Source organism: Ambystoma mexicanum, chromosome 6q, assembly GCF_040938575.1.
Source record: "Ambystoma mexicanum isolate Mex_15411 chromosome 6q, UKY_AmexF1_1, whole genome shotgun sequence".
Lineage (NCBI taxonomy): Eukaryota > Metazoa > Chordata > Amphibia > Caudata > Ambystomatidae > Ambystoma > Ambystoma mexicanum.
In genome coordinates, this window is record NC_090937.1 from 1,598,553,721 (window position 1) to 1,598,697,899 (window position 144,179).

Genomic DNA, 144,179 nt, shown 5'->3' on the forward strand with positions numbered 1-144,179 from the left:
GGGGTGGGGTGCTGGGAGACATGGGTGGGGGCCTGGTGGAGGCTGCCCTTGGTGGCTGGGGGTGGGGGTGCTGGGAGACATGGGTGGGGGCCTGGTGGAGGCTGCCCCTGGTGGCCGGGGGGTGGGGGGGCTGGGAGACATGGGTGGGGGCCTGCTGGCTGGTGCCTCACAGTGCTGGGGGGTGGGGGTGGTGGGGAACATGAGTTGGACATGGGTGGGGGCCTGCTGGCAGGTGCCCCACAGTGCTGGGGGGTGGGGGTGGTGGGGAACATGAGTTGGACATGGGTGGGGGCCTGCTGGCAGGTGCCCCACAGTGCTGGGGGGTGGGGGTGGTGGGGAACATGAGTTGGACATGGGTGGGGGCCTGCTGGCAGGTGCCCCACAGTGCTGGGGGGTGGGGGTGGTGGGGAACATGAGTTGGACATGGGTGGGGGCCTGGTGGAGGCTGCCCCTGGTGGCTGGGGGGTGGGGGTGCTGGGAGACATGGGTGGGGCCTGGTGGAGGCTGCCCCTGGGGGGTGGGGTGCTGGGAGACATGGGTGGGGGCCTGGTGGAGGCTGCCCCTGGTGGCTGGGGGGTGGGGGTGCTGGGAGACATGGGTGGGGACCTGGTGGAGGCTGCCCCTGGTGACTGGGGGGGTGGTGGGAGACATGGGTGGGGGCCTGGTGGAGGCTGCCCCTGCACTGCTGGGGGGTGGGGGTGGTGGGAGACATGGGTGGGGGCCTGGTGGAGGCTGCCCCTGGTGGCTGGGGGGTGGGGGTGGTGGGAGACATGGGTGGGGGCCTGGTGGAGGCTGCCCCTGCACTGCTGGGGGGTGGGGGTGGTGGGAGACATGGGTGGGGGCCTGGTGGAGGCTGCCCCTGGTGGCTGGGGGTGGTGGGAGACATGGGTGGGGGCCTGGTGGAGGCTGCCCCTGGTGGCTGGGGGTGGGGTGCTGGGAGACATGGGTGGGGGCCTGGTGGAGGCTGTCCCTGGTGGCTGGGAGACATGGGTGGGGGCCTGGTGGAGGCTGCCCCTGGTGGCTGGGGGGTGGGGTGCTGGGAGACATGGGTGGGGGCCTGGTGGAGGCTGCCCCTGGTGGCTGGGGGTGGGGTGCTGGGAGACATGGGTGGGGGCCTGGTGGAGGCTGCCCCTGGTGGCTGGGGGATGGGGGTGCTGGGAGACATGGGTGGGGGCCTGGTGCAGGCTGCCCCTGGTAACTGGGGGGGTGGGGGTGGTGGGAGACACGGGTGGGGGCCTGGTGGAGGCTGCCCCTGCACTGCTGGGGGGTGGGGGTGGTGGGAGACATGGGTGGGGGCCTGGTGGAGGCTGCCCCTGGTGGCTGGGGGGTGGGGGTGGTGGGAGACATGGGTGGGGGCCTGGTGGAGGCTGCCCTTGCACTGCTGGGGGGTGGGGGTGGTGGGAGACATGGGTGGGGGCCTGGTGGAGTCTGCCCCTGGTGGCTGGGGGGTGGGGGTGGTGGGAGACATGGGCGGGGGCCTGGTGGAGGCTGCCCCTGGTGGCTGGGGGGTGGGGTGCTGGGAGACATGGGTGGGGGCCTGGTGGAGGCTGCCCCTGGTGGCTGGGGGGTGGGGGTGCTGGGAGACATGGGTGGGGGCCTGGTGGAGGCTGCCCCTGGTGGCCGGGGGGTGGGTGTGCTGGGAGACATGGGTGGGGGCCTGGTGGAGGCTGCCCCTGGTGGCTGGGGGGTGGGGGTGCTGGGAGACATGGGTGGGGGCCTGGTGGAGGCTGCCCCTGGTGACTGGGGTGTGGGGGTGGTGGGAGACATGGGTGGGGGCCTGGTGGGGGGTGGGGGTGGTGGGAGACATGGGTGGGGGCCTAGTTGAGGCTGCCCCTGGTGGCTGGGGGGTGGGGGTGGTGGGAGACATGGGTGGGGGCCTGGTGGAGGCTGCCCCTGCACTGCCGGGGGGTGGGGGTGGTGGGAGACATGGGTGGGGGCCTGGTGGAGGCTGCCCCTGGTGGCTGGGGGGTGGGGGTGCTGGGAGACATGGGTGGGGGCCTGGTGGAGGCTGCCCCTGGTGGCTGGGGGGTGGGGTGGTGGGAGACATGGGTGGGGGCCTGGTGGAGGCTGCCCCTTGTGGCTGGGGGGTGGGGTTGGTGAGAGACATGGGTGGGGGCCTGGTGGAGGCTGCCCCTGGTGGCTGGGGGGTGGGGTGCTGGGAGACATGTGTGGGGGCCTGGTGGAGGCTGCCCTTGGTGGCTGGGGGGTGGGGGTGCTGGGAGACATGGGTGGGGGCCTGCTGGCAGGTGCCCCACAGTGCTGGGGGGTGGGGGTGGTGGGGAACATGAGTTGGACATGGGTGGGGGCCTGCTGGCAGGTGCCCCACAGTGCTGGGGGTGGGGGTGGTGGGGAACATGAGTTGGACATGGGTGGGGGCCTGCTGGCAGGTGCCCCACAGTGCTGGGGGGTGGGGGTGGTGGGGAACATGAGTTGGACATGGGTGGGGGCCTGCTGGCAGGTGCCCCACAGTGCTGGGGGGTGGGGGTGGTGGGGAACATGAGTTGGACATGGGTGGGGGCCTGGTGGAGGCTGCCCCTGGTGGCCGGGAGGTGGGGGTGCTGGGAGACATGGGTGGGGGCCTGGTGGAGGCTGCCCCTGGTGGCTGGGGGGTGGGGTGCTGGGAGACATGGGTGGGGGCTGGGTGGAGGCTGCCCCTGGTGGCTGTGTGGTGGGGTGCTGGGAGACATGGGTGGGGGCCTGGTGGAGGCTGCCCTTGGTGGCTGGGGGGTGGGGGTGCTGGGAGACATTGGTGGGGGCCTGGTGGAGGCTGCCCCTGCACTGCTAGGGGGTGGGGGTGCTGGGAGACATGGGTGGGGGCCTGCTGGCAGGTGCCCCAGAGTGCTGGGGGGTGGGGGTGGTGGGGAACATGAGTTGGACATGGGTGGGGGCCTGCTGGCAGGTGCCCCACAGTGCTGGGGGTGGGGGTGGTGGGGAACATGAGTTGGACATGGGTGGGGGCCTGCTGGCAGGTGCCCCAGAGTGCTGGGGGGTGGGGGTGGTGGGGAACATGAGTTGGACATGGGTGGGGGCCTGCTGGCAGGTGCCCCACAGTGCTGGGGGTGGGGGTGGTGGGGATCATGAGTTGGACATGGGTGGGGGCCTGCTGGCAGGTGCCCCACAGTGCTGGGGGGTGGGGGTGGTGGGGAACATGAGTTGGACATGGGTGGGGGCCTGCTGGCAGGTGCCCCACAGTGCTGGGGGGTGGGGGTGGTGGGGAACATGAGTTGGACAAGGGTGGGGGCCTGGTGGAGGCTGCCCCTGGTGGCCGGGGGGTGGGGGTGCTGGCAGACATGGGTGGGGGCCTGGTGGAGGCTGCCCCTGGTGGCTGGGGGGTGGGGGTGCTGGGAGACATGGGTGGGGGCCTGGTGGAGGCTGCCCCTGGTGACTGGGGGGGTGGGGGTGGTGGGAGTCATGGGGGGGCTTGGTGGAGGCTGCCCCTGCACTGCTGGGGGGTGGGGGTGGTGGGAGACATGGGTGGGGGCCTGGTGGAGGCTGCCCCTGGTGGCTGGGGGGTGGGGGTGGTGGGAGACATGGGTGGGGGCCTGGTGGAGGCTGCCCCTGCACTGCTGGGGGGTGGGGGTGGTGGGAGACATGGGTGGGGGCCTGGTGGAGGCTGCCCCTGGTGGCTGGGGGGGTGGGGGTGGTGGGAGTCATGGGGGGGCCTGGTGGAGGCTGCCCCTGCACTGCAGGGTGGTGGGGGTGGTGGGAGACATGGGTGGGGGCCTGGTGGAGGCTGCCCCTGGTGGCTGGGGGGTGGGGGTGGTGGGAGACATGGGTGGGGGCCTGGTGGAGGCTGCCCCTGCACTGCTAGGGGGTGGGGGTGGTGGGAGACATGGGTGGGGGCCTGGTGGAGGCTGCCCCTGGTGGCTGGGGGTGAGGTTGGTGGGAGACATGGGTGGGGGCCTGGTGGAGGCTGCCCCTGGTGGCTGGGGGGTGGGGTGCTGGGAGACATGGTTGGGGGCCTGGTGGAGGCTGCCCTTGGTGGCTGGGGGGTGGGGGTGCTGGGAGACATGGGTGGGGGCCTGGTGGAGGCTGCCCCTGCACTGCTGGGGCGTGGGGGTGCTGGGAGACATGGGTGGGGGCCTGCTGGCAGGTGCCCCACAGTGCTGGGGGGTGGGGGTGGTGGGGAACATGAGTTGGACATGGGTGGGGGCCTGCTGTCAGGTGCCCCACAGTGCTGGGGGGTGAGGGTGGTGGGGAACATGAGTTGGACATGGGTGGGGGCCTGCTGGCAGGTGACCCACAGTGCTGGGGGAGGGTGGTGGGGAACATGAGTTGGACATGGGTGGGGGCCTGCTGGCAGGTGCCCCACAGTGCTGGGGGGTGGGGGTGGTGGGGAACATGAGTTGGACATGGGTGGGGGCCTGGTGGTGGCTGCCCCTGGTGGCCGGGGGGTGGGGGTGCTGGGAGACATGTGTGGGGGCCTTGTGGAGGCTGCCCCTGGTGGCTGGGGGGTGGGGTGCTGGGAGACATGGGTGAGGGCCTGGTGGAGGCTGCCCCTGGTGGCTGGGGGGTGGGGGTGCTGGGAGACATGGGTGGGGGCCTGGTGGAGGCTGCCCCTGGTGACTGGGGGGTGGGGGTGGTGGGAGTCATGGGGGGGCCTGGTGGAGGCTGCCCCTGCACTGCTGGGGGATGGGGGTGGTGGGAGACATGGGTGGGGGCCTGGTGGAGGCTGCCCCTGGTGGCTGGGGGGTGGGGGTGGTGGGAGACATGGGTGGGGGCCTGGTGGAGGCTGCCCCTGCACTGCTGGGGGGTGGGGGTGGTGGGAGACATGGGTGGGGGCCTGGTGGAGGCTGCCCCTGGTGGCTAGGGGGTGGGGTTGGTGGGAGACATGGGTGGGGGCCTGGTGGAGGCTGCCCCTGGTGGCTGGGGGATGGGGTGCTGGGAGACATGGGTGGGGGCCTGGTGGAGGCTGCTCTTGGTGGCTGGGGGGTGGGTGTGCTGGGAGACATGGGTGGGGTCTGGTGGAGGCTGCCCCTGGTGGCCGGGGGGTGGGGGTGCTGGGAGACATGGGTGGGGGCCTGCTGGCAGGTGCCCTACAGTGCTGGGGGGTGGGGGTGGTGGGGAACATGAGTTGGACATGGGTGGGGGCCTGCTGGCAGGTGCCCCACAGTGCTGGGGGGTGGGGGTGGTGGGGAACATGAGTTGGACATGGGTGGGGGCCTGGTGGAGGCTGCCCCTGGTGGCCGGGGGGTGGGGGTGCTGGGAGACATGGGTGGGGGCCTGGTGGAGGCTGCCCCTGGTGGCTGGGGGGTGGGGTGCTGGGAGACATGGGTGGGGGCCTGGTGGAGGCTGCCCCTGGTGGCTGGGGGGTGGGGGTGCTGGGAGACATGAGTGGGGGCCTGGTGGAGGCTGCCCCTGGTGACTGGGGGGGTGGGGGTGGTGGTCGACATGGGTGGGGGCCTGTTGGAGGCTGCCCCTGCACTGCTGGGGGATGGGGGTGGTGGGAGACATGGGTGGGGGCCTGGTGGGGGCTGCCCCTGGTGGCTGGGGGGTGGGGGTGGTGGGAGACATGGGTGGGGGCCTGGTGGAGGCTGCCCCTGTACTGCTGGGGGGTGGGGGTGGTGGGAGACATGGGTGGGGGCCTGGTGGAGGCTGCCCCTGCACTGCTGGAGGGTGGGGGTGGTGGGAGACATGGGTGGGGGCCTGGTGGAGGCTGCCCCTGGTGGCTGGGGGGTGGGGTGCTGGGAGACATGGGTGGGGGCCTGGTGGAGGCTGCCCCTGGCGGCTGGGAGACATGGGTGGGGGCCTGGTGGAGGCTGCCCCTGGTGGCCGGGGGTGGGGGTGCTGTGAGACATGGGTGGGGGCCTGGTGGAGGCTGCCCCTGGTGGCTGGGGGGTGGGGTGCTGGGAGACATGGGTGGGGGCCTGGTGGAGGCTGCCCCTGGGGGTGGGGGTGCTGGGAGACATGGATGGGGGCCTGGTGGAGGCTGCCCCTGGTAACTGGGAGGGTGGGGGTGGTGGGAGACATGGGTGGGGGCCTGGTGGAGGCTGCCCCTGCACTGCTGGGGGGTGGGGCTGGTGGGAGACATGGGTGGGGGCCTGGTGGAGGCTGCCCCTGCACTGCTGGAGGGTGGGGGTGGTGGGAGACATGGGTGGAGGCCTGGTGGAGGCTGCCCCTGGTGGCTGGGGGGTGGGGGTGGTGGGAGACATGGGCGGGGGCCTGGTGGAGGCTGCCCCTGGTGGCTGGGGGGTGGGGTGCTGGGAGACATGGGTGGGGGCCTGGTGGAGGCTGCCCCTGGTGGCTGGGGGGTGGGGGTGCTGGGAGACATGGGTGGGGGCCTGGTGGAGGCTGCCCCTGGTGGCCGGGGGGTGGGGGTGCTGGGAGACATGGGTGGGGGCCTGGTGGAGGCTGCCCCTGGTGGCTGGGGGGTGGGGTGCTGGGAGACATGGGTGGGGGCCTGGTGGAGGCTTCCCCTGGTGACTGGAGGGGTGGGGGTGGTGGGAGACATGGGTGGGGGCCTGGTGGAGGCTGCCCCTGCACTGCTGGGGGGTGGGGGTGGTGGGAGACATGGGTGGGGGCCTGGTGGAGGCTGCCCCTGGTGGCTGGGGGGTGGGGGTGGTGGGAGACATGGGTGGGGGCCTGGTGGTGGCTGCCCCTGCACTGCCGGGGGGTGGGGGTGGTGGGAGACATGGGTGGGGGCCTGGTGGAGGCTTCCCCTGGTGACTGGAGGGGTGGGGGTGGTGGGAGACATGGGTGGGGGCCTGGTGGAGGCTGCCCCTGCACTGCTGGGGGGTGGGGGTGGTGGGAGACATGGGTGGGGGCCTGGTGGAGGCTGCCCCTGGTGGCTGGGGGGTGGGGGTGGTGGGAGACATGGGCGGGGGCCTGGTGGAGGCTGCCCCTGGTGGCTGGGGGGTGGGGTGCTGGGAGACATGGGTGGGGGCCTGGTGGAGGCTGCCCCTGGTGGCTGGGGGGTGGGGGTGCTGGGAGACATGGGTGGGGGCCTGGTGGAGGCTGCCCCTGGTGGCCGGGGGGTGGGGGTGCTGGGAGACATGGGTGGGGGCCTGGTGGAGGCTGCCCCTGGTGGCTGGGGGGTGGGGTGCTGGGAGACATGGGTGGGGGCCTGGTGGAGGCTGCCCCTGGTGGCTGGGGTGTGGGGGTGCTGGGAGACATGGGTGGGGGCCTGGTGGAGGCTTCCCCTGGTGACTGGAGGGGTGGGGGTGGTGGGAGACATGGGTGGGGGCCTGGTGGAGGCTGCCCCTGCACTGCTGGGGGGTGGGGGTGGTGGGAGACATGGGTGGGGGCCTGGTGGTGGCTGCCCCTGCACTGCCGGGGGGTGGGGGTGGTGGGAGACATGGGTGGGGGCCTGGTGGAGGCTGCCCCTGGGGGGTGGGGGTGCTGGGAGACATGGGTGGGGGCCTGGTGGAGGCTGCCCCTGTACTGCTGGGGGGTTGGGGTGGTGGGAGACATGGGTGGGGGCCTGGTGGAGGCTGCCCCTGGTGGCTGGGGGGTGGGGGTGCTGGGAGACATGGGTGGGGGCCTGGTGGAGGCTGCCCCTGGTGACTGGGGGGGTCGGGGTGGTGGGAGACATGGGTGGGGGCCTGATGGAGGCTGCCCCTGGTGGCTGGGGGATGGGGGTGCTGGGAGACATGGGTGGGAGCCTGGTGGAGGCTGCCCCTGGTGACTGGGGGGTGGGGGTGGTGGGAGACATGGGTGGGGGCCTGGTGGAGGCTGCCCCTGCACTGCTGGGGGTGGGAGTGGTGGGAGACATGGGTGGGGGCCTGGTGGAGGCTGCCCCTGGTGGCTGGGGGGTGGGGGTGCTGGGAGACATGGGTGGGGGCCTGGTGGAGGCTGCCCCAGATAACTGGGGGGGTGGGGGTGGTGGGAGACATGGGTGGGGGCCTGGTGGAGGCTGCCCCTGGTGGCTGGGGGGTGGGGGTGCTGGAAGACATGGGTGGGGGCCTGGTGGAGGCCGCCCCTGCACTGCTGGGGGGTGTGGGTGCTGGGAGACATGGGTGGGGGCCTGGTGGAGGCTGCCCCTGGTGGCTGGGGGGTGGGGGTGCTGGGAGACATGGGTGGGGGCCTGGTGGAGGCTGCCCCTGCACTGCTGGGGGGTGGGGGTGGTGGGAGACATGGGTGGGGGCTTGGTGGTGGGTGCCCCTGGTTGCTGGGGTTGCAGGGGGACATGCGTTGGTGGGCAGTAGTGCAAGTTGACATGTGGCTTGGCTGGTGGGCATGGCCATGGTGGATGGTGTGCCTGCAGGACATGTGCAGGGTAGGCCCCTGTGGTGTGAGCCACCTGCAGGGGCCGTGGAGGGTGTAGAGGGAACACCTGGGAGGACCCACACGTGCAATTCACGTGTGCTGCTCCCGGCGCACCCCTGTAATACACGTACCCTGATGAGATCGCGTGTGGAACTTCCCACGCACCCCTGGAATACACGTACCCTGCTGATGTTGCGTGGGATACTTCCCCCGCACCCCAAAATTCACGTACCCTGATGAGATCGCGTGTGTGACTTCCCGCAAACCCCCGAAATACACGTACCCCTCTCAATCGCGTGTGTAACTTCCCGCACGCCCCCGAAATACACGTACCCTGCTCAATCGCGTGTGTAACTTCCCGCGCACCCCCGAAATACACGTACCCTGCTCAATCGCGTGTGTGACTTCCCGCGCGCCCCCGAAATACACGTACCCTGCTCAATCGCGTGTGTAACTTCCTGCGCCCCCCCGAAATACACGTACCCCGCTCGCACAGGCCCAATTGCTGTATGTTGCCACTTTTGTGATGCGCTGGGACTCTACCGCCTGCCTTTGTGTGGCGGACGTGTTTCAGCTTGTGCGTGTCTTTGGCTGTGCGTGGCTTTGCCCTATTCGATTCCATGAATACGTGTGGTTCGAGTGCGTGTGGGCATTCCGTCTGCTTCCCTGCAGTACATCCCCAGTTACGCCCTTATTTTCGCGCGTTGTTCCCCATTCCGCACGTTACGTCCCGTGTCCCGCCCACTTTCTGGTGTATGCGCCGAGGTTGTGCGCTTTCACTGTGCGCGTCGCGCACGCCTTTCGGGATGTTGCAGTGACTTGTGCGCCATGCACGGGTTTGGCGCACATCCCGAGGTGTACACGCGCAGGGACTTTTTCCGCTTGCGCGAAGATTTTCGGCACCCGTTTGTTCCATGAATCGGCCCCATGGTGTTTTCTACTTCTATCATAGCTAATTCTGCCTCATTTGTTATTAGTGGGTCTCCCAGTGGTTCTTGGCTTCCTGTGACAGAAGGTTGACTACTGTCAGGAGTGTCCTTATCTAGTTGGGCCTGGAGTTCTTCTTCGTGTTGCTGTTCATTGTGCAACATTGTTTTGTACTGTGCAAAGTTTATATCAGTTATGCTGCTTTCATTTGCTTTGAAAGCGTCTTCATATGAGTCATAGTTATCTAGTATTTCTTCTTCTTTTCTCCATGGTTTAAAGAGTTGTAGCAGGGACATGTAATATACTTCTTTATGTTGAGGAGTCTTTAATGAAAATTTGATATGATTAATTAAATTTGGTTTTGTGAGTTTTACTAAGCTGCCTTCACAGTTTGTCACTTTGTATTTAAGGTTTTGTTCATCAGGTTTTATATTATTTTTACATGTGTAGTTTTGGGCTATGTGGTATAGACACATGGTTTCCAAAGTGGTACTTCTGTTTGGGTAGTATGTGGCCAATAAATTGTTTTTTAAAATGTCTTGGCTGTTGGGATCATGTTTGGCTATTGTTTCTATATCTTCGTATGATTTTAGAACTCTTTTTCTAGATTTAGCTGAACCAAGACTTAGCCATACTATATTTGCAGATTTACCATACAATGCAGTACCAGTTAATCGATCAGCTGCTTCATAGGATCCACATTCTCTATGGGACAACATTTTTATGCCCAAGCTGTATAATTTCTGAGACACTGTTTTATCTGATGACAGGTCATTCCAGAGGTCTTGGAGCTCTGTCCTTTCTGATTTGGTTAAGTATGCTGTGAAATATCGTGCAACTGCAGTAGAATTGTCTGCAATGTACTGCACATCTATGTTTGCTTTCCATAAGTGGGCAATGATTGCATTGTAATCATTGATATATTTGTCTTCTTCTTTTCTTTTTATGCAATATGTATTTTTAGGTGACTTACCTTTAATACTATGTCTAACTGAAGACATGAGGTTGTTCACTTGACCTATATTTGTAACTGGTCTAGGGAAACCAAATCGGCATTTGGTGTAGTATTTCCCTTTGTTTTTGTATTTGCGACAACAATATTTGCCACATTTGTGTCTTTGGAATTGTAAAATTTTTGCATGAAGATCACTATTTGTGGATTCTGATGGAATTTCACAAGTGACATTTTTCAATAAACTGTAAAACAGTGGCATCACTGTCTTGACCAAATTTAGGAGCATCTTTAATCCATAAAAGCATGTGGACATGTGGTGCTACTCTGGCTTGGTATTCTTTTCTCCAAAAGAAGTGTTGCACTTCTCCAAGTGGAGGAACAGTTTTATTACAAATAAAATGTCGCATAGCAATGAAGCGATGGTGAAAATATCTTGAAACATTAACAGGATCCTGAGAACAAAGTTCTCCAGGTGTTAGTATATCTATGTTTGTTTTGTTTTCGTTTGATATGCGTAGGAAAGTATGTAAATCTTCCCATGCATATTCTGCACAACTTAATGTAACAAACCAAGTGGGTGGGCCAAGGTTTCTGATCATACAACGTACATCTCTATGACGTCGAAACCAGTACTCTTTAGTACCACGCATATTTGCTAATAGATTTGTAAGATTTGCTGTAAAACCTCATCTTCTTGTTGAAGTTTTTGTAATAATTGTGTAGCTGCCATATTTTGAAAGTGTGATCCTGATTTTAATATGTGTGAAACTCTGTAACATAAAGTTGCTAGTTCACTTTCAAAGAATAGGTGGAATATGTATTCCACATTTTGTCGAAATCTTGGATCTTCAGAATACATTCGTAATGAGCGATGTTCTGATGCTGATATTTGAACAGGTCTATCATCGTATCTTCCTCCTTTGCCAGTAGGAAAGAGTAGAGGAAAAGCACGTGCTTCTATACTTTTTTCCCATATGCTGATTGGTGATCCTTTTGTTTGACGCATTTGGTATGTTTCCAGTGCATTTTCTATGGTGTCATTAGAGTGCAATGGATGAATTGTATAATGGTCTAAAGTGTTTGATATTGTAGCAGGATCTAGGAGCTCAAATTGACCAGCTTCTTGTGTCTCTTGAATTATTTCAGTTATATCTTTCAAGTTTTCTTTAATATTAATTTCTTGGTAATATTCATTATTCTCTTTAAGATATTGCAGGGATTCTCTAACTTTATGTAAATCTACCAGTATTTGCCAAATTTTTTTGTCTTTTGTAGGTACTCCATTTACCAAGATAATTAAAGATTGTTGCATTGGACGTTGCACTCCTAGAGTGTGCACATTTTCTTTTAGATCTAATGGTAAATACACTACTTTTCCACGAATACCTTTCATTAATTCAGAGGGAGGTAATTTTGCAGTTTTTGGTTGAAGGCGTATTATTGCTTGAAATGGGTGCACTGTTTGAATTATGATGCTCTCATATAAATTAAGTTGTTGAAGGGGTTTTGGTAGTGGATATAATTCCAAGTTATTTGTGATAGCACGTGAAGGAGTTTGGTTGTTGTCAAGTTTTGTAGTGCAGTAACTGCAAAGTATTATGGGGTCAGTTATTTCGTATTTGTTTTCTGCTATAAGGTAGAGAGCTAATTCAAACCATTTAGATTCTTCATTGTCTTCTATTTTGTATGATAGGTCTACAGTTTTTGTGTTACTTTTATAAAAAGTTTTGCGGCAACATACACACACGTGGTTTGGTACTTCAGCCGAAGTACTTTCAAATTTTAGTATTTCTTTTTTGTATGTGTGTAGTGAAAGGTTGCCATGTGCAGAATTGTTACAAAGTTGGTTTACAGCTAATTCATCTTGTAAGTGGGTTTCACTTCCAAAATATTTAGGGGCCGATTCATGGAACAAACGTGCGGCGAAAATCTATGCGCAAGCAGGCGCAAGCAGGCGCAAGCGTGAAAAAACAGGCGTACACGTGCGATTCATGGAAGTCCCTGCGCGTGTTTTCCTCGGGATGTGCGCCAAACCTGTGCATGGCGCACTCGTCACTGAAACACCCCGAACGATGTGAGCGACGCGCACAGTGAAAGCGCACAACCTCGGCGCACACACCAAAAAGGGGGCGGAACACGGGGCGTAACGCGCGGAATGGGGACCGACGCACGAAAATAAGGGCGTAACTGGGATGTACTGCTGGGGAGCAGACGGAACGCCCACACGCACGCGAAGCACACGTATTCATGGAATCGAATAGGGCAAAGCCGCGCACGGCCAAAGACACGCACAGGCCTAAACACGTCCGCCACACGAAGGCAGGCGGTAGCGTCCCTGCGCATCACAAAAGCGCCAATATACAGCAATGATGAATGTCCCATACTGCTATTGTGCCTGGGGTTCGCGTGAAGTTTCTCACGCGATCGGGCCTGGGGGAGCCGGCCACGTGTATCACGGGGGTTCGCGTGAAGTTTTTCGCACGATCGGGCCTGGAGGAGCGGGCTACGTGTATCACGGGGGTTCGTGTGAAGTTTATCACGCGATCGGGCCTGGGGGAGCGGGCTATGTGTATCACGGGGGTTCGCGTGATGTTTTTCACGCGATCGGGCCTGGGGGAGCGGGCTACGTGTATCATGGGGGTTCGCGTGAAGTTTTTCACGCGATCGGGCCTGTGGGAGCGGGCTACGTGTATCACGGGGGTTCGGGTGAAGTTTATCACACGATCGGGCCTGGGGGAGCGGGCTACCACTCACCGTCTGCCTTGCATGTAGAAGAACGCGTAGCCAACACCCGCTGTGAAGTAATAGCGTGTGAACCCCAACGGCTGCAAAACACACACACTGCACCCCACGAAAAGCACGTACAGAGCAATGTAAAAGCACGTGGGATCTACAAGCCCTGCCAGGGAAACGCCCGTGCGCGAAACGTCACAGACGCGCTTACGCACTAAGAGCCTTTGGTCCAATGAAATCGCGTATGTGTGCTGACGCGTTTACGCGCTAAGGGCCTTTCCTCGATTTACACGCAGACGTGCAAGATTTTCACATGCCAAATCACTCCGTATCAAGCTGGCCACGTGTAAGCAGACGGAAGACCACGCTCCTGCCCAAAAGGCAGAATTACTGCCCCCAGAGCCCCGAGCAGCCTCCCACGAGCCATCTGCTGCTGCCTGCCTGCCTGCCTGCCTGCCTGCTGCCACCGTGCCCTGCCATTTGGTGCCTGCACATCAGCCATCTGCAGGGGTCCATTTGCTGTGTCCACCCCTGCTGGAACAGAAGACTCCCGACTGGGATACCATCGCTCCACAGCCCAGCCCCAGGACCCAGTTGCCCACCCACTCCTGCCTCTGGGGTTGCCATGTCGGGCACTGAAACATCAGGCACCAGTGGCAACCCCCGGCCAGAGAGGCAGAGGGGCACCAGCTTCACTGCCACCGAAGTTGGTGTCCTGGTGGAGCAAGTCCTGGGGCAGTATGATGCCCTCTTCGGAAGTAAGCGCGCCAACAAGGAAGGACGGACTCGGATCTGGACGGACATCGTGACTGCCATCAACGCGGAGGGGGTGGCAGCCCGCGACTACCAACATGTCAAGAAGCGCTGGGATGACTGCAGGTCCAGGACCCTCTTGAAGGCCTGGCGCCTCGTGGAGGGGGGCCGGGGCCACATGAGTACCATCCAGATGAGGGTCCTGGAACGTGTAGGCCCAGCGCTCCACACCCAGATCCTTGAGAGGCAGACCCGTCTGGAGTTGAGAGGTAAGTGGCCAAGAATTGCTGTGTGAGACAGGGCATGTCGCAGTGTGCTGGCTGTCTGATACTTGCCTGTATGTGTGACATAGGCCATGTATGCATGTGTGTGTGCAGGGACGTCATGCATGTGAGACCAGTCATGTGTGAACCACACGGTTGGTGCATGTGTTCAAATGCAAAATGGGTTGCCCTATGCGGAATGGCCACATGAAAGCATGCCAGTCTCTGTTCCTGGACATGGGTGGGGGTGAGGGATGGGTGCTGATGCCATGTACATGTATGCTGTCCATGTCTGTGTGTCTGACCTGTGTGTCTGTGACTTGTGAATGCCAGGGATGCATGACACATGTCTGTCGCAATGTTCAGGTTCACTGATGCAGCCTAGTCATCCTTGTATCCACTGTGTCTGTGGTGTACGAGGCCAGATGGATGAAACTAGGGTGAAGTGTGTGCATGTGATAGGCATGGCCCATGATGCATGTGAGTCCCAAAACAACATTGTATGTTTCAAGAATCCCTTGGACATGTATGCTAATGTCCATAGCATGCGCCATGCCTGCTACCGCATGTGTTTTACCTGCACTGAGCCATGTGTTGTGGAGGGACATGATGGAAGTGATCTTTGACAGTGACACTCATCTGCTATTGCTTCCTATCTAGGGGACCATTGTACAGTACCCTGATTCTTATGTTCTATGTCTCACTCTACACAGCGCCACGTGTAGAAGAGGGCGGAAACGGCTCTGTGGAGCAAAGCGGCGGGGATGCCCCCACGGCTGCAGCGGAAGGGGTGGGTGAGCCCCCACAGGGGCTTGCAACGGCGGAAGACGGGGTGGAGCCATCCAGGTTGGTGGTTTCCACAGAGGAGGAGGAGGCCGCTACTGAGGCGCACATGGGGCCTGGTGGGGGCATCCCTGCTGGTGCAAGTGTTGCAGTCCAGGGGCAGGGGCAGGAGGCAGCACAGGTCGCCGTGGAGGGGCCTGTGCATGTCACTGTCCCTGACACTGTGACTGCACCACCATGCACCAGCAGGGATGCCCCATCACAGGCCCGTCCGCAGGTAGGGGGGATGTCCATGTCATCTGACGCCCCTCCACCTGCGGACGAGGGGACCCCTGGCCGTATGGAGAAGGTCCTGATTGGTGTCGCGTTGCGCACAGGTGCAATTCGTGATGAGGTGCGTGCTTCCCGGGAGGAGCATGCACGTCATCATGGAGAGCACCGTGCCGACGTGGCCCAGTTGGGATCGGCCATGGTCTGGGGTTTCCTACATGTGTCGGCCAATCTGGCGACCCTCTCCTCCTCTGTGGAGACTATGCACCAGTCGTTCTCCATGCCGTCTTCCGGCCCAGATGCCACCAGGGCCCCCTGTGGACCTGCCCAGACCAATGCAGCCGGCTCGGTGGGGATCCCATCCCTGCCACAGTCGGGAGTCAGAGGTCCAGCAGGGGTGGACACACCAGCAACTGGACCCCAGCAGATGGAGGATGTGACGGCATCATCGGGCAGGGCACGTGCACGACGGCGTCGGTGGATTCCATCAGCCTGGATGCTGTCGTGCCGGCACAGGCAGTTGCGTCGGAGGCAGCGGCAGGCTCGACGTGGGAGGCATCATGGCTCGGGGCCATCAACATCAGGGGTGCAGGCATCGGCTGGAGGGCAGGAGAACCCTGGAATGGGAGTGGCTTCCGTGTGGGAACGGTTGGGCCAGCAGATAGGTGTGGAGCGGCAGCGGGCAGAGGAGGAACGGCTCACAATGGTCAGGGCGGAGAACTCCATGCGGAGGGCGCTGAGGCGGGCTGAGTGCCTCGAGGGTCTTCGCAGGGAGTTGGAGCTGGACACTGCCTTATCCCTGCGAGACCTCGGGGCCAGGGAACATGCCCGCCTCCAAGCCATTGAACAGGAGTTCGATGATGCCCTGGCCCATGACAACATCCAGTGAGCCGTTGGACTAGCCCGCTGCCCATGTAAATAGTTATGTAGTTAGTGTTAGGTTTCCTTTGTTTTTGCATTTTCTTTGGACCTTTTGGACAATGGGACACATTTTTGTATATAGTTATTTTTTATTAGGTAGTGTTGTTAGATAGGTTTCATTTCTTTTGTTGGGATCATGGACCCTGGCTTGTTCACCTGTACATAGTTCACTGTTGGATTCTCTTTTCTTTTTAAAATTTACCCATGGAGCAATGGCTTTCAATTATAATTTCCCATTGGATTTTCTTTTGTGGACTGTGACTTTGGACACCATTCCTTTGGATTCTGATTTTTTGTTTTGCATTTTTTCACGGACATGCTTCTTTTCACTTTTTTTACATTCCCATTTCTGTTAGTTTATTTTTGATTCAATTCATGTTTCCTTTAATACATTTTTTTTGATCAAACTTCAATGTGTGGTATCATCTCATTGGTTTCATGCATATCATGATATGGGTTTTGAGATTCACTGACACCCATTGGGTGTATGTGAGGGACATGTGTTCGTTTCCAAACTTGCAATTGGTGTTCTATCATGTTATTGCCATTTCTAAGTGGGAGGATGCAATACTCGGGTGGGTGTTTTGCATTTGGAGGCTGACCATAGGGACCAGGGATCTAGATTGTGATGACATGTTGGCTGGGGAACATGAGTTGGACATGAGTGGGGGCCTGCTGGCAGGTGCCCCACAGTGCTGGGAGTGGGGGTGCAGGGGAACATGAGTTGGACATGAGTGGGGGCCTGCTGGCAGGTGCCCCACAGTGCTGGGGGGTGGGGGTGCAGGGGAACATGAGTTGGACATGAGTGGGGGCCTGCTAGCAGGTGCCCCACAGTGCAGGGGGGTGGGGGTGCAGGGGAACATGAGTTGGACATGAGTGGGGGCCTGCTGGCAGGTGCCCCACAGTGCTGGGGGGTGGGGGTGCAGGGAGACAGGAGTGGGGCCTGGTGGAGGGTGCCCCTGACTGCTGGGCGGTGGGGGTGCTGGGAGACAGGAGTGGGGGCCTGGTGGAGGGTGCCCCTGACTGCTGGGCGGTGGGGGTGCAGGGAGACAGGAGTGGGGGCCTGGTGGAGGGTGCCCCTGACTGCTGGGCGGTGGGGGCGCAGGGAGACAGGAGTGGGGGCCTGGTGGAGGGTGCCCCTGACTGCTGGGTGGTGGGGGTGTAGGGAGACAGGAGTGGGGGCCTGGTGGAGGGTGCCCCTGACTGCTGGGGGGTGGGGGTGCAAGGAGACAGGAGTGGGGGCATGGTGGAGGGTGCCCCTGACTGCTGGGGGGTGGGGGTGCAGGGAGACAGGAGTGGGGTCCTGGTGGAGGGTGTCCCTGACTGCTGGGCGGTGGGGGTGCAGAGAGACAGGAGTGGTGGCCTGGTGGAAGGTGCCCCTGACTGCTGGGGTATGGGGGTGCAGGGAGACAGGAGTGGGGGCATGGTGGAGGGTGCCCCTGACTGCTGGGGGGTGGGGGTGCAGGGAGACAGGAGTGGGGGCCTGGTGGAGGGTGCCCCTGACTGCTGGGGGGTGGGGGTGCAAGGAGACAGGAGTGGGGGCATGGTGGAGGGTGCCCCTGACTGCTGGGGGGTGGGGGTGCAGGGAGACAGGAGTGGGGGCCTGGTGGAGGGTGTCCCTGACTGCTGGGCAGTGGGGGTGCAGGGAGACAGGAGTGGGGGTCTGGTGGAGGGTGCCCCTGACTGCTGGGCAGTGGGGGTGCAGGGAGACAGGAGTAGGGGCCTGGTGGAGGGAGCCCCTGACTGCTGGGTGGTGGGGGTGCAGGGAGACAGGAGTGGGGGCCTGGTGGAGGGTGCCCCTGACTGCTGGGGGGTGGGGGTGCAGGGAGACAGGAGTGGGGGCCTGGTGGAGGGTGCCCCTGACTGCTGGGCGGTGGGGGTGCAGGGAGACAGGAGTGGGGGCCTGGTGGAGGGTGCCCCTGACTGCTGGGGGGTGGGGGTGCAAGGAGACAGGAGTGGGGGCATGGTGGAGGGTGCCCCTGACTGCTGGGGGGTGGGGGTGCAGGGAGACATGAGTGGGGGCCTGGTGGAGGGTGTCCCTGACTGCTGGGAGGTGGGGGTGCAGGGAGACAGGAGTGGGGGCCTGGTGGAGGGTGCCCCTGACTGCTGGGCGGTGGGGGTGCAGGGAGACAGGAGTGGGGGCCTGGTGGAGGGTGCCCCTGACTGCTGGGAGGTGGGGGTGCAGGGAGACAGGAGTGGGGGCCTGGTGGAGGGTGCCCCTGACTGCTGGGCGGTGGGGTGCAGGGAGACAGGAGTGGGGGCCTGGTGGAGGGTGCCCCTGACTGCTGGGCGGTGGGGGTGCAGTGAGACAGGAGTGGGGGCCTGGTGGAGGGTGCCCCTGACTGCTGGGGGGTGGGGGTGCAGGGAGACAGGAGTGGGGGCCTGGTGGAGGATGCCCCTGACTGCTGGGCGGTGGGGGTGCAGGGAGACAGGAGTGGGGCCCTGGTGGAGGGTGCCCCTGACTGCTGGGGGGTGGGGGTGCAGGGAGACAGGAGTGGGGGCATGGTGGAGGGTGCCCCTGACTGCTGGGGGGTGGGGGTGCAGGGAGACAGGAGTGGGGGCCTGCTGGCAGGTGCCCCACAGTGCTGGGGGGTGGGGGTGCAGGGAGACAGGAGTGGGGGCCTGGTGGAGGGTGCCCCTGACTGCTGGGGGGTGGGGGTGCTGGGAGACATGCATTGTTGATCAGTAGTGCAAGGTGACATGTGGCTTGGCTGGGGGGCATGCCCATGGTGGATGGGCTGCCTGCGGGACATGAGCAGGGGTGCAGGGTAGTCCCCCGTGGTGTGGGCTGCCTGCAGGGGCCGTGGATGTTGTAGAGCGAACACCTGGGAGGACCCACACGGCCAATTCACGTGTAGTACTCCCCAGCACCCCTGAAATACACGTACCCTGATGGAATTGCGTGTGGAACTTCCTGCGCACCCCTGAAATACACGTACCCTGCTGAAATCGCATGTGGAACTTCCCGCGCACCCCTGAAATACACGTACCCTGCTGAAATCGCGTGTGGAAATTCCTGTGCACCCCTGAAATACACATACCCTGCTGAAATTGCATGTGGAACTTCCCGCGCACCCCTGAAATACGCATACCCTGCTCGCACGGGGCCAATCGCGTGTGGAACTTCCTGCGCACCCCTGAAATACACGTAGGCCGCTTGCCGTGCTGGTACAGGGTTAGCGCAGCCCTTTGCGCTGGATTGGGGATTTTGATGGCTTTTCCCTGCGCGAGAGGCGTTCTTGGGGGCGTAACTGGCGCTGCTGCAGGGTCGCTGCGCCACTGTGCACCACGGCTGGTTTTGGTAGCTGGAATCCATGAATATGCTGTGCGCGGAAATGGATTTTAGCGCCACTTGTGCGCTGAATTCTATGAATTACCCTCTTAGTCTGGATATAGTCGATTTCTTTTAGTAGGTCTTTTGCTGTACCATGTAGACGAATGTTATTTAAATTGGCTATTGCTAAAGCAGGACTTTTAGCATAGTACAGTTTATAAACTAGATTTCTTATACTTGCATGATGTGTTGATATCCTTTTGATATCATGGAAGGTTGTTTTGCAAGTAGGTCCTGTAATGCAGGCAAATGAATGTCCTTGTAGTCCTGTGTACTTGCGTACTGGACAAGCATCCATATTTTGCAGTAGTTTAATTTTGATTTTGTCTTTGCTTTTCACATATTGATTGAGGAATTGGCGTAAAGACTTGAACATTGACGTGCATGGCCATTTGTACACTAGATGTTCTGATTCAGTTGAATGGATGGGTAAATCTATGTTTTCAGGGCATATTTTTGTAAGGAGTACTTCTTGTTCCATTATGGTATTATTAACTTTTTCATAACCTCGACCACTGCTATGCATGGCAATTGTATTTGTTTGCTTTTGTTTGTACGCTTCTTCATTAAAGTATGGTTCTGTGCTTGTAGTGTGACTCATTCACCTCCACAGATATTTAAGAAGTTATTTCTGTTGACATTTCGTTTATTGAGAAGTCTTTTTTGTAATTTAGGTATTAGTTTTGTTAGTGGTTTTATTCTGTTTAACACTAAAATAAATAACTTTCTTTTGAGAAGAATTGCACTGTCTATCAACGCTTCTAAGATTACTTTTCTACGATAGGTTTGAAGTGTTGAACCTGGTTTCTCTCCTGTTTTCATAAGAATTTGAAGGACTTTGTGACGGAACATTTTGGCTAAAATACTTTTCTTGGTATGCATACTTTGTACTACATCAATATTTATAGAAGAAGTTTTATTTGTAGTGATAGTTGATTTTCTGTTAATTGTTTTTTGGTTTGTTTTACTTTTTGATAGAGGAGGCAAAGTTTTTGTACTAGAAACTTCTTCTGTTTCACTACATGACTGTATTAGCTGTTGTGTTTCAACTTTTTTTTACAAATTCTGCTATAGATGGATGTTTATGTTGGAGAGTTTTCTTTTCATTTGCTCTACTTCTGCGTTCCTTTCTACGGAGTTGCTTTTTGGTAGGCATTCTTTAGGGTCTGTTGAAACAAATACAGAAGGTATGGGTTGGGGTGTTCTGGAATGCATGTGTGTTGTGTGCATGAGTGTTTCAGTAAGATGATAAAGATGTATGTAATGGTGTGTGATTGTGCTTTGGGAAGTACAACTACTAGGGATGGGTATTCTTGAATTAATGTGTTACTAAACTGGGGTTCAGATGACAGAAAAAAGTAAGCCAGTGGTTTGGAGAAGTATAAATAGTATATCTAAAGCTATACAATTAAAACAGTTGTTTGTTCTACAACATCTAAATTCTAGCGGCTGAGTTGGGTAATTTGTGTGTCGAAAAATAGGAAGTTGTGGGCCATTCTGCCAGTAAATCACTGTTTAAGACGGGGGGGATTTTTGCTCAGAATGGTGCAGAATCTCTATTTTTAGGCACAGAAATAGCATGAATTAACCTTATAGTGTGTTTGAGTAATACTTTAAATATTATGGTAATATTGTACTTACTTTTTTTCTAAAATGAGCAGTTAATTCTTCTTTGTTGTTCTTTGTACTTCAACTTCGGCTGCTTCTTTTCTGGAGAATGGTCCTCACTGCAATTGTAAAAGAAAGAAATTAGTAATTTGGTTTGTATATAGCACTGTTTTTAATTTAGACATAGATTTTTTAAATTGAAATGCTCAGCGCCTTCCTCAAAACCATTAAAACTATCTTATGACTAACTGTAGGAAAGAAAATATCTTTACTATGGCTTGTGAAAATCATAATGTACCACTGTATACCACTATTCCTGTAACTAAGCTTTTCCACGTAATAGTGAGTCCATGTGATAGCCTGCTTTTCCACATAAGAGGGAGTCAATGTCATAGCCTGCTTGTCCTATATAAATGTAAGTAATTATATAAACTAAATAAATTAAAACCAAGTATGTGTTTGTACAAATATTATTCTTTGAGATTTGATGATAGAGTGTGCATGTAATTTTGTTTGATCATATGTAGTCTATATATTTTATTTAAAAAATGTTAGTTTAACATTATTTGCGTGTGTGTGTGTGTACGAAGAAATTAAATGGTATAAAGGTTTGTAAGTCACAGTTCATTTTAGGAGAATGAAAAATGATCGTAGATTCATTTTACAGATTATACAAGGTAAAAGTCGGTTAGAAAATGTGTTCATATACTGTATAGAAAATATGCATACCTGTAGTTTGTGTTCATGCATATGGATATGGATGAAGCTGCAAATAGAAATCTTGGAGACTTGTCTAGTATTTCTCGTAGATCGTGCTTGCCAATGGTATGAGACTTGTAGTCCGAGAGATTCACAGTACATTTGCAGTGCTGATCTATGATGATGCAGTTACATGTAGAGGTCTTGGATTTGATTGGTGGATGGTCATGTGATTTCTTAGCTACATCCAATGAGGGAATGGCACAGAGAGTGAAGTGGAAATGGTAGAAGGGTTGTCCATGTTACAATATGTTCGCGGACATGGCGGTAGTTCTAGGACACCGCGTATTACATCCGGGGGAATTTGGGGTGGGGAGGAATGCAAATGAGATTGAATGTAGCAAGGGATTGGTCAGTAAAGTTTAGTGAGTGTGTTGTGCTAGGAGAGGTTTTCTCAGATATTGTTTTTGCTGAGAGAAGAACAGATAGCTATGGCTGAGTGTTTTAAAAAACAGATTGTGTGGATTTTGAGAGACTCGTGGATACATTGGTTGAAGGTGCATGCAGAAAGCTGTGGAGTATCTATAGATCTTGGATTCCCACATGTGGAAGTGCACTGGCATGGAGTCCGTGGAATGAAGTGGCTGGACTTGCTACCTCTCTGTGCAACTTTGAAGATAGAGGAACATCCAGACATAATTGTAATTCATTGTGGAGGGAACAGTTTAGGACATGTGTCTGGAATTCATTTGGAATTTGCAATGAAAAAAGGACGTCAGAAGATCATGGACATTTTTCCAAACTCCAAAGTAATTTTTTCACGGATTACGCAGAGACAAATGTGGCTTCCTTCTTTCTCATGTGGTCGACAAATGGAGAAAGCAAGGTGTAATGTCAATAAGGCTGTTTGTGCCTTCCTAAGAGATTTTGGCATGTCCTCTTTTCACAATGAAAATATTATGTTTCGTAGTACATACATTTTTCGCAGAGATGGTGTCTATTTTACCTATGCTGGCAATCAGATTTTTCAGAGAAATGTACAAAATGCATTGCGACATTTTTTAGAAATGCAGCATGTAGGTGTTAAGTATTTATAATTTTTGACATACAAACACATCCCAAAGGCTCTTTTCAGAGCCACCACTTCCTCCCAGAGAAAAATGCAATGGTTACAATAGGGTAGCATCCCAATTTTTTTTATGTTCGCAAACTGTCCGCAGACTTTCAAGAAATAGAAAGGCCCCTTTATTTATCTTTACTTCTGTTTTTTAACTGTGAAAGGCGGCTCTGAAAAGAGCCTTATTTTTCTTTTTGATTTTTTGTTATTTTGTATTTATTTTTGTTTTTTACACACGACACACTAGGAGAGGAGAGGAAATGAGGGTAAATGGGGGGACACCAACCAGACGGATAAGAAAGGGTGAGCTGAGAGAGGAAGATGTAGAGTGGGTTTTATTTGGGTAGTGAGCAGGTCTTCACGTGCTCTGAGACGATAGTCTCAAAAGCACTGCGAAGTCACTCCCCCCTGCAGAGTACTGTGTCACAGTACATACATACAACTGTGACCCTCGAAAGGTAAGGGTAATCAGAATTCTGTATGGCCTGTGAGGCAGCTCGAGGAAGACGCTGTCCCAGAGAGGTGTTCCTTGTGGTGACAGGATCAGAAATGGAGGATGAAGTAGAGGCAATGAACCTACTACGCTCTTCGCAAGGTACAACCTTGCGAATGGCCCCAGTGTGGAATGAGTTCAGGTGTCGCTTCATGGTCGTAGTCCCAAAGCTATATGAACCATGCCTCCTGCGACTGAGTACCATTTTGCACTCATTGCAGGTGACACGGTTCGCACGAGTCTTAGGACCATTCCCATGAACGTTAAACAACCGCCACACCCAAGAATCACGCCGAGGGCGGGTAGTAGGGTTTTCCTCTACCTCATTCTCGTCATCCTCTTCTTCCTCCTCTGTATCCTCACTCCTGTTCCCCTCTTCAGGCCCTTGGGAAGGTGGTGGTGGTGGAGGGTGTGGGGGTGGTGCTGAGGCAAATACAGCACCAGGTGGCAGCAGTGGAGCCACAGAAGCCATCAGGTTGAAGATGGAAATGTGCAGGTTGCAGCAAAAATCTCTGTGCTCTGTAGAATAGCCAGAAACACAATGAGAATGAGCTCTTGGGCGTGGTCTTTTATAGGGGTGCTTGTGTGCAGTTCGCGGACATGCGCGCCGTCCGCAAGACAGATCGAACACCAAAAAAGGTTCAAAAAGTCACAAAAACTATGTGGAAACTTAGGATTAGTATGTGGAAATTGTGGTATGTTGAGTTTGTAATGAGAAATATTGTGGATTACTTGGAAATGTACTTTTCAAGTGTTCGGGGACACGAACAGTGTCCGCATTCAGAACACGCGATCAGTGTGGGCGCGGTCACATGATTGTTTCATGAGCATGTTCGCTAAGGTTGCAGCCGTCCACAGGACACCCAATGTACGGACATTGTTTTGCGCATGCGTGTTGATGTTCTATGGACAGTGTTCGGGTCCTGAACTAATTAAAAGTGCGTCACACGTAAAACAAACAGTTATGGACAGCCATTTGTTGTTAGCACAGTTTAATTTACTTGTGCACAATATGGACAGACATAGCGTCTCAAGCACACCTCCATTTTCGTTTATTTACGAACAATTCGGGACACCACGAGAGTTCTTAGAACAGTTTCAACTTGCTAGCGAACACTACGGACAGGCATAGTGTTCTTAAGGACACCTCCATTTTCGTTTATTTACGAACATTTCAGGACACTACGAGTGTTCTTAGAACATTTTCAACTTGCATGAGAACATTACGGACAGATATAGTGTCCTCAGGACACTTACATTTTCGTTAATTTACGAACATTTCTGAACAATCGCGCTGTCCGTGGACACCTAAATTGGTTTTACCACAAAGAAATGAAAGTAATTACAACACAATATAAAAAAGTAACTTTATTTAACATATATAAACAATTTATGACTGAGAAGGTGGGGCAGAAACGGAAACAAAAACAGGACAATTAGGGTTTTCAATAAAAGTGGGATCAGGTGAAGAAGGGATGGAAATCTCATCAAAACTTTGTGGTCCATGGAGAGAGTTTGTGGTTAAATGAATGGTATATGGTGAGGGGGGACAAGTACAAGTGGGACAATGGTATGTTGTTGGTGGTTTTAGGTGATCTTCCACAAAGTTCTTTAAATCCGTAAAATGTGCCATAAATTGGTCCATTTTGTGGGTAATATGTTCAAGAGTGTTATCCACCGCTTCTTTTTCTTTGGAAGTTGCAATTTTTGAAGGGTCTGTTAAAAAAAAAATGTATATGTTGAATGTATACAAAATAATATTTATTAATTGGTTTATATAGTAAAGTGTGTACCATCAGGTGGACTATCTTCTAACATGTCGTCTCGTGGGAAATGGTCCTCTAGGCAGTCCAGAGTACTACACATTTCTGTGAGAAAACAAAAAAGTAATATGTTTTTTTTCTAATATAGAAAGTTTATAAATATATGAGTAAAATGAAGTGCACTTACTATTTCTGGTAAGATATGTAATCAGTAGTCTATACGTCTGGTCTTGCTGTTAGTTGTGGAGTGTCTGTGAGGTAATTATGTTGGAAGCCACTTAATCTTCTTTTGGTATATTCCATTTTAGAACATATTGTATTTAAATGAATGATTAGTGTGTTACATATATGGGTTACATTTCTTAAGTATCACTACATATACTTTGTATGTGGGCTGCTTTGTGAATTTGTTAAATGTTCCTATGTTATGATATAACAATTACACATACCCCCCCTGAGGTTTTAGGTGCTGGTACTGTTGTCCGAACATGCCCGCGGACCGTCAAATTCAGTAGAAAGGGTTCAGTATGTTCCATATTATATGTACATAAAGTCAAAGTTATTATTGTTAAGTTGTGCTACTAAAAAACTGAAATTCAGTAAAAAAACTTTGTTAAAGGGACATTATGGTTAAGTTTCGCTACTAAAAACCTATGAAATTCAGTAAAAAAAACTTTGTTAAAGGGACGTTATGGTTAAGTTACGCTACTAAAAACCTATGAAATACAGTGAAAAAACTTTGTTAAAAGGGACGTTATGGTTAAGTTGCGCTGCTAAAAACCTATGAAATTCAGTGAAAAAACTTTGTTAAAAGGGACGTTATGGTTAAGTTACGCTACTAAAAACCTATCAAATTCAGTAAAAAAACTTTGTTAAAGGGACGTTATGGTTCAAAGTAAAACAGAAAAACCCCTGAAATTCGGCAGTTATGGTAAGATAAGCAACCATAACTCGCGCCACCGTGCACTGCTAACACTATGACATCACATGTGCATTTACTTTTCATGAAAACTCTGGGAGGGTTGGTGGTCATGGAAACTTGGGAATTCTTTATCTACGTCACAATAAGCCATACAGACATGGGGTAAAGGCACATAGGTGTCATTGGAAATTACATCTGAAGGGTTGTTTTGGTTCAATACTTTTGTGCCTCTATAGAGTTTTTCTTCCCCCATGTGGTCCTCCCGCAGATAGCCACCCCCAGAGTCAAAGCCAGGTAGCTTCTGCCTTTCCCTGGCCACGTAAGAGAAGCTTCCCTCCAGAGAATTTCGATGTTGCTAGGTTTGTCACATAACCTTGACCTAATGCTACTGGTTTCTTCTTAATCTATTGGAAACAGGGAAAGGCAGTCTAGGTTTCCTTGATCTACTCCTTTCCTGTGTTCAATAGTGAAACAATAAGATTGTGCATCTATAAACCAGTGCATTATTCAGGCATAGTGTCCTTCCGAAGACTGACCCAAGTTAGGGGGGAATGATTTGTGACAAGTCGGAACTTTCTTCCCGTGAGGTAATATCGCAAATAAGTCACAGCCCATTTAATAGCTAATGCTTCAAGTTCAATTGTAGCGTAGTTCCTTTCCATAGGAAAGTGTTTCCAACTGATGTACAAAATCGGGTGTTCAGTACCATCATATTCCTGGGAGAGGACAGCTCCCAGCCCAACTTGAGATGCATCCGTCTGCAGAATGAATTCTGTGCTAAAATTAGCTACTTTTCAGATTGGTTCATTGCATAGGATTTACTTGAGTGTGGAAAAACAAGCGTGATCTTCTTGGGTCCATTTTAATTTCTGTGCATCAGCATTTTTAAGTTTGTCGGTAAGGCAAGCTGTTATAGAGGATTAGTTAGGTAAAAACCTTCTATAATATCCTGCCAGACCGAGGCACGCCCTTAAATCTCTTTTTGTTTTGGGAGTCAGTGTTTCTTGCACAGACATTAATTTCTCTGTCTGGGGTTGTACGAAGACCATTCCCTACAATAAATCCTGTGTATGTAACTGCAGACAGTGCAATGTGACAATTTTTGTGGTTGGTCGTGAGACCTGCTTTCCTTTGGGCATTTATTACTTGGTAAAGATGGTACATATGCTTGTTCTTCTTATGTATAACTATATCATCAATGTGGGCTTCACAAAAGGCAGAGAATGGACAGAGTACCAGATCCAGCAGTCTCTGGAATGTAGCAGGTGCCCCATGAAGACCACAGGCAAGTACTTTAAATTTATATAACCCTATCGGGGTGGAAAAAAATGGTCTTTTCTTTGTCCTCTGGATTTACTGGCACCTGCCAATAGCCCTTTGTCAAGTCAATTTTGGAAGGGTAAACAGCAGAACCCAATCGGTCGATTAAATCATCGCTCCATGGCATAAAGTAACTGTCAAATTGTGAAATGGTGTTTACCGTTCGGTAATCTAAGCAAAATATCTAGTTGTTGTCAGGTTTTGCTACAAGAACTAATGGGAAGAACCCGTGACTTCAGGATGGTTCGATTATGTCAGAGGCTAAAATGTTCTCCAACTGCTGTATAACTATATCTTTGGGCTTCAGGGATCCGATAAGGTTTTAGTTGACCACCTTTCCGGGAGAAGTTATAATGTAATGGAAAACCCCCTTTACCTTTCCTAGCTCATTACAAAAGACGTCAGTAAACTGACCCAATAACTCTTGCAGATCCTGTTTTTGATTTGGTGACAGATCCTAGGGAATCAGACTATTCTCACTTGGATCTTTTGTCAATAGACTAGCCATTACCACTGACTGGAACTGTAATGGATCTTATCTCGACTCTTTCAGAAGATTAAAATGACATATTTGTGTCTTTGCTCGCCTGCACGGTTGAGAGACTCAGTGATTTCAAGGACCTGTTTGTTCATATATATCATATGGTGCATGCCATTTGGATACCATTTTGTTCTCAGAGGTGGGTAGCAAAACCAGAACCTTTTGCCCAATAAAGAATGATCTGAGGGTAGTTTTTTTTTTGTAATGTAGGGTTTTCTGTTGTTCTTGAGCTCTTATGAGGTGGGAATGTACAATAGCTCAGACCGTGGTTATATGTTCCTTCAGACATTGGGCGCTCTGAGATTGGGATAGTAGGGCTTCTTCCCTTTCCTCCCATGTTTCTGTCAACATGACCAGCACATCTCGAGGTTCCCGACCATATAACAGTTCGAAGGGTGGGAACCCTAGGGAGGATTGGGTAGTATTTCGGATGGCAAAAAGGGCACTATAGTATCATTACATCCCAATGTCTCCCATCTGCTTCCACTAATTTGTAAAGGACACTCTTCAAGTTCTTATTTTTTTTTTTTAAATGTATAGATATGGTTGCAAAACAAATACAAAAATGAAAACAAATCAATCTGCACACCTAATTTTTATACAAGATTAGTTAATAGGATTGTTCATTACTTATTAGTTATTTTTAAGGTGCGGAGGAGATAAATAACAATCCTGGCATATGGGTTGCAAAAATGTACACAATAGATCAAGTTTCCAAATGAACAGTCTCTATACCTCGACAAACGTTTTTGGCCAAACCAAAGCATGGAACATTTGTCTGTCTGAACTGCCAACATTGTTCTTACATTTTGAAAGGTGATCATATCCGACACCCCAACACTGGTAAAAAAATCCCACTTAAGGATTTTGCTATTTGTGAGAGTAAAAATCTTATTTACGCCCTCAAATGCCCTTGTGGTAAATATAATGTGGGTAAGACTTCAAGAAAAATCAAAGAAAGGCTCACAGAGCATAAATCCAACATAAGAACATGTAACCATAAATATCCAGTCTTTAGACATTTTATTGAAAATAGGCATAACATCTCCCAAATCAGATGGGATGTCTTGGAAATTATGATACAGTTACTAAGAGGAGGTAACCTTGCACCCTCCCCCCTGTGCTGCGTGACGCCAAGGAAGCCCCCATAAAACATTGCCCCTCGCGCACCAGCGCCGCGCACCAGCCAAGTACCTGCAAGTACTGTTGGCTGTGGACTGGACTGCTCCACCCGTTGGACTTTTGACACAGCGCTGCTACGGCCCTGTGTTATACCGTGCTTCTCTGCCTTACTGCCGTGTGTACGGCTCGGATCTCTTGAAGGCTGGAGGACGTCCTTTTGTGTGACACAGCTTGCCTGGCCCTTGCGTGTGGAAAGGAGGTTTCCTTTTCCCTGGAGGCACCTCCCCCCTGTGCTGCTTGACGCCCAGGAAGCTCCCATAAAACACTGCCCCTCGCGCACCAGCGCCGCGCACCTGCCAAGTACCTGCAAGTACTGTTGGCTGTGGACTGGACTGCTCCGCCCGTTGGACTTTTGACACAGCGCTGCTACGGCCCTGTGTTATACCGTGCTTCTCTGCCTTACTGCCGTGTGTACGGCTCGGATCTCTTGAAGGCTGGAGGACGTCCTTTTGTGTGACACAGCTTGCCTGGCCCTTGCGTGTGGAAAGGAGGTTTCCTTTTCACCGGAGGCCCCTCCCCCCTGTGCTGCATGACGCCCAGGAAGCTCCCATAAAACACTGCCCCTCGCGCACCAGCGCCGCGCACCAGCCAAGTACCTGCTAGTACTGTTGGCTGTGGACTGGACTGCTCCGCCGTTGGACTTTTGACGCAGCGCTGCTACGGCCCTGTGTTATACCGTGCTTCTCTGCCTTACTGCCGTGTGTACGGCTCGGATCTCTTGAAGACTGGAGGACGTCCTTTTGTGTGACACAGCTTGCCTGGCCCTTGCGTGCGGAAAGGAGGTGACTCTTTCTGAATTCGAACTCTCCCTAGGGGAAGGGAACTCCTCCCCTCTCAATCTTGTTATTTTCTATTTAACATCTGTGTTTGAGGAGTGCCTAATCCCCTGCTGTGTTGTGCTTTCCCCGCCCGCAGGTTTCCTTTTCACCGGAGACCGCTCCCCCCTGTGCTGCGTGACGCCCAGGAAGCGCCCATAAAACACTGCCCCTCGTGCACCAGCGCCGCGCACCAGCCAAGTACCTGCAAGTACTGTTGGCTGTTCGCGGTTCGTTTGGAGCTCGGAAGCGGCTCCAAGCTCACCACCGACCTGTTTGTGCATCACAGCCTATGCTTTTCTGGTGGCCGTGAATGCAACTTAGTCCACCTCCTGCCATATATTTCGGTTTCCCGCACTATTAAGAGTGGTAAGTGCACTGTTGCAAGCATCACTGGAGTCCCTGTGTAATTTTTCCTACATCCCTGGCCTGTCCCTCTATAGGAGACCACGGCCGAAGGCTTTTCCCAGAGCGCACTTCTGAAGTGCATGCGAAAAGTGCATGCTGGATACGCCCGTTGGGTCACTGGGTGGTGGGCGGTGATGTCACGTCGACATTGTAGCAGATAGTGGAGGCCGGATGGACCGAAATTGCATCGAAGGGTAGAATTAGAATATCCAAGGTGATCACTGGAATAGTATTAGAGGTAGGCTTTTGTACTTCCGGCACTCGCCCCCATTGTGCAGAGCAGAGTCTGGACTGTTACCTAACACTGTTCAAAAATGTTGACTATGTCGAGGCGTCGCAATAGCTTTGAATATGTGTACAGTCGTTCTTCAACTAGCGATCCTTCCCCAAATGGTCTAGGTATTAGGACTGCACAAGGTTTGGGGGTAAGGATGTATGATGATATTCTCTCAGCCCCTTTGATCTTTACTCCAGTAAAGAACACGATGCACATGGCAATGAATATGCCCTTGCCGCCTTCCCCTCCGGAGCCTAGTGACTCCCTGATATTGGAGGGAGCAGCCATGGCACATTCCTGCATGCTATCCCTAGGAGGAAATATCTCAAATAAGCAGGACATAGCATCTAGTTTATCCTTGTTTGAGAATATTGTGAGAAAAAATGGAAGTATCATACCTATTTCTTCCTTTTTGGATACTCCACCTGACTTCTTTTCGGCGGAGGCCGAAGTATGCAATATGTCTCAACATCTACATGAGCTCCCCTCTCGACAAACACCCGCAATGAGGGGATTTCCTGAACAAAATATGGTTACAACTGAAATTTTAATCCAAATTCTCCAAGAATTAAAAACACATTCTCGGGGTTTTACAGAGCTGAGAATTTTGACTGAGCGCCAGATAGCTCAGGCAAAAATCAGCGCGGACCTGATGGAATCCCTCCCTATAAGCACGATAACGCGTCTGATATCATTAGGGCTGGTCCTGGCGAATCCCCAAGAAAAGAAAGCAGACGACAGTGTGGCTGAAGGGGAGAGTAAGATAGACTCAGTCATTCCAGCGGCCCCAGAGTGCAAGGCTGTAGACACTGCCCTCCGCCCGCAGATAACAACACTGTTGGATGATAAGAAAGGTAACATGGAACAAAAAAAGAAAAATCTTCCAAAAAATAGGGAAAATAATTTTAAAAAAAGTTCTCTTACGCATGTGAATAGTCAAAATTTTGCCAAACACACTTCGAGAAACTTTATAAGGGAAGAGGTGGGACAGGCATTGAGCTCAAATCAGGATGGGAGTGAAGGCCAGAATCCAACATATTTCTGTCCCACTAATTCATTATCTGAAGAACTGGCTCGTAAAAAGACATTGGTTGATAAGGAAAGTGCAGCCCCCACAAAGCAGATCAGTAACCCTTCTAGGGAGGAGCAGGGGAAGAAGGGGGTAAATCCTCCACCCCCACCAGCCCACGAGAGAAATGTATGGCCTTTTTGCTAAGCCCAAAGAAAACCAACCAATATGGGAGGGTGCTCAGTTAGGGGAAACTGAATATCAGGTAAAGCCTGGTACGGGGCAGACAGGAGTAGGGGATCCTCCGGAAAAGGCTGGCCTAGGGCTGGAGGGTCCACTGGCGCCGAAACCCAGCGAAGACCTTGAGCAGGGGGCCTAAAATTATCCTCCAATTGCAGGTAGGGCTGGGAGGTCGAATGAGGAAAAGGAACAGTGTCTCCATCTGAAACCCACTCGGGAAGTCACCACGAAAGTTACAGATAACAAAATAGATAAGGTACTGATTGACTGTCCCAGGAAACCTGCCCTAGCAATTCCTCAGGAAAAGCTAGGGGCTCCTGTGGACATAATGCAAAATGAGCTTGCATTAATGGTGAGTAGAGCGGTGGAGGAGGCACTTAGAACCAAACTTAAGTGTGAGTCCTTACCGAGAGTACCTTCCTCGGACAAAGCCACCGCGGGTAAAATACAGGAGAAAAAGGACAAACAAAAGCAAAATAGGGAAGGTCGAGAGGTCTTGATTGAGATACAAGATGACGATGCCTTGGCAGAAACAGCTAAAGGGGACGGATATTCCCCTCAAGCGAGGGTCGTTAGTCTTGCTCGATCCTCCCAGTTACGGCAGCCACAATAAGGGGAGGTTCCTTTATGTCCAGTGGGTGCTGTACGGGAAAAGCTGTCCATTCGACCACCTATGAGGGAGGAGGAGATCTGAGAGCGCCTAAACATTATATGGAAACGGATTTGAGGGATGTGGTTTGGAGGAAACCCTGTCATTTGGATTTTCCAAGTATTCTTCTGTATCCTTTGTTTGACTGTGGTAAACAACCTGCACTGAACAGAAATCGAATCCTAACCCTAATTAATGATATTCCATCCTTAGCAGACTTATCCTGTTCTGATATCAAAAGGGTTGATTTTATTCACCCGTATTGTTACGATCACGTTCGGGTAGTTTTCCACTCACAACTCGTTTTTAATAAACTCTTGTATGAATCGGATCAATTGAATAGAAGGGGCTAAGATGTACTGATCTTCACTGATGGGTCAAAGATCTCCCCCGAAAATGAAATAAATGACAACTCTAGGCCTCTCTATCCAGGTGGGTCTTTTCAAACAAGGGCTCCAGATCACGTGCCAGAACAGGAAACAAGTTGGAGATGGTTGGCATTAAGCCTAAGAGACTCGATCTCCAAACTCCAATCACTAAAACAAAATCTTTAGGAATACAGAAACATCTCTTTTTAGTATGCTGGAATTCGAGAGGGCATTCTTATTTATCATCTTCGAATGAACTATGTTGTAAACTAAAATCAAAACACATAATATGTATCCAAGAATCATGGATGATGAATGGGGAACAAATGGACGGATTTGAATGTGTACATTTATTGGCTACTAAAGGCCCTATTGGCCGCCCGTCTGGAGGTATTATTACAGCAATAAAGCTCAAATGTGGGATTTTGATCAAAGAGACATATAGAGAGTGCCTGCATGCTCTGGGAACCCTACTGGAAATCTGTGGTTCCCCTTTATTGTCTCATATTCTTTTATGGAATATATACTGGACTCCGGGATGTGATTTATACACGCTTCTCCTAAATATAGAGTCAACACTGGTGGACTGTGCAGTACGTTTTCCGGGAGTCCAAGTGATGTTAATGGGTGATCTAAACACGAATATGTTATGTTTGATGTCAGACACTAAAGATGCCCATATAGTGCCAGCTAAGGTATTTGATCAGACTTCAGAGTGTATGGTCAAGATGAGTATACCGGATAAGATATCTGATGCAAGAATCTGGAATTGGTTCTTTAAGTCATGGGGCCTAAGATCAGTACACCAACAACTTAGAACTGAGGCAAAATATACAACCTGGTCTGCGGGGGATAAGGTTTCCGCGATTGATTACATCTACGCCTCAGAAACGCTCCTTAACCTTGTAATACACTTTGAAATAAGTATGACTCTGATGAGTGATCATGGTATGTTGGAATTGGATTTGAGGGTTGTTGGAGAAAGTGAGGCCCATGAAAAAATGCAAATTGATGTTCATCCCAATCAAAGGGGGAACAGGATAATTTGGCATGAGGGAAATATTGAAGCGTGTAATACATCCTTAAGAATTTTTTTTTCCAGGACCAGTTATACAGAGAAATGTGTAAGTTTGTCGCATGCAAATGTGGGGAACTTTTTTAAAAATCTGATTGACACATCTGTGAAAAAACCAAGGTCAACAATTGTAATTAAACCTCACATACATAAACACGACACAATAGTCATGCAGGCCAAGATCCTCCTACGTAGACATTTAAGAAAATTAAAATCTTTGCAATTTCCCGATTCCATACTACAGGATGGTGGGAGACATTTAAAACAACAATATAAAAATTGGATAAGAGGCTATAAATGTAAATTATATCAAACTGATAATGAAAACATGCTAGCTGCCTTAAACCATAATTCGGCACGCCAATTTTGGCGATTAGTTAACAAGAATCAGCGTTTGAACATGGAAGGCTCCCTAAATCCTATTAATGAATATGTCTGGGTGAAACATATATCCAATTTATATGCAAAGGGTGAATTAGGTTCATTCAAGACAGAATCCTTAAAACATTTAAAAACAGCTGCATGGAAATGTGATTTCTCCTTTTCGAGAATAAAGGAGAAAATTATGGCCTCCAGTCGGTCGAGGGCTGCAGGACCTAATGGCATATCCAATCAGTTAATGAAAGGGGATCCTGACACTTAGGCAACAGCGCTGGAAATGTTATTCAAAGATATCGGGCGCACTAAATCTATCCCACTAACGTGGAAAATGTCATTCATTGTGCCAATATACAAAAGGGCGACAGACTCACACCTTCCAACTATAGGCCTATTGGGCTCTTAGACTCAGACTCTAAAATCTTTGCTGGTTTGATATTGCACCAAATAGAAGAATGGATATCTGATAAATCTATTTTGTACTCACAGCAATTTGGTTTTAGAAAAAACTGTGGTACATTGGCAGGGGGCCTTCTCATAAATCTCCTACAAGAGATAGGCTGGAAAAAGAATGCTCCGCCAGTATATATCGCCAGTATGGATCTGTCTCTGGCGTTTGATCTAGTGAATCGAGGACATCATTGGGGTAAACTGCAAAGATTGGGTATGCCGATAGAGATCTTGGCCATCTTAATTCACCTACACAATGGTTCGAGTGTTCAGATCAGATTAAACAACGATGGCCTTCTTTCAATACCAATTAACACCTTATATGGCTTAAGGCAGGGATGCATATTTGCCCCAACCTTATACAATTTGTACACTTCGGATATCGGCCCATTTTTGCAGGAAGTAGCGTTCATACAGCCGTCCGTGGAAGGTATCAAATTAAGTTGGTGCTCCTATGCGGACGATTACCTTCTATTTGACAGGACTCCGGTAGGGTTGCAACGCATACTGGAAGCATTTTTCATTTATATGTCCAAAAATGGCTTAGCGGTGATTGCTCTGAAATCAAATGTTTTATGTCTTACTCGGAACAAAAAACTCCATAATAAAAACTGGTTTATAGACAAGACGAAGTTAGAAGTCAAACATAATATAATTTATTTGGGTCTGTATGTGAGTGATATTCCGGAAAGAGCACTAACTCTCAGCCATTTTAAAATGAAAATAAAGGAATGCTGTTTACAGATGCAAATAGTTGACCAAAAATATGGGGCTTTTTCTTGCCTTCCACTTGTGAAATATTACACTCTTAAAGCCACCCTGAAAATTACTTACGGTATTGAATTCCCGTTTATTCACGGCAAAATTGACTCAGATAAATTGGAATCAATCCTATTGCGGAAAATGGTATGGTATCTTCCAAAGAGTGGGCCGCTTGTAGCAATAAGACATGAATTAGGGCTACAGTCACTAAAAAGTACCATTGAATGGAAATGTCTGTTGCTTTTTCAGAATATCATAAGTAAGAACGGAGAGACTTTATACAATGATATGGCAACCAAGTTTATTAACGGTACGTCTAAATCTGTCTTTATGGGAAAACTGGTGGAAATTTGTAAACATCTCCTGGATAGAGTAGGGGCATCAGTGAGTTCACTTATAAATCACCCGGACACAGTTAAACTATTACTAAGAAATGCAGACTGGGACGGCACAATGGAGAAACTGTGTCTCTATAAACTATATGGGCACATGGTATCTTTTTATAAATGTATGGGTCTTCCGGAACCGTATCTACACTCTTTTCCACAGAAAAGTTGGAGAATCTTCTTTACGAGATTCCGTTTTAATGTTCTGCTTACAGGAGAAATGGTTGCGGTTAGAACTAAAACATCTGAGGCAATAGTTCTGTGTGGCCATTGTAAAATCAGTGGTTATAGAGAGACATTAAAACATCTCTTAATTGAGTGTCCTGCGCTGAGTCAGAAAAGGCAGTTTTATTTTAAGCGTTTTGTCCCCGTTGCCTCAGAAGTAGATTTGGAGCTATTATGGAAGCGCATGCTTTTTGATAACAAAATACCTTTACAAATGGCGGTAGTACGTTTTTTAAAAGTAGAATGTAAACTATTGTAATTTTGTATTAATTGTTAATAGTTGTTTTAAAAGAGATTATTGATTTGTTATGCCTTAGTGGTTAAAAAAAAAAAATCATAGTGTGTAGGGTATACTGTCAAGTCCATCTGTAGGATTAATATGTATGGAAAACAATGAATTGATGTGTCTGTAAATTGCATGTTTTTTAACTTTTGTATACACATTTTTGTAAATGTTTCTTTGAAACCATATACAAATAAAAAAATAAAATAAAAAAAAGACCTTGCAAAACGACTTGCACATAGATAATTATATTGGCTTCATAGACTTGACTCATTGGCCCCATTGGGGCTCAACGAAGACTTCTATATGGGTTCTCTCCTAGAAACAAGTCTCTTTAGGTCTGCTGTAAACAGTAAAATCATTGACCAGCAACAACATAGGCTATAATAGGTTACGAAACAGACTACTAGACATCTTCCCAATTTAGCAAACAATAATATCAAGAGGGCCATACTTGAATGTTTGATTTCTGACCAGATCCCACAAATCTCCTATATCTGAATATGTGACAAAATAGATCTTTATCTATTTCTTCCAAATGTTGGTAAACCAGAATGTGAGCTCCCAATGAGACAGCTTTATTGACCAAGATGTACCATTGACAGTACCTTGTTATCATATCTCTGACTATGTTTTTACATCTCCTGGTTTTTACCTTGCTTTTTACTTTACCACTTACATCTATGACTATGTGTTTGCATCACCAAATAATTATTTTACATCTATTTAACATGTTCTTATATTGAGTAGTCCACATGATCCTGTGCTACGGGATCATTTACTAGTACACCATCTTCTATGACCACTTGCTTTTTACATCGGTCCTAATTGGCAATAATATTTTAATTTTGTGTTCTTCTTATCATTCTCATTTTAGCTATTCCCCGTATTAGTCTTTTTATCATCCTTTTATATCATTCTTGTTCATAGATACATTTTTTCTCACTTGTACGTACCCTAGCAACTCAGTGGGTGTACAATTATGAATACGGCACGCATGCGCCAAGTTCGTAGCGCAAGGTTCAGTCACATTGTTTACACCGTGATGTCACCTAATTCCAACACATGTTGCCATATACAACATCGGATTAACAACTTATAAATCAGACCTCCTGATGGTCACCAGTGTATCTTTCTAGAGATTACCATTTTTTCCACAATAGTTATATTCTTGCAAGTATTTTTTTTTATTTTTTTTTATTTTTTTTATTTGTATATAATCATTATAGATTTTTTAACAAAATTTCGAAGAGCTGTAGAAAATAATAAAAGAAAAAGCCACTTCTAACTCCCAAACTTCGCACTATTCTGTGTTACTTTAACAGACAAAGTTTTAGACAATGTAAAATGAAAAATTAGTTCAAAAGAGCCGGTGGAACTGTGCGGGAAGAAGCACGTTAAAGATATGTTTCATAATGTTTATAGTGGCAAACTGCCATGCCTGTTTGTCACCGTCCAGCAATTTGTTCCAGCACGATTCTTCCTCTCGAAGAGTAAAGTTTGTAAAAATGTCTGTCAAGTATCTGCCACGAATTTCTGTCGTCGCCGGACAGTTCAAAAGTAAGTGGCGTATAGTTTCCTTGTCTGTAATGGACTTGCAGAGATGGCAGCAGCTGGTCAAAGATTGTTGTCTAATCGCCAATATTTCATTGGTTTCTAGAAGATTCAATCTGATTTTTAAGAAGTAGTTTCGGGCTGCTCTATTTGGAAATAATTTCAAAAATGGTTGAATGGAGTCAAGTTTCTTAGAGAAAGGAGGGAGGTGATTAGTAAGTTTGTACTTGGAAGCAAGGTCATTGGTGTTAATCCAGTCGAGTTCTTTAATTTTCTTGACAACTCTGACTGGATTGGTGATTAGATCTTCTGTGTTGCAGGCAACTGAGTCCAAGATGTTCAAAACTTTAGTTTCCCATCGAGTGAGCATATGACAACTACCCAGCCGGATTTCTTCACTTATCAGATGGTAGGCATAAGGAGTATCTTTCTGTATGCATTTCCGGTAAAGCATGACACTATTGCAGTCCACAATTGATTTTAACGAAGAGAGAGTTAGTTCGCGTCTGATTAATGTTATCGGAGTTGTTTTCGGGAGGCCCAAGATTGGTCGCCAGAAATTTGCTTCTAGTTTTGGCCAAAGATCAAGTGGAAGGTTCGGCATTGCTTCAGCGCCGTATATCAAAGATGGAATGACTTTCCTTTTGTAGAAATCTCTTACAGGTCTAATTGAGAATCTGCCATATTTAATGTCAATTGCTTTTCCTTGTGTGGCTAGTTTAATAGTTTTGGCACATAAGGACTCTTGCATTGCTTTTTCTCTGTGCGAGCTATCTAGAGTAACTCTCAAGTATTTGAAACTTGTTACTTTCTCAATGATAGTTGTGCCTAGTTTCAAAGGCAGTGTGGATTTCTTTTTAGGAAATTTCTCTATTATCACTTTTGTTTTAGATTCGTTAATTTCTAAATTGTTCGTCGTCATGTAGTGTTGGAGATTTGTAAGTTGTCGTTGAAGACCTATAGGGGTGTTATCCAGCAGGATTAGGTCATCGGCGTAAAGTAAGCTGCTGATTTGTTCTCCTCCAAGTTTAGGGGGAAAAGCTCGAATCGTTGTTTCAGATTCTTGAAAGTCGCCTAAATAAGACCAAAACAAAGCCGGGGCCAGCGGGCAACCCGGTTTAACACCCCTGTCCGTTGTTATTGCTTCTGTTAATGTGCCTTGCTGGTTGAGGTGGACCCTCATGGAAGTGTTTGAATAAAGAGCTTTAATTGGGTTGAGTACGTCTAATGGACATCTCCATAAGGCAAGTTTTCTCCACAGTCTTTCACAATCTACTTTATCAAATGCCTGCGTGAGATCAACAAAGGTGATATATAGGCATTGACGACCCTCCAAGATTTTACTCTTAAGGGCGATCAATATCAAAATATTAGCATTTGTCCCCAAATTCTTTTTAAAGCCAGTTTGTAACTTGTCTTGACACGGGGAATCATTGGCCCAAGTTATAAAGTGTTTTAGAAGCAAAGACCCAAACATCTTGCCTATTGGATCAAGGAGGGCAATAGGGCGATAATTAACTGGGTCTAAACTATCTCCTTTTTTATAGATAGGGACCACGTTTACACATGTCCATGAAGGCGGGATGGATTTTGTGGCTGAACAACGTTTAAATATTTGGCTCAAGAAAGGAGCCCAGGTGTCCGGATGAGATTTCAAGTCGAGATTCGTAATGCCATCGGGCCCAGGCGCACGTGACGGTTTTAACTTTTTGATAAAGGCTATAATGTCCTCAATGTTGTCCAAACTGATCCAAGGGGTGTCGTTGGTTTCCATAAAGGGAGGTTTGGTTGTTAAGCTCTTAAAGAGGGTTCGAAAATGGGCTTCCCAGGCCGATTGGCCAATTCCGTTTATTTGACATGGCCGAACACCTGGCGCAGTTGAATGGAGCAGTGTCCAAAAATCTCTGGCATGGTTTCCAGTGATGGCCTTGAGAATGTTTTCCGCGTCTTGTTGGTACAGCTTATGACGGTAACCTTTTAGCCAAGATTTATAGTTTTTAACGGCCACTTTGATGATCTCAAATGACGCTGGGGGATCGAATTTCCTTGCTTGTCTTTTTATTCTCCTCAGTTCTCTCTTTTTTTCCGTAACTACTTTATCGTAGGTATGTTTTTGATCTGATGTTGATGTCTTCTTTTTTTTTTTGTGGGACTCTAAAGGTGGTCAATAATGGTAAGTAGTCCACATCTATCCTGGGAGGTTGATTACTATGGTCTTTATATTGTGCTGTTATAGTAATTATAGCCTTTTCCGTTATTCTAAGTCTTGTTCCTTGCGTAGAGACTTCTATATCTGGAATCATGGTGTGATTAATCGGTGAATTTGTATATCAAGTAGTTTCAAGAAGGTTATGGTCACTTTCCCTTGTTTTGATCACTTTAAAGGAGTTGATGTAAAGTAGTAGAGAACGTGATACGAAAATATAGTCAATTGTGGAGGTTGAATTCGCTCTTTCCCAGGTTGGAAGTCTATTTGGATCAGGAAGGACTAGATCCAAGTTGTCAAAAGATCTAGAATTCATTAAGTTTTGCCATTTTGTTGGCCTCTAAATCCCTTTGAGTTCGTCGAGGGTTGGCAGTTGATGTTAAGGTCACCACATAGAATTACGTGGTCAGGTTTGTGTGTGACTTGCGCCCAGTCCAACTCTTGTTCTATTGTGTTGATGAATTTCGTACTTTCAATAGTGGCTGGGTTCCAATAGATGGTCACAATTATGAGTATCTTTGTCAAGGTTTTAGTCAATCCTCTTTTTTTAGTGACCCAATTTAACTTTACCATCAGCATAAAATGATTTTCTTTTAGCTTTTGCGAGTTTACAAGACCTCGTCCGCTACGGATTGCAATCAAGAGACCTGCCGTTGGGCGGCCTAAAGAACCTTTCTTGGCCAACACTGTGTGGGTTTCATAGCCATCAAGTACTGGAGGATGGAGAAGCCAGGTCTCCTGCAAACAGACAATGTCATAATTTGTTAAATTTGAAGGTCCTGATGTTAGATGAAGGAAACCTCGTGTGTTCCATGAACACATTTTTATTTGGTCTTGGGCATTTGAGTTTAGGCAGTCTAGTGTGTTGCTGTTAATCGTGTTCTCGGATGGCTATTTTTGTTGGTTTAACTTTAAGGCTTTTGGCAACCATGACCAAAGAGAATGCAAGGACGAGCTTGAAGATGGATTTGCAGCCACAGGATAGGACTCATTCTGGACTGTCCTTTGAAGTTTTTGGCCTTCTTTTGGGAGCGTCAATCTACCAGACAGCTCTCTGGGTAATGGGCTTAGATTTTCAAGACCTTTGACAGACCCCTTGGTTTTTGATTTATTGACTGTTTCGGTCTGGTTTGACTTTTGGTCCAAAACAGTGGCGTTGATTGTTTTTTTGGTGATGAACGACGTTTTTGACGTGAAGAGTGAGAGTATTCAGTTACTTTTATAGATGCCTGGGAATCTTTATTTTCTCGATAGTTGTGAGTTTTAATTTCTCTCGAAGATTCAGTGAGGTCGTAGCCCGTTATTAAGAGTTCCTCAAGGGCAGATTCCAGGGCGTTTTTAGTTGCGTATGACGCTATATATAGATGTGAGATCGCCCTAGAGCCCTGATGACTCGGATCAACGATCTGGAGGTCAGCTGACTTCACTGAGCGTAATTTCGGAATGTAACTGAATAAGTCCATAACTGCTCTTCTGTTTAGTGTTACTTCATCATAGTTCCCAGGGATCTGTTCTAATTTCAATATCCATCGTATTAGAGGTTTTGTATGGTGTTTTACGGTTTTCGATTTGTAAGTCATTCGCTGGGCTTCCTTGGTGGGAGCTCTCGTTGGAAATTTCTTTTGCTGGACTTTTGGCCGCGGAGTTTGAGGATTACTATACGATCTGTGAGACCGTCTTGCTAGCTGTCGACGAGAAAAATTTTCACGTGTTTCAATCTCTTGTTCTGGATGATTAGTTTTGAGAACTACCAAGGACTCTCCAAGTAAAGAATCTTTAGAGTTGTGATTGATCGTAATCAATCGCGATCTTCTTTCTTCTAGAGTAAGGAATGGGGATTCTCTAGTCTTTGTTTCTTTATTAGAGTTCCCTTGCGGAAGTACAGAAGTTGTAGAAGAATCAGGTATTTCTTCCAAATCTTGGTTCGAAATAGTTGATTGATCTGTAATGTGTTGAGTAATGTTCATCATATCCTCGTTATTTAGAAATGCTTCTATTCCTCTAGGAGAATCGTTCGGTGTTTCACTTTTAGCTCTGTTTACCCCCCAGGTTTCCTTTACTTTGCCCTTCATTTTTGATGGGGTAATAAGGCCCTTTTGAACAGCTATAGTTTTTGAACTTGTTGGATCTGGTTGGTGAGCTAATGATGCTATTGATACTGATCCGTGTTGATAAAAGTTAGCTTTTTTCACTCCTTTGGGCAACTTGGTTTTTTCTATCGAAAGAGTTGGTGGAACAGTTAAGTCAATAAATGAAGAGGTTTGAGTGCTTTCTGAGTCTATTTGTGTACTGACCTGAGGAATAAGGCACGTAGATGAAACCAATTTTTGAGGTGGCGCCATAATCAGTTCTTGGCTCGGTTTATTCTTAGACACAGAAGTCTTTGTTTCTAGTGCCATAATGTAACCCTCCAGAAAAGTTATTTTATTCAGCATTGAAGTTTGAATCGCTGTATGATCTTTCAGTGTGTCCCCTATTGTTTCATACAGTTTAATGAATGGGTTGAGGGCTATTGATAGTGCTGACATCAAAGTACAAGTATCGAGCTTTTTTGGTTGTGGGTCAGTCAAAAGAGGATCACAATGAGTAACTGATTTGACTATCACAGGAGATGATGGTCGTGTGATTGGTGTAGTGACGTTTGATAGTCTTCTGGGGGGATAGTCTGAAGAGTGTCTTCTTTGATTATTGTAGTTATCTAAGTTTGAGTAAAAAGAATCTAAAGTTTTCTCAAACTGTAGTTTATTTTTAGATTTAACAGAATGTTGACTTCCACCATCTTTGTCCCGAATTTGTGGAGTAGGTCTAAAAGGCTCACTTGGTGACTGTAGTGAAGTCGTCAGTACCTGGCCTTTGCAGTTGGTACTGTCACTTGGTCGATGTGTTGGTTCATTGTTCAGTGACAGATCTTGTGCCAAGAGTTGAATAGGACCAGTTGCAGCAGGGCCGATTTGCTTTGGTGGAGTCGAGATAATTGGGAGAGGTACAGAGCTCTCGTCTTCAACTTGCTCTCGAATAAAAGTCTGAGTTCGATTCAGCGCTCCTTGGTCGCTAATAATAGAAGTTTGTTGTGGGCACGAAATAGAGACTGAAGTTGAAGGTTTCACAGGAATAATACTTTGCGAAGCTGATGTAAGGTTAATTATAGGTGGTAGAGCCAGATTTCGAGCCTGCAAAGTCCCCGGCTCTTCCTGCGTAATTTGCGGTATTTTTGAAGTCACTTGGCCTGAGAAGTGCCATTTTGTCCGATCAGTATCCGGAGCTGGCCTGGTATCTTCTTTTATTTGAGGAAGAGAAGATCTTTGTTTAGCTTGTAACAACCTTCGTTATTTGCTAGGTGGTGTAATTGCATCAGCTGCCTTAAGGATTTCTGCATCTGTCAGCTCTTTACATTTCTCTTGGATGGCTTTAGAGTGCTTATTGAAAAAATCTGATAATAGTTTCAAAGGGCGTTGTGGTTTTTTATCGCCCTTTCTCGTTCCTTTGGGGCCCATACGGGGCACTTTGGTAAAATGAGTTTGTTTGGGTAGAGATTTAACCAATCTCGTGGTTTTCGCTTGTTTGTTCAGCGATTCTAAGGCTGAGTTTTTCTTGGTGAAGTCATCGTGAGTCCGTGATCTCTTTTTTTTAATTTTAATGTTAGGCTCTGGCGATGTTAGCTTAGTTTCTTGAGACAAAGTTGAACTTTTTGGAGCCGTCGCGTTTTTTTCTTGATTTGACTTTTTTGCTGATGGATTAGTAAGGTTTTCCCTATGTATGGTTGCTGAAGCCGTAAAACCAGCCATAGGTGGCACTACAATAATTTCCCTTTCTTTTTCCAAAGTCAATGTGCCACGCACAGCTCCCAATCCACTCGAGCACTCCTGCTCTGTTGCCGCTGGGCACCGTCTCCCAGAGGCACCGGACGTCGGCACCTCTCCTTCCATCAGCAGGGAAACGAGGGGAGCGCCTTCCATGGCGTCCTCCCCCTACTCCGCCGTGCCTGCCTCGATTCCCGTCGGGCCCCACGCTGCCTGCCCGCTCAACGCCACCTCCCCTTCGGGAGACCGCGGCTGCAGCGGCGGCGACGATCGGACCGCCCAGTCTCTGCAGCACCCCCGGGAGCTCCGGCACAGAACTCAAAGCGGTCCCCCCTCCGGGGGGCCGCTGAGCTCTGAACACAGCCGCAACCGCCCACGCGCCCCGCGGGGGGATGTCGCTCGGCACCGCCGAAGAGGACGCCGAAGCGGACGGCGCTGACTCCCCCCCGGGGCGGAGCAGAGCCCCCGAGAGTGCTAACGCGGCCCGCAGGCCGCCAGCGGCCTGCGCCAACGCAGAGGTCGGGGGAGAACCAACGCCGTCCACACCCGGGACCGCGACCCCCTCCTCGGGTAAGACAGCATCGCCGTGAGATGATGAGTGTTTGTTGTTGGAGACGCCAGAGTTTTTCCCAATTTTTTTTGGTAGGGAACTTGAACATTAGCAGCACAGTTTCCTTTTCCCATATTTGTTAGAGTGTTGAAACCCGGATTTGTGAAGATGTCTCGATCATCTGTTGTTTCAATAAAAGTCGAGGGGGAACTAATGAGGGGTTGTGTAAGTAATATAGTTGTGTTTTTAGTTAATGACTTAACTTTGCTTCTTAGGGAGCGGCCTGTAAAGTCTTCTAAGTCCAACCGCTGTGTCTTTGGGGGCGAGGGGGCGGCCAGGCCCGTCTTGCCTGGTATGACTGCAAGACTGCCACTCACCGCCGCTCCGCGTCCGCTCCGCGGAGTAAGTGAGGTCTTGTAGGAATAGGTGTAACAGGAGACACACCTCCCAAGAATAGAACTGGAGAAAACACTGGTAGCTGCAAGACTGCAACTCACCGCCGCTCCGCAAGTATTCTTGTTCATAGATAATTTATTTCTCACTTGTACGTACCCTAGCAACTCGGAGGGTGTACAATTATGAATATGGCACGCATGTGCCAAGTTCGTAGCGCAAGGTTCAATCATGGTGTTTACACACCGTGACGTCACCTATTTCCAACACATGTTGCCTTATACAACATCGGATTAGCAACTTATAAATTAGACCTCCTGATGGTCGCCAGTGTATATTTCTAGAGATTACCATTTTTTCCACAATAGTTATATTCTTGCAATGTCTGACCGGTATTCCCACAAACAATCTGAGGTAACAAACAAAGTGCGCATGTGCGCAATGACGTCACAGTGTTTACACCGTGACGTAACGCGTTTCTGACGCACAACGCCCGATGTCAACCCGCCATTTGCGGGTATTTAAGGACGATAACACTACCGTCTAGGTAGCGGGTCCTGGAGAGGGATATCATCTATACTCAACCGCTGCAGTTAACCAGACTACTTACTAGTAAGTACATTCGGATCTCTTTGCTGATACCAGTTCTACGCTATAACTTCTTCTTTGAACCTCGATTAGTAAATCCAGATTTGGATTCATTTTAGGTTTACCTGGGTTTTCTTTGCCTGTCGCTTCAACATGGATGCAATGGCATTAACAACAAGATGATTTTCCCCATGATGAATGGATATTATCTCAATAGACTACCTTCAGTCATTTACAAGTCACTAGTTGGTAAGTCATCACCTTATCTAGTCTAAATCTATTTGTCTTACATTTAATATCACTTCTTTTGACCATTCTTCCTGGGTCTTACTCTTTATTTGTGAGCAGCTTTTTTGACAAGAGCTACGCTCCAAATTCAGCTCGTGCTTAGAGGAGACTTTCAGCTTTTCTCATTTTGATGAACAGCCAGCTACTCGCGACTAATGGAAATATTACCATAGGTAATTGATTTGTACACAGAAATGTCACCATGTTGATCTTGAAGAACACATATAGATGTACAAATGTTCAGTATTATACTGTTTGTTTGACTTATGTCCACAAATAAGGTTGTTTAGGTGTTGAAAATGATATATATGAGTTTACAATACAGTATTTTGTTTTCTTGAAATTATAAATGTATTTAGATTATTGGGACTAATATGTATTTTCCTTAATATTATGTTTTCCAGATTTCTTTAAGAAACATTATGCAAATTGCCCCTGAAGAAGTGAATTTTTTCACGAAAAGCATTTGGCTTCTAATAAATCATTTGATTTGTACCAAAGTATTTAACTGTGTCAATATGAACTGATATATGTTACCAAGTAATTACCTATTTGGGTCACACTGATTTCATGTCCATGTTTATTTTAAACATAAGACTACCACCAAATAATTAACCAAACATAATTAAACATCAGGACTCCTCACAGAGCCACCTATAGAGTGCAGAGGACGGGAGTTCCCACATTTGGGAAATTGATCTATTGCGCAAAACAAATACAACCTTTCAATATAAAAATTATTCAATTTCACAATACATTTTATAATAAATCAAAACATTAAAAACCAAAAGATCACACAGCATAATTCATATGATGTACTGTACAACTGCGACTAATCAGATTTACAGGATAAGTGATCAACTTTCCTCAAAGAAGAAATACATTATAAAATTCTATTTTACAATTAATTGACATAACCTAAATAATGAAACAAAAAGATTTGTACTTAATACACAGAATGTTTGCTTTAAAAGGGAAAGAAGAGTAAAAAGAGAAAATAAAATACGTTTTAAAAAAATCAAGCGAAAAGGGTTTGGATCATCTGATTTAACAGATAGATTATGGGCACCTACCATAATAATTCCATCAAACTTCATCATTTGGGCCGAAGGTTAGTAAATAGTCTCATTGTATTACATTTACCTTGAATATGGAGGATGTTGTTAACAGATCTCAATTATCTAGTCTGCAAGGAAACTTTCGTCAGAACTGGAGCCCTTGTACAAGTGAAAGTTAAGTTTTGCCTTTCAGGACCTCTAGAAAATCACCTTCACACCAGTGGGGAGACATCTAGGTAAAGTAAATAGTGCACAATGACTATTCTGACTGAGTTTTCTGTTGTAGCAAATAAGCAGTTCCATAGAGTATCTGTGTCTGTAATGTTAAAAAAATGTATCACATAGATTGATTAGCTTGGAGCATTCTATCAGAAGATGATTTATTGATTCTGATTGACCTTTATGATGGCAAAGTCAACATACATCATCAACTTGGTATATAATTTTACATCTGGCTAATAGTTGTTTAGTCGGCCACAAATTCAATCTAAAACGCAAAAATGCGTGTCCAAGTGCAGTGGAAGGACATTTTACTAGATAGGTTTCAGGGTTTCCAAATCTTTAATGAGTAAACTGATTATTAATAAAATCTTTATACTTCCCATAAGATTATCTCGTATTTATCCAATCTTTTATCCAGATTACATTTTTTGCTTTGTGGGACTGGAGATTAAGAGATGGAGGTCGATGCCAGCCTCCTCCAGTTTGTTAGTGATTTTTTTTTTCCACATCATCATAAATTTGTGGTTGGTATTTTGCACATAAGTAGATAAAATATTTAATAAGGCGTCGGGTTTACTTATTATGTGACATTTTCTGTATAAGGAGCATTGTTTCCAGACCAGAGTTCCATAAAGAGATGTTAGACCTAGGTCATGTCTAATTAAAGCGATTGGATAGTTTCCTAGCAGTGACAAGACTTGTTTCCAATATTGGCCTTCAGCTCACAGCCAGAACAGCTCTGTGTTCCAAAACTTAGTTTCAGTCCCATAGAGTAAGATGGATATTACTTTCTGCCTATAGAAGCTGATGATTGGTAACTATGAAAACTTTCCATATTTCCAAAGTTCTTGGCCTGCGATATAGCTGTGGTTAGTTTGCCATTTAGTTAATTAATATATGGAAAATCTTGAACATGGTCAGTTAAAATTGATACCCAAGTAACGATACTTATGGACAATATGGATATTAAAATTATTAAATGACCATTTCAAGGCGGTTGTCTGAGTCATCCGCATACAATAGCCACAGGATGGCTTTTGAACCCAACTTTGGGGTGTCGGCTATGATGCCTGCAAATTTCCTTCCAACATCTGCAATAAAGAAGTTGAAAAGGGCTGCAGCCAGTATGCAGCCCTGTTTCAACCCTCTATATGATGGAATAATGGCAGACATTTCTCCACTCGTAGTAAGTCTCACTTTTATTGTTGTGTTAGAATGCAAAAGTCCTATTAGAAACATACTTGACTCTGGCAGTTTGCCTCTCTGAGTTTTTGCATTAAGATATGTCTGGAGATCAAGTAAAAAGCTGCTCCAACATATCTAAATGCCATATACACCTTATGGTGCATAGGTTATAGCGTTAATCACAAGGAGGTTTATTGGAGTGGCCAAACCAGGCATAAAGCCCGTCTGAAATGGGTCTCATATCGTTTTTGTCCAGCCAGGTATTCAGGTTCTGCAATATCAGACGGGCAAATATTTTCCCTGCCACATCCAAAAGGGCGATCGGCCTATAGTTAGTAGGCCTATCACCTTTTAAAAATCAGGATGATGATCGAGTGGAGCCATGATGGAGGCAAAACAAAGGGGGGTCTGGGAATCTCTCTACCAGCACAATCACAGCCCAATGACCTGTTCTTGGGTGAATAACCCCTGGGAGAGACTCTACCAAGTCTTTAGCTCACTGTCCCTTTGATGGAGGCACCACTCCTGAGGTTAATATTTGATTAAAGATGTTATAGAGGATCTTTGCACATATGGCGGGATATTGTTTTAGCATGGAATTATGAAGGCCATCCGGCCCTACCACCCTTGACGTACTAAGTTTGTGAACATAATAAATAATACCTTCTTCTGTGACTATCATTTGTAAATCTGATGTTAACGGAGTTTGAAGCGGTAGTAACTTGTCCTTCGGCAATGTATATAAACCAGAGAAATGCGTTATCCATTGATGTTCAGTTACCACATTTATTTGGATTGGGAGTTGTGGAGACCCATGGGCCTGTCTGTGTGGTCTCTGGTCACACAGTGATCTGCTTACGGAAAAAGGTACTAACCAGTACTTTGCTGACTATTTTTTTTTCGGATGTTTTAGTTTGATTACAAACTTTTCCATCAGTGTGTTTAGGATTCACTGTGAGAGGAAATTGGGGAGGAGAGAAAGAGAAAAAAAAAAGTCTTGAGATGTGATTCAGGCGCTTCTTCCATTGAGTTCCAGAATGCTGGAGAGGAACAGAGAGATTGTATATATGTATTTGTTGTTTTTTCCACTGAGTATGGCAGCCCATCTTTCTTCTGTGTTCATTTGTTGGGATCAGAGGTCGAAAAAGGTGCCAAATTGCTTGCGTTGGAGTCCTGGTGACTGACATTCCATGACCAAATGGAAAATGGTTTCCGGTATTGTTTCAGCTTTGCAGAATCGGCAGTAGTTTTGTGATCTGACAATCTGCCTTGTTATTGCAAGATGAGAGTTTGTTGGTAAAATGTTCACACGAATTCTTAAAAATGTTGACCTGATGACTTGGTCTGGAAATAATACAAGATACGGTGGTGGTTCATGTATTTTTCTGTTGTCTGTATTACATTGAAAGGGTCTGTTTGTAGATATTTTTCATTTGGATGGTTTTGATCCAATTGTTCAGTAGAAGTTTAGTTTTGGCATGTTGTGGGCGCATGATTAAGAGTTCTTCAGATATCTCTTCATTTTCCATTTCTTTAATGATAGATTTTTTCCATTTTTCTAGCACCATGTTGTGGTGTTTGGTTGGGTTTTCAAATTTTGGATTGCAGGATTTTTCTAATCAGAGAGGATTTTTCGGTAGATATCTAGTCTTTTCCAGCGTACAATAGATGCAATAGATTGGGTTGCAAGTTCGTATTGTATTCTCGTCATTGGGTACGATTATGGAAGGTGGAGAATCTTACGCCAAAAGGTTGACTCAACTTCACTTTTTCGGTGTTCATCATTGCTTCTGTTCCGTAAGTTATTATAGGAATGTATTTTAGTCTGTAATAGGCAATGATCGGTCTGAATGAGAATTTTCCATATTTCCTGTGGAGTATGCATCCTTGGCGTTCCAGTGTTTGTGACTTTTGTTCTACTTTGTCCAGCCATTGTTCTTCAGTCTTGGATTGGTTAATTAGTATGCCGAGGTACTTGAACGTTGTCACATTTTCTAGTCGGGTTCCACTGATGTTGAATGCTGGTTGGTTTGTTGTTTTTGTTTGTGGTTTGGTTAAAGTCGTTGTCTTTGTTTTTGAGATGTTCATTGTTAGCTCGTTGTTGTTCATGTAGCTGCTCAGTGATGTCAAGGCGACTTGTAATCCAGAGGGGGTTATCATCGGCGTATGCCATAACGGGACCAGGTGTTGAATTTATCTTCGGCGGATTAGTTTGATTGCTGATCAGGTGTTGTTCAATATCTGCTTCTAGGGGGCACCCTTGCTTTAAGCCATTTGATGTGGTGATTGGTTTGGTGGTTGTGCCTTGTTTTGTTAATCTCACTTTTATTGAAGTTTCTGAGTAGAGTAAAATAATTGGTTCCAGAATGTTTGGGGGGCAATTCCATGTTTTGAGTTTTTCCCACAACTTGTGCCGTGATATGGCGTCAAAGGCCATCTTCAGGTCGATGAATGCAGCGTATATGGTGGTATTGTTGTTGATGGCTTCGTGCTTGATCAGATGCAGTAATATTAAGTTGATATTGGTTCCAACATTGGCAGTAAAGCCCGTTTGCAGTGTTGAGATCCGGCCATTGTGTGTGGCCCAAGTAGTTAATTGTCTCAGTAGTGTTGTTGCGAAGAGTTTTCCAAGTGGGTCCAGTAGAGTGATTGGACGGAAGTTCTCTGGTTGATCACGGGGTCCTAGTTTGTGGATGGGGACAATTGTAGCTGATCTCCAAGAATTTGGGATTTGGTTGAGTGCATTTATGATGGTTATTATCTGGCACATGAAGTTTGCCCATGCCGGGGGATCTTGCTTAAGTATGGCGTTTGAAAGTCTGTCAGGGCCAGGTGCTCTTGATGTGTTTAGGTTTTTGATCATGCAGATCAAGTCATCGTATTTGACGTTTATTGACCATTTCGGTTTGTTGTTGTTTGTTTCTTCTTTGGATTGGGGTGATCGAGCTGCATAGATGTTTGAAAAATATGTGATCCACGTTTGTTGCGTTACGTTGGCCGTTAGCTTGTGCTGTTTTTGGGAGTTATCATTGAAGAGATTCCAAAGCTCTCTTGTATTGTTTGAGTTGTATGTCTTCATTATGGTTTCTGCATCTGTTTGCAGGAGGATTTTTTGTTGAGATTTTTTCCAATTGTTGTATGATTGTTTCAATTTTGTGATCTGTGCAATGTTTTCTGCCATTTTTGTTTTCTTCAATTATTGTAACGATTTCGCCAGGCATTTTTTCTTGTCGGCTATTTCCTGGTTTTATGTGTGGAGGTGGTTTTTTGTTGTCGGTTTTTGACTGTTTGTCGAAATGGTAGAATAATCCAATCGTAATTCAGTTTTTCAATGTCTGTCCTGTTTGAAGCAAGGAGTTTCGTCGGTAGATGAGCTATCGCTGCTTGTGGGATGCAGAGTCTTGATGATGTTCTGTTGAGTTCGACTGCACATGCTGTCAAGGTTGGATCTTGTTTGGTGGTGAAATGTGAGTACACTGTTAATTGATTATGATCACTTTTGTCAGAGGCTATCGTTTGGGCTGACTTGACCGATTCGTGCAGGGTTTGTGAGATGATTGCAGTTGAGGATCCTCTGGACCATGTTGGTATGTACAAAGTGGAATTGTTCCTTGCATGGTTTCTGAGGATGAGATCCCGAGTGAGAATTTCATTCATCCATCTGGTTGCTTTTGGTGAAAGTTGAGCTTGGGTTCGGGGAGTACCGTTCTGTGTGAATAAGGTAATGTTGAGATCCCCACAGAGTATTATTTCTAGATGGTAGTGAGTTCCAGCTAGTTTGTCGATTGTTATGAATACTCCGTCAATGAATGCTTCAGTTGTTATTACTGCGGGATTCCAGTAGAGGTTTAATATTGCAATTCTTATTTCATCGTTTTTTTGAGTCTGGTGGTTCTCCATCATCCTTATTATTGTTAGTTGGGTCCAGGGATTGATGTTTTCACTGGTCAGTACTGTCCATTGAGGGTTTATTTTAATTAGGGTGAGACGACCTGATGCTGGTATTCCTTGTTTTTTGACTATTGCAGGGTTGAGAAAGGTGAGAAATCCATCGCACGCTGGCGTTTCACTGATCCAAGTCTCTTGCAGGCATATGATTTGATAATTTTCTAGATCAGTTGAGGGATGGGTGAAGAGATGCAAGTTTCCTCTAGTTTTCCATAAGCAGAGTGACCATGTGACTTCTGGTTTCAGTGATTGTTATGATTGGGAGTTGAGTGAAATTCTCGAAGATACGGTTTCTGTAATTGAAGTTTCGAAGTCATAGATTCTTTTGAATGGTCGTTCTGTTCTGTTCCATTCTTCCGGTTGTTGAACGTAAGTCTGAGTTGCGACATTTCCTGTGCGATCATGGGTGTGATTACTCGTCTGCGTCCTTGGTTGGTATTTTCTTGTTGATGTAGAGGCCCAGCATTTAAAACCAAGTTTGAGGAGCTGGGCACGCTTTGATAGAATCAGTTCTTGGTCGTTTGGGTCGGAAAGTTCAGCAATGATCTTGTCTAAATGCATGTCGTCTTTGAATGTTATAAGATCAATATTTTTTGTTGTTATTATTTGTAGTTGCGGTATCGCTCCAAAGAGACAGAGAGTATTGGTTCTGTTGAGTATTAGTGGTTCAAGTCTGTTGGTGTCGTTTCAATATGAATTTCGTAGATTTGGTTTTGTTGTAGAGGATTGACGAATGATGGAAGTGTGCAATCAGTGTTCCCTGATACTCGTGATCTGATAGAATCATCTGAAATTTGCTCATATGATTCTGCTGATGATGAGTCCATTGTGTCGGTTTTGAAGGATGTATCTGAGATTTCTTTTAACGAATGTTCAGAGATTTCTTCGTACATGTCCGGTAGTTGTGGTTCGTGGGCGGTAGTGTACTCATCTATTATTATGAAACTTGAAAGCACTGTAGGTTGCCTGGGAGGTGGTGTATCATGTGTTATCTGAACTTCATGGGTTGAAGGGTTAAGGAGGTCTTCATCATGAGTGGATTGGTGAGATAGTGGCTCTGTCAGTCCATGAGTCTGTAATGGTGCTGGATGCCGCCGCTGTTTAGTGTTGTTGTTGTCCAATGTGAGGGCGCAGAATGTCTTCTGTGTTGGTAATGGATGGGTTTGATCCATCATCTTCACTGTTCTCAGGAACGTTCTTGAGCCTGTTTGTCGTTTTTATTGGTTTTTGGCTGTGCTGGTTTTATGGCATGTGCTTGTTTTTCCTTAGAGAAAATCTGGTATTGCTCTGTGGTGTTCTTAGTTGGGTAATTGGGATCCTGGATCTCTATTTGTGAGCTTGTAACAGGTTCGGTCCTTCGTTGTGGAGGACGTTCATCGATGGTTGTAACTCCACAAATTGGCTGTTGAGGTGTATTGTTGGCAGGAGGAGCTAGTATGACTTGATCAATCGTTGTATTCGATTGAGGCGCTATTTAATGTTGATGATGAGCTTTCAGCAGAGCTAGTACTTCTGGGTTTAGTTTGTTTTTTCTTGGCAAGCATTTCTTGCTATTTCTGACAGTCGTTGTTGCCAACGATTAGATTGTTCTGCTTCCAAGTTCAAAAGGGATTCGATTGTGGTTATGAAGTTCTCCATGTAGATTTGTTTGGAGTGTATAAGTGCTAGGACAGTTGCTTGGTCTTTGATGTTGTTGTTCATGGATTCATGTAATTTCAGAAAGGGGATCATTGATTGAGACAGTACTGCAATAAGCATATTTTGTAAGTCTAGCATAGTAGTCGGGATCCTGGGATTGGTGCAATCCTTGTGTTCATGGTTTTTGGATGTAGTGTTAGTGGTTTTGCTTTCTGGTGCACTCAATTGAGGAATAGGCTGTTGATTCTTGGTCGTGAGATCAGGCGTGTAGTAGGATTCATCTGTGTCTTAAATGAAACGAGTAGGAATATTTTGGTTTCCTGATGAATTCGTTTCAGTTTCTCTTTTGATGAGTCTTTGGCCGGTTCCCTGTGTCATGCACGGGGTCGAAGTTAAATGTGGTTGATGGTTTCCTGTTATGTTGCCAAATATTTCTTTTCATTTGTCTAAGCTTAGCATGATTGATTCAATTTCTCTAATGTCCATTGAAAGTCTTCTTGCCTTGGTTATGGTTTGGTTGGCCGCAGTTTCTGGGGTTGTGCGAATTTGATTGAGTTATGCGTATGTAGCCACGCGAGTTTGGATAATCTTGCTTTTTCTTTTTTTGTTTGTTGAGTTGTACTGCTTGGTGGTTTTTGTGAGGTGGTGGTGAGTCTTGGTTCATCTGATTGAGGTTTGCCAACTTCATAGCTGTTAGGATCTTTCGTAATCGGACGTGGTTCTTCTTGGGTGGCAGACTGGGGCCTGGTTGTATGAATGTGTTGCTCCTTTGTTGATAGTATCATTTGCAGTCTCATGGTTGTGTGGATCAAGTGATGGGGAGATGAGGGACTGTTCGGTACCCCCTCGAAAATGAACATGAGGGAAAAACTATTAACCCTTCCCAGTACTTCCATAGTAAGATGGGGTGTACTTGTTTTGTTCATAAGAATTGACTAGTAAAGTCAATTGGGACTTTACAGAACTTGAGAGACAGTAGTCAGTCCCAGGGTATGGAGTCTAAGTTTGGGGGTCGCTATGACACCCCTGTGTTACTGCATGGAGGGTGCTGTGTACCACACATGTAAAAAGATGATTCCTATGAGGGGGAGAGGAAAACCCCATAGACCATAAGCACACAAGATAGCCTAAAACACAGACTAGCAATCTGTCTAAGAGTGGAAAAAAGGGTCTCACTCTTAGTAGGAGAAAAAAGAAACCCTTAAAATCCAGCAAAGCTGCTGGGGGACTCTATAGTAAAGGGAAATTAGCCATAGAATGAGAATGCTCCCTAACACTCCGCCCAAACTAGCCTAAGCTGACCAAACCACTATTATTACATAAGAAAAGACCATGATAATGACTTCCTTCACCTGGGGGAATGCTTCTCAGCACAAGTCTCTTCAACACGATATCTTCAAATAGTCTCTTTCTATTCCTTGCAATAGCTCCTTCAGTTCTTTCAATGAGTCTTCCTAAACCCTTATGCATTTGTTGCCTCAAACATGTTTCTTCTTCTCGAGATGTGCAAAGTGTCTGTCTTACTCTTGTTCCTCTAACAGTCTTGCCACTCACAGGAGCATGTATCCGAAGCACGTTTTATACTTTGGCCAATGACTCGGACAAGTAGGTCAGCACCCTGTATAATCTTCACTCTTAATATACTTTGGACAATTACTGGGACAAGAATACAGATTGACTTGAGTGATCTTTACTGTTTATTTACTTTTGCCAATCACTGGGACAAGGATGTATGTCCCTGAGTGATCTTCACTCTTTACGCCTCGCTCCCCGGGTCTCCTACTCTCCCCTGTAACTGTATTGAAGGGGTTCTGCGTCACCGGGTAGGTGTTCTCTTTCTCTCTCTGCGGTCTATAAGGATGATTCTCTGGTCCCTCCTGTGTCCCTCTTCCGACATGCTTTATTTTTCTTTGGTAGTTTTAGCAAAGAAAAGATTTTGCCTCCGACTCTGTTCCTGTCCATCACCTTCTTCTTTTGGTTTGTTGGGTTCTTCACCCAAGAACAGACATCCTCAGGTCTGTTATTGGTGTATCATCTTCCCGTCATGCCAACAATGGGGCTCTTGACTGGCCCTTCTCGAGCATCCCTCCAGGGACTATTATGGACTTCCTCCACTCTGTTGGTCGGACAGCTTGCTGCTGTCCCTTCTTCTCCGTAGCTGCTTTTGGACATGCAAGGCAGCGTCTCCTTCGGTTTCCCAGCCTCCTCGATCCGGCTGGTTTGAAACTCCTGGGTCTCACTTCCTTCTTCTCTTGAACCTCCTCTTTTTACGAAGCACTGCTGGGGTTTCCCCAGCTTCCAAGGAAATTCCTTCCTTTGTGTTGGGTTCACATGCACAAATCCTCCTGTTGGCTTCTTCTTGTCAGTATTACTCTCATGTTCTTACTCTTCACAGTATCAGGTTGAGAATGTTCTTCTGGTATTATATTACAATAATAAATGTAAGAGGAGTTTAGTTGTCTGTCAGTTAATGAAGTTGCACTGGGTTTTGGGGGATAACAAGAAGGGAGTTCATTATGGGAAAGGAAGTCCTTATCCCCAAGAGGGGGGTCTCTGCCTGTGAGGTCCTGCTTACTGCCACCCCTAGGGGGAGGATGTTGCATAGCAGGTTCATCTCCCTAGACTCATAGGAAGGGGCTCCCCCCTTGAGAGAAGTGACTGAATCCCTAGATTAGTCACATTTCCCACTCGCCTTGTCGCAACTACTCTCCTCCCACCACTACTCTCCTCACAACACTACCACAATCCTCACATCCCTACTACTCTCCCTCCTCCTGCTCCTACTACTTCTACTACTTCTCTCCCTCCTCCCAGTAATACTCTCCATCCCACCCCATCACTGCTCTCTGTAAGGAAGGCATGGTATCAAACAGTGAAGATAAACACAAGTGATCACAGTTCAAGGGTGTTTCTTGAACTTGATGGGTTTGGTTGAACGCCTATCTAATCCTAAATCCAAGGAGGGGAGCAAGCTTCGAGCATCAAATGATAACGCAGTCCTAGTGGAGTCTGTCAAAATAAAAGGGCTATACTAGTAAACCAATTGCCAATCCTTACTTCTAAATACAAAAGTTGTGGGACGACAATGTAGGCAAAAGAAAAGCGTTCAAGAAATAATATGTCAGGATAATTGAGTAGTTGGCTTCCCTTCCCCAAGTTCTCAGCACGGGACAAGGCGGCATTTTGGAGCTTCACACACACTCTAGCTTCTTGGCCACGATGAAACAGTTCAAAGCATAGGTATCAGCGCCTTCTGACAGTCTCTTTCCCAATGACAGTCTCTTATGCAGAGGTCCTGATGTAACGAACAAACACCAAAGTGTCGTTCTTATCAGGATTCACAAATTGACAATTGGTCTCCCTCGTTCAGGATCGGATCATGGATTCCCCTCGCTCGGGCTCAGTTCCCTTTAGCACAATGTTCATGGTTGGTCTCCCTCGTTCGGGCTCAGACCATGGATCCCCCTCGTTTGGGCTCAGATCCATTTGTATCAAAAACCAAAGACTTTCGAATGTGCGATGGGTTTTGCTTAAAGCGTCACAGGACCACTTTGATTCACACCAATGTTTATTCTTTATCTTTTACTTTAGTTTCTGCCACTTCGTAGTTGAATATTTTACGGAGGCCTTCGATTGAGCACACTTGCAGTGCCGGACCACTCTGTCACAAATATTGTATCTTCTTTGCTACAGTTTAATCATTCATTAGCTGTTAGGCTGTCCTGTCGTCTTTCATCACACTCGTTCAGCCATCTTTATCCTTGCTCCTTGTATACAATGTTGCCGCTTGCAACCTTGACTTCAACACAGACTGGACTTCAGTTTCCCCAACTCACCGGCTGTGTTGATATTTCTTTGACCTTGGAGCCAAGAACGGTACCACAGCGGCTGCTGCTTCTTTCCGACTCGATCAGCCGTGCAGGAGGGGCCTGGGGTATCTCAGACGCACAATACAGGATTCTTTCACTGTGTTTCTTGGCCTTATGCTTTGCAATCCGAAGGTGTCTAGAAAGTAGCAGCTTTCCGCTGGAAAGGTCAAGGGTATCTCCCTCCTTGTGCACCCTTCGTGGTTTGCCGTCTTTCTTCCCTCGTTCAGCTGCCGTCTCGAAACTGCTGTTCTTTTGTGTGCTTTGCCTCGCTGAGAGTGTGCTCTCGTGCTGCGCATTTTATCAGTGTGGGGAAGTTTAATGGAAGTCAGGTGTGAATTGTTACCACTAATAGTCTGACCTTGCATGACCATAGTAGTGGGACTTGTCAGGTACACAGCTTGGGTGTGAGAGCGGGTTGTCCGTGTGAAAGTATTTGTGTAGGAAAAGGGGGTGGTGTAGAGTTTTCATATATCCTAATGGGTAGGATGGGGTAAAGCTGTTTCAGGAAGACAGCGATATCGAGTCTCGCCATGTGGTGTTCCACTCCCCGAAGATCCCCACCCAGGTGATCCTTCTGCACTGGTCCACCCCCAGGACCTGGCTCCAAAAGCGATGGCCGTCTCTTGGCCACCAGGATGATAGATCCCTGAGGACTAGCGGGTGAGACACCATCTGGTTTCTCACATCTCCCTCCTCCCATTCTCCCCCCTTCCCACTACTACTCTCCTCCCACTACTCTCCCTCTTTTTTAATTTCCCACTACTGATCTCCCTCTTCCTATTACTTTACCCACACAACTACTATGCTTTCTCCTACTACTCTCATCCCACTTATGCTACTCTCCCTCCCACACCACTACTACCCTACTCTCACTCTCCATCCTCCCACTACTGCTCTACTTCCCCATTCTCCTACTACTCCCTTTCCCTTCCTCCTACTTCTACTCTCCTCCCTTCACCACGGCTTGCCTCCCTTGTAATACTCCCCTCCAACACCATTACTCAAATATCCTACTTGCACCCTAGACTATTCAATCCGATGTATTCCTTACTTTACTTTTTTCTACTCACTTGTCTCACACACAGGTACATTCACATGGCAGAACCACTGTCACTCCTACATGAATACCGCAACCGTTCACCAACACAAACCTCCAATCCCTCCTTCAGGTCTCTGGGTCGTACACCTCTGTGGACCGACCGGCCACCTTTCGTTAACCAATCTGGTTCTTTCTTCCCCTCCCGGGGTACGTGGCATTAAGTCTTTTGTCCGCATTCTATTGAACGTGGACAAAAAAGACTTAACAACTTTATTTGCAGGCCTGTTCAGAAGATCAACATGCATAACATTGACATTGGGTAGTGTTGAACTAAGCTCATTATCATTGTTGGCATTGTTTGGACATTCAGCGTGCATGCAGTTAACGTTAGATGCTATTAGATTTATGTTGTGAGCCTTGTTGGTGGTAAAGGCTGGCAGAGGTGTTACACTAGGATCGGTTGGACTGGGTACAGATGCAACACTCTTCACAGAATCAGCATACATGCATTGTTGTCAGTAAATTTGCATTGTATGATGTTCTAGAATTGCACTGATAGGCCTCTCTCCCACTATACAGGTCTCTCAAATTTAGCTGGGGCTCTGTCCCCAAATTGCATTGTATGATGTTCTAGATAGGCCTCTCTCCCGCTATACTGGTCGCTCAAATTCAGCTGGGTTTCTGCCCCCAAATTGCATTGTATGATGTTCTAGACTGCAGTGACAGGCCTCTCTCCCACTATACAGGTCTCTTAAATTTACCTGGGGCTCTGTCCCCAAATTGCACGGTATGATGTTCTAGATTGCATTGATAGGCCTCTCTCCCACTATACAAGTCTCCCAAATGTAGCTGGGGTTTTGTCCCCAAATTGCATTGTATGATATCTAGATTGCATTGATAGGCCTCTCCCCCACTATACAGATCTCTCAAAACTAGCGGCGGTTCTGTCCCCAAATTGCATTGTATGAGATTCTAGATTGCACTGATAGGCCCCTCTCCCACTATACAGGTTTCACAAATTCAGTTGGGTTTCTGTCCCCAAATTGCATTGTATGATGTTCTAGACTGCATTGACAGGCCTCTCTCCCACTATACAGGTCTCTTAAATTTACCTGGAGTTCTGTCCCCAAATTGCACGGTATGATGTTCTAGATTGCATTGATAGGCCTCTCTCCCACTATACAAGTCTCCCAAATGTAGCTGGGGTTTTGTCCCCAAATTGCATTGTATGATATCTAGATTGCATTGATAGGCCTCTCCCCCACTATACAGATCTCTCAAAACTAGCGGCGGTTCTGTCCCCAAATTGCATTGTATGAGATTCTAGATTGCACTGATAGGCCCCTCTCCCACTATACAGGTTTCACAAATTCAGTTGGGGTTCTGTCCCCAAATTGCATTGTATGATGTTCTAGACTGCACTGATAGGCCTCTCTCCCACCATACAGGTCTCTCAAATGTAGATGGGGTTCTGTCTCCAAACTGCACTTTATGATGTCCAGACTGCACTGATAGGCCTCTCTCCCACTATACAGGCCTCTCTAATTCAGCTGGGGCTCTATCCCCAGAATTTGTATTGTATGATGCTCTAGATTGCATTGATAGGCCTCTCTCCCACTACAAAGGTCTCTCAAATTTAGCTGGGGTTCTGTCCCCGAATTGCATTGTATGATGTTCTAGACTGCATTGATAGGCTTCTCTCCAACTATACAGGTCCCCAAATTGCATTGTATGATGTTTTAGACTGCATTGATAGGCCTCTCTCCCACTATGCAGGTCTCTCAAAGGTAGCTAGGGTTCTGTCCCCGAACTGCATTTTATGATGTCCAGACTGCACTGATAGGCCTCTCTCCCGCTATACAGGCCTCTCAAATTCAGATGGGGCTCTGTCCCCAAAATTTGCATTGTATAATGTTCTAGATTGCATTGATAGGCCTCTCTCCCACTATACAGGTCTCTCAAATTTAGCTGGGGTTCTGTCCCCGAATTGCATGGTATGATGTTCTAGACTGCACTGATAGGCCTCTCTCCCACTATACAGGTCTCTCAAATTTAGCTGGGGCTCTGCCCCCAAACTACATTCTATGATGTCTAGATTGCATTGATAGGCCTCTCTCCCACTATACAGGTTTCTCAAACCTAGCAGGGGTTCTGCCTCCAAACTGCATTGTGTGACGTTTAAATTGCACTAATTGGACCCCCTCCCACTATACAAGTCTCTCCATAATCTAACTGCGCTTAGCTTAGTACTCTATCAATCCCGGAAACCCACCACAACCTAACTCAGTTAAATCCCATTCCAACAGACCGTTAACACCCTGACCCCCCCGACAGCGCACTCTTAGGAAACACAACCTACCCACCGACAGGAAAGCAACACTGAGCCAGAGAACACCCCAGCGCATCCAGAGAAGGAAAAACCGAGGGCACTGCGACTGCACAACATAGCATAGAGGACCAACTACCTTACTACGCCTGCATTTAAACTGGAAAATGGCCCGACCCAGAAAAGGATGCCGAGAAAGAGAACAAGACCGTGCGACGAGAGATGCAAATACACAACACCGACAGAACCTACAAGAAGCAGCCCCACTTGAAGGAAATACGCCCAGCACAGCCATAACCAGAACAAAATCTACAAGAGAAAACTCCTTATACCTCACACCTTACCTCGCAACAACCACGGTACACCAACACCCCAACACGGAAAACCCGAAACATGCAAAGAATTTCCTGAAACACGTGGGAAAACGATGGGAGCACTCAACAAGAGAGTGGGAGGCCTCCGACCCCATCACACCTTACATCAAAAGAACAGAGGGACAACGTCGTTTTCCACCACATCCCGCACAATATGGCGAAGCACTGATAACCAGCAATGCTACCTCCCACCCAAGAATCGGACTCAATGAAGAAACCACTGCTGATCTTCACCCGAACAGCATCACAGCAGAAACGCCAAGAATAATCAGCCCTGTTACCAAACTACTGGACCGCTTCAATGAAGAAGCACCTATCGCCGTTCTTCATCCTACCGACATCAACGCGGAAACACCACGAACAGACAACTACAAACTTGAACAACAAATAACCTCAAAACAAAATCTCACCCAGAGAATCCACTGCAACCTAATAAACGCAAGGTCAATGTCCAAACACTCAACTGAAATATACGACCTCCTTTCAGAAGGAGGCTTAGACATCCTATTTATAACCGAAACGTGGCTAGACGACAACTACAAGATCACCCTTGACAACTGCCTGCCTGAAGACTTCAAATGCATCCAAACAAACAGAAAATCCAAAAAAGGGGGGGACTAGCGATCATCCACAAGGAACAACTGGCCATCAAAATGGAAGATCCTCTAAACATCAAGAAATGCGAATCCTTAATACTACGACTTTCAGTAAACCCCAAAACTAACCTGAAATTCATACTGATATACAGACCACCAACCTATGACGCACCTTTCATAGACGCTTTCACAGAGGCAATCACCACCCTAGCCATTAAGTACAACCATCTGATCATCCTCGGAGATTTCAACATCTGGTTCGACGAAGAAACCACAACCACACAAAAATCTCTAACCGCCCAACTAGGAGCCATGAACCTACAACAACTAGTCAAAGGAGCAACCCACTCAGCAGGGCACACACTTGACGCAATCTTCGCCAACAAGGATCTCATCACCACGGCACCCCCAATTCAAATACTTTGGAGCGACCACCTCATCATTCCATTCATAATCACAACGACCGCTCCAACAAAAAAGCAACAAGAAAAATGACCCATCATGATGAAAAAAAATTGGAGAACCATAAAAAACTCCAACCTAACTGAACTCCTAGAACTCAGCAAACCATAAGCATCAACCATGGAAGAAGCAGATCTAGACAAAAAAGTTGCCTTACTTCATACCTGGATCACAACAGCCCTAGACGACATCGCCAAAGAAAAGCCCTTCACCCCATCACGTAAGAAAACCACAGCAAAGTTGTTCACCCCACTACTCAACGACATGAAAATAAAAAACCGAAAACTAGACTCTGAATGGAGGACCAACAACACCTCCACAAACAAATTGAAATTCCTACAACAGATCCGCTCATATAAAAAGGAAATACAAAGAGCAAAGAGGAAACATTATGACAACCGAATCTTCAGAGCACCAAATGCCCAGAAAGAACTATTCAAAATCATAAACGAAATAAAAAACCCAGCAGGCTGCAACAACACGCCAATTCCATCAATGAAACTCTGCGAGGACCTTGGAGACCACCTCAAAAACAAAATAACTTCAATCCAAAACACCATTCAAAACAGACCAAGCGATGAAAGCGCAAACCCCACCGACACCGACGAGGAACACGCAAACAAGCTATGAAACTTCCCAGAAATATCAGTTGAGGCTTTCGTCAAACTGGTAAACCGAAGCAACAAATCAGGCCCTCCTGAAGACCCCTTCCCCCGGACATATACAAAACAATTTTCAAACAAGGAACCCCCATGGAATACCACAGGAACCTCCTCAACCTCTCAATCTCAACAGGTAAAGTACCACAGGCCTTCAAATCAGCCTACATCAAGCCGCTACTCAAAGACACAACAGGAAACGTAGAGGACTTATCTAACTATAGACCCATCTCCAACATACCTTATATAGCCAAACTGCTAGAAATGTACATCTAGCAAACAACCCAAGAATTCATAGAAGAGCATTGCCTACTAGACCAGGCACAAGTTGGTTTCAGACCCATGAGAGGAACAGAATCAGCTCTCCTCTCAAAATGGGACGACCTAAAAACAAATGCAGACTCGGACAACAGTACCGCCCTGATTCTCCTTGATCTGTCGGCAGCTTTCGACACTGTCAACCACACCATCCTCATAAAGAGATTAGAAGGACTAGGGATAACAGACACTGCCCTACTATGGATCAAATCCTTCCTAACAAACAGAACAGAAACAGTATGGATGAAACCTTTTAAATCCAAACCCAGAGAATCCACGTGCAGAATACCACAAGGCTCATCCTTCTCCCCGCTGCTATTCAACATCTACATGCACCTACTGAACAAACTCATCAAAAACACGGCCTCACATGCTACAACTACGCCAACGATAATCAAATAATCTTCAACATACAAGACACCAGAGAAGAAAACACCACACTAGAGAATTGCCTTTGTGACATATTCAACTAGATGAACCTCAACCATCTCAAAATCAACCCAGGCAAAACAGAGATAATGATGGTTTCAAAAAAGGGAGGAGACATAAACTACATCCCCTGGCCAAGAGAGCTCGGCACCACACCAGAACCATCATCAACTGTAAAAAACCTAGGGGTCCTGATGGATAACAATCTCACTATAGAGCCACAAGTAAACTCGGTAATCAAGAAATGTTTCTTCCTCCTGCGAGCAGCAAAAAGGATCCTACCGTTCCTGTCGTTCGCCAACAAAACACTCACCATCATCGCTCTGATCATGTCCAGAGTAGACTATGCCAACAGCCTATACCTGGGCATGCCCGAACGACTTCTGAAAAAACTGCAACGCATACAAAATGCAGCAGCCAGACTCCTCCTCAAGCTACACCGAAGAGAACACATCACACCTGCACTAAAAATACTACACTGACTACCACTTAAACAACGCATAAAGTTCAAGTCCATGTGCATCACGCACAGAGCAATACACAAACAAGGCGCAGAATTCCTAAGCGACAAACTACGCCTACATCAACCGGCAAGAACACTAAGATCAAGCACCGACATACGCCTGGAACCAAAACCCTACAACAGGAAAAAACTCGGAGGATCCTCTTTCTCCCACCAGGCACCCAAAACCTGGAATGACCTACCTAAGAATATACGGAACACAACAACCCACCTAGCATTCAGGAAACTCCTCAAATCATGGCTCTTCACAGGGTAATCACAACGGAGACGGACCAGAATGCGCAGACATTAAAACAACGATGAAAATAACTCCAATCCCGGCCACTCTCAATCTGGACAAATACTCAAACCAAAAAACTAACCACCCGACAGAGCATAAGATATCATGGAAAATAGCCACAAAAGGAAGGCTCCAGAGACTGAACACATACTTAGACACAGACGAAAGCCCTCTAGTGACTCGGCCACTCACACGTACCGGACGCACCATATCCAGACCGGCAGACTCATTTAGATAGAATTGAGAATATTAGCATGGCCACACTTGGATGGAGTTGAGGACATTGGCCTTGGTCGCATATTGATGGGACTCTGAATGATAGCATGCCCGCCCTTGGATGGAGTTGTGAATATTACCATGTCTACATTTGGACAGAATTGAGAATGTCAGCCTGCATTGCATCTAGATAGGACCGTGAGTGTTGGCATGCCCGCACCTAGGTGAAAGCTGAATGCCAACATACCCACACCTAGATAGATTAGTGAAATATAAGCATGCGTCACATCTAGATAGGACTTCGAGCGTTAGCATGCCTGCACCTATGCAAAACCTGAAGACTAGCACAGGCCACACCTAGAATTGTGGACATTGGCCTGCATCGCATCTAGATGGGACTGATTGAAGGATAGCAAGCCCACGCCTAGATGAAACTTGAATATTGGCGTGGGCCACACTTGGAATTGTGAACACCAGCCTGCGCAGCATCCAGATAGGGCTGCGAATGACAGCATGCCCACACATGGACAGATTTCTAGACGCTATCTTGCGCCGCATCTGGACGGGACTGTGAATGTTGGCTTGCCCACGCCCAGATGGAATTCTAGACATTGGCCTGCGCCGCATCCAGATAGAGTTGTGGGGGTCAACTGGTGCCACACTGGGACAGAACTGCAAATGCTTGCATGCCAAAGGTCAGGTAACCCACTAACCAATATAAGCTCAAACTCTGCATACTTATCTCACTCAAACTCACACAACCATCTCTTGCACAGCAAGCCACACGCACTTCACAACACTGCAACAACTCATTAGCCGGACCAACAGCACACACGGCCTATTACAGACCCGATACCCGCACCAAAGCTCACCATATGGTGTATACCGAGTTGAAGCTGCCAATAGAACACCACTCCTCTCACTATCCTACTCACTCTTCACCTTACTAACCCACCCCCACCTTATCATTTACAGATCCGCCAGAGCGCCTGGGGACTAATTCCGTTGGTGACGGTGCGCGGTACAAATACCTTTAACATTTAACATTTAACATTTAACATCAGTGTTAGCCCAAATCACTTTGTGCAAACAATCTGACATCTTAGAAGGGTAATTTTGCGTCCATCTGATTAATATAACTCTTTTAGTCAACAACAAACTCAGGTTTAAGAACCTGCGCTGAACAATTGACAGTTTCCTTGTGTATCCCAACACACAATCTGCAGGTGTCAGTTTCAATTGCGTCACCAGTATTGCATCCAGTACCTGATATATCGCCTTCCAGTGCCCCTCCAGTTTGGGGCATCCCCATAACATGTGCAGTAGAGGAACATCGGAGCCCCGGCATCTAGGGCATACCTGAGCGGTGTCTGCGTGAAACCTTGATATCATTGTTGGTGTATAATACAATCTGTTTACAACATTAAATTGAATTAGTCTGAATTTTGAATTAATCAGCACTCCCTTAATTAACTGACAGATTCGTTTCCACTTTGTATCTGCAATTGCTATGCCCAGGTCCTTCTCCCATTTAACCCTGATATTTACTGACACTAAGGAATGAGCCAATTTATAGGGTACAGAGACACATTTCTTATTTGTGGAGGGTGAAAGGATATAAGATAGACACGGGTTCACCACAGGCTCTAATGGGAACTCTTCCAACGCTTCCCAATCACTGCGGTAATATTGCAACCGTTGTTTGAGCCGTATCAGCAACATGCTCTCTGATTACATGCCAGTCAAGAAATCACACATCAATGTACAAATCGCCTACCACCTGAATTTTAGCCCCTCCCCAATCTCTCTCCGGCGCCTTATCAGTGGAGGGCTCCACCATCTCCATGCCACATTTAGGCAGTCTTCGATCATAGGGAGCCGGAACCTCAGATCTATTTTTCAGCCTAGCCCATGCAGCCTGCCTCACCCCTACCGAGTCCAACCTATGACTTCCACAGTAAGAGTTCCCTGCAAGTAATAGAATTGCTCAAGTGGAGCCAGCTCGCAGTCACTCCACTTGCGGCTCCTCCGTGTAATCTACATTCCAATATAGAGGATAGTGTGTCTGTGCCACCAAATAGTATAGCAGATAGCCTTCCAGCCTCGTAGGGCCTGGCCAATCGGGCCCATCCCATCCGAATTCCGACTCTAGACCACAAAAAGGAAAAACATATACCAACCAGTTCCAAGAAGAACAAGCACGCCAGTCACATCAGGATATTGTGAAAATAACCGAGAAGCTTTAGCAAAATAATCTTCAATGGATTGCTTTTCTCCCGCAGATTCCTCATCTGATAGATATTCCCTCCAGCTTTGCTATTTGGGAACATTTTTGACAGGGGGTGTAGTGGACCTCAACCCGGCCGTCGATCATCAATCCGTCTTTCTTGGTGTCTGGTTATCAGGTCAGGATGCGACGTCCGGCATAAAGGTACCACGTCATTGCGCTCCAACCTCAGTTCTGCACGCTATCACGCTGCTTGGGAACACAGAGCTTTGACTCTTTTGACATTTTCATCAGAAAGTGTATTTTTTAGTTAAATCCTCGATGCAAGATGTTGATTGCATAGGTGTCAGGTTTCAAACAGTGTTCCAATTGTTGCACCAAGATGTCCCTCACCGACCCACACGAGTTGTGTCTCTGGTGCCTCGGCAGAGGCCTTAGGACTGACGGGTGTCCATTGTGTGGCAAATGGCAACCAAAAGCCCTTCGCGATCGAGCTGCAAAACCCGCTCTGGGTCAACCATCCTCAAAATCTCTGGTACGGTCGACGATTCAGTCTTCGGAGGCTGAAACCGAGGGGCATAGCCATGTGAAACACCAGCAGAAGAAGAAAAGGTACCACTTGAGGAGCCACTCTTCCTCATCCCAAAAAAAGGAAAGCTGCCACTGCCATCGTCGCAGGAGTCTGAGGTAAGCCTTCGGCTCGCCCTACCACCCACCAGGAGTGGGAGGATTTAAAATCCTCGATGCTTGCAATGTTCAAGCACCAATGTGCAGTTGGTGCGGTTCCCATCCCCATGCAGCATGCTTCGGAGCCAAGAGCGGCACTCAGTGTACCCGCCATTCTAGTGCCAAATGCAATGGAAGTCAGATAAGCCATGTGCGTCCAAGGATGTCAACGCTACTGCGTCTCGATCTCTGTTGACACAGACTTTTACCATACCAGCGCCGAAAGTGAAACCCTCGACATCGACAGTTGTCGAGAAAGTATTTACTCCACAACTCTGGTCCGAATATTTTCGAGACCATGACAGGTATCTTCGCTGATCACGACACCGATGACCAAGATGTCGACACGATGTTCTTGGGTTCAGGAGCTATCGATTATTTTGACAACCAGAATAAGCTTCTACAGCTAGCTCAAGGCCTCCAAGACGCCAGTAGTCTGGACACTTCGCCTGACCTCGAGTTTCAGTAGTCCCAGCCCTATCTTCACAATACATCTAAATAAAGGGCTCTGGTAGAAAGGTTTATTGACACCCTGGGATTGCATCAGTGGTGCCTGTACAAGGTTATGACCTTACCGTCATCCTAGAGGAAGGTCTTGCCACTGAACGGAATATGCCTCTGAACCCAGCCATTGCCGATCCTTTGGCAGCTCTATGGCAAAAGGAACAAGTTACTTACCTGTAACTGTTGTTCTCCAGCATGGGTCTGACATGGATTCACATGGTCATGAATATTCCCCGTCGTCAGGCTGGGAATCCTCGGTAAAGAAAAAATCTGTTTCAGTTTCGTTTCTGAACTGTCTTTCTCCTAATAACCAATCAATGGTCTCTGGGTCATACTTCCCCCAGCCAATGACTGCCCTCTACCTAAGCCCCTCCTCTGGCAGCCATCTTAATATTTGGTAGCACGTAAAGTGGCAGTAGTGCCAAGAGAAGAGCCGCAAAGGGGTAGGAGGGAGGGTTCGCATGTGAATCCATGCCAGACCCATGCTGGAGAACAACAGTTACAGGTAAGTAACTTATTCCTTCTCCAGCATGGGGTCTGGCATCGATTCACATGTTCATGAATACATAGCAGTACACACATGTACAACCACGGGAGGTGGCAAGGCTCAACATTAAGCATTTCATCAACTCAACATTAAGCATCTCTTACCGGCCCACCTTCAGGCGAACAGTTTGCGCAGCACTGCCTGGCCGACTCTGAACTCCTCCCTGGAATCCTCCACGTAGCAGCCCTGCAGATGTCCAGCAAGGGCACACCAGACAGGAACGCCGTGGTAGCAGTGATCATTCTGGTTGAATGGGCTCTCGGACGGCTGGTCAATGGCCCGTTTGCCAACCGGTGGCAGTGCATAATGCAGCCGGAGAGCAATCTGGAAATGGAAGCCTTCAAGAGGGCCTTCCCTTGGTCCACGTAGAACTTCAGCGCTCTAGCCACATCCAGCGATTGCAAAGTCCTCCCGGCCGGCGACGAAGGTGACAGGAAGAAAACAGGTAACACCAAGGGCTCGTTGAGATGGAAGTCCGACGGCACCTTTGGCATGAAGGAGGGGTGCGTCCTCAACACTACCCTCATCTCATGGAATGTCAGGTATGGAAGTTTACAGGAGAGGGCCTGGATCTCTCCCACTCATCGTGCGGAGGTGATGGCCACAAGAATGGCTGTCTTCCATGAAAGGAATTTCAATGGTGCCGAAAGCAGAGGCTCGAATGGTAGCCCCATGAGCCTGCTCAGCACCACGTTGAGCTCCCACGCCGGGGCAGGAGCCTTCACTGGCGGGAATGACCAGAACAGTCCTTTCATGAACTCCTTCACCAGGCGATGGGACCACAGAGATGATCGCCCCAGAGTTCTGGTACAGCGGGAGATCGCCGCTGAATGGATTTTGATGTAGGCATGAGCTAAACCCGTCTTGGCCAGTGACAGTAGGTACGGCAGCACTTGCGGGGCCGTAATCCGCAGAGGGTTAATCTTCTGTGCACGGCACCAGACAGAGAACCTCTTCCATTTATGTCCATAGCACTTAAGAGTCGAGGAAGCCCTGGCCTTGGCAAGTACCTCCTTGCAGTCCGCCGGGATATCGTATCCTCCAAACTCTAGTGCTGCAGGAGCCAGGCCAGCAAGTACAGCGACCCTGGGTCGTGGTGGAGGATGGCACCTCCTTATCTAGTGAGAAGATCCGTGTCTGTCGGCAGTTTGACTGGGGGGGACGCTGACATGTCCAGAAGGTCCGGGAACCAGATCTTCCTCGGCCACGCCAGTGCGATGAGGATCATCCTGCACCGTGACCGTCTGGGTTGACTGATGAGTCGCAGCAGCAACGGCAACGGTGGGAACGCATACAGGAACAGGCCGTCCCAGGGCAATGAGAAGGCATTGCCCATGCTCCCCGTCTGGGGAAACCTGCCGGCGAACTTCCAGCACTTGGTGTTCGTCGCCGTCGCGAATAGGTCAATCTGGGGATTGCCCCCATCATCGGAATAGGAGATCCACTTGATCCTGCCGCAGCTCCCACTCATGGCACGTCCCTGCTGAGTGAGTCGGCGATGGTGTTCTTTATTCCTGCCAGATGGAAGGGTACCAGAAACATCCCTTGGGCGACGGCCCAGTGCCTCAGATCCTGGGCTTCCTTGGATAGGGCTGGGGATCTGGTGCCTCCCTGCTTCCGGCTGTAGAACATCGTGGTGGTGTTGTCGGTGAAGACCCTTACCACCTTGCCCTTGAGGGATGGGAGGAACGACCTGAGGGCCCAGAACACGGCTCAGAGCTCCAGGACATTGATGTGTAGTGACCTCTCCTCCGGGAGCTAAAGGCCTCTTGCGTGGAGGTCTCCGGTGTGCGCTCCCCATCCCTCCAGGGAGGCGTCCGTCGTCACCGTTTCCTGGTGTGCCAAGGTCTGGAAGTCCATGCCCGTCGCCAGATGCGCGCGGGTGCCCCACCACCGGATCGCTTGGCGGAAAGTCTTGTTGAGTGAGATCCTGTCTTCGAAGCTGCCCGCCGCTTGCATCCAACGGGTGTCGAGCAACCCCTGCAGTGGTCACTTCCGCAGTCTGCACAGGCGCACGCGGTAGATGCACGATGACATCATGCCAAGCAGGGACTTGATGGACCTCACCCTGGCCACGTCCATGGTCAACAGCCGTTGTACCTTGCCCAGGGTGGCCTTCATCCTTTCCTCCGACGGAGAAGCCAATCACGCCCCTGTGTTGCGCCTGGCTCCCAGAAACAGGACGACTTGCCACGGTACCAAGTGGGATTTCGCTGTGTGATCGACGGCAAGTTCTCTTGACTTTGCTTGGATGAGCCAATCGTCCAGGTAGGGGTAGACGTGGATCCCCTGCAGGCGCAGCCACGCTGCCACTGGTGCAAGGCACTTGGTGAACACCCTGGGCGCCGACTGGGTGCCGACTTCAATCCGAAGGGAAGGGCCTTGAACTGATAGTGCCGCCCCTGGACCACAAATCGCAGGAATTTTCAATGTCCTTTTAGAATGCGAATGTGAAAGTAGGCATCCTCAAGTCCAGCAACGATAGGAAGTCGCCTTCCTCCAGCTGTCCAGCACGTGTTGGAGGGTGACCATCCAGAACTTTTGGGACTTGATGTACTTGTTTAAACGACAAAGGTCCAGGATGGGTCACCAACCGCCGGTCTTCGTCTAGACGAGAAAGTATCGCAAGTCCACTCCGGAGCCCCAGAGCCTCTTTGGGACAAGCTTGATGGCTCCCTTTCTTAGCATCGCCCATACCTCCAGCATCAGTTGAGGGACGTGATTTTCCTTCCTGGCCACGGGTGGAATACGGGAACACTTCTTTAGAAATTCCAGGGTGTGCCCGCGGTCCATGGCATCCAGCACCCAACGGTCGGTGGAGATGGACTCCTACACGCTGACGAATTTCGCCAGCCGGCCTCCCACCGGGGTGCTCAAGTGGGGGCCGACGCTACGGCCGGTTCAATCCTGTTTCATCGCAGCCTTGCCACCTTGGCTTCCTTGGCGATGACAATGAGATCCTCCTGTCTTGCCGCATCCTCTGTAGGCCTCCTGCAACGAGGAGCGGGCCACTTGGCGGTACGACAAGGAACCGCCGCCGAATCCTTTGGAGGTACCTTGCTTGCCTCCGGAGTTCCGAAAGGACGGGCGCCGTTGTTGAAGTACAACCAAGGCCCAAGGCCTGAGCCGTCTCGGTGCCCGCCTTGATGGCCTGCAGTGACTCGTCCACTGTCTTGCCGAACAGGTTGTTCCCGTCGAAGGGCATGTACAGAACCCTGGTCTGCACGTCCTGATGGAAGTCGGTGGCCTTGAGCCAACCGCGCCAGCGAAAGCAAACGCCGTTGCCATCTGACGAAAGCTCGTGTCAGCAATGTCCGTGGCCACTGTAATGGCGTGGTCCGACGCCACTTCTCCTTCCTGTAGGATTTCCAGGGCCTCAGCCCTCTTGTCGTCTGGGAGAAAGTCCAGCAAGGGAGCGATCTTGAACCACAACTCCCTGTCGTAGCGTGCCACGATCGTGAGGGCGTTGGCCGCTTTAATCGTCGTTGCCGCCGACGAGATGTCCCTCCGTCCCATGGCGTCCAGCTTCTTCCATTCGCCCTCTGGTGGGGATGTTGAAGTTGAGGCCGTAGCCGCGGAGACCACTGAATCCGGGGACTGCTGTGCCCTTAGGCACATAGGGGCGTAGTCCGGGACCCGGTATTTCTTCTCGTACCGGTCTCTCTTAGCAGGAGCCATGGACGGGTTCTTCAGGAGCACCAGCCCCTCGTCCCAGATGTTGTCCAGTAATGGGACTGAGAGGACAGTCTTCCTCTTGGCCTCCCGCCGTTGGTAGAGGAAACCTTTCTTCTTCTGTTCTTTGGGGCAGAGCTGGAAGAACATGGCATGGCAGGAGCCAATTTCGTTGGGGGTGAGGCCTGAGGAGGTGGTGAAGGGAGGTCCATTCCATCATCACCACCGTTGTCGTCCATCCCCGTCGTCGCCGTCTCATCCCTCGGAGGAGGGGATGGGGTGAAGGCTGGAAGGGGGGAGGAGGATGGACTTGTCTCCGCTTGTTAGGTGATGGTTGATGGTTAGGTGGGCTTCCTGACAGACCAGGCTCTGCTGGGTCGTCGGTGGGGGGTAAGGGCATCTTTGTCCTTATCTCTGTGCACAGGTTCTGTATAGCCATCAAGATAGCTCCTGAATTGTCCTGTGGTATGGCCACCGGCTGCAAAGGTACTGACGGTTGGGGCGTGGGATCCTCCACGGCTCTATCTTCCTCGTCGCCCCCCCCGTTGCTCTCCTTGTTGGCCGCGTCGGGATCCTTCCCGTGGGCCCTGGATTCCTCGAACTTCTTGTCCAGGATCCTTTGGACGCTCGCCAGCTCGTCCTCAGAGGTGGCATCCGTGTCCGTTATGGCAACCGTGCACTTCCCCTTTTCCCTGCTGGGGTTTCACTGGGGTCTTCTCGATAGGCAGAAAAAATGATTCCCTCCGGGGTGGCAGGGAAACTCTAGCCCCTGAAGCCATCTCCACTGGGGAAGCCTCCTTAGGTTTCACCAGGGCTGCCACGACTCCCTCAATCGAGGCTTTAGCGGGGTGAATCAGGGCCTTCACGACCTTGGGCGTGCCTGCCTGATGCCTTCACCTTGCGGGGAGGGTCACTGCCTCGCTCCCCCTTGGCTGTCTCTGTCGGGATCGACCGGGGCTTCTCCCGAAGTTTACCCGGGTTCTCCGACTTCCTCTTGACCGAGCCAGAGCGTTGGCTCGTGGTTGATGGTGTCGGTGATAGTGCGCCCTGCCTGGCAGCCGAGGAGCCCGACCGATCAGCGCTCTCTGTGCCCGTGGACTCGCAGTGCTTTGCCTTTTGTTGGGCCCCCGTCGCCGCAGCGCCCTCAAAGTTCTTAGGAGACCGCTCGGACTTCTTCTTCTTCTCACCCCTCCAGCTCTTCCCCTTCAGCCAGTTGGTTAGTCGGATACGACGATCCTTCATGGTCCGTTCGGACATATTCTTGCAAAACGCACAGTCCTTCTCCACATGCGTTTTGTCTTCGTGAAGGCAGTAGAGGCATCGAGAGTGCTCATCATCCTTAAAGACATTTTGTAATCCGCATCCAGGGCAGCTCCTGAAAAACTTGGATCAGGGCGTCGTGTTTCCTTTGTCCTGGGCCATGTCCACGCGGGGTAGGCCTCAAAGATCTTCCGGAATCCTCCAAGAAGTGAAACTCGACGAAAATTGATGGGCGTAGAAAATTCCGAAACAGAAGTAGAATCCGTGGAGCTTGAGGCTCGATTGACCGAAAAAATTTGATAAAACTCTTTGAAAAATCGCAAAACACAGTAAAAGCTCGAGACTATAGCACAAGGACTCCCAACACTTGAAAGTGCGGTATAAATCTGAAGATGGCTGCCAGAGGAGGGGCTTACGTAGAAGGCAGTCATTGGCTGGGGGCAGTATGACCCAGAGACCAGTGATTGGTTATTAGAAGAAAGACAGTTCAGAAACGAAACTGAAACTGATATTTTTTCTTTACCGAGGATTCCCAGCCTGTCGACGGGGAATATTCATGAGCATGTGAATCCATGCCAGACCCCATGCTGGAGAATCCATGTTCCATTCCTCCCATCAGCTCCAACATTTCTGGGAAGTACGGGCCGGCTAGAGGAGACCCCCTCATACCTCTCTCCTCTCACCCTTATGATATGATATATGATAGGTCATTTATAACGTGCATAATACCCAGAGGTTTCGAAGCGCGAACCTCGACCCGACCATCGACAGTCGATCCGTCTTGCGGACCCAGGGATCGAACCTGCGTTGCTCCATGTCGTCTTGCTTCCAAGGGGAGCACGTTGACCCTTGAGCTGTCCTCCCGAAGGGGCTTGTTATGCAGGCTACTATGGTCTCATCTAGACCTGCATCATCTACATCCACTAAGCCCCCAGACAGAGAAGCAAAGAAAGTGGATGCTTTGGTAAAGGTAAAGAAGGCATTCACTTCAGGTAACACGGCCATCAAAGCAATAAATGTGGCAAGCCGTTTTGCCAAATAATCCTTCGTTCTATAGACAGCGGTGGAAAATGCTGCTCAGTATGTCCTGGAAGGAGAAATGCGTGAGTGTCACGATGCCTGTCCCCAGACATCCGGAACAGATCCATGTATCCAGGGAACAGAACTATTTTACTACTTGGGTGTGGTACTGGAACTCTTTACCTGGGAACTACTTTTTTGATGCTATTTCAACCACGCCCGAAGAGCAGCACACGCTTCACGTTATTCTGCATCTCAGCAGCGTAACGCTCACCGTGTCTGCAGTCCAGTATTCAGTCTACAGCTACACCCGTTTGTGTCCGGAGCCGATCCTAGAGAAAAGGAAAGAAGAAAAGAAGGTTAGAACAGGAAGATTCCCATTTGGTCATCATCTTCTCCTGGAGCAGCCGCACCTGTGAGAAAGGGAAAAAACATTTAAAACAACTGCGTCGCATTGCCAGCTGCAGCGCCGCGCCATACTCACCTATCATTACAGCATCTTCATGACCCAGCGCAATGCCCGTTGAATCGCAGCTCGCAACATCTGCATCTGAAAAAACAAGACCAAACAAAAGGTGAGCGGGGTTCCACCAAAGGCATTCACTTACTTACCGCAAGATACTTACTTGGCATATTACCGCTCGAGGCAGCGCTCGTCACCATTCTACGCTCGACATTTTCGCAAAGGCGCCGCACCTGCAACGAAGATAGAGAACTATTCGTTAATCGCACTTGGAACAATATTACTTGCTAAACAGTGCTTGGTGCAAACTAACTCTTACCAAGGCGCTACCTTCATCCATCGAGGTGAACTAACTCCTCGGACCACGCTGCATGGGGAAAGGTATGAAAGGAGCATGAGTGAATAAAAAAACATTTGAACTCTAAAAGAACTTTACATTTGGTTTACACACAACTTACCTCGGAGTCATTATTTGTCTGGAACTCTGCCAAATACCTTCGGATCAGTGAAGTAACTGAAGTTCTACGCGCCCCTGCACTCCAAACGCAGGATGGAGAGTTCATCCTTCCTAACTGTTAGTCAGAAACCTGTGCAGTTCCCTTAGGGACCACAGCAAAAGATTTAAGACTACAGGTGTTGGCAGTAAAGCCACTTGGTAGCAGTCTGCACCACCCAGATTTATCTGGTAGCTTTGGCTGAGCAGTCAGACTTCCCTCAATAAGAGTTAGGCAGTATGCAAAGTATACACAATAGGCACTCAGGTACAATAATACAAGCAAACACTGACCAGAGATTTGGTATCAAAGTATATAATTATTTATTTAAAAACACACGGTTTGAAACACTCCAGCACTCTTATTGTAAAATATTCTAAACACAGTTACTATTATAATATATACACCCCTTTTTCCTTATCAGATAACTCACTGTAAAACACCACTTATTTTCATACAGAGGTGAGCGCTTAACTAGATGGCACTCCAATAACTTTGTGAGAAAGGGAGGGAAAAAGACAGAATATGGAAAGGTACACCACTCTATGGTTCAAGAAAACTGTTAGCAAGGCAGAAGAGCAAAAGTCACTGGTGAGCCAAAGTCCAAAGGCTGGGCCCACTCTTAGAGAGAGCAGAGCACAAATGCGCCCAAGATCTCACAGTTACACTAGGCTTATAAAGTCTTGCAGAGGGTTAAAAAAGAGTTTAGAGAGGCTTAGGAAAGTTTAGCCAGAGTGTCCCAGGCTAACCCAGGTTCGAAAGCCGGGGGCGAAATCTACCCCGTACAGTCGGTCGCAAGGGAAGCCAGGCGAGTCACGGTAGCTTAAGTGGGAAGGATCCTCCAGCGGTGGCAGTTGTTCCTGGTAGTGGGTGCAAGTTGCGTCGTCGTCCGGGGGAAGAGAAGATCTCGACTTGGAGGAAAGATGAAGGTCGTTGCACTACCAGGGAAGAAACCGGCCGTGGAGTTTTCCGGTTAAAGGTGGTACCTTTGTTTCGCGGTCGTGGTAAAACGTGGTGTCCCGGTTGCTGGTGTGCTGGGCACAGGCAAGGCGGCCACGAGGTACATCTGGAAGGCAAAAAGACGGTGAAACTGGTTATCCCCACCAGTCAAATGAAGAAGACTCTCCGGCGGGAGATCTCCTCTGTCGTTGGGAAAAGTGGTGAGGCGGTCCAGCAGGGCTCCACCGGTGGTGGTGTCGTGGCAGGTCGGCTCAGCTTCTCCCTCGTCGGATTCTTAGGTCCTGTGGTGACTTCTGAAGTTCCAGTCCCCAAAGCCCTGCTTTTATGCAGCAAACCCCCATTCACTCAGCCTAGCTGTCACTCAAACATGCTAAGTAGTGAGCCGGCCGGCTCACCACTTGGGCCAATCAGGATGGAGTACGACTTGAGTTGCCTAGGCAACTCAGTCCAGGGTGCCTAAATTCCCCTCCACCCCTCCTAAGTGCCCCAGACAGAGTGGCACCACTTTGGAGGGCTTCTGTGGAGAAGCCTGACAAAAAGTGGAACAAAGGGCTCGACTTGAGTTGGAGTCACAGAAGAGAACACAAACGCCATTTTAGAATCAAGTTTTGGCAAAAAATACCAACCGGAGAATTAATATTCATTAAATAAACCGGCAGTGTTTGAGGCTACCGTAAATAATTAAATAAAGATAGTAGCCTAAAACAATGGGAAATCCCATAGGAAAATATTCGCGGTTGAATATAAAAAGTAGTATCCACTGCCACCAGCCAAAACTCGATCAGGGGGGATGGAGACGTGCCCCCTCGACTAACAGAACCTGGGGCAATCGAATTGCCCCAGCCAGTACGTCCACAATATGATGGTTTGTACTGGTTCTGTTCAGAATTTAAGACCAGTAAAGTCAATGGTGACTTTACATGCCCTGGGAGACAGTAGTCAGTCCCAGGGTATGGAGTCTATACTGGGGGGTCACTATGACACCCCTGTCTCACTGCATTGAGGGTGCTGTATAACACAGATCACAAAAACACATGAAGCCCTATGGGGTAAAAGACCCCATAGCCCATTAAACACAGCTAGATCCAAAGAAACACACTCAAATCATGTCCAAGAGTGAGGCTAAAAGAGTCTCACTCTTGGCAGGAGAAAAAAATAAACCCCAAAAATCCAGCAAAGCTGCTGGGGGACTCACTAGGTTAGGAAATTCAGACTAAACAGAGAATTCTCCATAACACTCGCCCCCCTCAGACTAAGGGACGGGAGGATTTAATCCACTCCTGGATGAACCTCATACCTCTAGTCGATGACATACATCCTAGAGAGTCCATCAGTATTTTGATGGTGACACCCTGACCTGTGCTCAATGGTGAAATCAAACCCTTGCAGGCAGATTGACCATCTCAATAGTTTTGGATTTTCTCCCTTCATTTGCATTAACCATCTCAAGGGTTGGTGGTCAGTCTGAATGACAAAAGTAGAACCATACAAGTATGGCCTAAACTTCTTCAGTGCCCACACAATAGCAAAGCATTCTCTTTCTATTGTTGCCCACCTTGTCTCAGGATCCTTCATTTTACGGCTGATGAAGCAAATGGGGTGCTCCCTACCCTTCTCATCCAGTTGGCTTAGAACTGCGCCTATACCTACATTGGAAGCATCAGTTTGTACAATGAAAGTTTGGTGGTAGTCAGGAGCTCTCAATACTGGAGCTTGGCAAAGAGCATTCTTCAGTTTTTCAAAGGCCTGATTGCACTCCTCATTCCATTTGACCTTTTTAGGGAATTTTGGAGAGGAGATTACATTCAGTGGAGAAGCTATGGTCCCATAGTTCTCACTGAAATTCCTGTAATACCCAGTGAGGCCTAGGAAGGCTCTCACTTGGGTTTGAGTAGTAGGTGTTGTCCAATTTTGCACAGCTTCAATCTTGCTGAGCAAAGGGCTTATTTCTCCACCTCCTACCTCATGCCCAAGGTAGACCACCTTACTTTGACTTATCTGGCATTTACTTGCCTTGATAGTCAAATTGGCCTGTCCAAGAGCCTGCAAAACATGTCCTAGGTGGTTCACATAATCTTCCCAGGAGTGGCTGAAGACTGCAATGTCATCCAAGTATGCCATGCAGAAGTCCTCCATCCCAGCCAGAACTTGGTTTACCATCCTTTGGAATGTAGCAGGTGCATTTTTTAATCCAAAAAGCATGACCTTAAACTGGTACAAGCCAACTGGGGTGGAAAATGCAGTTTTATCCTTGGCCTGGTCTGTCAAGGCTATTTGCCAATAGCCTGACGTAAGGTCAAATGTGCTGAGGTACTTGGCTGTACCAAGTTTATCCACCAACTCATCTGTCCTGGGTAAAGGGTGGGCATCAGTCTTGGTGACTGCATTAAGAGCTCTATAGTCCACACAGAATCTCAAGTCTTTCGATCCTGCCTTTGGTACTAACACCACTGGGCTAGACCAAGGACTAGTAGAGGGTTCTATTACCCCGAGATCAAGCATCTTCTTGACCTCCCCCTTGATATGGGTTCTCAGATTTTCTGACATTCGGTATCCTCTGCTTTTGACTGGCAGACAGTCACCAGTGAGTATCTCGTGCTGTCCCCAACGGGTCAAGTCTGGTGAGAGTGAGAACAGGGAGGCAAACTGATTTAACATAGATTTGCACTCCTCTTGTTGCTCAGGTGTCAGATCTGAAGAGAGATTGACCCCTTCAATTTTTTCATCCAAAGGTACACCTCTGAGGAGATCAGGGAGAGTCTCACTCTCTTCTTCCTCTGCTGCTGAAGCTAGAAGCAAGGCTCCTACTTCAGGTCTGGAGATGTATGCTTTCAGTCGGTTGGTGTGGAAGACTCTAGGAGCTTCCCTGGGTCTGCCCAGATCCACCAGATAGTTGACCTCTCCAAGTTTTCCCACAACTTTGAAGGGTCCCATCCATTTGTCTTGCAAGGCCCTCTGCCTTGTTGGGAGCATAACGAGAACTAGCTGGTCTTGAGTGAACACAACCATGTTAGCCTTTTGATCATGCCAATGCTTGACCAAAGCTTGTCCAGCTTTCAGGTTATCACTAGCTTCTGCCATCATGTGTGACATTCTCCTTCAGAGACCTATCACATAGTCAGTCACTCTGACTGGCTTGAGGGGAGGAGCGCCTTCCAACCCCTCCTTAATCAGGGCCAATGGACCTCTGACCGGATGGCCATAGAGAAGTTCAAAGGGAGAATAACCTACTCCCTCCTGAGGGACTTCTCTATAAGCAAAGAGAAGGCATGGCAGTAGAAGGTCCCACTTTCTTTTCAGAGGTTCCTCTAAAGCACCTATCATGCTCTTCATGGTTCTGTTAAATCTTTCTACCAACCCATTGGTTTGGCGGTGGTAGGTGGTTGAGAACTTGTAAGTAACTCCACAGGTTTTCCACATGGCTTTTATGTAGTGGGACATAAAGTTTGACCCCCTGTCGGATATTACTTCCTTAGGAAACACAACTCTGGTAAAAATACCAAGGAGGGCCTTAGCCACAGCCGGAGCTATAACAGTTCTCATAGGAATTGCCTCAGGGTATCTAGTAGCATGGTCTACTACAACAAGGATAAACCTGTTGCCTGAGGAGGTAGGGGGATCAAGGGGACCAACAATGTCAATCCCTACCCTCTCAAATGGGACTCCCACAACTGGGAGAGGCACTAAGGGTGCCACATTCTTGGCGCCAACCTTACCAGACGTTTGGCAGGTATGGCAGCTCTTGTAAAACTTTTCTACTTCTGCTCCCATTTTTGGCCAAAAGAAGTAGAGTGAGAGCCTTTCCTTGGTCTTCTTGAAGCTCAAGTGACCAGCCAAAGGAATCTCGTGGGCTAAGTGCAAGAACTGTTGTCTGTTTTCTTGAGGTACTGCAAGGCGTTTGTAGTCTCCAGGTTCAGACTCAGTTGGTTCACTGCAGAAGAGGCCATCTTCCCAGTGCAACCTATACTTCCCAGGCTCTTGCCCATCAGCCTGAGCAGCTGCCTGTTGGCGGAGACCCTCCAGAGTTGGACATTCTCTTTGTCCCTTACGGAAAGCTGCCCTGCTGGGCCCACCTTCTGCCAGTAAAGACTGCAGCTCAGGATGGTCCTCAGGGTCTAGATCTCCAATAAGTTCTGGGCCTCCCACTAGCTCTTCTTCAGAGTCTAGTTCAACCATACAGGGTTGTACCTCCCTCTCAGCCTCAGCTGGAGGTGGAGTTACAGGTGTAACTGTTGGAAGCACTGGAGTGCTTGCTGCTGACTTCTTCCTAGGAGTCTTGGGTTGCCCCTTTGCTCCTGATCTGGTAGTTATTGCAGTGAGTTGCTCCAGTGGTAGAGGAGTGATCTCTGTCATCATCTCCTGAGATAACCCTTGCAGGGTTTTCTCTCTTGTAGGTTTTGTGAGCTCCTGTAACCTTTTACTAGGTGGTCTGGGGGTATGTGACACAACTCCAAGAGCTTTCAGGTCATTACCCAAAAGAACCCTACCTGGCACTTTACAGTGTACACTGACAGGTATTTTTACAGCCATGTCATTACACTGGATGAGAACTGGCAACTGGGGACACATCTGCACAGGCCCTCCAGCTAACTTGGCGAGGCATTTGGGTGCCTTAGCAACATCCTCTGCATTGAAAAATGATTCATCCACCACAGTTATGCTGGCCCCAGTGTCCCTAATGGCAGGAGTCTCCTGACCATTCACCTGGACACTGGCCCTCATTACGACCCTGGCGGAGAGGGGTTTACGCCAGCGTAATGCATGGCGTACCTCTCCGCCAGATTACGACTTTCCGTAGCGCCATGGTGATTTTTACGCCCGGATTTTCCGGGCGGAAAAATCCATGGCGCTACGGGACCTCTTGTTAATTACGCCACCGTAATCTACGGTGGCGTAATTAACGCCTTCCCCACTCCCATTATACCCTATGGGGCAAAAATGGGAATGGGGAAGGGTAAATGGGGATTGGGGACTAACCGCCCCGCCAAGGTCGGAATGGGGCGGTAAGTCCGCCAACCCCCATGGCGGAGTTGGCAGCTCTGCGCCATGGACCATGGTGCAAATTGCACCATGGTCCTCCGCCAGGGTCGTAATGAGGCCCACTGTCTTTATAATACTCTTTAGTATTATCTGGGATAGAATTATACACATCTAAATACTGTTGTTCCCACAACCCCAGAGAGACTAAAGAAACACTGGATGAGACACCAATGGGTTCATCAGGCAGCAGTAGAAAGTTTCCACTTGCCATTGGGACTTCCTCTTCTGGAGCGAAGGCTAAGGAGGCAAGTTGGATCCCTGAAGGTTTACCCTTGCATCTGGGATCTCCTTTCACATGGTCAGTAGAGCCACAAACAAAGCATTTACCAAATGCCTTCTGGAATGGAGGCTTGTTCTGACCTCCCATTGGTTTGGCACCAGAGGAGACACTATTCTGCTGTGGTTTCCCTGGGGGCTTACTGTTGTGAAGTAGGACACAGACGCTGGTAAGTTGGTTTGGCTTTTATTTAAGATAAATGAAGGCAAGAAAGAACCCCGAACATATGAGATCCTTCCCCATCAAAATCTCCATCAACTGACCACTTTAGAACGTCAATAATCACATGCCATGAACATTCCAATGACATCATAGAGGCACCCTGCTCTGCCTATGTCATCAACACTAGCTCTCTCTGCTCCCAAAGAGAAACATCATCACAACACATCGTCCTTCATTTCATTTTTTCTTTTTTTTTTCTTTTTTTATTAGAATTCTTTAACTCACTCACTTACATTAAGTTTTTCTTTTCCCAAGTGTCTGTTATTCAAAATCATTCTCCCCTTTCACACATGACCCCTCTTCACAGTAGCTATTCTACTCTTGTTCCACACCTGCCCACCGGTCACACGTACTGCACCCTTCATGACTGCCACCACTCTGACCGGGTCCGAGTAAAGGGAATCCCCTTTCTTTTTGAGAAACCCCTTCCTTATCCTGACCCAATCTCCACATTCCACACGCAATTCTTTCTTTCCTCTTCTCATATTTTCACGCATGACCCATTCTGATTTTTTTTTTACCAGAGACTTCCTCACCTGATCTACCACCAGGTCAGACTCCCTACTCCTACCAAGCCAAGGTGGGCACGTTATAGAAAATGGCTTCCTGCCCCTCATAAGCTCAAACGGGCATAATCCAGTAACAGCATGTGGCGCCATTCTAAGAGCCCACATCCTGTTTTGTATCATGGCTAATTTGTTCAAACCACACTCTTCTCCCATCCTCACACTCTCCATTACACATCTATTCATCCTTTCAACAACACCATTTGATTCAGGATGATATAATGAAGTTCTCTTGTGTCCCACTCCACATCTCCTCAAATAGTTGGTGAAACCTTCTCCTATAAATTGGGGACCATTGTCTGTCAAAACAGTTTCTGGTAAGCCTTCATTAGCAAAAGTTTCTTGTAAAACCCTTATCATGCTCTCTCCCGTGATGTCTCGGACAATTTTGAAGTCTGTCCACCTGGAAAATAAATCCACAACCAATACAACATATTTTCCGCGACCATAGCCTAATTCTACAGGACCCAGAATGTCCATGGCAATGTCGCTCCATATCCTGGATGGTAGACCAACATCCACCAATGGCTGTTTCCTGGCCACAATGCCCTTACCACTCCTGATACACAATTGACAATTCGCCAGAACTGCCTCTATTTCTTTGTCAAATCCTGGCCACCAATAGTCTTCTCTCAAAACACCCTTTGTCTTGGTAACTCCAATGTGACCGCTGTGTGCTAATTCTATAACCTTCTTCCTCAATCCAATGGGGACAACAGCCCTACCCCACCTGAACAAAATATCCTCATTTACAGATAGCTCATCCTTCACTTCCCAATATGGTTTTGTATCTTCCTCCAATGACTGCTTATTTGGCCATGATCCAGACACAACATATGGAATTACTCTGTTGATCACATGGTCTTCTTTCATACCCTCCAACCACTCTGGTTTGGAGACTATGCCATCAGTATTAACAAATACTAATTCTAAATCCTCATTCTTCACATTCTCAGAGTTTGCAACTCTAATCCTGGACAGGCTGTCCGCTAAAATATTTCCCTTTCCCGGGATGACTTCTATTTTAAAACAGTGCGTCTGCATCCTGGTGACCCAACCTGCTACCCGGCGCGAAACTTTGTCAAGGCCCTTATTCTCAAATATTGCTTTTAAAGGCTTATGATCAGTGCGAATTGTAAATTCCACTCCCCACACAAAACTCTTGAAACGTTCAATAGCCCAGAAACAAGCTAACGCCTCTTTCTCAATGACCGAATATCTCATCTCTGCTCCTCTGAGACCTCTTGACGCATGAGCTATAATGTTTTCAGAACCATCAACTTGTTTCTGAGACAATACAGATCCCAAACCACCCTCACTGGCGTCAACAGTAATAATGGTAGACTTCCTAGTGTCAAAACATCCTAACGGACGAGCCATATCTATATCTTCTTTGATGCTATTGAACTCTTCCTCACATCGATTATTCCACACGAAGTCAGCACCCTTTCTCAAAATTTTCCTTAATTCCTGAACCTTTTCGGCATAGTTTGTAACAAATTTCTGGTAAAATTCTGTCATTCCTAGAAATGACCGAAGCTCACTTTTATTCCTAGGCGTTTCTATGTTTCTTATAATTCACCATATCTTCTTTGGGTCTTATCCCATTTTCCGACACTTCATGACCCAGATATTCCACTTTCGTCACGGCAAATTTACATTTCTCCTCTTTCACCGTGATACCCCTCTCCTCAAACATCTTCAACACCTTGCACAAATTTTTGTCATGCTCTACTAAAGTCGCTCCACTCACCAACACATCATCCTGAAAACAAAAAACACCCTTCATCCCTCTCAACAGACGGTCCATGATCTTTTGGAAAACTGAAGAGGCGGATGCCAATCCAAATGGCATCCTTCTAAATTGGAACACACCTTCATGTGTAATAAATGCAGTGACTTTCCTACAGGCCTCCTCCAACTCCACTTGATGATATGCTGATGCCATATCCAGTTTAGAAAAATATTTTCCCCCGCCCACCCTGGTCAATAACTCTCCCATGTTGGGCAGGGGATGCCTGTCCACCAACACACATTTGTTTAGCTCACGCATATCAACGCACAGCCTCAAATCCCCTGAACTCTTCTTCACTATTATCACTGGGGAAACCCACTCTACTCCCCCAGCTCTCTCAATTACACCTGACCCCAACAACTTTTGTAATTCCCTTTTTACACTGCCTCGTAAAGCAAACGGCACAGGTCTGAGTTTGGCCACTACAGGTACGCTATCCTTCTTCAAAATTATCTGATGTTGAAACCCTTTTATTCTTCCCAAAGACTCATCAAACACTTTCTTATACTCTGACATATATTTCCCATGACTCACGTTTTTTTTCGGAAACTTGTAGGACTTGGTCTGGATGGTTGGGTTCAAGTCTTATTCCCAAATTCTTTTGTTCTCTCCATCCTAGTAGAGATTGTCCTTTCTTAGTGATATACACCTTTCCATCACAACATCGACCTTTAAATTCAAACTTACTCCACACGTACCCTAACAACTCAATTCGATCTTGATTGTAACTTCCTGGACTTATGTCCGGTATCGAAAGTGCCGATACATTCCCTCTCATCTCTGCTTCAAATACACTTCTAGAAATAAGTGTTATTTTTGACCCGGAGTCGGCCATTAATGACAACTTGAAACCATTAACATTCACATTAGCATATGGACGCTCACAGTCATCCTCTTCATCACCCTTACCAACAACATTAATTGTATTGACAATAACATTCTGAGAAGGCACTACAACAACATCGTCATCTGACGATTTCCTATCCTCCTCTTCATTCACATAAAATACTTTTCTTTGGTTATCATGCCCAAATTGAAAATTCTTGCAACATGACATAAAATGTCCTCTCCTCCTGCACTTAGTGCAAACGGTCCTTCATCCTGGGCAGACTACGGAGGATGCAAAATGGGTTGCACTAGCGCAACAATAACATAGTCTATCATCTTTCCTCTCCTCTCTTTTCTCATCTTTCTGACAAATATTCTGACTCCTTCTTTCCTCCTGGATGTTCCTGCTTGACTGTCTATTTCTTCCTCTTCTTTTGTTCTTTCCTTCCGCTATGTTCATTACTTCTGGTTTTGCTTCCTTAGTATCTTCTCCTTCATTTTTAGATAACTTAGCTACACATGCTAAAGAATGCTCTACTCTCTTAGCCAAGTCCAATACTTCATCTAAACTTGGTTCATCTTTTAGCCATAACTCTTCCCGTATTTTGTTAGATCGACAATGTGTCATGAATTGATCTCGAATATGTTCATCAAAGCTGTCTTGAAATTTACATGTTAAGGCCAAATGCCGCAAAGCAGTGACGTAATCTTCAACAGACTCCCCCTGTGCTTGAACTCGCATACGAAAATTGTAACGCTCCAAGATTGTGCTCCTTTTTGGATTAAAATGCTTGTCAAGTTTCAACAATGCACTTTCAAATTCATTCAAATTATCCCCACTACCGTCTCCTTCTGGTTGTGGTAAAGTGTCGAAAATTCTCTGGCCTTCAAAGCCCAAAAAATGCAACAACAAGGCCAGCTTCCTCTCACCAGAATATGACATACCACCAGCCGCCCTCATATAGTGCATGAAACCTTTACGCCATTGTTGCCAAGCAATCTTTGCCGTTCCTGGAGTCGGCATGAAAATGGGAGGACCTGATATGCCTGGCAGACCTGCCATGACTGCCTGAATGACGAAATGTACAACTGCCTTTTACTTATCTGTTACGCTAGGATGCTGTGTGTCATTGCTTTTAAATCGAAACTGCATGTATTTTAAGCTTCAATATAGATTTCCCAATTACTAGAAGATATACGGTATTTAGGGAAGTCTCATTTCATTTGCTTAACCACCTGTTATGCACACTACGGTAGTCACTCGTGGAGCAATCCGACTTACTCTACTTCGGTGACATCATCACGAGACACAAACACGTTCAGAGGAGCCGCCGCACAACAGCTGCCGCTCAACATCTCCTCCTCCTCCTCATCAATGCACACAGGGGAACGTAGGCGGGCACCCCCCCTCCTTCTGCTGGCTGCTCAACACGTCTGCTGAGCTTCGGTTTCCCTTTTTTTTTTTTTTTTTCACCTCGCTCGACACCGCAGCTGGGCGGAGCAACTTTGCTTTCCCTCTTTTCCTTTTCCGCTCAACGCCACAGCTGGGCGGAGCAATCGAGCAATCCTCCCCTTTCCAGGGATCCAGGAAGGGGATGACTTCTCTTCACAGCGGACACAGGGAGGAACAAAGGCGGTTCCCCGCGGGCCGCTCAACGCGTCCGCTGAACTTCGTTTTCCCTTCCTTTTCCGCTCGACGCCACAGCTGGGCGGAACAATCCTCCCCTTTCCAGGGAATCCAGACGAAAATGAGTTTCCCTCAACGACAGCACGGGGAGAAGCAGGTATGTGTTCCCCCGCGGGCTGCTCAACGCATCGGCGGAGTGGCCCAGACAACCCGCACAAGTCCCGTGTGGAGAGGATATGTGCCGTGAGGAACGTAGGCAGCAGCTACGCGGGCTGGAGAGTCTCTCGGTCCGGAAGGATTCACAGCTGCGGTCGTTGCTCCGTGCTGGTGCAGACGGAGGATGCTTCTTCAACTTCACGGGGTTCTGGGTCTGCCTTCCCTTCACCTGCCTTCACTTTACCTCGTCGCCATTGTTGTGAAGTAGGACACAGACGCTGGTAAGTTGGTTTGGCTTTTATTTAAGATAAATGAAGGCAAGAAAGAACCCCGAACATATGAGATCCTTCCCCATCAAAATCTCCATCAACTGACCACTTTAGAACGTCAACAATCACATGCCATGAACATTCCAATGACATCATAGAGGTACCCTGCTCTGCCTATGTCATCAACACTAGCTCTCTCTGCTCCCAAAGAGAAACATCATCACAACACTTACCCTTCTGGTTTTGTTTGGGGCCCTCTTTGGAATTTGTAGTATTAGAATTCTCTTTGGAGTCATTTTTAGGCTGTTTCCCCTCATCCTTTTTCTGAGTTACCCCAGAATCCTTGTGAGTGGCCCTGTTGGCAACCCACAAGTCAGCAGCCTTAGCTAGTTTTCGGCAATCTAATTCCTTTGAATCAGCCAAGTGCTGTCTGAGCTCAGGAGAGCAGGCATCATAAATTGACTCCAACATAAAAAGATTCTTCATACCTTCATAAGTGTTCACTTTGTAACCCTTAATCCATCCTTCTAAGTTTTTCAACCCTTCACTCACCCAGGTAGCCCAAGGGGTACCATCATGCTTTTTGAGGGTTCTAAACCTCTTAAAATACTGGGAAGGGGTCTTCCCAAATCTAGCTTTCAGAGCTAGATTCACACATTCATACTCTTTCCTATCCTCCTCCCCCAACTCCATTACCACATCAGTTGCAACAGGGGGAAGCCTAGAGAACAACCAGGTGAGTAAGTCATTTCCTGTCATGTTCAGGAGCCCATGATTATATTCAAACAGATACAACCAATCCAACACATCCAATTTAGGCTCATACATACCAACCAATTCTTTAGGCATCTGGGGTCTTTTAGGACTGGAACTTCTAGAGGAGCCAGAGAAAGAAGCATTTTCAACAGATAATTTCTTAATTTCTAGCTCATGCTTGAGCTCCATTTCCCTTAGCCTTAGTTCTTGATTCATTTCCTGATGTCTCTGTTCAGCCAGAGTATTCAGTCTCTTGAACTCTAGTTCAAGTTTCATTTTCTCTAATTCGAGATATTGAGGACTAAGTGTGGGACTTGGCAAAGGCCCAGTAGGTACAGCAGGTAGAGTAGACAGATGCCTAGGGGGGACAGTCACAGCAGCCTCACCCTCCTCTTCTGACTCTTCCTCAAGATTATCAACATTTTGATCAATATCAATTTCTATACTGTTATCTACATTTTCTGTCATGGTAGGTTCCTCAGAACCATCATCCAGACTTTGGTTAGCTAACAACCTTTCTATTAATTCCATTTTCTTGTCTTTAGTCAGGAGGTTCTTATGCTTACATAATACTCTTAAACAATCAGCAGTTTTTATAGCAAGGGACTCTTGACTATAAGTTTCCATAGTTGACACGTTAGAAAGATTACTTTTTCAGTGCTAAGCTTTGTGGTTAGTTGTACTAAGGTATCCTAAAGCACTCTAAAGTGTATACACAATACAGATCCCACCGCTGTACACCAGTGTTAGGCAGAAACCTGTGCAGTTCCCTTAGGGACCACTGCAAAAGATTTAAGACTACATGTGTTGGCAGTAAACCCACTTGGTAGCAGTCTGCACCACCCAGATTTACCTGGTAGCTGTGGCTGAGCAGTCAGACTTCCCTCAAGAAGAGTTAGGCAGTATGCAAAGTATGCACAATAGGCACTCAGATACAACAATACAAGCAAACACTGATCAGAGCTTTGGTATCAAAGTATATAATTATTTATTTAAAAACCACTGTTGAAAACACTCCAGCACTCTTATTGTAAAATATTCTAAACACAGTTACTATTATAATATATACACCCCTTTTTCCTTATCAGATAAGTCACTGTAAAACACCACTTAATTTCATACAGTGGTGAGCGCTTAACTAGATGGCACTCCAATAAGTTTGTGAGAAAGGGAGGGAAAAAAACAGAATATGGAAACGTACAACACTCTAAGATTCAGGAACACTGTTAGCAAGGCAGAAGAGCAAAAGTCACTGGTATGCCAAAGTCCAAAGGCTGGGCCCACTCTTAGAGAGAGCAGAGCACAAATGCGCCCAAGATCACACAGTTACACTAGGCTTAGAAAGTCTTGCAGTGGGTTCAGAAAGAGGTTAGAGAGGCTTATGAAAGTTTAGCCAGACAGGCTAACCCAGGTTCGAAAGCCGGGGGCTAAATCTACCCCGTACAGTCGGTCGCAAGGGAAGCCAGGCGGGACACAGTACCTTAAGTGGGAAGGATCCTCCAGCGGTGGCAGTTGTTCATGGTAGTGGGTGCAAGTTGCGTCGTCATCCAGGGGAAGAGAAGATCTCGACTTGGAGGAAAGATGAAGGTCGTTGCACTACCAGGGAAGAAACCAGCCGTGGAGTATTCCGGTTAAAGGTGGTACCTTTGTTTCGCGGTCGTGGTAAAACGTGGTGTCCCGGTTGCCGGGGTGCTGGACACAGGCAAGGCGGCCACGAGGTACGTCCGGAAGGCGAAAAGACAGTGAAACTGGTTATCCCCACCAGTCAAAGGAAGAAGACTCTCCGGCGGTAGATCTCCTCTGTCGTTGGGAAAAGTGGTGAGGCGGTCCAGCAGGGCTCCACCGGTGGTGGTGTCGTGGCAGGTCGGCTCAGCTTCTCCCTCGTCAGATTCTTAGGTCCTGTGGCGACTTCTGAAGTTCCAGTCCCCAAAGCCCTGCTTTTATGCAGCAAACCCCCATTAACTCAGCCTAGCTGTCACTCAAACATGCTAAGTGGTGAGCCGGCCGGCTCACCACTTGGGCCCATCAGGATGGAGTGCGACTTGAGTTGCCTAGGCAACTCAGTCCAGGGAGCCTAAATTCCCCTTCACCCCTCCTAAGTACCCCAGACAGAGTGGCACCACTTTGGAGGGCTTCTGTGGAGAAGCCCGCCAAAAAGTGGAACAAAGGGCTCGACTTGGGTTGGAGTCACAGAAGAGAACACAAACGCCATTTTAGAATCAAGTTTTGGCAAAAAATACCAACCGGAGAATTAATATTAATTAAACAAACCAGCGGTGTTTGAGGCTACCGTAAATAATTAAATAAAGATAGTAGCCTAAAACAATGGAAAATCCCATAGGAAAATATTTGCGGTTGAATATAAAAAGTAGTATCCACTGCCACCAGCCAAAACTCGATCAGGGGGGACGGAGACGTGCCCCCTCGACTAACAGACCCTGGGGGAATCAAATTGCCCCAGCCAGTATGTCCACAATATGATGGTTTGTGCTGTTTCTGTTCAGAATTTAAGACTAGTAAAGTCAATGTTGACTTTACATGCCCTGGGAGACAGTAGTCAGCCCCAGGGTATGGGGTCTAAACTGGTGGGTCACTATGACACCCCTGTGTCACTGCACTGAGGGTGCTGTGTAACACAGATCACAAAAACACATGAAGCCCTATGGGGTAAAAGACCCCATAGCCCATTAAACACATCTAGATCCAAAGAAACACACTCAAATCATGTCCAAGAGTGAGGGTAAAAAGAGCCTCACTCTTGGCAGGAGAAAAAAAGAAACCCCAAAAATCCAGCAACGCTGCTGGGGGACTCACTAGGTTAGGAAATTCAGCCTAAACAGAGAATTATCCCTAACACTCGCTCCCCCCCCCCAGACTAAGGGACAGGAGGATTCAATCCACTCCTGGATGAACCTCATACCTCTAGTCGATGACATACATCCTAGAGAGTCCATCAGTATTTTGATGGTGACACCTTGACCTATGTTCTATGGCCCAATCAAAGGTTTTCCTTTGTAAGCTATATGACCTACAAACCCTTTGAGGAACATCAGTCTTTTTAAAGTTATAGGGGAGCTGGTTGACCAGTCCCTCAGAAGTGGTTACAACTTCTGAACCTGTGTTAGGCTTTTTCAAGGGGTCCTTATAAAGGATTCCCTTAGATCTAGAGGGGCCTCCAAGGTTCCTCACCACCTCTCTTGTGGGAGCAGGTTGGGTCTTAGGCCTCTTGGTTGGAGGGGTTGGGGTTAGGCAATGTACCTGCTTCCCCTTCCTCTTAGATCTAACCTTACCTACTTTAGGAGTTTCCCCCCTAATACTAGGATTTGAGTTGGGGTCTTCAGTAGAAGCTCCAACAGTTTGAAGGTTTTTGGCCTTAGACTTTTCTTTCCTGGTTTTCCACCAGCATTGAGAATTACCAGTTCTCTCAGGCCTAGGTAAGGGTCCAGTAGGTCTATCCTCCTCTTCCTCAGAAGCGGGGGGTCACAGACTCTGTAACTGGGGGAACAATGATGGAGCTTGGTTGGGGCTCCCATTTCCCTAATGTACTAGCCTGAAATGTGCCTGGGTTAGAGGTCAACTTACTAACACCAGGGCTTGTAGTGGGGGTCTCAGTAGAGGTTCCGACAGGCTTAGAGTGGTCCCTTAAGGTGGCCTCTTTAGCCAATTTGATTAGGTTCTGGTTCTCCATACTGGGAGGCCTGGGGGTATGTGACACTATTCCTAGAGTTCTCAGGTCATTCCCAAACAGGACTTTCCCAGGCACCTCAGTCTGCACACTGACAGGGATCCTCACTGTCATGTTGTGACACTGAATGAGGGCTGGTAGAATAGGAACCATTTGGACAGGGCCTCCAGACATCTTAGTGGGACCTTTGGGTGCTTTTGCTACATCCTCAGGTTGAATGAAGCTTTCATCCACTACTGTTCTGCTGGCCCCAGTGTCTCTCCTGGCAGGAGTATCCTGGCCATTGACAAGAACACTGTCCATGTAATAAACTTTAGAGTTAACAGGTAGGGAGTTATACACAACCCTATTCTGGGGACTAACCAGATCCATAGGCTCTAAGTTTACAGTTGCTTGAAGACCCAAGGGTTCTTCAGCAAAGAGTTCAAAGTGGGCACTAGCCATCTGTACTTCATCCTCAGGACTGAAGGCTAAGGAGACTGTGCTGATCCCTGCAGGTCTACCCTTGCATCTGGGATCCCCTTTGATATGGTCAGTAGCTTTACAGATATAGCATTGTCCAAATGCTCTCTGAAAGGGTGGCTTGTTCTGACCTCCTTCTGGTTGTTGACCAGAAGGTATACTAGCCTGATTTGGTTTACCCTGGGGTTTACCCTGGTTATTTTGTTGTTTGTGGCCCTCTTTGGTATGGGAGGTATTAGAATTCTCTGGATTCACTTTGGGTGGCTGCTTTCCCTCATCCTTTTTCTGAGTTACCCCAGAATCCTTTTGAGTGGCCCTGTTGGCAACCCACAAGTCAGCAGCCTTAGCTAGTTTTCTGGAATCTAATTCCTTTGAATCAGCCAAGTGCTGTCTGAGCTCAGGAGAGCAGGCATCATAAATTGACTCCAACATAAAACGATTTTTCATACCTTCATAAGTGTTCACCTTGTAACCCTTAATCCATCCCTCTAAGGTTTTCAAACATTCACTCACCCAGGTAGCCCAAGGGGTACCATCATTCTTTTTGAGGGTTCTAAACCTCTTAAGATACTGGGAAGGGGTCTTCCCAAATCTAGCTATCAGAGCTAGTTTCACACATTCATACTCTTTCCTATCCTCCTCCCCCAACTCCATTACCCCATCAGTTGCAACAGGGGGAAGCCTAGAGAACAACCACGTGAGTAAGTCATTTCCTGTGATGTTCTGGAGCCCATGATTATATTCAAACAGAGACAACCAATCCAACACATCCAACTTAGGCTCATACATACCAACCAATTCTTTAGGCATCCGGGGTCTTTTAGGACTGGAACTTCTAGAGGAGCCAGAGAAAGAAGCATTTTCAACAGATAATTTCTTCATTTCTAGCTCATGCTTGAGCTCCATTTCCCTTAGCCTTAGTTCTTGATTCATTTCCTGATGTCTCTGTTCAGCCAGAGTATTCAGTCTCTTGAACTCTAGTTCAAGTTTCATTTTCTCTAATTCGAGATATTGAGGACTAAGTGTGGGACTTGGCAAAGGCCCAGTAGGTACATCAGGTAGAGCAGACAGAGGCCTAGGGGGGACAGTCACAGCAGCCTCACCCTCCTCTTCTGACTCTTCCTCAAGATTATCAACATTTTGATCAATATCAATTTCTATACTGTTATCTACATTTTCTGTCATGGTAGGTTCCTCAGAACCATCATCCAGACTTTGGTTAACTAACAACCTTTCTATTAATTCAATTTTCTTGTCTTTAGTCAGGAGGTTCTTATGCTTACATAATACTCTTAAACAATCAGCAGTTTTTGTAGCAAGGGACTCTTGACTATAAGTTTCCATGGTTGACATGTTAGAAAGATTACTTTTTCAGTGCTAAGCTTTGTGGTTAGTTGTACTAAGGTATCCTAAAGCACTCTAAAGTGTATACTCAATACAGATCCCACCGCTGTACACCAGTGTTAGGCAGAAACCTGTGCAGTTCCCTTAGGGACCACTGCAAAAGATTTAAGACTACAGGTGTTGGCAGTAAACCCACTTGGTAGCAGTCTGCACCACCCAGATGTACCTGGTAGCTGTGGCTGAGCAGTCAGACTTCCCTCAAGAAGAGTTAGACAGTATGCAAAGTATACACAATAAGCACTCAGATACAACAATACAAGCAAAAACTGACCAGAGCTTTGGTATCAAAGTATATAATTATTTATTTAAAAACACACTGTTGAAAACACTCCAGCACTCTTATTGTAAAATATTCTAAACACAGTTACTATTATAATATATACACCCCTTTTTCCTTATCAGATAAGTCACTGTAAAACACCACTTATTTTCATACAGAGGTGAGCGCTTAACTAGATGGCACTCCAATAATTTTGTGAGAAAGGGAGGGAAAAAAACAGAATATGGCAACGTACAACACTCTAAGATTCAGGAACACTGTTAGCAAGGCAGAAGAGCAAAAGTCACTGGTGAGCCAAAGTCCAAAGGCTGGGCCCACTCTTAGAGAGAGCAGAGCACAAATGCGCCCAAGATCACACAGTTACACTAGGCTTAGAAAGTCTTGCAGTGGGTTCAAAAAGAGTTTAGAGAGGCTTATGAAAGTTTAGCCAGACAGGCTAACCCAGGTTCGAAAGCCGGGGGCTAAATCTACCCTGTACAGTCGGTCGCAAGGGAAGCCAGGCGGGACACAGTACCTTAAGCGGGAGGGATCCTCCAGCGGTGGCAGTTGTTCCTGGTAGTGGGTGCAAGTTGCGTCGTCATCCAGGGGAAGAGAAGATCTCGACTTGGAGGAAAGATGAAGGTCGTTGCACTACCAGGGAAGAAACCAGCCGTGGAGTTTTCCGGTTAAAGGTGGTACTTTTGTTTCGCAGTCGTGGTAAAACGTGGTGTCCCGGTTACCGGGGTGCTGGCCACAGGCAAGGCGGCCACGAGGTACATCCGGGAGGCAAAAAGACGGTGAAACTGGTTATCCCCACCAGTCAAAGGAAGAAGACTCTCCGGCGGTAGATCTCCTCTGTCGTTGGGAAAAGTGGTGAGGCGGTCCAGCAGGGCTCCACCAGTGGTGGTGTCGTGGCAGGTCGGCTCAGCTTCTCCCTCGTCAGATTCTTAGGTCCTGTGGCGACTTCTGAAGTTCCAGTCCCCAAAGCCCTGCTTTTATGCAGCAAACCCCCATTCACTCAGCCTGGCTGTCACTCAAACATGCTAAGTGGTGAGCCGGCCGGCTCACCACTTGGGCCCATCAGGATGAAGTGCGACTTGAGTTGCCTAGGCAACTCAGTCCAGGGTGCCTAAATTCCCCTCCACCCCTCCTAATTACCCCAGACAGAGTGGCACCACTTTGGAGGGCTTCTGTGGAGAAGCTCGCCAAAAAGTGGAACAAAGGGCTCGACTTGGGTTGGAGTCACAGAAGAGAACACAAACGCCATTTTAGAATCAAGTTTTGGCAAAAAATACCAATCGGAGAATTAATATTAATTAAATAAACCAGCGGTGTTTGAGGCTACCGTAAATAATTAAATAAAGATAGTAGCCTAAAACAATGGGAAATCCCATAGGAAAATATTTGCGGTTGAATATAAAAAGTAGTATCCACTGCCACCAGCCAAAACTCGATCATGGGGGACGGAGACGTGCCCCCTCGACTAACAGACCCTGGGGCAATCGAATTGCCCCAGCCAGTACGTCCACAATATGATGGTTTGTGCTGTTTCTGTTCAGAAGTTAAGACTAGTAAAGTCAATGGTGACTTTACATGCCCTGGGAGACAGTAGTCAGTCCCAGGGTATGGAGTCTAAACTGGGGGGTCACTATGACACCCCTGTGTCACTGCACTGAGGGTGCTGTGTAACACAGATCACAAAAACACATGAAGCCCTATGGGGTAAAAGACCCCATAGCTCATTAAACACATCTAGATCCAAAGAAACACACTCAAATCATGTCCAAGAGTGAGGGTAAAAGAGTCTCACTCTTGGCAGGAGAACAAAAGAAACCCCAAAAATCCAGCAAAGCTGCTGGGGGACTCACTAGGTTAGGAAATTCAGCCTAACCAGAGAATTCTCCCTAACACTCGCCCCCCCCCCCCAGACTAAGGGACAGGAGGATTTAATCCACTCCTGGATGAACCTCATACCTCTAGTCGATGACATACATCCTAGAGAGTCCATCAGTATTTTGATGGTGACACCTTGACCTATATTCTATGGCCCAATCAAAGGTTTTCCTTTGTAAGCTATATGACCTACAAACCCTTTGAGGAACATCAGTCTTTTTAAAGTTATAGGGGAGCTGGTTGACCAGTCCCTCAGAAGTGGTTACAACTTCTGAACCTGTGTTAGGCTTTTTCAAGGGGTCCTTATAAAGGATTCCCTTAGATCTAGAGGGGCCTCCAATGTTCCTCACCACCTCTCTTGTGGGAGCAGGTTGGGTCTTAGGCCTCTTGGTTGGAGGGGCAATGTACCTGCTTCCCCTTCCTCTTAGATCTAACCTTACCTACTTTAGGAGTTTCCCCCCTAATACTAGGATTTGAGTTGGGGTCTTCAGTAGAAGCTCCAACAGTTTGAAGGTTTTTGGCCTTAGACTTTTCTTTCCTGGTTTTCCACCAGCATTGAGAATTACCAGTTCTCTCAGGCCTAGGTAAGGGTCCAGTAGGTCTATCCTCCTCCTTCTCAGAAGCAGGGGTGGTCACAGACTCTGTAACTGGGGGAACAATGATGGAGCTTGGTTGGGGCTCCCATTTCCCTAATGTACTAGCCTGAAATGTGCCTGGGTTAGAGGTCAACTTACTAACACCAGGGCTTGTAGTGGGGGTCTCAGTAGAGGTTCCGACAGGCTTAGAGTGGTCCCTTAAGGTGGCCTCTCTAGCCAATTTGGTTAGGTTCTGGTTCTCCATACTGGGAGGCCTGGGGGTATGTGACACTATTCCTAGAGTTCTCAGTTCATTCTCCAACAGGACTTTCCCAGGCACCTCAGTCTGCACACTGACAGGGATCCTCACTGTCATGTTGTGACACTGAATGAGGGCTGGTAGAATAGGAACCATTTGGACAGGGCCTCCAGACATCTTAGTGGGACCTTTGGGTGCTTTTGCTACATCCTCAGGTTGAATGAAGCTTTCATCCACTACTGTTCTGCTGGCCCCAGTGTCTCTCCTGGCAGGAGTATCCTGGCCATTGACAAGAACACTGTCCATGTAATAAACTTTAGAGTTAACAGGTAGGGAGTTATACACAACCCTATTCTGGGGACTAACCAGACCCATAGGCTCTAAGTTTACAGTTGCTTGAAGACCCAAGGGTTCTTCAGCGAAGAGTTCAAAGTGGGCACTAGCCATCTGTACTTCATCCTCAGGAGTGAAGGCTAAGGAGAATGTGCTGATCCCTGCAGGTTTACCCTTGCATCTGGGATCCCCTTTGATATGGTCAGTAGCTTTACAGATATAGCATTGTCCAAATGCTCTCTGAAAGGGTGGCTTGTTCTGACCTCCTTCTGGTTGTTGACCAGAAGGTATACTAGCCTGATTCGGTTTACCCTGGGGTTTACCCTGGTTATTTTGTTGTTTGTGGCCCTCTTTGGTATGGGAGGTATTAGAATTCTCTGGATTCACTTTGGGTGGCTGCTTTCCCTCATCCTTTTTCTGAGTTACCCCAGAATCCTTTTGAGTGGCCCTGTTGGCAACCCACAAGTCAGCAGCCTTAGCTAGTTTTCTGGAATCTAATTCATTTGAATCAGCCAAGTGCTGTCTGAGCTCAGGAGAGCAGGCATCATAAATTGACTCCAACATAAAACGATTTTTCATACCTTCATAAGTGTTCACCTTGTAAGCCTTAATCCATCCCTCTAAGTTTTTCAAACATTCACTCACCCAGGTAGCCCAAGGGGTACCATCATTCTTTTTGAGGGTTCTAAACCTCTTAAGATACTGGGAAGGGCTCTTCCCAAATCTAGCTATCAGAGCTAGTTTCACACATTCATACTCTTTCCTATCCTCCTCCCCCAACTCCATTACCACATCAGTTGCAACAGGGGGAAGCCTAGAGAACAACCACGTGAGTAAGTCATTTCCTGTGATGTTCTGGAGCCCATGATTATATTCAAACAGAGACAACCAATCCAACACATCCAACTTAGGCTCATACATACCAACCAATTCTTTAGGCATCCGGGGTCTTTTATGACTGGAACTTCTAGAGGAGCCAGAGAAAGAAGCATTTTCAACAGATAATTTCTTCATTTCTAGCTCATGCTTGAGCTCCATTTCCCTTAGCCTTAATTCTTGATTAATTTCCTGATGTCTCTGTTCAGCCACCAGAGTATTCAGTCTCTTGAACTCTAGTTCAAGTTTCATTTTCTCTAATTCGAGATATTGAGGACTTAGTGTGGGACTTGGCAAAGGCCCAGTAGGTACAGCAGGTAGAGCAGACAGAGGCCTAGGGGGGACAGTCACAGCAGCCTCACCCTCCTCTTCTGACTCTTCCTCAAGATTATCAACATTTTGATCAATATCAATTTCTATACTGTTATCTACATTTTCTGTCATGGTAGGTTCCTCAGAACCATCATCCAGACTTTGGTTAGCTAACAACCTTTCTATTAATTCCATTTTCTTGCCTTTAGTCAGGAGGTTCTTATGCTTACATAATACTCTTAAACAATCGGCAGTTTTTGTAGCAAGGGACTCTTGACTATAAGTTTCCATAGTTGACATGTTAGAAAGATTACTTTTTCAGTGCTAAGCTTTGTGGTTAGTTGTACTAAGGCATCCTAAAGCACTCTAAAGTGTATACTCAATACAGATCCCACCGCTGTACACCAGTGTTAGGCAGAAACCTGTGCAGTTCCCTTAGGGACCACTGCAAAAGATTTAAGACTACAGGTGTTGGCAGTAAACCCACTTGGTAGCAGTCTGCACCACCCAGATGTACCTGGTAGCTGTGGCTGAGCAGCCAGACTTCCCTCAAGAAGAGTTAGGCAGTATGCAAAGTATACACAATAGGCACTCAGGTACAATAATACAAGCAAACACTGACCAGAGATTTGGTATCAAAGTATATAATTATTTATTTAAAAACACACGGTTTGAAACACTCCAGCACTCTTATTGTAAAATATTCTAAACACAGTTACTATTATAATATCTACACCCCTTTTTCCTTATCAGATAAGTCACTGTAAAACACTATTTATTTTCATAAAGATGTGAGCGCTTAACTAGATGGCACTCCAATAAGTTTGTGAGAAAGGGAGGGAAAAAAACAGAATATGGAAAGGTACACCACTCTAAGATTCAGGGACACTGTTAGCAAGGCAGAAGAGCAAAAGTCACTGGTGAGCCAAAGTCCAAAGGCTGGGCCCACTCTTAGAGAGAGCAGAGCACAAATGCGCCCAAGATCACACAGTTACTCAAGGCTTGGAAAGTCTTGCAGAGGGTTCAAAAAGAGTTTAGAGAGGCTTAGGAAAGTTTAGCCAGAGTGTCCCAGGCTAACCCCGGTTCAAAAGCCGGGGGCTAAATCTACCCCGTACAGTCGGTCGCAAGGGAAGCCAGGCGGGACACGGTACCTTAAGTGGGAAGGATCCTCCAGCGGTGGCAGTTGTTCCTGGTAGTGGGTGCAAGTTGCGTCCTCATCCAGGGGAAGAGAAGATCTCGACTTGGAGGAAAGATGAAGGTCGTTGCACTACCAGGGAAGAAACCAGCCGTGGAGTTTCCCGGTTAAAGGTGGTACCTTTGTTTCGCGGTCGTGGTAAAACGTGGTGTCCCTGTTGCCGGGGTGCTGGGCACAGGCAAGGCGGCCACGAGGTACGTCGAGAAGGCGAAAAGATGGTGAAACTGGTTATCCCCACCAGTCAAAGGAAGAAGACTCTCCGGCGGGAGATCTCCTCTGTCGTTGAGAAAAGTGGTGAGGCGGTCCAGCAGGGCTCCACCGGTGGTGGTGTCGTGGCAGGTCGGCTCAGCTTCTCCCTCATCGGATTCTTAGGTCCTGTGGCGACTTCTGAAGTTCCAGTCCCCAAAGCCCTGCTTTTATGCAGCAAACCCCCATTCACTCAGCCTAGCTGTCACTCAAACATGCTAAGTGGTGAGCCGGCCGGCTCACCACTTGGGCCAATCAGGATGGAGTGCGACTTGAGTTGCCTAGGCAACTCAGTCCAGGGTGCCTAAATTCCCCTCCACTCCTCCTAAGTACCCCATACTGAGTGGCACCACTTTGGAGGGCTTCTGTGGAGAAGCCCGCCAAAAAGTGGAACAAAGGGCTCGACTTGGGTTGGAGTCACAGAAGACAACACAAACGCCATTTTAGAATCAAGTTTTGGCAAAAAATACCAACCGGAGAATTAATATTAATCAAATAAACCAGCGGTGTTTGAGCCTACCGTAAATAATTAAATAAAGATAGTAGCCTAAAACAATGGGAAATCCCATAGGAAAATATTTGCGGTTGAATATAAAAAGTAGTATCCACTGCCACCAGCCAAAACTCAATCAGGGGGGACAGAGACGTGCCCCCTCGACTAACAGACCCTGGGGCAATCGAATTGCCCCAGCCAGTACGTCCACAATATGATGGTTTGTACTGGTTCTGTTCAGAATTTAAGACTAGTAAAGTCAATGGTGACTTTACATGCCCTGGGAGACAGTAGTCAGTCGCAGGGTATGGAGTCTATACTGGGGGGTCACTATGAAACCCCTGTGTCACTGCACTGAGGGTGCTGTGTAACACAGATCACAAAAACACATGAAGCCCTATGGAGTAAAATACCCCAAAGCTCATTAAACACATCTAGATCCAAAGAAACACACTCAAATCATGTCCAAGAGTGAGGGTAAAAGAGTCTCACTCTTGGCAGGAGAAAAAAATAAATCCCAAAAATCCAGCAAAGCTGGTCGGGGACTCACTAGGTTAGGAAATTCAGCCTAAACAGAGAATTCTCCCTAACACTGGCCCCCCCCAGACTAAGGGACAGGAGGATTTAATCCACTCCTGGATGAACCTCATACCTCTAGTCGATGACATACATCCTAGAGAGTCCATCAGCATTTTGATGGTGACACCCTGACCTGTGCTCAATGGTGAAATCAAACCCTTGCAGGCAGATTGACCATCTCAATAGTTTTGGATTTTCTCCGTTCATTTGCATTAACCATCTCAAGGGTTGGTGGTCAGTCTGAATGACAAAAGTAGAACCATACAAGTATGGCCTAAACTTCTTCAGTGCCCACACAATAGCAAAGCATTCTCTTTCTATTGTTGCCCACCTTTTTCTCAGGATTCTTCAGCTTACGGCTGATGAAGCAAATGGGGTGCTCCCTACCCTTCTCATCCATTTGGCTTAGAACTGCACCTATACCTACATTGGAAGCATCAGTTTGTACAATGAAAGTTTGGTGGTAGTCAGGAGCTCTCAATACTGGAGCTTGGCAAAGAGCTTTCTTCAGTTTTTCAAAGGCCTGATTGCACTCCTCATTCCATTTGACCTTTTTAGGGAATTTTGGAGAGGAGATTACATTCAGTGGAGAAGCTATGGTCCCATAGTTCTCACTGAAATTCCTGTAATACCCAGTGAGGCCTAGGAAGGCTCTCACTTGGGTTTGAGTAGTAGGTGTTGTCCAATTTTGCACAGCTTCAATCTTGCTGAGCAACAACCTTATTTCTCCACCTCCTACCTCATGCCCAAGGTAGACCACCTTACTTTGACCTATCTGGCATTTACTTGCCTTGATAGTCAAATTGGCCTGTCCAAGAGCCTGGAAAACATGTCCTAGGTAGTTCACATAATCTTCCGAGGAGTGGCTGAAGACTGCAATGTCATCCAAGTATGCCATGCAGAAGTCCTCCATCCCAGCCAGAACTTGGTTTACCATCCTTTGGAATGTAGCAGGTGCATTTTTTAATCCAAAAAGCATGACCTTAATCTGGTACAAGCCAACTGGGTTGGAAAATGCAGTTTTCTCCTTGGCATGGTCTGTCAAGGCTATTTGCCAATAGCCTGACGTAAGGTCAAATGTGCTGAGGTACTTGGCTGTACCAAGTTTATCCACCAACTCATCTGTCCTGGGTAAAGGGTGGGCATCAGTCTTGGTGACTGCATTAAGAGCTCTATAGTCCACACAGAATCTCAAGTCTTTGGATCCTGCCTTTGGTACTAACACCACTGGGCTAGACCATGGACTAGTAGAGGGTTCTATTACCCCGAGATCAAGCATCTTCTTGACCTCCCCCTTGATATGGGTTCTCACATTTTCTGACATTCGGTATCCTCTGCTTTTGACTGGCAGACAGTCACCAGTGAGTATCTCGTGCTGTCCTCAAGGGGTCAAGCCTGGTGAGAGTGAGAACAGGGAGGCAAACTGATTTAACATAGATTTGCACTCCTCTTGTTGCTCAGGTGTCAGATCTGAAGAGAGATTGACTCCTTCAATTTTTTCATCCAAAGGTACACGTCTGAGGAGATCAGGGAGAGTCTCACTCTCTTCTTCTTCCTCTGCTGCTGAAGCTAGAAGCATGGCTCCTACTTCAGGTCTGAAGATGTATGCTTTCAGTCGGTTGGTGTGGAAGACTCTAGGAGCTTCCCTGGGTCTGCCCAGATCCACCAGATAGTTGACCTCTCCAAGTTTTCCCACAACTTTGAAGGGTCCCATCCATTTGTCTTGCAAGGCCCTCTGCCTTGTAGGGAGCATAACGAGAACTAGCTGGTCTTGAGTGAACTCAACCATGTTAGCCTTTTGATCATGCCAATGCTTGACCAAAGCTTGTCCAGCTTTCAGGTTATCACTAGCTTCTGCCATCATGTGTGACATTCTCCTTCGGAGACCTATCACATAGTCAGTCACTCTGACTGGCTTGAGGGGAGGAGCGCCTTCCAACCCCTCCTTAATCAGGGCCAATGGACCTCTGACCGGATGGCCATAAAGAAGTTCAAAGGGAGAATAACCTACTCCCTCCTGAGGGACTTCTCTATAAGCAAAGAGAAGGCATGGCAGTAGAAGGTCCCACTTTCTTTTCAGAGGTTCCTCTAAAGCACCTATCATGCTCTTCATGGTTCTGTTAAATCTTTCTACCAACCCATTGGTTTGGGGGTGGTAGGCGGTTGAGAACTTGTAAGTAACTCCACAGGTTTTCCACATGGCTTTTATGTAGTGGGACATAACGTTTGACCCCCTGTCGGATATTACTTCCTTAGGAAACCCAACTCTGGTAAAAATACCAAGGAGGGCCTTAGCCACAGCCGGCGCTGTAACAGTTCTCATAGGAATTGCCTCAGGGTATCTAGTAGCATGGTCTACTACAACAAGGATACACCTGTTGCCTGAGGAGGTAGGGGGATCAAGGGGACCAACAATGTCAATCCCTACCCTCTCAAATGGGACTCCCACAAATGGGAGAGGCGCTAAGGGTGCCACATTCTTGGCGCCAACCTTACCAGAAGTTTGGCAGGTATGGCAGCTCTTGCAAAACTTATCTACTTCTGCCCCCATTTTTGGCCAATAGAAGTAGAGTGAGAGCCTTTCCTTGGTCTTCTTGAAGCTCAAGTGACCAGCCAAAGGAATCTCGTGGGCTAAGTGCAAGAACTGTTGTCTGTTTTCTTGAGGTACTAGAAGGCGTTTGCAGTCTCCAGGTTCAGACTCAGTTGGTTCACTGTAGAAGAGGCCATCTTCCCAGTGCAACCTATACTTCCCAGGCTCTTGCCCATCAGCCTGAGCAGCTGCCTGTTGGCGGAGACCCTCCAGAGTTGGACAATCTCTTTGTCCCTTACGGAAAGCTGCCCTGCTGGGCCCACCTTCTGCCAGTAAAGACTGCAGCTCAGGATGGTCCTCAGGGTCTAGATCTCCAATAAATTCTGGACCTCCCACTAGCTCTTCTTCAGAGTCTGGTTCAACCATACAGGGTTGTACCTCCCTCTCAGCCTCAGCTGGAGGTGGAGTTACAGGTGTAACTGTTGGAAGCACTGGAGTGCTTGCTGCTGACTTCTTCCTAGGAGTCTTGGGTTGCCCCTTTGCTCCTGTTCTGGTAGTTACTGCAGTGAGTTGCTCCAGTGGTAGAGGAGTGATCTCTGTCATCATCTCCTGAGATAACCCTCGCAGGGTTTTCTCTCTTGTAGGTTTTGTGAGCTCCTGTAACCTTTTACTAGGTGGTCTGGGGGTATGTGACACAACTCCAAGAGCTTTCAGGTCATTACCCAACAGAACCCTGCCTGGCACTTCACAGTGTACACTGAAAGGTATTTTTACAGCCATGTCATTACACTGGATGAGAACTGGTAACTGGGGACACATCTGCACAGGCCCTCCAGCTAACTTGGTGAGGCATTTTGGTGCCTTAGCAGCATCCTCTGCCTTGAAAAATGATTCATCCACCACAGTTATGCTGGCCCCAGTGTCCCTAATGGCAGGAGTCTCCTGACCATTCACCTGGACACTTTCTTTATAATACTCTTTAGTATTATCTGGGATAGAATTATACACATCTAAATTCTGTTGTTCCCACAACCCCAGAGAGACTAAAGAAACACTGGCTGAGACACCAATGGGTTCATCAGCCAGCAGTAGAAAGTTTCCACTTGCCATTGGGACTTCCTCTTCTGGAGCGAAGGCTAAGGAGGCAACTTGGATCCCTGAAGGTTTACCCTTGCATCTGGGATCTCCTTTCACATGGTCAGTAGAGCCACAAACAAAGCATTTACCAAATGCCTTCTGGAATGGAGGCTTGTTCTGACCTCCCTCAGGTTTGGCACCAGAGGAGACACTATTCTGCTGTGGTTTTCCTGGGGGTTTACCCTTCTGGTTTTGTTTGGGGCCCTCTTTGGAATTTGTAGTATTAGAATTCTCTTTGGAGTCCTTTTTAGGCTGTTTCCCCTCATCCTTTTTCTGAGTTACCCCAGAATCCTTGTGAGTGGCCCTGTTGGCAACCCACAAGTCAGAAGCCTTAGCTAGTTTTCGGGAATCTAATTCCTTTGAATCAGCCAAGTGCTGTCTGAGCTCAGGAGAGCAGGCATCATAAATTGACTCCAACATAAAAAGATTCTTCATACCTTCATAAGTGTTCACTTTGTAACCCTTAATCCATCCCTCTAAGTTTTTCAACCCTTCACTCACCCAGGTAGCCCAAGGGGTACCATCATGCTTTTTGAGGGTTCTAAACCTCTTAAGATACTGGGAAGGGGTCTTCCCAAATCTAGCTTTCAGAGCTAGTTTCAAACATTCATACTCTTTCCTATCCTCCTCCCCCAACTCCATTACCACATCAGTTGCAACAGGGGGAAGCCTAGAGAACAACCAGGTGAGTAAGTCATTTCCTGTGATGTTCTGGAGCCCATGATTATATTCAAACAGAGACAACCAATCCAACGCATCCAATTTAGGCTCATACATACCAACCAATTCTTTAGGCATCCGGGGTCTTTTAGGACTGCAACTTCTAGAGGAGCCAGAGAGAGAAGCATTTTCGACAGATAATTTCTTCATTTCCAGCTCATGCTTGAGCTCCATTTCCCTTAGCCTTAGTTCTTGATTCATTTCCTGATGTCTCTGTTCAGCCAGAGTATTCAGTCTCTTGAACTCTAGTTCAAGTTTCATTTTCTCTAATTCGAGATATTGAGGACTTAGTGTGGGACTTGGCAAAGGCCCAGTAGGTACAGCAGGTAGAGCAGACAGAGGCCTAGGGGGGACAGTCACAGCAGCCTCACCCTCCTCTTCTGACTCTTCCTCAAGATTATCAACATTGTGATCAATATCAATCTCTATACTGTTATCTACATTTTCTGTCATGGTAGGTTCCTCAGAACCATCATCCAGACCTTTGGTTAGCTAACAACCTTTCTATTAATTCCATTTTCTTGCCTTTAGTCAGGAGGTTCTTATGCTTACATAATACTCTTAAACAATCAGCAGTTTTTGTAGCAAGGGACTCTTGACTATAAGTTTCCATAGTTGACATGTTAGAAAGATTACTTTTTCAGTGCTTAGCTTTGTGGTTAGTTGTATTAAGGTATCCTAAAGCACTCTAAAGTGTATACTCAATACAGATCCCACCGCTGTACACCAGTGTTAGGCAGAAACCTCTGCAGTTCCCTTAGGGACCACTGCAAAAGATTTAAGACTACAGGTGTTGGCAGTAAACCCACTTGGTAGCAGTCTGCACCACCCAGATTTACCTGGTAGCTGTGGCTGAGCAGTCAGACTTCCCTCAAGAAGAGTTAGGCAGTATGCAAAGTATACACAATAGGTACTCAGATACAACAATACAAGCAAACACTGACCAGAGCTTTGGTATCAAAGTATATAATTATTTATTTAAAAACACACTGTTGAAAACACTCCCGCACTCTTATTGTAAAATATTCTAAACACAGTTACTATTATAATATATACACCCCTTTTTCCTTATCAGATAAGTCACTGTAAAACACCACTTATTTTCATACAGAGGTGAGCGCTTAACTAGATGGCACTCCAATAAGTTTGTGAGAAAGGGAAGGAAAAAAACAGAATATGGAAAGGTACAACACTCTAAGATTCAGGAACACTGTTAGCAAGGCAGAAGAGCAAAAGTCACTGGTGAGCCAAAGTCCAAAGACTGGGCCCACTCTTAGAGCGAGCAGAGCACAAATGCGCCCAAGATCACACAGTTACACTAGGCTTAGAAAGTCTTGCAGTGGGTTCAAAAAGAGTTTAGAGAGGCTTATAAAAGTTTAGCCAGACAGGCTAACCCATGTTCGAAAGCCGGGGGCTAAATCTACCCCGTACAGTCGGTCGCAAGGGAAGCCAGGCGGGACACAGTACCTTAAGTGGGAAGGATCCTCCAGCGGTGGCAGTTGTTCCTGGTAGTGGGTGCAAGTTGCGTCGTCATCCAGGGGAAGAGAAGATCTCGACTTGGAGGAAAGATGAAGGTCGTTGCACTACCAGGGAAGAAAACAGCCGTGGAGTTTTCCGGTTAAAGGTGGTACCTTTGTTTCGCGGTCATGGTAAAACGTGGTGTCCCAGTTGCCGGGGTGCTGGGCACAGGCAAGGCGGCCACGAGGTACGTCGGGAAGGCGAAAAGTCGGTGAAACTGGTTATCCCCACCAGTCAAAGGAAGAAGACTCTCTGGCGGTAGATCTCCTCTGTCGTTGGGAAAAGTGATGAGGCGGTCCAGCAGGACTCCACCGGTGGTGGTGTCGTGGCAGGTCAGCTCAGCTTCTCCCTCGTCAGATTCTTAGGTCCTGTGGCGACTTCTGAAGTTCCAGTCCCCAAAGCCCTGCTTTTATGCAGCAAACCCCCATTCACTCAGCTTAGCTGTCACTCAAACATGCTAAGTGGTGAGCCGGCCGGCTCACCACTTGGGCCAATCAGGATGGAGTGCGACTTGAGTTGCCTAGGCAACTCAGTCCAGGGTGCCTAAATTCCCCTCCACTCCTCCTAAGTACCCCATACTGAGTGGCACCACTTTGGAGGGCTTCTGTGGAGAAGCCCGCCAAAAAGTGGAACAAAGGGCTCGACTTGGGTTGGAGTCACAGAAGAGAACACAAACGCCATTTTAGAATCAAGTTTTGGCAAAAAATACCAACCAGAGAATTAATATTAATTAAATAAACCAGCGGTGTTTGAGGCTACCGTAAATAATTAAATAAAGATAGTAGCCTAAAACAATGGGAAATCCCATAGGAAAATATTTGCGGTTGAATATAAAAAGTAGTATCCACTGCCACCAGCCAAAACTCAATCAGGGGGGACAGAGACGTGCCCCCTCGACTAACAGACCCTGGGGCAATCGAATTGCCCCAGCCAGTACGTCCACAATATGATGGTTTGTACTGGTTCTGTTCAGAATTTAAGACTAGTAAAGTCAATGGTGACTTTACATGCCCTGGGAGACAGTAGTCAGTCCCAGGGTATGGAGTCTAAACTGGGGGGTCACTATGACACCCCTGTGTCACTGCACTGAGGGTGCTGTGTAACACAGATCACAAAAACACATGAAGCCCTATGGGGTAAAAGACCCCATAGCCCATTAAAACCATCTAGATCCAAAGACACACACTCAAATCATGTCCAAGAGTGAGGGTAAAAGAGTCTCACTCTTGGCAGGAGAAAAAAAGAAATCCCAAAAATCCAGCAAAGCTGGTCGGGGACTCACTAGGTTAGGAAATTCAGCCTAAACAGAGAATTCTCCCTAACACTCGCCCCCCCCCAGACTAAGGGACAGGAGGATTTAATCCACTCCTGGATGAACCTCATACCTCTAGTCGATGACATACATCCTAGAGAGTCCATCAGTATTTTGATGGTGACACCTTGACCTATGTTCTATGGCCCAATCAAAGGTTTTCCTTTGTAAGCTATATGACCTACAAACCCTTTGAGGAACATCAGTCTTTTTAAAGTTATAGGGGAGCTGGTTGACCAGTCCCTCAGAAGTGGTTACAACTTCTGAACCTGTGTTAGGCTTTTTCAAGGGGTCCTTATAAAGGATTCCCTTAGATCTAGAGGGGCCTCCAAGGTTCCTCACCACCTCTCTTGTGGGAGCAGGTTGGGTCTTAGGCTTCTTGGTTGGAGGGGTTGGGCTTAGGCAATGTACCTGCTTCCCCTTCCTCTTAGATCTAACCTTACCTACTTTAGGAGTTTCCCCCCTAATACTAGGATTTGAGTTGGGGTCTTCAGTAGAAGCTCCAACAGTTTGAAGGTTTTTGGCCTTAGACTTTTCTTTCCTGGTTTTCCACCAGCATTGAGAATTTTCAGTTCTCTCAGGCCTAGGTAAGGGTCCAGTAGGTCTATCCTCCTCTTCCTCAGAAGCAGGGGGGGTCACAGACTCTGTAACTGGGGGAACAATGATGGAGCTTGGTTGGGGCTCCCATTTCCCTAATGTACTAGCCTGAAATGTGCCTGGGTTAGAGGTCAATTTACTAACACCAGGGCTTGTAGTGGGGGTCTCAGTAGAGGTTCCGACAGGCTTAGAGTGGTCCCTTAAGGTGGCCTCTCTAGCCAATTTGGTTAGGTTCTGGTTCTCCATACTGGGAGGCCTGGGGGTATGTGACACTATTCCTAGAGTTCTCAGGTCATTCCCCAACAGGACTTTCCCAGGCACCTCAGTCTGCACACTGACAGGGATCCTCACTGTCATGTTGTTACACTGAATGAGGGCTTGTAGAATAGGAACCATTTGGACAGGGCCTCCAGACATCTTAGTGGGACCTTTGGGTGCTTTTGCTACATCCTCAGTTTGAATGAAGCTTTCATCCACTACTGTTCTGCTGGCCCCAGTGTCTCTCCTGGCAGGAGTATCCTGGCCATTGACAAGAACACTGTCCATGTAATAAACTTTAGAGTTAACAGGTAGGGAGTTATACACAACCCTATTCTGGGGACTAACCAGACCCATAGGCTCTAAGTTTACAGTTGCTTGAAGACCCAAGGGTTCTTCAGCAAAGAGTTCAAAGTGGGCACTAGCCATCTGTACTTCATCCTCAGGAGTGAAGGCTAAGGAGACTGTGCTGATCCCTGCAGGTTTACCCTTGCATCTGGGATCCCCTTTGATATGGTCAGTAGCCTTACAGATATAGCATTGTCCAAATGCTCTCTGAAAGGGTGGCTTGTTCTGACCTCCTTCTGGTTGTTGACCAGAAGGTATACTAGCCTGATTCGGTTTACCCTGGTTATTTTGTTGTTTGTGGCCCTCTTTGGTATGGGAGGTATCAGAATTCTCTGGATTCACTTTGGGTGGCTGCTTTCCCTCATCCTTTTTCTGAGTTACCCCAGAATCCTTTTGAGTGGCCCTGTTGGCAACCCACAAGTCAGCAGCCTTAGCTAGTTTTCTGGAATCTAATTCCTTTGAATCAGCCAAGTGCTGTCTGAGCTCAGGAGAGCAGGCATCATAAATTGACTCCAACATAAAAAGATTTTTCATACCTTCATAAGTGTTCACCTTGTAACCCTTAATCCATCCCTCTAGGTTTTTCAAACATTCACTCACCCAGGTAGCCCAAGGGGTACCATCATTCTTTTTGAGGGTTCTAAACCTCTTAAGATACTGGGAAGGGGTCTTCCCAAATCTAGCTATCAGAGCTAGTTTCACACATTCATGCTCTTTCCTATCCTCCTCCCCCAACTCCATTACCACATCAGTTGCAACAGGGGGAAGCCTAGAGAACAACCAGGTGAGTAAGTCATTTCCTGCGATGTTCTGGAGCCCATGATTATATTCAAACAGAGACAACCAATCCAACACATCCAACGTAGGCTCATACATACCAACCATTTCTTTAGGCATCTGGGGTCTTTTAGGACTGGAACTTCTAGAGGAGCCAGAGAAAGAAGCATTTTCAACAGATAATTTCTTCATTTCTAGCTCATGCTTGAGCTCCATTTCCCTTAGCCTTAGTTCTTGATTAATTTTCTGATGTCTCTGTTCAGCCAGAGTTTTCAGTCTCTTGAACTCTAGTTCAAGTTTCATTTTCTCTAATTCGAGATATTGAGGACTAAGTGTGGGACTTGGCAAAGGCCCAGTAGGTACAGCAGGTAGAGCAGACAGAGGCCTAGGGGGGACAGTCACAGCAGCCTCACCCTCCTCTTCTGACTCTTCCTTAAGATTATCAACATTTTGATCAATATCAATTTCTATACTGTTATCTACATTTTCTGTCATGGTAGGTTCCTCAGAACCATCACCCAGACTTTGGTTAGCTAACAATCTTTCTATTAATTCCATTTTCTTGTCTTTAGTCAGGAGGTTCTTATGCTTACATAATACTCTTAAACAATCAGCAGTTTTTGTAGCAAGGGACTCTTGACTATAAGTTCCATGGTTGACATGTTAGAAAGATTACTTTTTCAGTGCTAAGCTTTGTGGTTAGTTGTACTAAGGTATCCTAAAGCACTCTAAAGTGTATACTCAATACAGATCCCACCGCTGTACACCAGTGTTAGGCAGAAACCTGTGCAGTTCCCCTAGGGACCACTGCAAAAGATTTAAGACTACAGGTGTTGGCAGTAAACCCACTTGGTAGCAGTCTGCACCACCCAGATATACCTGGTAGCTGTGGCTGAGCAGTCAGACTTCCCTCAAGAAGAGTTAGGCAGTATGCAAAGTATACACAATAGGCACTCAGATACAACAATACAAGCAAACACTGACCAGAGCTTCGGTATCAAAGTACATAATTATTTATTTAAAAACACACTGTTGAAAACACTCCAGCACTCTTATTGTAAAATATTCTAAACACAGTTACTATTATAATATATACACCCCTTTTTCCTTATCAGATAAGTCACTGTAAAACACCACTTATTTTCATACAGAGGTGAGCGCTTAACTAGATGGCACTCCAATAAGTTTGTGAGAAAGGGAGGGAAAAAAACAGAATATGGAAAGGTACAACACTCTAAGATTCAGGAACACTGTTAGCAAGGCAGAAGAGCAAAAATCACTGGTGAGCCAAAGTCCAAAGGCTGGGCCCACTCTTAGCGAGAGCAGAGCACAAATGCGCCCAAGATCACACAGTTACACTAGGCTTAGAAAGTCTTGCAGGGGGTTCAAAAAGAGTTTAGAGAGGCTTTTGAAAGTTTAGCCAGACAGGCTAACCCAGGTTCGAAAGCCGGGGGCTAAATCTACCCCGTACAGTCGGTCGCAAGGGAAGCCAGGTGGGACACAGTACCTTAAGTGGGAAGGATCCTCCAGCGGTGGCAGTTGTTCCTGGTAGTGGGTGCAAGTTGCGTTGTCATCCAGGGGAAGAGAAGATCTCGACTTGGAGGAAAGATGAAGGTCGTCGCACTACCAGGGAAGAAACCAGCCGTGGAGTTTTCCGGTAAAAGGTGGTACCTTTGTTTCGCGGTCGTGGTAAAACGTGGTGTCCCGGTTGCCGGGGTGCTGGGCACAGGCAAGGCGGCCACGAGGTACGTCCGGAAGGCGAAAAGACGGTGAAACTGGTTATCCCCACCAGTCAAAGGAAGAAGACTCTCCGGCGGGAGATCTCCTCTGTCGTTGGGAAAAGTGGTGAGGCGGTCCAGCAGGGCTCCACCGGTGGTGGTGTTGTGGCAGGTCGGCTCAGCTTCTCCCTCGTCAGATTCTTAGGTCCTGTGGCGACTTCTGAAGTTCCAGTCCCCAAAGCCGTGCTTTTATGCAGCAAACCCCCATTCACTCAGCCTAGCTGTCACTCAAACATGCTAAGTGGTGAGCCGGCCGGCTCACCACTTGGGCCCATCAGGATGGAGTGCGACTTGAGTTGCCTAGGCAACTCAGTCCAGGGTGCCTAAATTCCCCTCCACCCCTCCTAAGTACCCCAGACAGAGTGGCACCACTTTGGAGGGCTTCTGTGGAGAAGCCCGCCAAAAAGTGGAACAAAGGCCTCGACTTGGGTTGGAGTCACAGAAGAGAACACAAACGCCATTTTAGAATCAAGTTTTGGCAAAAAATACCAACCGGAGAATTAATATTAATTAAATAAACCAGCGGTGTTTGAGGCTACCGTAAATAATTAAATAAAGATAGTAGCCTAAAACAATGGGAAATCCCATAGGAAAATATTTGCGGTTGAATATAAAAAGTAGTATCCACTGCCACCAGCCAAAACTCGATCAGGGGGGACGGAGACGTGCCCCCTCGACTAACAGACCCTGGCGCAATCGAATTGCCCCAGCCAGTACGTCCACAATATGATGGTTTGTGCTGTTTCTGTTCAGAATTTAAGACTAGTAAAGTCAATGGTGACTTTACATGCCCTGGGAGACAGTAGTCAGTCCCAGGGTAGGGAGTCTAAACTGGGGGGTCACTATGACACCCCTGTGTCACTGCACTGAGGGTGCTGTGTAACACAGATCACAAAAACACATGAAGCCCTATGGGGTAAAAGACCCCATAGCCCATCAAACACATCTAGATCCAAAGAAACACACTCAAATCATGTCCAAGAGTGAGGGTAAAACGATCTCACTCTTGGCAGGAGAAAAACAAGAAACCCCAAAAATCCAGCAGAGCTGCTGGGGGACTCACTAGGTTAGGAAATGCAGCCTAAACAGAGAATTCTCCGTAACACTCGCCCCCCCAGACTAAGGGACAGGAGGATTTAATCCACTCCTGGATGAACCTCATACCTCTAGTCGATAACATACATCCTAGAGAGTTCATCAGTATTTTGATGGTGACACCTTGACCTATGTTCTATGGCCCAATCAAAGGTTTTCCTTTGTAAGCTCTATGACCTACAAACCCTTTGAGGAACATCAGTCTTTTTAAAGTTATAGGGGAGCTGGTTGACCAGTCCCTCAGAAGTGGTTACAACTTCTGAACCTGTGTTAGGCTTTTTCAAGGGGTCCTTATAAAGGATTCCCTTAGATCTAGAGGGGCCTCCAAGGTTCCTCACCACCTCTCTTGTGGGAGCAGGTTGGGTCTTAGGCCTCTTGGTTGGAGGGGTTGGGGTTAGGCAATGTACCTGCTTCCCCTTCCTCTTAGATCTAACCTTACCTACTTTAGGAGTTTCCCCCCTAATACTAGGATTTGAGTTGGGGTCTTCAGTAGAAGCTCCAACAGTTTGAAGGTTTTTGGCCTTAGACTTTTCTTTCCTGGTTTTCCACCAGCATTGAGAATTACCCGTTCTCTCAGGCCTAGGTAAGGGTCCAGTAGGTCTATCCTCCTCTTCCTCAGAAGCAGGGGGGGTCACAGACTCTGTAACTGGGGGAACAATGATGGAGCTTGGTTGGGGCTCCCATTTCCCTAATGTACTAGCCTGAAATGTGCCTGGGTTAGAGGTCAACTTACTAACACCAGGGCTTGTAGTGAGGGTCTCAGTAGAGGTTCCGACAGGCTTAGAGTGGTCCCTTAAGGTGGCCTCTCTAGCCAATTTGGTTAGGTTCTGGTTCTCCATACTGGGAGGCCTGGGGGTATGTGACACTATTCCTAGAGTTCTCAGGTCATTCCCCAACAGGACTTTCCCAGGCACCTCAGTCTGCACACTGACAGGGATCCTCACTGTCATGTTGTGACACTGAATGAGGGCTGGTAGAATAGGAACCATTTGGACAGGGCCTCCAGACATCTTAGTGGGACCTTTGGGTGCTTTTGCTACATCCTCAGGTTGAATGAAGCTTTCATCCACTACTGTTCTGCTGGCCCCAGTGTCTCTCCTGGCAGGAGTATCCTGGCCATTGACAAGAACACTGTCCATGTAATAAACTTTAGAGTTAACAGGTAGGGAGTTATATACAACCCTATTCTGGGGACTAACCAGACCCATAGGCTCTAAGTTTACAGTTGCTTGAAGACCCAAGGGTTGTTCAGCAAAGAGTTCAAAGTGGGCACTATCCATCTGTACTTCATCCTCAGGACTGAAGGCTAAGGAGACTGTGCTGATCCCTGCAGGTTTACCCTTGCATCTGGGATCCCCTTTGATATGGTCAGTAGCTTTACAGATATAGCATTGTCCAAATGCTCTCTGAAAGGGTGGCTTGTTCTGACCTCCTTCTGGTTGTTGACCAGAAGGTATACTAGCCTGATTCGGTTTACCCTGGGGTTTACCCTGGTTATTTTGTTGTTTGTGGCCCTCTTTGGTATGGGAGGTATTAGAATTCTCTGGATTCACTTTGGGTGGCTGCTTTCCCTCATCCTTTTTCTGAGTTACCCCAGAATCCTTTTGAGTGGCCCTGTTGGCAACCCACAAGTCAGCAGCCTTAGCTAGTTTTCTGGAATCTAATTCCTTTGAATCAGCCAAGTGCTGTCTGAGCTCAGGAGAGCAGGCATCATAAATTGACTCCAACATAAAACTATTTTTCATACCTTCATAAGTGTTCACCTTGTAACCCTTAATCCATCCCTCTAAGTTTTTCAAACATTCACTCACCCAGGTAGCCCAAGGGGTACCATCATTCTTTTTGAGGGTTCTAAACCTCTTTAGATACTGGGAAGGGGTCTTCCCAAATCTAGCTATGAGAGCTAGTTTCACACATTCATACTCTTTCCTATCCTCCTCCCCCAACTCCATTACCACATCAGTTGGAACAGGGGGAAGCCTAGAGAACAACCACGTGAGTAAGTCATTTCCTGTGATGTTTTGGAGCCCATGATTATATTCAAACAGAGACAACCAATCCAACACATCCAACTCAGGCTCATACATACCAACCAATTCTTTAGGCATCCGGGGTCTTTTAGGACTGGAACTTCTAGAGGAGCCAGAGAAAGAAGCATTTTCAACAGATAATTTCTTCATTTCTAGCTCATGCTTGAGCTCCATTTCCCTTAGCCTTAGTTCTTGATAAATTTCCTGATGTCTCTGTTCAGCCAGAGTATTCAGTCTCTTGAACTCTAGTTCAAGTTTCATTTTCTCTAATTCGAGATATTGAGGACTAAGTGTGGGACTTGGCAAAGGCCCAGTAGGTACAGCAGGTAGAGCAGACAGAGGCCTAGGGGGGACAGTCACAGCAGCCTCACCCTCCTCTTCTGACTCTTCCTCAAGATTATCAACATTTTGATCAATATCAATTTCTATACTGTTAGCTACATTTTCTGTCATGGTAGGTTCCTCAGAACCATCATCCAGACTTTGGTTAGCTAACAACCTTTCTATCAATTCATTTTCTTGCCTTTAGTCAGGAGGTTCTTATGCTTACATAATACTCTTAAACAATCAGCAGTTTTTGTAGCAAGGGACTCTTGACTATAAGTTTCCATAGTTGACATGTTAGAAAGATTACTTTTTCAGTGCTAAGCTTTGTGGTTAGTTGTACTAAGGTATCCTAAAGCACTCTAAAGTGTATACTCAATACAGATCCCACCGCTGTACACCAGTGTTAGGCAGAAACCTGTGCAGTTCCCTTAGGGACCACTGCAAAAGATTTAAGACTACAGGTGTTGGCAGTAAACCCACTTGGTAGCAGTCTGCACCACCCAGATGTACCTGGTAGCTGTGGCTGAGAAGTCAGACTTCCCTCAAGAAGAGTTAGGCAGTATGCAAAGTATACACAATAGGCACTCAGGTACAATAACACAAGCAAACACTGACCAGAGATTTGGTATCAAAGTATATAATTATTTATTTAAAAACACATGGTTTGAAACACTCCAGCACTCTTATTGTAAAATATTCTAAACACAGTTACTATTATAATATCTACACCCCTTTTTCCTTATCAGATAAGTCACTGTAAAACACCACTTATTTTCATACAGAGGTGAGCGCTTAACTAGATGGCACTCCAATAAGTTTGTGAGAAAGGGAGGGAAAAAAACAGAATATGGAAAGGTACACCACTCTAAGATTCAGGGACACTGTTAGCAAGGTAGAAGTGCAAAAGTCACTGGTGAGCCAAAGTCCAAAGGCTGGGCCCACTCTTAGAGAGAGCAGAGCACAAATGCTCCCAAGATCACACAGTTACACTAGGCTTAGAAAGTCTTGCAGAGGGTTCAAAAAGAGTTTAGAGAGGCTTAGGAAAGTTTAGCCAGAGTGTCCCAGGCTAACCCAGGTTCAAAAGCCGGGGGCTAAATCTACCCCGTACAGTCGGTCGCAAGGGAAGCCAGGCGGGACACGGTACCTTAAGTGGGAAGGATCCTCCAGCGGTGGCAGTTGTTCCTGGTAGTGGGTGCAAGTTGCGTCCTCATCCAGGGGAAGAGAAGATCTCGACTTGGAGGAAAGATGAAGGTCCTTGCACTACCAGGGAAGAAACCAGCCGTGGAGTTTTCCGGTTAAAGGTGGTACCTTTGTTTCGCGGTCGTGGTAAAACGTGGTGTCCCGGTTGCCGGGGTGCTGGGCACAGGCAAGGCGGCCACGAGGTACGTCGGGAAGGCGAAAAGACGGTGAAACTGGTTATCCCCACCAGTCAAAGGAAGAAGACTCTCCGGCGGGAGATCTCCTCTGTCGTTGGGAAAAGTGGTGAGGTGGTCCAGCAGGGCTCCACCGGTGGTGGTGTCATGGCAGGTCGGCTCAGCTTCTCCCTCGTCGGATTCTTAGGTCCTGTGGCGACTTCTGAAGTTCCAGTCCCCAAAGCCCTGCTTTTATGCAGCAAACCCCCATTCACTCAGCCTAGCTGTCACTCAAACATGCTAAGTAGTGAGCCGGCCGGCTCACCACTTGGGCCAATCAGGATGGAGTGCGACTTGAGTTGCCTAGGCAACTCAGTCCAGGGTGCCTAAATTCCCCTCCACCCCTCCTAAGTACCCCAGACAGAGTGGCACCACTTTGGAGGGCTTCTGTGGAGAAGCCCGCCAAAAAGTGGAACAAAGGGCTCGACTTGGGTTGGAGTCACAGAAGAGAACACAAACGCCATTTTAGAATCAAGTTTTGGCAAAAAATAACCAACCGGAGAATTAATATTAATTAAATAAACCGGCAGTGTTTGAGGCTACCATAAATAATTAAATAAAGATAGTAGCCTAAAACCATGGGAAATCCCGTAGGAAAATATTTGCGGTTGAATATAAAAAGTAGTATCCACTGCCACCAGTCAAAACTCGATCAGGGGGGACGGAGACGTGCCCCCTCGACTAACAGACCCTGGGGCAATCGAATTGCCCCAGCCAGTACGTCCACAATATGATGGTTTGTACTGGTTCTGTTCAGAATTTAAGACTAGTAAAGTCAATGGTGACTTTACATGCCCTGGGAGACAGTAGTCAGTCCCAGGGTATGGAGTCTATACTGGGGGGCCACTATAACACCCGTGTGTCACTGCACTGAGGGTGCTGTGTAACACAGATCACAAAAACACATGAAGCCCTATGGGGTAAAAGCCCCATAGCCCATTAAACACATCTAGATCCAAAGAAACACACTCAATCATGTCCAAGAGTGAGGGTAAAAGAGTCTCACTCTTGGCAGGAGAAAAAAATAAACCCCAAAAATCCAGCAAAGCTGCTGGGGGACTCACTAGTTTAGGAAATTCAGCCTAAACAGAGAATTCTCCCTAACACTAACTATAAGGTGAAACTTTACGAAGGGGAATACTAGAAGTTTTCGCGAAGATAGTGTTAGTGTTAACCCCTCTACCACGGGTGGCTAATTGTAACGCTCACCTGATTCTCGCAGAGGCGCCGGTCTTGACTGGGCGACTACCGTATCTTCAAAGGTGATGTGTAGCACCCGGTTGGCTCTTTGGGCTGGACCTCTGTGCACTGTATGCCTGACGTGTAGAGTAAGATGTCTGCAGATAGAAAATATGGGGTTAATGAACTGGGGTTATTGAGGTGTCCCTATCTCTTTCCTCTTCTCCTCTCCTGTAGACCCCCAAAGGTTAACGCTCTCACCTTAGGTAAGTGAATGCCGAGCTCTCCATCTGCCTCGGGGCAGGGTGCTGTAACCAGTTTCTTCACTGGATAGGTAGCGCAGGCCTCTTGACTTCAGAGGGCTGCTGTCCGTCGTTTACTGCACGAACGGTAAGTTTCGAGTCATTCAAATGTCTTTAAAGTCTTTAGTAATGATGTCTCTTGTTTTGCAGGGTTCCGGCGATGGCGGATGACGGGCTGAAGTGAGTTGAAGATGGAGCCCGTGTGATGAATAGAAGCGCCTGGAAGCACGTAAGTAAGCGCTTGTTGCCTGCTTCACTATGCGCTCTAACTGTCTTTTTATTTTGCAGGTACGAGTTCGGAGCGGCTGCAGGGTGCCGGAATACCCACTGGATTAGATGTGGAAAGGAGTAATGGCACGTGAGTATTAAAGTTCCCCAATGTCTTTAAACGCACCTTGTTTTGTCTTTCAGATGCGGGATGCAGCGCCGAAGGCCTCCGGAGCGTGCGAAGAGTTGGTAAACTTTTGTCTTTCAGATTCCGGAATGCAGTGTGAAGACCTCCGGAGCGCACGAAGAGTAGGTAAGCCTTTGCCTTTCAGATGCCGGAATGCTAACCTGTTCTTTCTTGTCTTTATAGGTGTTGCTGAAGACTGGATTCAGGATGGTAAGCCTTTGCCTTTCAGATGCCGGAATGCTAACCTGTTCTTTCTTGTCTTTATAGGTGTTGCTGAAGACTGGATTCAGGATGGTAAGCCTTTTTCCTTAGGCCCAGGACCGGATGCAGAAGACACGATGAGCGTTCTGCTGCAGAGGTTGCAGAATAACGCAAAGCAAGATTCATCCACCGGGTGTGGTTTAAATAGCCTCCTGTAGTGCTTAGGTGTCTCCTTCCACAGCCACGCCTAAGTAAGAAAAGAGTTCCTGGTAAGAAAAGAGTTCCTGCCTTCCAGAAGAGTTCCAGTGTTCTGAATCTAGGGAGTGGCTCCAGCCCCACCCAACAGGAAAAGTAGTTCCAAACAGAAGAGGATCAGAGGCTCAACTGGCAGGCAAGTAAGCAGCATGGTCTGCTGAAGGTAAGTCCACCCAAGCATTATGAGCCCGGCGCTTCCAGTGCTGGGACTGGGCATATTTATGAGCCTGGTGCCACTGGCGCCAGGACTGGGTCCAAAAGGTCCCAATTGGGACTGGTTGGCACTCGGAACCTGGATTATGGATCTGCTTCCAAGGGAGTTGGGAAAACCCTGACCTTTTGGAAGCAGAGACCATGACAGTACCCCCCCCTCAAGGCCCCTCCCAAACCGGGCTTCTCCGGGGGTTTTGGCTTGTCAGGAAATGTTCGGTGAAATCTTTTGATTAGGCGAGGAGCGTGGACATATTCAGCAGGTTCCCAGGATCTCTCTTGGGGGCCGTAGCCTTTCCAGTCAATTAGGTAGAATAGTTTAGATTTGGAGATCTTGGAGTCCAGAATGCTTTTGACTTCAAACTCGAGTTCTCCATCCACTAGGATAGGTTTTGGAGATTTGGTTAGTCGGGTTTGAGGTTGCACGGGTTTTAATAGAGAGACGTGGAAGACCGGATGTATCTTCATGTGCGGGGGCAAGTCCAACTTGACCGCTACTGGGTTTACTATGGTAGTGATGGAATAGGGACCAAGGTATCTTGGGTTGAATGTGCGTGGCCCTTTTAGAGATAGATATTTGGTGGATAACCAGACTTGATCCCCTACTTGATAGTGAGGGGCTTCCTTCCGATGTTGATCTGCTCCTTTCTTGTATTGTTCTTTAGCCCTTTGAAGGTGAGAAACAGCTTCCTTAAAGGCTTGGGTGATTGTAGAATGCAGGTAGTCTACTGATGGTGTTTCAAGATCTTGGAGGGGATCCAACTCCGAGGTTCGAGGGTGACTGCCGTACAAAAGAAAAAACGGGGTTTTCCCAGTTCCCGAATGGACAGAGTTATTGTAGGCATACTCGGCTATCCAAAGGATATCTTTCCAAGTTTTTTCAGTTTGTTGCAGCATGCAGCGTAAATACTGTTCCAGAGTTTGATTGGTCCTCTCGGTTTGTCCGTCGGTCTGAGGGTGGTGACTGGTCGATAGTCTCACATCAATTTGAGCCGACCGACAGCAACTTCGCCAAAAATGAGAAATAAATTGACTACCTCGATCCGAAATTAGAACCGAAGGAAAACCGTGCAGTCGGACGATGTTTTCGAGAAATTCTCGGGCCAGAGTTGCTGCTGTTGGCAAGCCTTTGAGCGGAATGAAATGCGCCATCTTGGAGAATAAGTCCACGATTACTAGAATCGTATTGTATCCGGAGCATGGAGGTAGATCGGTGATGAAGTCCATAGAAAGCGTATGCCAAGGGCGAGGTGGGATGTCAATAGGGCGTAAGAGGCCTGCTGGTCTTTCCTTTTGACTCTTGTTTTGGGCGCATACTCCACAGGACATTATAAAGTCTCTGATATCTTTTTTCCAAGACGGCCACCAGAAGTAGCGCTTGATCTTTTCTGAGGTCTTGGCTATACCGGGATGACCTTCCATTAAAGAGTCGTGATAACAAGAGATTACTTTTTTCTGTAAATCTGTGCTGGGTAGGTATAATCGTTCTTGGAAATACAATAAGTTGTCCTTTACTGCAAAGTCCTTTTCCTGCAGATGCCAATTCTGTATGTCTGCTGGAGTTACAAGTTGCCTGGCTTTATCCTTAACTTCCTCTATGGATTCTGTGGCGATTACACCCAGAATTCTTTGTTCGGGAATGATTGGTACAGGTTTAGGGTTGACCAAGTGTTCTTCCACTCCCGTCCGAGAAAGGGCATCGGCTTTACCGTTCTTTGTACCAGGTCGATAGGTAATTATGAAGTCAAGCTCGGCAAAGAATAATGCCCAACGGAGTTGTCTAGAGGATTGGGCTTTTGCGGTCTTCAAATATTGCAGGTTTCGGTGATCCGTAATCACAGTAACGGTGTGTCGGGCCCCCAGCAGATAATGCCGCCAAGCCTTAAAGGCAGACTTGATAGCCAGAAGTTCCTTGTCAGTAATCGTGTAATTGATTTCAGGAGGCGAGAATTTGCGGGACCAAAATGCCACGGGATGCAACTGATTGGTTACCGGGTCCTTTTGTGATAGAACTGCCCCCATGGCAAGGCTTGAAGCATCAGTTTCCACGATGTAGGGGAGTTCGGGGCGAGGGTGTTTTAAGATTGGTGCAGAGATAAATTTAGTCTTCAAATCCTGGAAATATTGTTCCGCCTCGGTAGACCATTCAAAACGTTTGTTTTTCTTTAACAAGGCAGTGATGGGCTGGACTATTCGAGAGAATTCGGGGATAAACCTGCGGTAAAAGTTAGCGAAGCCTAACATGCTTTGCACACCTTTTACGGAGGATGGTGATGGCCATTTGAGAACTGCATCGACCTTCTTTGAATCCATACGCACTCCGCCAGGTGATAATATGAATCCCAAGAATTCAACTTCAGTCACGTTGAAAACACATTTTTCCAACTTAGCGAAAAGTTTGTGTTGACGCAATCTTTCGAGGACCATTTTCACGTGTTTCCGATGTGCAGATTCCGATGAAGAATAAACGAGGATGTCGTCAATGTAAACAACAACACATACATCTATGAGCTCTCTGAGGACATCGTTCATAAAATATTGAAAGGCGGCCGGGGCATTGCAAAGTCCGAAGGGCATGACCTGATATTCAAATAGCCCATACTTGGTGCGGAAGGCCGTCTTCCATTCATCGCCCTCTTTTACTCGTACCAAGTGGTAAGCTCCTCTAAGATCCAGCTTTGTATATATGCATGCTTTTCTGACTTGGTCCAGGAGTTCAGGGATCAAAGGTAACGGATATCTATTCTTAACGGTGATCTGGTTCAGGGAGCGATAATCGATACAAGTTCTAAGGTCTCCTTCCTTTTTTGGAACGAAGAACAAAGCTGAAGAAGCAGGGGACTTGGAAGGACGAATAAACCCATTTGCCAGGTATTGATCCAGGTATTGTCGAAGGTGAAGGTTCTCAGGCTCGGTGAGGGCATAAATTCTACTACAAGGAGGAGTAGATCCAGGTATCAGGTCTATCTGGCAGTCATAAGACCTATGAGGAGGTAGAGAGTTAGCCTGATCCTTCAGGAAAACATCTTGGTATTCTAGGTATTCGGGAGGTAACTGGGGAGTCTCTGAAGAAATTGCGGCCAGTGCAACACCAGGTGGAGGGTGACAAGTAGAGACACATTCTGGAAACTGGACCGTTCTTGCTCGCCAATCGATCAGAGGATTGTGTTTCTCTAACCAAGGTATTCCTAGAATAATCTGAAACTGAGGGGCCTTGATCACATCGAACACGATCTTCTCATGGTGTCCATCTTGACTTACTAGCGTCACCTCTTGAGTGGTATGCGTTACTGGCCCGGAGGCTATCTCCGTACCATCCACCGTAGTAATGACGTCCTTTACAGCCTTGGGACAAAGAGTTAGATTCATCCTCAAAACCATTTCATGATCCACATAATTGCCGATGGCACCGCTGTCGACGTAAGCTTCAATTGCATGTAATCGATCCGGATTATCAGGGCTAATGAGGACCATAGGTATCACGAAATGCGAGGTCACGGAACTGGTTTTCACGCTCGGCAAGAGGACCTCTATTCTTGTCGGGCGAGGTCGTTTCCCTGCTCAGAGTTTGTAACTTTGGTAACTGCAGCTCCTACTGCCTTCTTGGCAGGTTTCACCGGACAGTCTCGAAGAAAGTGCCCTGAGTTTCCGCAATATAGGCATAATTGCAACTGTTTCCTCCTTTCCCGCTCCCTTTGTGTTAGAGGACCTTTCAGACCCCCTATTTGCATGGGTTCCCCGGAGTCTACTCCTTTGGAAGGAGTTGGCGGTTTGGAAAATACTCGAGCATCAAACTTGGAACGATCGGCCTTCCTGTTCTGCAGCCTGTGATCTATTTGAACGACCAAGTCTATATAATCCGAACAGTCTTGTGGGGGATTCACTACTTGGGCTAAAACGTCTTTGAGCTCTCCACGTAGACCTCTATAAAACAGCGTAATCCTTTTGTCCTCAGGCCATTGAGTTTCCACTATTAGTCTATTGAAAGATGCAATATAAGCCAAAAGGTCTTGATTACCCTGTCGCAACGAAAGAAGCTCATTGTCCAAGGCCTGCCCCTGTGAATGTCTTGCGAACAGTTTTTCCATACTAAGCTGAAAGGCTTGAAAATCATGGAGAACCGGATCATCTTGATTAACTAGAGGGATCGACCAGTCTGCCGCATTGCCACTAAGGTACGAAAGTACAAAAGCTACTTTTGCTTGATCAGTTGGAAAGGCTGCTGGCCGGCATAAGAAGTGCAACCGGCACTGATTGATAAATACTGCAAACCTCTTTGGGTCACCAGAAAATCGTTCGGGCGGAGCCAGAGGTACATTCCCAGGTAGGTTGATCTGCACTGGATTCATAGAGGATGTTGAAGGAAGATTTGCCCCTGATGCGGGTAACGGGGTCTGTCCGGCTTGTGACTGTAGCACTTGTCTAGCAAGATTGTCTGTTCTCTCCTTGGAAATAATTAGTTCCCTTCTTAGAGCATTCGTTTCCTGACGAGCTGCATGCACTTCTGCCCTTAGTTCCCCAAGTAACCGGGCTAGGGGGTCAGTATCCGAGGTTTCCATAGCGCCTGGGCAAGAGTTTTGCGGTAGGCTTTGCGTTCTGTAACGCTCACCTGATTCTCGCAGAGGCGCCGGTCTTGACTGGGCGACTACCGTATCTTCAAAGGTGATGTGTAGCACCCGGTTGGCTCTTTGGGCTGGACCTCTGTGCACTGCATGCCTGACGGGTAGAGTAAGATGTCTGCAGATAGAAAATATGGGGTTAATGAACTGGGGTTATTGAGGTGTCCCTATCTCTTTCCTCTTCTCCTCTCCTGTAGACCCCCAAAGGTTAACGCTCTCACCTTAGGTAAGTGAATGCCGAGCTCTCCATCTGCCTCGGGGCAGGGTGCTGTAACCAGTTTCTTCACTGGATAGGTAGCGCAGGCCTCTTGACTTCAGAGGGCTGCTGTCCGTCGTTTACTGCACGAATGGTAAGTTTCGAGTCATTCAAATGTCTTTAAAGTCTTTAGTAATGATGTCTCTTGTTTTGCAGGGTTCCGGCGATGGCGGATGACGGGCTGAAGTGAGTTGAAGATGGAGCCCGTGTGATGAATAGAAGCGCCTGGAAGCACGTAAGTAAGCGCTTGTTGCCTGCTTCACTATGCGCTCTAACTGTCTTTTTATTTTGCAGGTACGAGTTCGGAGCGGCTGCAGGGTGCCGGAATACCCACTGGATTAGATGTGGAAAGGAGTAATGGCACGTGAGTATTAAAGTTCCCCAATGTCTTTAAACGCACCTTGTTTTGTCTTTCAGATGCGGGATGCAGCGCCGAAGGCCTCCGGAGCGTGCGAAGAGTTGGTAAACTTTTGTCTTTCAGATTCCGGAATGCAGTGTGAAGACCTCCGGAGCGCACGAAGAGTAGGTAAGCCTTTGCCTTTCAGATGCCGGAATGCTAACCTGTTCTTTCTTGTCTTTATAGGTGTTGCTGAAGACTGGATTCAGGATGGTAAGCCTTTGCCTTTCAGATGCCGGAATGCTAACCTGTTCTTTCTTGTCTTTATAGGTGTTGCTGAAGACTGGATTCAGGATGGTAAGCCTTTTTCCTTAGGCCCAGGACCGGATGCAGAAGACACGATGAGCGTTCTGCTGCAGAGGTTGCAGAGTAACGCAAAGCAAGATTCATCCACCGGGTGTGGTTTAAATAGCCTCCTGTAGTGCTTAGGTGTCTCCTTCCACAGCCACGCCTAAGTAAGAAAAGAGTTCCTGGTAAGAAAAGAGTTCCTGCCTTCCAGAAGAGTTCCAGTGTTCTGAATCTAGGGAGTGGCTCCAGCCCCACCCAACAGGAAAAGTAGTTCCAAACAGAAGAGGATCAGAGGCTCAACTGGCAGGCAAGTAAGCAGCATGGTCTGCTGAAGGTAAGTCCACCCAAGCATTATGAGCCCGGCGCTTCCAGTGCTGGGACTGGGCATATTTATGAGCCTGGTGCCACTGGCGCCAGGACTGGGTCCAAAAGGTCCCAATTGGGACTGGTTGGCACTCGGAACCTGGATTATGGATCTGCTTCCAAGGGAGTTGGGAAAACCCTGACCTTTTGGAAGCAGAGACCATGACACTAATTCCCTTTACTGCTTCTAGGAAAATCCTCTTGCGGGCCAGGCAGACCAAACTGAGTGGGCAAGTGCAGTCGATCATCACTTTGCTACGAGTCACACTAGTGGAGACCGCAGCAGTCCAGCTTCGTTTGGCGCCCCCGTGGAATCCAGGTGAGCGTGACAGTGAGGGCTTCGTACAGCTAGTGGAGGATGGGAAGGAGGTGGCCAAGCACTTGCTCCAGTGGCAGGGAATTACTTCTGATGCCTGGACTCTACAGCTCATTCAATGGGATTATTGTCTGCTATTTCTAAGAAAACCACCGGACAGACTGCCCCCACCTCCAATCCAATTGGGACAGGAGCTCCAAGAAGAACTGAGAGCCCTGTTGCAGAAGGGTACCATGGAAGAGGTACCTCGCGAACAGAGAGGATCAGGTTGGTATTCCCAGTATTTCCTGGTGCCCAAGAAAGGAGGAGGTCTCCGTCCCATTCTGAACCACAGGGCCTTCAACAAGTTTTTTGAGGAAAGACAAATTAAGGATGGTGACATTGAGAGAGATTCTCCATGCTCTAGAACTTCAGAACTTGCTGGTGTCCATAGACCAACAGGATTTCTATGTGCCAATCCATCGAAAGCACAGGAGGTTCCTAAGGTTCACCATAAGAGATATGCACTATCGGTTCAAGGACCTTCCCTTTGGTTTTACCTCCACCCCAAGGGTCTTCACCAAGCTCATGGCAGTAGTTGCCGTTCACCTCAGGAGATCCGGAGTCCACGTATTTCCATATCTGGATGACTGCCTGATCTGAGGGAAGTCTGTAGTGCAGGTCTTGTCCCATCTGCAGGACACCTGCTCGCTGCTGCACAGGCTGGGCTTCTCCCTAAACTTAAAGAAGTCCAACATGTCACCGGTCCAATGGCTTGACACAGATGGTCGACTTGTTCCGGAACCATGCCACTCTACCAGTGGCTTCCTTCCTCTGCCTTCTAGGCCTCACGGCTTCCTGCATTTTTCTAGTGCCGCATGAGATCCCTGCAATGGTTACTGAGGGATCAGTGGTCTCAGTACCTCAGTACTCTCTTGGATCTCCTCAAAGTGTCCGCATCAGTGGTCAATAAACTGTCCTGGTGGGCGGACCGCAACAGTCTTCTGGCGGGGGAACCTTCCTGGCCTCCTTAGCCTCAAACCAAAGTGGTCAGAGATGTGTCCTTGAAGGGTAGGGGCGCCCACTGCAAGGATTTGCTGGTTAGAGGCCTCTGGTGAAGGATGGAAGCCAGTTGGTAAATCAACAGGCTGGAGTTGCGAGCTATCAGGCCAGCCCTGAAAGCATTTGCCCAGTCTCTACAGGAAAAGGATGTCCTCGTTCTGACGGACAACACAGTGGCAATGCAACAAGCAAGGTGGTGTGCACTCCCGTCCCCTCTGCACGGAGGCGATGATGCTTTGGTTCTGATTCCTGGAGAACAGGATCTCGGTCTCGGCAGTTCATCTGGTGGGCACAGAGAACAACTTGGTGGATGCTCTGAGCAGGCAGAGCACGGTCTCACATGTCTTCACTCTCTGAGATACCCCAGCAGTGGATCTGTTTGCAACTGAGTCCAACAGGAAATGCAAACTGTTCTGCACGAGGGAATTCCCAGCGAACGGTGCACTGGCGGACGCTTTTCTGGTAGATTGGACCTTCCCTCTCCTCTACGCATTACCTCCAATTCCCATCATTCATGGGTTCTCAGGAGGTTGAAAAGGTTTCGAGCGACCGTGATGTTGATCGCCCCAGACTGGGCGAGGAGAATGTGGTACTCTGACCTCTTGGATCTGTCCATCTGTCTACCTCACTGGTTGCCTCGGCGTCCGGATCTCCTAACCCAGTCGGGAGGCCGGATAGTCCACCCGGCCCCGAAATCCCTCATCCTACACGTGTGGTTCTTTAGAGGATGAGATATGATGACTGGAACCTCTCAGAGGAAGTACTTGAGGTGTCGCTGGGAATTCAAGCTTGACCCCCTCTCTTGCCTCACCACTTCAGTGATGGAGTTCCTTCTGTCACTGGCCTCTGCAGGCCTTCAGGTCACCACAGTCAAAGGATATTTGGCGGCCTTGTCTGTGTTCAAGAGATCCCCGGATCAAGGTTCGTTTTTTACGATCCCGGTAATGGAACAATTCCTGAAAGGTCTTGTAAATACGTTTCTGCCAACTCCCTTTGTAGTCCCAGATTGGGATCTTAATCTGGTCCTTACATTTCTGATGGCGGCTCCTTTTGAGCATATGCACTCTTGTCTTTTGGCTTCTCTCGTCGAAAACCGCCTTTTTGCTGGCTATTACATCTGCTAGGCGGGTGAGTGAACTACCGGTCTTATGCTTTAAGCCACCCTGCCTGTGCTTTTTCCGGGAAAAAGTCTCACTCAGAGTGAGATCTGGCTTTCTCCCCAAGGTTGTATCAGAATTTCACTTGTCACAGTACATCGACCTTCCGGTCTTCTATCCTCCTTCTCATCCTTCTAAGCAGGAGGAACAGTTACATCGTCTAGACCCTAAGGTGGTGTTGAATTAGTATATCGCCAGGACAGCTGATTTCAGGTGAACTGACCAGCTCTATGTTGCTTTTTCCTTAGCCCCTAAGGGCCTGCCCATAACTTCATCCTGCTGGATAATTCTCTGCATAGATGAATGTTACCAGGCAAGGAATAACCAGCAGGCATCAGGGCCCATTCCACAAGGGGGTTTCTGCATCCACTGCGTTGCAGAGGAGGGTCCCTGTCTGGCAGATTTGTCGCGCTGCGACATGGTCATCTTTGCATACCTTTGCAAAGCACTATAGCCTGGATGTGGCTCGTAGTTCTGATGCACGTTTTATTAGGGCAGCGCTGCAAATATATTTGACATACATTTCTGCCCACCTCTTTCGTCTTTCTGCTTTGGGAGCCTATCGGATGAGGAATCTGCGGGTGAAAATCAATCAATTGAAGGAGAAATTACCTTACCGTAATGCTCTTTCTATGGATTCTTCTCCCACAGATCCCTCATCTCCACTCCCTTCCATCCTGCTCAAAGTTGGTGGTTGTTGCGCATCTTTCTATTTCACATTGACTTGGTGATGGTCCCCTGTGTCCATTTTCTATCTTCCTGCCAAAGTCGTAAAACAAAGATTTTTCTAACGCTACTGGTAGTGTTCTTTTACAATTGTTCCTCCTTCAGCGGTCCGTAATTACCTTCTTTTTAAAGGGCTCACTAGACTGTTTGTTCTCTCTTTTTTCCTATGCAGTGTGTGGTGCTCTTGAAAAAAGGGGGAACTGAGGTTGGGACGTAGTGACGTGGAACTTATACGACATCTGATGTCACGTCCGAAGCCGACAACCAGACGCTGAGCAAGACGGATCGACTGTCGATGGTCGGGTCGAGGTCCATTATGCCCCCTGTCGAAATGTTCTGAAGCAGCGAAGCTGGGGGGAATATCTATCAGATCAGGAATCTGCGGGAGATGAATCCATAGAAAGAACATTACGTGAGGTAATTTCTCCATCTTAATCAGCGTCAGTCTCCTGGCCATAGAGATTGGAATGTTACCCCGCCTCCAAAGTTTAATTCACAACTCCCCCAAGTATTTGTCATAATTTAAGTCAAATGCCACACTGACACCCAAGTACCGGAGGTTACTCATAGCCCACCCATGACCCAGTGTATTTATCATAGTCTGTGTACAATCAGATAGTGGAAAAATCTCAGACTTACCATTATTCAGCAACAAGCCCCAGTAATGGCCAAAGTTTTTTACATCTGTAAGCATTGGTGCCAGGTAGGTTGCAGGGTCTCCTATATACAACTAAATATCGTCAGCATATATAGTGAGATTGAAAGGGGCCCCTAGGGGTCCCTCGTGCTATGGAAACAAGGCAATGACCATACACGAAAAGATGCGCCAGACACAAGGTTTCAAATTCCCAATCCTATGGTTTATTGCAAGCAAAAGATAGTATCAATTGGCCAATTCTGATCTCACGTCCCGCGACGTGAGTTTCCTAGACCTCGAGGGACGCAAGAGAGCGAATTACGTACATCAGTTACATATATACAAAATGCATATCATACAATTAGCAAAGTCATGTTCAACACCCCTTTGTATTAAGTTCCTTTGAACTCGGGATGACGATGGACATATCTGATGAGTATGACGATTATAATGCTTTCGATGTCTATTCTAGTAATAATGTGCAATTTAGAAAGTGCAGAGGCATCTTTTAGAACACGGTGGTTCTGTTCTTGGAAGCAATCTGTACACGGGGGAAGAGCCACATTCCAAGCTTTGCTATCTATGAGGTACTATTTGTGTCCTGGGAGCCGACACATTCTAAAGGGTTTTGCGAAGGGGGGCCGTAAGAGAAGCATAATTCAAGCCTTTAACTGTATTATTCTAACATATTCTACCATCGTACGAGACTGGCTGGCAGCTGTGAAGTGTTTAAATGCCCTGCAGCTGCCTCCCAAGGCTACAGAGAGGGAGCGTGGGCATTCCTCTCTGGGCTACTCATGAGGAGTTTCAGCAAACTCTTCAGTCCCGCGACCTTGTCCTTTCATATTCAGACAACAATGTTAACAGTTGAGCAGAGTAAGCAGAATCCGCAAGAATTGCAAGCTGCAAAGCAGTTTTTAGACAAAAAGCAATGAGCAATGGTTAACAAGCAAAATGGTGATTCTTACTACATTTAAAATGGCCTCTCGTCGGTCAAGCATAGCAGTTCATATTTCTCCAATTCGGTGCATAAGACGATTGGCCCACGGCCATCAAGTTACGTCTATCATTCATATGAAGGGTATTCATTTTCCCAGATTGACAAACCCTCCTTTTGGCCGTGTGCCAAACGTCTTATTTATTCATTGTATCCTCCTCTTCTGAGGCAGAGTCTGGGGTATCTGCATCTGAATCATCTCCATCATTAATGTCTATCACCATGAATTGTTTTACTATTTTTGTTTCCTCAGTGTCTCTGTTATTCCGGCCATGCGTTTGTTTTCCTCTCAACACCATGTGCATACATCCCTTAGTACATCCATCAGTTATTTCAGTGCATATTATTGGTAAGCATTGTATGCAACAGCAGCATGTTATGAATATCCCGAGTACCATCATTAGTATCGAAATTAACTTCCATCCCCAAGACCGCAATAATCCCCATAACCAGGATTCTATCCCCCACCCCCTGCTTTAGTAGAGAGTGTGGAACTTATGACATGTAATTTCCGGATCGCTTTAAATATCGTAGGGGAGTAGTCATCTATATATACACAGCATGCAGTTTTTACGAGCTTACAAAATCCCCCACGATCAACTAATATTATATCGAGAGCCATTCTGTTTTGAAGTGCCATCAGTCTTATTCCTTTTTCTTCTAACGTCATATTCAATAAAATATTCGTTGTGGAATCTATTGTTTTTTGTAATATTCCAGACAGTTTTCTTATATTGTAAGAGTTTTCTATTTGGGACAAGAACGGTATAAATGATTTGGCTATATCCATTGCTATCATTCCATCCTCACTACTCCTTTGAGTTCTACCTTTTGTTCGTCTGGCTACTTCTGCTGTCTCCAAAAGGAACACTCCTGGAAACAGTAGACCTAATAAGCATGTACCTCTCCAGTTCCTAGGTAACCATGGATATGCTTTTTCTCCACATATAAAATAACCAGGGTCTCCCACGTACACGGGTTCTATTTCATGTTTTAAAACCACTGTGTTCAGGCAGTTGCTAAACGTTCCTACTTTATAGGAACCCTTTTTCTGTAGCAGTTTTGGGACTGTGATCCACTGCATAGGCAGGGGGCACAGCATCTTTGTTCCATTCATCCCTCATCCGAAATGTCATTACTGATGTTCTTTCTGCTGGCGGGGTTGGTCTATTCTGCCTATGTAATCTATCTAGTCTTGTTATTTTTCGTGTATTCTTTCTCACGGGTTCTAGTGAAATACGTGAGTTTTTTGGAATATGGAACAACCCACAGGTCTCCTGATTACTTCCTCAAATTCATTCATATTGGTCTTATCTAGCTGACCCGTATTACTCTTGTTCCATTTCCCAAAGAACATTGCACTTAATGTTACTTCACAGGAATAAATCAATGGCAATGGTTGTGCATACCAGCCTATCCCTTTCCCACCGTGCTGTGGCAAATGGGTGCAAACCCAGCAATCTTTTTTCTTTAACACCGCATGGGTCATGTTCATGATGAGCAACAATGTATTGGTCCCGTAACCTTCTCTATGTCTTTCTTCCATTGGGGGCAAAGTACCAGTGATTACATGAACCGGGCTTTCAGTAGCTGTTTTTGGCAAAAGTGTTTCTAACGGGTGTGCGTACTCCAGGAACCATAGTGTAATAGCTGTTATTGTTGGTACTATCATACTTAAGAAACATAGGACCAATGTCCAAATCAGTACCTTATTCCTTTTACCATGCTTTTTCCCTAAATTTACAGTCTCTAAATCTATTATTTTTTTAGCAGGGGTGCAGGAGGAGGCTGAAACCGGTCTTGACTTGTTCTTCATCGTTCTTCTTGCTGGCGAAGTTCGTCGTGAATGTCTCTCGTTCTTGATGCCAGAAAAGTTCAACAAAAAATGTCACAGTTCAATTCTCCCAGCCTTTTCACAGCCTAGATCATTTATCCACTCCCGAGCAAGATTAGTTGTTCTTTCTCCCACTGCTCAGACAATTTCTGAACAGTTCTTTATTGATAGAGTACCATGTGCATCCAGCTTGTCCCGCTCTGGCTTAGGACACATGTACTCTATCAGCCTTAGTACTTATGTGCGTCCAGCTTGTCCTGCTCTGGCTCCTGACACATGTACTTTATAAGCGCACCGAGGAGCCGTGAGTTTTGAATTGTCCGACTTGCACAATTCTCACACTTCTCTCCTCTACGCCCCTGGTTCCTACTCCGTCCGTGAGTAGAACCAAAGGACAAAAAGAAAAGAACCAAAGATCTGTGTATCACTTTGCCTGTCGAGGCCACAGATTATATCGATTCACTCCTGCTATTGTATGATCCTTGAATAGTGCCCTTGCATTTCCAGTATCAGGCTCAGTGTCAGCCTGTGGCACAATGATGGGCAGCGATGGGCGTCGTGGCAATGATGTAGTTTCTTTCTCTGGCTTTGGTGTATTCGCGAGAACTGGTGGGCGCCAAAGGGGTGCACGCGTTGTTTCTGCTCGTGTTTGCAATGCAGGGTTTGTGTCGTTCGGCAGTGATGTTGTTTCCGCAGAGCAACTTTGGGGCACTTTTCGCCCTTCCCCCTTACTGGCAGCCTCCTCAGGCTCTGTTTCGAGTTTCACTTCTCGTTTCCGCTTTGTTTCAACTTTCACTTCTCGCTCAGGCTGATGCTGTGGCACTGGACTGGCAACAGTTTCTTTTGTTTCCGAGACCGTTGTCTTTTTCTCGTCATCTGGATCAGGCAAAGTTTTCAGTGACGCTGGGAACCTTTTGGCATGGGTAGCATGGATCCATGCCTTGCGTCCGTCCACTCGGATGGCCGTCTGTGTTGCCAAAAGTACTTGATAGGGGCCGTGCCACCTGGGCGCTAATGCTGTCTTCCGTTCAAAGTTTCTGATTAGCACCCAGCTCCCAGGCTCCAGTGAGTGCCCCGGTCCTGTATATCACATCGGCAACACCTCTTGCACCTGCTGATGAATCAAACGCAACCTTTGTATTAAAAGTCCACAGCAGTTTGCTTAACATAGGATGCTCGACCTCACATAATTTTCTGGGCTGCGGTGCGCACCATACATTTGCTGGTCTCCCCATTATAATCTCATAAGGGGAGAGCCCAGTCTTAGCCTGCACAGACGTGCGCATACACAAAAGCGCTAGGGGTAATGCATCCACCCAACTCAACTTGCTCCCAACGTAAATTTTCGCTATCTTTGACTTCAGGATTCCGTTGTGTCTCTCCACAAGCCCGGCAGAACTGGGATGCCTGGAACTGTGGAATCGCTTCTCTATTTGCAGACCTGCACAGATCTGTAGCAGTACTGTGCCCACAAAGTGGTGGCCGTTGTCTGACTACAGGACACGAGGCAACCCAAACCGGGAGAAATACTCCTTCAGCATTACTTTTGCTGTGGACATGGCAGTACAGTCTTTTAAAGGATATGCCTCCACCCACTTGCTGAATGCACAGATTACCACTAACACGTACTTGTAGTTCTGGCACCTTTCCATTTCTATGAAATCAAAATGGACCACCTCAAACGGCATAGAGGGTGGGCCGAAACTACCTGCTGGAGTCACGGTTCCCTTTCCTATATTGTGTTGCAGGCATGTGATACAATTCTGCACTAGCCTTTCTGCATTCTTTTTTATGTGCTCATTCTTCCATACTGTGGATAAATGCTGTACCATTTTCTTTGCGCAAATGTGGGTAGGGCTATGCGCCATTATAACCATTGCAGTTACGTAACAATTTGGCAACATCCAGTTCTTTGTTTCCTTGTCCACCCAACATCTTTCCAAATCTAACTCAGCAGAGCCCTTAGCCCACCCCTGAATCTCTTCGGTCGTGGCCTCAGCCTGCATTTCTTTGACTGTGGCAACTCCATTCTCTATCATACAAGGTACTTCCTCAGTCTGTACTGTCATCATTTTATTCCCCAAATCTGTGGCTGTTTGCTTCGCAATCCTGTCTGTAAAAGCGTTTCCCTCTCCCACTCTGCATGTTACTTTCTTATGCGCCTCGCACTTTACTATAGCTAGGTGCTTTGGAAACGTGAGCGCAGACAACAATCGCACAATCAAAGGGCCATGCTGAATCCTGGCTCCATGTGATGTCAAGAAACCCCTCTCAGGCCAAAGTCGGCCAAAATTGTGAACCACGCCAAAGGCGTACTGGCTGTCAGTATAAATATTTACGTTCAGATTCTCAGAGAGTTCACAGGCTCGGGTCAGTGCTATTATTTCTGTGGCTTGTGCCAAATTGTAGGGGATCCTTCTGCTCTCTACAACTCTCTTTAGGTTAGTAATTGCATATGCAGCCGTTGATGTGCCATCAGGTAATTTAAAACAAAAGCCATCGCAAAATAACTCCCCATCTGGCTCTTTTTGTGGGATATCGCTCAAATCAATCCTTCCCTTTGTTTTTTCTTCAGTGATCATTAAACAATCATGGGGTGGTGATTCGTTGTCACCAATTTCTGCTATGGGCAGTGGCATTAATTCTGCAGGATTCAATGCGCTACACCTCATAATTTGGATGTGGGGTGCAAACAAGATGAGCTCATATCTTGTCAGTCTAGCTGAGGTGAGGTGTTGCGTCTGCGTCCTATTTAATAGAACGTCTATAGCATGTGGCACCATCAGAATTAAAGTGTGCCCCAATACCATTCCTTCCGTATGTTTCACTGACGCATTAGCCGCTGCGACGGATCTCAAACATCGTGGTAGTGCGCGCGCTACAGGGTCCAACGCGCAAGAAAAATAGCCGCACGGCCTATTTCTTCCACCTTGTTCCTGTGTCAAAACCGCCAATGCACATCCTTCACTCTCACTCACAAATAGTCTGAAGATTTTTTTATAGTTAGGAGTGCCTAAAACTGGCGCAGCACACAATGCAACTTTCAATTGCTCAAACGCTTTTTGACATTCCTCATCCCACTGCAAAGGCATCTCTGCATCCTTTTTAGTCAATTTTATCATCGGCTTCACAATCAACGCAAAATTACTGATCCACTGCCGACAATAAGAGGCCATGCCAATTACAGCTCTCACTCCTTTTTGAGTTTTTGGAATAGGCAAACTAGAAATACTTTTTATGCGTTCTGGTGTTAATCTACTCCCTTCTTTCGAAAGTAGGTATCCCAAATAAGACACCTCCTTTTGATTATACTGGAATTTCTTCAAACTTGCCTTATGACCAAGGGTCGCTAAATGTGTCAAGAGTAATACAGTACTTTCTTTGCAGATCTCTTTCGTGTCAGCAGCTAATAACAAGTCATCTATGTACTGCAAGAGTACGCAACCTTCGGGTAGTTCTAGCATGTCTAGCTGCTCTTTTAGCGCACTGCTGTAAATGCTCGGGCTTTCTGTATATCCTTGTGGAATGCGTGTGAATGTGAATGATCGACCTCCTAGAGTGAACGCGAACAGATATCTACTGCTTTTATCCACTGGGATGCTAAATAATGCGTTCTTCAAATCAACTACACTAAAGTATTCTGCAGTGGCCGGTATCATTGTCAGTATTGTTGTGACATCTGGGACCAAAGGGAATTGTGGGTCTACCACTTTGTTTAATGTGCGCAGATCAATTATGAAACAATAGGGTACTTCATTGCCTCCTTTCTTGTAAACTGGAAGAATCGGGCTGTTGCACGTGCTCCCTGCAATTTCCTCAACCACCCCCAATCTCACCAGGTCAGTAACAATGCTTTTCAATCCCTTCTCACCTTCAACAGAAATTTTATACTGGGGAATTCGTGGTAGTGTTACACCTTCTTTCAAAGTTATTTTTGCTGGCTCTATTTTCAAGCATCCTACATCATTATCATGCATTGCCCACAGACAGGTTGGTACTCCACTTAACTCTTCTGGCAACTCTTTTGACATGAATTCCGTCACCGTTGCATCGTGAGGCCACATCGCGAGGAACACCCCGTCTGCCGTACAATGTATGACTGCCCCCAATTTTCTCAACAAATTTAATCCTAGCAAGTTCTCTCCACAATTCTCTGTCAAAAGAAATGGACACTGCTCCATAAATGCTCCATAAATGGTCCTATTGTAATTGGGACAGCTTCGGACATGGGTTTAATTACCGGTGTACCTGCGAACCCTACAGAAACATTATTCTGCCCCGACAGTGGTATCTCCGGAACCAAGTGGTGGTCTATCGAACACTTCTGTGGCCCTGTATCTACAAGCAAACGGTGCTCCTTATTCCCGACTCTCATTTCGTGAAAATAACACATCGTCCGATATGTAGTCACCGCTACTGCTATAATACGTGTTTGGTTGTGTATCAAAAATATTCCCATTTCCCCCTCGATGTCCTCCACTCTGATCATTTCTCTGTTGGCCCTGCCCACCCTGATTTTGGTTCGAAACACTTTGGTTCAATGTTTGGTTCTGTTGTGCTTGGTTTTGGCCATATGATTGGGTTTGAGTACCTCCATTGGTATATCCCTCCTGCTGCTGCATGTTACTTCTGCTTGGGCCGTTCGACCCCTGATGTCCTCTATGAGGTCTTCTCTGACCAAACCCACCTCTATTCTGTAGGTGCGGGCATTGCGCTCGCCAGTGTCCTTCCTCCTTACAGTACGCACATTGATTTAATCCCAATGACACCCCATGCATATTATTCAAATTTCCCCGGCCTTGTGCATTACCTCTACCTCTATTGTATCCAATGACCTGCTGCAGTAACACCCTTGTTTTTAAATTTACTCTATCCTTCACCTCTCTTTCTTTCGCCACATTTACCCTGTTCTCGTAATATTGATGTGTAATATCTTACTCACCGGTTTTGCTGCCCAGGAACTTTCCGACGTCATTAACATATCTTGAATTGGCGATATTAGTCCCCTCACATATTTATCAACAAATAGCCTTTTCCCCGACTCTGTGCTCACATCCTGCCCACTGAAGTCTGTCAACACTCCTTCAAATCTATTGAAATAATCTGTTACTGGCTCATCCTTGCCCTGTACACATGTAGTTAATTTGTCCCACTGAATCCTTTTTTCTGGAATTATTTTCCTCAATCTCTGCATTATCCGTTCTGGTAGATCTGCCATGAGGGTTCCTGGATTTTCCCCTACTTTTCTATTTTTATCCTCCAGTAGTAACTCCGCCCATGTGGCGCCAAAAACCCCTGCGTCATATACCGTCCTCATCTGTTTCCATATATCTGCTGGCAAAATGGCTGGGAAAATCAAATCTATATCGCTCATAGTAAGCACCGCTGATCTCAGGGTTGACTCCACTTCCTTGTAGAACCCTGCTGGATTCTTTCTTATATCGGGAATCGTCTGTTTTATAGTATTCACCTCTTGCCTGTAAAAGGGGACATGCACATACTGGGCGGTGAAATGGACTGGTGTTACCTGCGCTCCTACTGTTCCCGTCGCAGGGATCTCTACTTTTAGTACAAACGTGGGCGGGACCTCTCTCATTGGAAATGCCCCACTCACGATCCCTCCCCCTTCTCTTAGGTTCAATAGTATTCCTAAATCCAGTGATAGGCCCGTTTCTCCTGTACTTCGCTCGAATGCTCTCCTGTATACCGCTAGTATTTCAGGTGGGCTGGCCTTATTATTTTTTATATCCTTCTCCATCAAATGTTCAGCCATCGATTGGAGTGCCTTTCTTTTCATTGGTATGGAATATTCATCAAATATATCATGTATAACCATTGTTGGAATACTAGGATTTGATACCCATTTTACCGCTTCTCGTATACATACGTTCAATTTCTCGCCCTTCTGTACTGATGACGTTGAATGTCTCCGCTTTATGTATGATTCTACCACCCCTCTCCCCTCTCTTCTAATATCCCAACCCCTGTACCCAGGGGCAGCAAACATTTCGGCATACTCATTATCCAACTCATTTTTAAGATCAAAAAGTCTATCCACATGTTCCTTCACTTCTTCATCTTTTATTCTACAACATGCTAGTTGGTTCAAATCTAACAATCGTTGTGGTGGTAATTTGTCAAGCAACTTTTTCCATTCTCCCACCAAAAATTTCCCCATGCATTCCATCGCTACCTGTCTCTCGTCTCTTCTTCGGTACCCATTCAATGAGGCCAATGCTGCCATCTCATCATTTCCTTCTATGTACATTTCTGCCTCTTGTCGTAATTCAATCTTTGTCTCTTTGCTGATTGCGCTTCGAGTTACCCGTCCAAATCCTGTTCCTTCAGCCCCGCCTCTCGCCTCCCCAGTCTCAATCTCGACTTCGGGAGGGGCGGATGGTGCTGAATCTGTCTCTAGAGCGGGAGGTGCGGATGGGACAAGTGACACAGGTGGCATCTTTGAAGGGCCTTGCTGGGTGCTGGGAAATTGTGTGTCTGCGATCTGCGCTTGTGGGAGTGCTCGTGCTGTGGGCGGGGCTTGGGTTAACGCTTGCGTGAGGGGAAGTGCTCGGGCTGCGGGAGGGGGTATGAGAGCTACTGGTTGGGCCCGCTCAGTCACTGCTGGCGTGTTTGGTTTCGATTCAGGTTTTGGGCCTCGATCCGTGTTAGTTAACAAATGTTGCATTAATTCATCTGCTATGTGTAGTTCCCGCTACAGGTATATTCTGTCTATGTTCATCTGGTCCCGTCTCCCTTCCCGTCTTAGACTCTCAGTCCACTCCTCCTCTTCCTTCTCTTCTGCTATCTCAAGCTTCGTTTTATGCCTACGCGCATGCTTCTCTCTACTCTTTAGTCAGAGCATCGCTTCCCTCCTCCAATCTTTGACGGTCTCAAAAGCTGCAGGTTGCGCTTTCTTTCTAATCAGCACCCTCTCTAGGTTATCTATCCTCCCCATCTCAAAACTACTATTAATCGGCCACTGATGGTCGGGCTGCTTTCTAGTTTGCCTATGCCAAATTTCACAAAATATTATCGCACCCACACCATATTTCGCTTACATATCATAAGCCGGCGTTCCCCCAGGCGGTGCACTTTGGCCATATTCCAAGGACTGTCTACCGCAGCTGAAAAGCCACGCTAAAGTGGACAGTACTCCAGGCATGTTTCTTTAACCTTCACCTTTGGTTAGCCACTTTTACCTGGACGTTTGAGTTTGCAAAATCAACACTCTACCAAAAATCAGGTTTCTCTTTGAATCGGGGAATGACTCACCTGATAAAACAAGTCGCCTGTTCTAACGCAACCTCTCCCCACGTCGTGTCTGCGCTTCTCTGGCTTCTGCCTCGCCTCCGGACCCTCGCCTCCTTTGCCCTCTGGCCTGGTACGTCGATCAGGGATCAGATGTGTGCAGATCTGCGGAAGGAATCTCTCCTCTCTTCTACAGGGCGCCCCGTACACTTCTTGATCCCGCCTTTACTCCGTTACAACATATACGATGGGGCAAGTGGGGGAGGGTCCCTATTCGGGCGCCATCTTGAAAGGGGCCCCTAGGGGTCCCTCGTGCTATGGAAACAAGGCAATGACCATACACGAAAAGATGCGCCAGACACGAGGTTTCAAATTCCCAACGCTAGGGTTTATTGCAAGCAAAAGATAGTATCAATTGGCCAATTCTGATCTCACGCCCCGCAACGTGAGTTTCCTAGACCTCGAGGGAAGCAAGAGAGCGAATTACGTACATCAGTTACATATATACAAAATGCATATCATACAATCAGCAAAGTCATGTTCAACACCCCTCTGTATTAAGTTCCTTTGAACTCGGGATGACGATGGACATATCCGACGAGTATGACGATTATAATGCTTTTGATGTCTATTCTAGTAACAATGTGCAATTTAGAAAGTGCAGAGGCATCTTTTAGAACACCGGTGTTTTGTTCTTGGAAGCAATCTGTACACGGGGGAAGAGCCACATTCCAAGCTTTGCTATCTATGAGGTACTATTCGTGTCCTGGGAGCCGACACGTTCTAAAGGGTTTTGCGAAGGGGGGCCGTAAGAGAAGCATAATTCAAGCCTTTAACTGTATTATTCTAACATATTCTACCATCGTACGATACTGGCTGGCAGCTGTGAAGTGATTAAATGCCCTGCAGCTTCCTCCCAAGGCTACAGAGAGGGAGCGTGGGCATTCCTCTCTGGGCTACTCATGAGGAGTTTCAGCAAACTCTTCAGTCCTGCGACCTTGTCCTTTCATATTCAGACAACAATGTTAACAGTTGAGCAGAGTAAGCAGAATCCGCAAGAATTGCAAGCTGCAAAGCAGTTTTTAGACAAAAAGCAATGAGCAATGGTTAACAAGCAAAATGGCGATTCTTACTACATTTAAAATGGCCGCTCGTCTGTCAAGCATAGCAGTTCATATTTCTCCAATTCGGTGCATGAGACGGTTGGCCCACGGCCATCAAGTTACGTCTATCATTGAAATGAAGGGTATTCATTTTTCCAGATTGACAAGACCACAGACTTCCCCTCCAATGGTATGCGTTTCCATTTAGTCCATCCTCTGGCGCAAATGCGCCTGCGTGAACGGAACTGCGAGTGTGTGCAGGGACGCGCAGACATGGCCACACCATCTTGATGTCCTCGGTACCCGCAGGCTTCATGGCAACCCCAGGTAAGGCTGTTAGCCTCCCACAGGAGCATGCCCTTGACATCCACATTACTAACACTCCGTCTGGCCAGGGGACTGATATCCAATTCTCGGCGCTCAACGTGTCACTACTGAATACCCGTTCTGTGGTAAAACACACATTAGATATACATGATTATATCCAGGAACAGAAGTTAGATATCATATGTCTCAGCCAGATGTGGCTCACTGACTCGCATGGACCCACCATAGAGCAGATGATCCCCCCCCCGGCTATGTCTTCCTTGGGAAACACTGAGAAGGGACTGTCGGGGGAGGAGTGGCCATTATATTTAAAAAATCATTAATATTCTATGAGGTTAAAATTGAATGCACAGGGAGTGATATTATTCATGTTAAGATGACATTCAATCCCAATTTTACCCTGAATCTAGTTCTTCTTTATAGACCTTCTGAGGATTCGGATAGCTTTAATGAGGATATTGTTAACATCGTTACACTGTCGTACTCTGTATGTTCCACCGTAAGTCTGGAAAACCACTTGGACCAGATGCCACTGAAGTAATTCAGACTTCCTTCTTGAGAGCACAGCTTGCAGGGTAATAAAACCTGTCAGGCCAAGGGCTCAGGCAAAAAGGCGGAACGCACAGCGGAGCTAGAGGGAAGAAACAAACAAGGTAAATATTACATACCGTTCGTTGATGGCAAAAACCAACCCCTCTACACCCTCCGAGACCCACAAGCTTACCTGTGTATTCCTTTTTTCCTGCGGAATACCTACTTGTGATAACACACAAGACCAGATGTGGGCGAGGGTCAGACGGCGACTTACAGAGAGTGCCAAGGTTAGTGTCGCTGATGTCCCAAAGTCCAAAAGAAAGTGATGCAGACAGCAGAGCGTCCCAAAAATCCAAAGGAAATTGATGCAAACAGCAGAGCGTCCCAAAATCCAAAGGAAAGTGATGCAAACAGTCGAGTTGTGGGACATTTCTGAGACAAGATAGCCCCAAGGGCAATGGCAGAGGCGTCAGCCTCAATGATGAAAGGCAGTAGGGGATCTGGGTGTAGCAGGACTGGGGCCGTAGTAAAATGCCTCTTTCAGGGTCTGGAAGGCGACCTGGGCCTGAGTATCCCAACAAAAGGGAACTGAAGGGCTGGTAAGACGTGTCAACGGGGCTACAATAGACGAAAATGATGCAATAAAGCGTCTATAAAAGTTAGCAAATCCTAAGAAGGACTGCAAACTCTTAAGCGAGGTAGGAGTAGGCCAGTCAAGGACTGCTCGAATCTTTGCATCATGCATGTGAATCGCCTGGGATGATATCACGAAATCCAGAAATTCCACAGAGGAAACGTGAAAGACACACTTTTCGGCTTTCGCATATAAACCGTGTTCACGAAGACGGATTAATACTGTCCGTACATGCTCCTCATGCTGTGATAATGTTTCGGAGAATATTAATATGTCGTCCAGGTATATCACAACAAAAACATCCAACAGGTCTCGAAAGATGTCGTTGACGAAGTGTTGGAATGTTGCGGGGGCATTACATAGGCCGAACGGCATCACCAGGTATTCAAAGAGGCCGTATTTGCACTTAAAGGCCGTCTTCCACTCGTTGCCTGTGCGCACCCTCACTAAATTGTGGCCCCCCTCAAACCCAATTTCGTAAAGATTTTGGCGGTAGTGAGGCGATCCAGTAATTCCGAAATGAGGGCTAATGGATATTGGTTTTTTATAGTCACCTCGTTGAGTGCACGGTAATCCACACAAGGGCGGAGATCCCCCTCCTTCTTTGGGACGAAAAAGATCGGAGACACAGCTGGAGAACGGGAAGGTCTTATGTGACCAAGTCTCAAAGACTTTTCAATGTACCCCTTTAAGTGCTCCTCCTCGGGTCGTGCCAAGGAATATATCCGCCCGTGAGGGAGAATGGCATTGGGTACCAAATCAATCGGACAATCATATTCCCGGTGAGGCGGGAGTTGTTCCGACAGACCCTTGTCAAACACCTCAACCAAATCCTGGTATACAGAAGGTATTTCAGGTGCCGCCTTATTAGTTGCATTAACAGTGCGTGTGCTTGATATTAGAGCCAGGCATGGAGAGGGGAGAGGCATCCCTTGACCAGGAAAGCAATCCACCTTACATAAAGGAGAGGAAAAAATCACTGTTTGTTTCACCCAATCAATGATGGGGTTATGTTTTTGCAACCAAGGGAGGGCCAGAATAATCCTAAACTGAGGTGCAGAGATAAGATCGAAAGACAAGTGTTCAGTATGCCCTTCCGCCGTACTCATTTGCAAAGGTTGTGTTTGTTTTGTGACATGACCCGAAACCAGACAGGAGCCATCTACTGCATAGATAGCTTCTGGTTTGTCTTTAGGGTCTACCGGGATACCATGGGTTACTGCCGCTTGTTCCTCCATATAATTACCGGTAGCCCCGGAATCTATCATGACTGGACTAGAAAAGGTTTGCGAGTTGGGCAATAGAAAGGACATATCCAAGTATATATGTGTGGCAGCTGGACAGAGAAGTGAGCCATTGCAAGACTGACCCGTCACATCGGCTCGATTTAGGGACGGGTGGTGGCGTTTCCCGCCCGTTAACAGGGCGTTTAGGACATACGTGAATGAAATGTCCTGTCTGTCCACAATACAGACATAGATTGTGTTGTAGTCTTCTCTCTCTCTCTGCCTTCGAGAGAGGACCTTTTACTGCCCCAATCTGCATGGGTTCTATATCCCCAGGGACTGGAGAGGGTACCAATTCAGGTTTACCAGGGCGTAGTTCAGGGCATCGGCGTTCTCCACGCCTCTGTTGCAGACGAGCATCTACCTGCAACACTAAATCAAGCAAATCAGTAAATACTGAAGGAACAGAGGGGACAACAGATAATGCGTCCTTAAGTTCGTCTGACAAACCCCTATAGAAGACTGCTGCCTTTTTCTGTTCAGGCCAAGAAGTTTCTGCAGCCAACTGATTGAACCGGGCTAGGTACGCCAAAAGGGGTTGTTTACCCTGAGACAGCGCCAGAAACTATAGGTCTGAAGCCTGAGCTTTATATCTGGCATCAAAAACCAGGTTCATTGCTACTAGTAGGGCGTTGAAATCGTACAAAACAGGGTCATCAGACTCCAGTAACGGATTTGCCCAGGCCGCAGCCATACCCCCTAAATGAGAGAGCACAAAGGCTGCTTTTGTTGTGGAATTGGGAAAAGCCAAAGGACGGCATAGAAAATGTAGACGACATTGATTGATAAGTGTCCTATACCTTTTGGGGTCTCCCGTGAAGCGTTCTGGTGGGGCCAATGGAAAAGGACCAGGTAGTACCACCGGAGCTAACCCGGCTTGGGGTGTCGGAGGAACGGTTGGCGGTACAGGAGCGGGAGCATCCCCAAACTCCTCATCCGCAGGCAAGGGCTGCACAAAGCTTTGCATGACATCCATTCGTTGATGCAGAGAAGCATGTGCTGCTGCCATGTCTGTGCGGAGCGTGGTAAAGGCCTGCATCATAGCAGCCATGGGATCCGCATTAGGATCCATCACAAACAGACAGGCACCAATATTAGGCTCCTAAATCTGTCGTACTCCGTATGTTCCACCGTAAGTCTGGAAAACCACTTGGACCAGATGCCACTGAAGTAATTCAGACTTCCTTCTTGAGAGCACAGCTTGCAGGGTAATAAAACCTGTCAGGCCAAGGGCTCAGGCAAAAAGGCGGAACGCACAGCGGAGCTAGAGGGAAGAAACAAACAAGGTAAATATTACATACCGTTCGTTGATGGCAAAAACCAACCCCTCTACACCCTCCGAGACCCACAAGCTTACCTGTGTATTCCTTTTTTCCTGCGGAATACCTACTTGTGATAACACACAAGACCAGATGTGGGCG